Source organism: Rhinatrema bivittatum, unplaced genomic scaffold (assembly GCF_901001135.1).
Source record: "Rhinatrema bivittatum unplaced genomic scaffold, aRhiBiv1.1, whole genome shotgun sequence".
Taxonomy (NCBI): Eukaryota; Metazoa; Chordata; class Amphibia; order Gymnophiona; family Rhinatrematidae; genus Rhinatrema; species Rhinatrema bivittatum.
Window position 1 is genome coordinate 1 of NW_021820889.1, and position 144,179 is coordinate 144,179.

The following is a 144,179-nucleotide window of genomic DNA, read 5'->3' on the forward strand; positions in this document are numbered from 1 at the left end:
ATAGAAACATAGAAATGACGGCAGAAGAAGACCAAACGGCCCATCCATCTGCCCAGCAAGCTTCACACATTTTTTCTCTCATACTTATCTGTTTCTTTTAGCTCTTGGTTCTATTTCCCTTCCTCCCCCACCATTAATGTAGAGAGCAGTGATGGAGCTGCATCCAGTGAATATCTAGCTTGATTAGTTAGGGGGTAGTAGGGGTAGTACCGCCGCAATAAGCAAGCTACACCCATGCTTATTTGTTTTTAACCCAGACTATGTTATACAGCCCTTATTGGTTGTTTTTCTCTTCTCCCCTGCCGTTGAAGAAGCTATGCTGGATATGCGTGAAGTATCAGTTTTTTCTTCTCCCCTGCCGTTGAAGCAGAGAGCTATGCTGGATATGCATCGAAAGTGAAGTATCAGGCCATTTGGTTTGGGGTAGTAACCGCCGTAACAAGCCAGCTACTCCCCGCTTTGTGAGTGTGAATCCTTTTTTCTTCTCCCCTGCCGTTGAAGCTATGCTGGGTATGCGTGAAGTTATCAGTTTTTCTTTTCCCCTGCCGTGAAGCAGAGAGCTATGCTGGTTATGCGTGAAGTATCAGTTTTTCTTCTCCCTGCCGTTGGAGCAAGAGCTATGCTGGATGTGCATCGAAAGTGAAATATTAGGCACATTTGGTTTGGGGTAGTAACCGCCGTAGCAGCCAGCTACTCCCGGCTTTGTGAGTGCAAATCCTTTTTTCCACATTTCCTCTTGCTGTTGAAGCTTAGAGTGATGTTGGAGTCACAGTAACCATGTGTATGTTTATTGAATAAGGGTATTGTTCCAGGCAGTAGCCATCATTCTGGCGAGTCACCCACTCTTCATTGGCGGCCTCTTGACTTTATGGATCCACAGTGTTTATCCCACGCCCCTTTGAAGTCCTTCACAGTTCTGGTCTTCACCACTTCCTCCGGAAGGGCATTCCAGGCATCCACCACCCTCTCCGTGAAGAAATACTTCCTGACATTGGTTCTGAATCTTCCTCCCTGGAGCTTCAATCGTGACCCCTGGTTCTGCTGATTTTTTTCTTATGGTAAAGGTTTGTCGTTGCTTTGGATCATTAAAACCTTTCAAGTATCTGAAAGTCTGTATCATATCTCCTCTGCTCCTCCTTTCCTCCAGGGTGTACATATTTAGATTCTTCAATCTCTCCTCGTACGTCATCCGATGAAGATCCTCCACCTTCCTGGTCGCCCTTCTCTGTACCGCTTCCATCTTGTCTGTCTTTTTGTAGATACGGTCTCCCAGAACTGAACACAGTACTCCAGGTGAGGCCTCACCAAGGACCTGTACAAGGGAATATCACTTCCCTTTTCTTACTCGATATTCCTCTGTCTATACAGCCCAGCATTCTTCTGGCTTTTGCTATCGCCTTGTCGCATTGTTTCGCAGACTTCATATCATTAGACACTATCACCCCAAGGTCCCTCTCCTGCTCTGTGCACATCAGCCTTTCCCCCCCATCGAATACAGTTCATTCGGATTTCCACTCCCCATATGCATGACTTTGCACTTCTTGGCATTGAATCTCAGCTGCCATATCTTCGACCACTCTTCCAGTTTCCTTAGATCCCGTCTCATTTTCTCCACTCCTTCCGGCGTGTCCACTCTGTTGCAGATCTTAGTGTCATCCGCAAAAAGACAAACCTTACCTTCTATCCCGTCCGCAATGTCGCTCACAAAGATATTGAACAGACCGGTCCCAACAACCGATCCTTGCGGCACACCACTTAAAACCGCTCTCTCTTCAGAGAAGGTTCCATTTACCATCACACATTGTCTTCTGTCCGTCAACCAATTTGCAATCCAGGTCACCACCTCGGCACTCGCTCCTAAGCTTCTCGTTTTATTCAGTCTCCTGTGCGGAACCGTATCAAAAGCTTTGCTGAAATCCAAGTATATGAGATCGCTCTTCCTTGATCCAATTCCTTGGTTACCCAGTCAAAAAAGTCAATCAGATTTGTTTGACAGGATCTTCCCCTGGTGAATCCATGTTGCCTCTGATCCATCAATTCTCCAGACTGTAGATAGTTCACTATTCTCTCTTTCAGCAGTGACTCCATTACTTTCCCACCACCGAAGTGAGGCTAACCGGTCTGTAGTTGCCAGCCTCCTCCCTGTTCCCACTCTTGTGAAGCGGGACCACCACCGCTCTTCTCCAATCACTCGGCACCACTCCCGTTTCAAGGGATCTATTGAACAGGTCACACAGCGGACCCGCCAGAACATCTCTGAGCTCCCTCAATATCCTTGGATGAATCCCATCAGGCCCCATGGCTTTGTCCACTTTCAGGTTCTTTAGCTCTTCCCACACATTTTCTACTGTAAAAGGATTTTCATCTATTCCATTTCCTTCCAGTTTCTTGTTGTGTAGAGATGGTCCTTCTCCAGGGTCTTCTTTAGTGAACACAGAGCTGAAGTATTTGTTTAATATTTCTGCCATTTCTTCGTCTCTCTCCACACATTGATCATTATCACCTTTCAATTTCACTATACCACTTTGGACCTTTCTCTTTTCGCTGATGTATCTGAAAAATGTTTTGTCACCATTTTTATCTCCTTGGCAATCCTCTCTTCCGCTTGACTTTTTGCCACTTGATTAATTTCTTTGTCTCCCTCAGTTGAATCAAATATTCTTCTTTGTGTTCATCCCTTTGGGATCTTTTATATTTCTTGAATGCTGTTCTTTTAGCTTTAATTTGTCAGCCACCTCCTTTGAGAACCAGATAGGTTTCAATTTTCTTTTGCTTTTCTTTACATTTCTAACATATAGAGTAGTTGCCTTGGTGATTGCTCGTTTTAGATTGGTCCACTGCTGCTCCACATCTCTCTCGTTCTCCCATCCTTTTAGTTCTTCCTCCAGGTACTTACCCATTTCCTCAAAGTCCGTGTTTTTGAACTGTAAAACTCGGGGTCTTTGTGGTTCTTTTTCCCTATTCTTTTAGTGATATTAAACATACCGTTTGATGATCACTGGTGCTGAGGTGGGTGCCCACCTGGACATCGGAGACATTATCTCCATTAGTGAGCACTAAGTCGAGTATAGTTCCTTCTCTCGTAGGTTCCAATACCATTTGTTTGAACAAGATACTTGCATGGCATCCACTATTGCTCTACTATTTTTAGTTTCTGCAGATGGGATTTTCCAGTCTACATCTGGCATATTAAAGTCACCCACGATCACCACTTCTCCCTTCTTACCTATCTTATGGATGTCTTCAACCAGATCTCTGTCCAGCTCTTCCTTTTGGTTTGGAGGCCTGTAAACCTGCTCCGCGGGTTCTGCCTCCGGCTTTTATTTATTTATTTATTTATTTAGCGTTTTTTATATACCGACTTTCCAATAACAGAATTACTGATCAACTCGTAACTCCTCATAGTATTCCTGAAAGCGGTGCCGAATTGCATCTTGGTTTAAAAGGAGTTCTCCAGTAGATGACAATGCTATGAACCAAAGCCTTTACCCACCTAGCCTGTAAACCGCCTGGCCAGTAATTAACTATGTTTATCCCCAAATTCATAATATTTTTGCTGCAAAATATCTAGTGCATAGGCTATGGTATCCGCAATTTAAAGTCGCTATCGCCTCCCTCTTTTGAGTCAACCACCTAATGGGAATACCTCCAGGGTTCTTTTATGCCTCCCCTCTAGGTCTCTTATTCCCGTACCAGTGTCTCCCGATGGGCCAGTCATTTTGTACGATATGTAGCAAGACTCATACGGTGACCTCGGGAAAACAGCCTTCATGCCCTTCCCATACCGCTATTGAGGATTCCCCTGCCATATTATTGGTGGAAAAATATTCCTCTAAAGCCTCATGAATCCGGTCTCCATAGAGTGGGTCTTTTAATAAAGAGTCATTAAGCCTCCAGAAAGTGGCGACCAGCATCCCTAGATCACAATGAAACAGTCCACCTTAATGGGCATTGCTCAGACCACGTGATAGCCTCTATATCCACTTTAGAAAGTACCACTGACCAAATCTTTAGTAACCAGGAAGTAGTCAATTCTACTATAGGTGTTGTGGGGGTGGGAATAGAAAGTATAATTTCTACTATGCGGGTAATTAAGCCTCCAGATATCAACCAAGTGAAGCGTATGTAGGAGGCAGTGAAAAACTCTCCTAGCGCTCCCCAGGCCCCAAGAGGCCTGAGCTGATGTGTCTATAGCTGTGCAAGAGGGATATTAAAATCTCCCGCTATTACCAGTTTACGTTCGGGTAGGTGGCTAAACGATGGGAAACCTTCCTCAGGGTCTCAACCTGCATTGTTGGTCGGCAATATATGCTAACTGGCACCAATGGTACATTAGAAATTGTCACCCGCAAGATAAGAAAATGGGCCCAGTGGGTCACATTGTTGGTCCTGTATTTGGACCAGCAGATGTTGTGCAAAAAGAATGCCCACCCCACTATACTGCTGAGATGCCTTGGCCAGCGCATAGATTTGCAGAGGATAGCACCGGGACATAAGTAAACGTTCATCCTTACGGCATAAATGAGTTTCTTGGATGAAGGCCACCTGTGCAGAGAGCCTCTTGAGTTCCCTGAATAGCTTCTGTCCGCTTGACCGGGGAATTTAACCTCTTAGCATTGATAGAGATGCAATTAATGTCCACCATCTATACCCCTGTGGACTCCAGCTCCCACTGCTCCCCCAATGAGTGTAGCCTAAAAATTGCACTTGCACCCCATTATTTCCCTCCTCCATATCTAACAATGAAAACCTCCCTTGTGACTGACATCGCTCCCCAGATACACTTCTTCTCCCCCCACCCTTCCCTCAACCCTCCCCCAGAACCCCCCTCTCCCTCTCCATACCAACTCCTCCACACCCACTGTGAACCTCTGTCGTGGAAGGAGATCCCCTTGGCCTCCCCCAACGCGCCTTCTACTTTAGATAGTTAGCGAACAGTGAACAATTTAAACTCAATACCTTAATGTCATAGTATAAAGAGCAGACCCCTACTGCCCCCCAAACCGCACACAAAACCCAACTTTGCAACAACCAGAGAACACAACCAACACAGAGAGTCCTGGGTTCGGCGTCTCGCTGAAGCAATTGTCTCTCTTGGCATGATCAGGTAGCCCCTCAGACAATGCCCCAGCAGAATCTCCAACCACATAGAAACAGGCAATCTAGACCCAAAGGTAATGTGGAGAAACTGTCCCCTACATATTAGCAGGGGCCTCCCGCCACTCCAATGTCCCGGATCTCAAGTCGGCCTCCCCTTGTCTGCGTCATCTGTGACCACCGTATTCTGGGTGAGGCGCCTTTCACCTTTCCCCACACGCTGCTACTGGGGTTGATTCTGCACTGATATCTTGACCGGCGGCTGGTCCAGGGTAAAGACGTCGATTCCCACAGCCTGGAGGGCTGGTATGGCCTCCTGCATATTTCTCACCTGCGTCGTAAGTACCTTTAATCGTGAAGGATAACCCCATGGGTAAACCCAGCGATAACGAAAGTTTTCTTTGCACAAGAGGGCAGTGAGCGGCTGAATTTCCCTCAGATGTCGTAAAGTAGCCGGTGCCAGATCAGTGAATAGCTGCAACTCATGGCCCTCCCTTTACTAGGACTCCCGAATACAACATTAAGGCCACTTCAAATACTTCAAAACACAGCAGCTAGAATACTAACAGGAAAAAGGAGGAGGGACCATATAACCGAAACCCTGGGAGAATTAATTGGCTACCTATTGCACAAAGAATTAAATACAAAGCCCTATGTACCATACATAAAACTAATACATGATGAAAAATCGGACTGGCTAAACACAGCATTACGAGTGCACGTCCCACACAGAAACTTTCGATCGGCAAATAAAGCACTCAACCATTCCCTCAGTAAAAACTGAGAGACTAAGTCAAGTGAGAGAAAGGGCCTTATCTTTAGCAGGCCCCACACTTTGGAACACAATGCCCCTAGAGATCAGGTTGCAAAGAGATCTCAAAACCTTTAAGAAACGTTTATAAACATGGCTTTTTAAACAAGCATTTTATAAAGAGACTGAAGAATGAGAATGAAAATATACAGGAATAGGCAGAAGAAGAACACCAGCACACAGCAATATTCTAAGAATGCGCATCTCAATCTATGAAATCTACCTCACAAACGTAATTGTAAACACTATATATATGATTTTTACCCGCGAACAGTACCTTACAGGTACACCTGGTCATGACCTACTTCACTAAACAAGTGATTGACTTTAATGATTTATTGTAACTGAACCTTTTGTGGCACCTGTTAGAATGTACGATAGTATGCACCCACTTACATTAATTTATGTGCCTACATGTAAACTGTTGTGATGGTATATTACTTAGCGACGGTATAGAAAAGATTTTAAATAAATAAAACTAAAGGGGGACACCCGGCGAGCACAGCGGAGCAGGTCCTCCTTTACAAGATAACTATGTCAACAAGCTATTAAGTCTTTAGGCGCATTCCGAGGAGCGGTGCCCAGTGCGCCCTCTCTATCACAACTTCAGTCCTGCATTGGGGATCCCCGCTCTCCACGCCTGTTGCTAACAACGCAGCACAGATCCAGCGGGTCATGTCCATAGCATTAGCATAGGCTTGGCACCTCTGGGAGGCCCCGAATGCAGATGTTTGCACGGTGAGACAGATTCTCCAAATCCTCGAGCTTAAGTTGCGTTTCTTCATACTTTTGCTGCAGGTCTCTGATATCTGTAGAAATCACCTCAACTTTTAAAACCTGCCCCTCCACAATACTCTCCACATCTTCCACACAGCGACCAAATTCCCGCATGTCCGCGCGCAGATTCTCTATGTTGACATTAACTTCATCTTTTAAAGACCTGATATCGTTCTTAAGGTCGGCAAACCAGTTGTCAAAGCCCGTTTTAGTAAGAGCATGCAGCGCCTGGGTTCCCTCCTGTTCAGGAGATGGTGAGTCAGGTCGCTCAGCCCCAGTTTGTTCGACCGCTGCTGGTCCCAGGGCTGCAAAGCGGGACCCGGAGGAATCGTCAATCACATAGTAAAGATTGACAAAGCTGAATCTTCTCACATCTCCCTCACACAAGGAGTTCCTCAGGGGTCCTCACTCTCTTCCACCCTCTTCAATATTTATATACTGCCCCTGTGCCACCTGCTCTCTGACCTAGGATTGAACTTCTTCCTATATGCCGATGACGTTCAAATCCTCATCCCTATCCAAAATACCCTAAAAGAAACCCTCCAACTATGGGACTCCCATCTTACATCCATCAATTCACTCCTATCCAACCTCCACCTTGCCCTTAATGCTTCTAAAACCGAGATACTCATAATATCCAATCAACCTGAACTATCACTCCCTAATATCACATCCTCTCTCCACGTCCCACCACCAACTGTCAGAGACCTCGGTATCGAACTTGACCAACGCCTCGACTTCAAAGCTCACATTAAATCCATTCTTAAGGGAGGCTTTTACAAACTCCACATCATGAAAAAGCTAAAACCACTGCTCCACACACAAGATTTCCGTCTAGTCTTGCAGACCACTATCCTCTCCAAAGTGGATTACTGCAATTCCCTCCTCATTGGCCTTCCACAGTCGACCATCAAACCCCTACAAATCCTGCAGAACGCGATGGCGAGAATCTTAACGAACACCCGAAAAAGAGACCACATCACCCCCATACTCAAGGACCTCCACTGGTTACCCATCTCTTTCCGTATACAGTATAAAACCCTCACTATACTACACAACCTCCTCTACAAATCCAACCCCTGGCTCAAGGACTCACCGCACTTCCGCATAACCAATCGTCCTACCAGATCCTCCCACACAGGTATCCTACATACTCCCTCCCTCAAAATTGCTCATCTCACCTCCACGAGAGAAAGGGCCTTTACCATAGCAGGCCCTTCACTCTGGAACACTCTCCCCACCTTTCTCCGCCTTGAACCCTGCCTGGCCACCTTCAAAAAAGGCATAAAAACGTGGCTTTTCAGAAAGGCCTATCCGGAAACCAATCAAACCTAGTCACTCCTACCCTAGTTCCTCTCTTACAGCCCCCAGCCTTAATCCCTCACACCCTGCCAGCCCTTTAAGGCACCTCCTTATCGCCTCTCCTTTGCCCGCCCTCGTTCTACTATTTTACAAAATTGCTCATTGTATCCGATGTAATTAATCTATTGCTAGTTGTAACTGCTGTAAATAGTCCCTTCTGTAAATAAGTTCCTCCTATTTCTTATTTTTGACAGTTGTTCCTTACTCTCTTTCACGCTACCTATCTTTCTCTCTCTTCTCCTGTCTCCCTTACCCCCCTCCTTTTTTCTGGCCTGCTCCCATTCCCTGCCCCCTGTTCATTGTAATTTCCTCCTTTAATTGAGTTACTTGTAAACCGGCGTGATGTGCCATACGAACGTCGGTATATTAAAAGTTGTTAAATAAATAAATAAATAAATAAACTTGCCCAGATCTACTAGCTTCTTGCGGCTGGTCATGGCTAGCGTTTCTGTAGTATACTTGCTACACTTCTTGGGGGTCCGCGCTAACTGTACGCTGTTCTTAGTTTTAAAACAAATAGTGGGGGAAGCGAGGTGGCAGAACTACTCAACCATAGCAAGCTGTGCCATCCTGTCTTGATTAATTTTTCGGAAAGGAAGGGCGCTTACCCATGCCAGGGCCATGGCTAGGGTTCTTTGTCCTGTCAATTCGTGAGTACAGCGTGGTGGTTAATATTCCATTTGGATGTTTAAAGTCCCCTTTTGGTTTTGCTGCTTCGGTTCTTAGATTTCCCTTTTGGATTTTGCAGTTTGGATGTTGCTGCTGAAATTTGCTGCTTGAATGTTGCTGCAGAGATTTTATTGCTTGAATTCTGCTGCTGAAAAGTTGCTGCGGAGGGTGGTTGACGGACAGGAGGTGGGGGCCGCCGAGAGAGAGCTCCAAATGCAGCGGCCGCAACTCTTCTAAATCGCAGAGAAGAGCTCCGTTTTGAAATTTTCCATTTTTGAAGATTTGTAAAGTTAATATATAAAATCCCCTATGAAAGAGCTTCTCTCCCCCGGTGCAGGCAATGGTGAGGTGCCGACAGCTATTTTCCCCTTTGTTGTGACCCTGCAATGTTTTGCGCTGCAAAGATGGCTGCCAGGGAGAAAGCTGAGCCGATGCTGACACGCTCCTGCAGCTCCCCTGCTGCTCCACGAGCCAGGCGGCTGCTTTAATAAAGTCTTTAGTCCCCTATTCTAGCTCAACCCAACCCTGCAACCTAAACCGCGATGGTAAGGGCAGGAATACCGGAGACTTTCTTATTTTTAATTTAAATGTTCTGCTTTAAAAGTTTTTCCCAAGGCTCCTAATGGCAGGCGGGAGAAAATAGAGCAGAGGGGTTCAGGCACTGGCTGCCTGCTCGTCCTGCGGCAATCGGCCCTGCATAGGTGTTTTTAAATTAAATTAATGCTATAGTCGGGTACTCAATGACTTCTGCACAGACTGGCCTGCGTCGGGAAGCTAGTTGGTACTTTCGCGGCAAAGATGGCGGCCGGCAGGACATGAAGGCAGAAACTGCCCTTACTTACAGTGCTCCCGGACTCGCAGCGAACAGCCCGTTTTGGTAGACGAATTTGGTCAGCAACTCGTGCCCAAGCCGATGCTATGTTTAAAAGCAAGTTTTTAAAATTTTTTCGTGGTGAATTTATTGTGCCATGAAGAGGCAGGGCTGGAGCCTCAAACACGAGCAGCCATCTCTTCCTGCAGCGAACAGCGCACCCTGTTTTATTTATTTGAAGGGGTTAATAAACATGTGGATAAAAGTTAATCGGTAAATATAGTGTATTTGGATTTTCAGAAGGCATTTGACAAAGTTCCTCATGAGAGGCTTCTAGGAAAAGTAAAACTCATGGGATAGGAGGCGATGTCCTTTCGTGGATTGCAAACTGGTTAAAAGACAGGAAACAGAGAGCAGGATTAAATGGACAATTTTCTCAGTGGAAAAGGGTAAACAGTGGAGTGCCTCAGGGATCTGTACTTGGACCGGTGCTTTCAATATATATATCAATGATCTGGAAAGGAATACGACGAGCGAGGTGAACAAATTTGCAGATGATACAAAATTATTCAGAGTAGTTAAATCACAAGCAGATTGTGATAAATTGCAGGAGAGCCTTGTGAAACTGGTAGATTGGGCATCCAAATGGCAGATGAAATTTAATGTGGACAAGTGCAAGGTGATGCATATAGGGAAAAATAACCCTTGCTATAGTTACACGATGTTAAGTTCCATATTATGTGCTACCACCCAGGAAAAAGATCTAGGCGTCATAGTGGATAATACATTGAAATCGGCAATTCAGTGTGCTGCAGCAGTCAAAAAAGCAAACAACGTTAGGAATTATTAGGAAGGGAATGGTTAATAGAACGGAAAATATCATAATGCCTCTATATCGCTCCATGGTGAGACCGCACCTTGAATACTGTGTACAATTCTGGTCGCCGCATCTCAAAAAAGATATAGTTGCGATGGAGAAGGTACAGAGAAGGGCAACCAAAATGATAAAGAGGATGGAACAGCTCCCCTATGAGGAAAGGCTGAAGAGGTTAGGACTTTTCAGCTTGGAGAAGAGACGGCTGAGGGGGGATATGATAGAGGTGTTTAAAATCATGAGAGGTCTAGAACGGGTAGATGTGAACCGGTTATTTACTCTTTTGGATAGTAGAAAGACTAGGGGGCACTCCATGAAGTTAGCCTGGATTGGCCACTGTTGGAAACAGGATGCTGGGCTTGATGGACCCTTGGTCTGACCCAGTATGGCATGTTCTTATGTTCTTATATGCCAATGGACGCTGCCATCCATAAGTCAGAGGCAATAACACAGGCAACAGACTTGGCATTAAGAAACCTCCTAATTAGCAAAGTAATGGCAGTATCCCCATTTCAGGTGAATTTCTGTAGTCAAAGTGCAGCTAGATGTGGAGAAATAAGCTCTAGTCAGAATCTCATTACTTCCAATTTAATCAGCATTAACCACAGTGCTGGGGTCACCAGCGTCCTGTATTGACAATGTGGAATGGGAGACCTTGCTCAAATAATCAAAACATTAAAAAGCCTGTGAACTGAAAACATACCCAGTCTGAGCCAATCCTCAAATGGATCCCAATGTAGGGTCGAAACAACAGAGAACTGATGTAGGCCTCTCCCTCCTGCACCATTTTATCTGACCATACCACATATTTCTGCAGTGGTCGGTGCTCCTCCAGAACTGGAAATTGGGCAGGAGCACCCGGCAAAGCAAGCACTGGATGTTTTGAGGGCGGGAATCTAAATTAAAGGAAAATGTGTCAGGAGGAAAATATCTTAGCTAGCTCCAGAAATTAGTGTTGCTTACCTGTAACAGATGTTCTCCTAGGACAGCAGGATGTTACTGCTCACATTTCGGTGACATCATTAGATGGAGCCTGGCAAGGAGAACTTTTGTCAAAGTTTCTAAAACTTTGACTAGGCACACTGAGCATGCCCAACATGCCACTATGCATGCATCCACATGGGGACCCTCTTCAGTCTCATAACATAGAATTATGAAAAATAAAAAAAACACAGGAGATATCCAACTCTGCAGGGTGGTGGGTGGATTTCATGAGGACTAACATTCTGCTATCCTAGAACACCTGTTACAGGTAAGCAACTCTGCTTTCTCCTAGGACAAGCAGGATGGTAGTCCTCACATGTGGGTGAATCCCTAGCTACAGACTGGTCCCCGAAAAACAAATATAACCAACATGCACCCAACCAGGTGCCAACTGGCACAACAAAACTGGTGCTGTTGGTAACAGAGGGAGTCAGCCTGAATTCGAACAAAGGGCCTGAGGTAGGAAGTGTTGGGTTTCACAACTGAAAAAGATTCCGGAGGTCTGACTGGCCAAAATTGCTGTTGCATTGAAAGTCCCTGTCCAGACAGTAGTGTGAGATGAAGGTGTGGCGAGAACTCCATTTCACAGCTTTGCAGATCTCATCCATGGAGACTGTTTGCAAGTGGGCCACCAAAGCTGCCTTGGCTTGAACAGAATGAGCCTTGACATGGCCCCCCCCCAGCTACAGTCCTGCCTGCGCATAGCAGAAAGCAATGCAATCCGCTAGCCAGTTGGACAAGGTCTGCTTGGTCACAGCAACTCCTAATCGGTTCTTGTCAAAAGAAATGAAGAGTTGTGTGGATTGCCGATCGCCTGCTGTTCGCTCTAGGTAGAAGGCTAAGGCTCTCTTGCGATCCAGGCTGTGTAGAGCCCGTTTTCCCCGGTGCAAATGAGGCTTAGGAAAGAAGGTGGGCAGAATGACCGACTGGTTCAGATGGAAATCCATCACCACCTTCGACAGGAACTCAGGATGTGTAAGCATAACTACCCTATCATGAAAGAACTTTATGTAAGGTGGGCACGACACCAAAACCTGAAGTTCGCTGACTCTGCACGCTGAAGTGACCACCACCAAGATGAAAACCTTCCAGGTCAGGTACTTCAGGTCAAAGGAGCCTTCATAAACTGAGCCAGGACCTCGTTGAGGTCCCAGGACACTGCAGGGGGCCTTAAGGGAGGTTTTAGCTGAAGAAGACCCCACATAAAGTGCCCCATGATAGGTTGTACCGAGATGGGCGATCTATCCACTCTTTTTTGGTAGGCCCAATAGCACTAAGATTTATTTATTTATTTTAAAACTCTCATATACTGCTAAATCAATGGGGGTAGGCCTAAGCGGTTTACAAATTAAACATACAAAATTAAAACTCAAGTTAACATAAAACGAATAAAATACATACACAATACTTTAAAAGGAGAGAAGAAAAGGTGCAAGGATGGAGGATTATTTGTACGCAAACATAAATAAGTGGGTTTTTAGATGTTTCTTAAAATCCTTATTGTTAGAAAGTAATCTGAGGTTGTCGGGGAGAGAATTCCACAGTAAAGGGCCTGCAACAGAGAAAGCTCGACATCTGGCAAGGTCTAATCTAGCCAGGTGCATGATTAGTACCTCGAGCAGACACTTGTGGGCGGAGCTTAATAAAGCCAGAGGAGTGTGCATTGCCAGACAGCTGAAGGATTGTGGATTAGTTTGTGGATAAGACAGAATTTTATATTGAATCTGTAGGGAAATAGGAAGCCAGTGTAGAGAAAATAGAACAGGTGGAACGTGATCTCTTAATTTATTTTTTTTTTAAATTTTCACATAATTACATGTAATACTTTCTCAAAGAACACGGTAAATATACCCAAAATATATATATCATATATATAACTCTACCTATATATTTATACATTACATAGAGTATATTAACCTAAATATAGGCAATATGGGGGCAAATGGAACAAAGAGCGAGGAAAACAAATCATTACAAAAATAAGTAATCGATAGGTTCTAGCAACATTATCACATTAAGTCGATCCTTCAATGGGGGTAGTATGTGAGTGACCAGTCAGAAAATCCCTGATTAAAGGGACAATTTCTCAGTGGAAGGAAGCAGACAGTGGAGTGCCTCAGGGATCTGTATTGGGACCCTTACTTTTCAATATATTTATAAATGATCTGGAAAGAAATACGACAAGTGAGATAATCAAATTTGCAGATGATACAAAATTGTTCAGAGTAGTTAAATCACAAGCAGATTGTGATAAATTGCAGGAAGACCTTGTAAGACTGGAAAATTGGGCATCAAAATGGCAGATGAAATTTAATGAGGATAATTGCAAGGTGATGCATATAGGGGAAAAATAACCCTTGCTTTAGTTACACGATGTTAGGTTCCATATTAGGAGCTACCACCCAGGAAAGAGATCTAGGCGTCATAGTGGATAACACATTGAAATATTCTATTCAGTGTGCTGCAGGCAGTCAAAAAAGCAAACAGAATGTTGGGAATTATTAGAAAGGGAATGGTGAATAAAATGGAAAATGTCATAATGCCTCTGTATTGCTCCATGGTGAGACCTCACCTTGAATACTGTGTACAATTCTGGTCGCTGCATCTCAAAAAAGATATAATTGCGATGGAGAAGGTACAGAGAAGGACTACCAAAATAAGGGGAATGGAACAGCTCCCCTATGAGGAAAGACTAAAGAGGCTAGTACTTTTCAGCTTGGAGAAGAGACGGCTGAGGGGGGGATAGGATAGAGGTGTTTAAAATCATGAGAGGTCTAGAACGGGTAGATGTGAATCGGTTATTTACTCTTTCGGATAATAGAAAGACTAGGGGGCACTCCATGAAGTTAGTATGTGGCACATTTAAAACTAATCGGAGAAAGTTCTTTTTTTACTCAACGCACAATTAAACTCTGGAATTTGTTGCCAGAGGATGTGGTTAGTGCAGTTAGTATAGCTGTGTTTAAAAAAGGATTGGAGAAGTTCTTGGAGAAGTCCATTACCTGCTATTAATTAAGTTCCCTTAGAGAATAGCCACTGCTATTACTAGCAATGGTTACATGGAATAGACTTGGCTTTTGGGTACTTGCCAGGTTCTTATGGCCTGGTTTGGCCACTGTTGGAAACAGGATGCTGGGCTTGATGGACCCTTGGTCTGACCCAGTATGGCATGCTCTTATGTTCTTATGAGCTGGTCAGGTTCAAAAAACACATAGTTGTTATTCATATAACAAACAACACTTACTAGGATATTTTAAGATATATCGGGCACCTAAACTTAAGACCCTCTCTCTCATTGTAAGAAATTCCTTTCTACGATTTTGTGTTAGTGTTACTACATCTGGATATATCCAAATTTGTGCTCCATAAAGCAGAGCAAGCCTGTGTCTACCTGTCTGTACAAAAAAATATTATCTACATCAAAGAGGAAGTGAAGGAGAAGAAGAAGGGAGAAATGCCTTGGATATATCTGAACTCTTGGAATTATCTATAGACACAGAAGTCAAGGAAAGGAAATCCATGTTGGTATTGTTTGCCTTTGTCTCAGACCAAAACCATATTTTGAAATTGTTTCTTAGATCTCTAATTTTTTATCAAGACTGTATTCTGGCAGCATTGTTTTGTGCTAATTGTATAGGGTGAAAAGAAGAATTGGGTAGGTCTAAATGTAGGCCGTTACAGTAGGCGAAACCAGAAATTATTAGTGCTTGAAGAACTAAACAGATGTCATAGTAGAATAGCAAAGGTTTTAGGTTTTTTTTAAGAGGTGAAGTTTGTAAAAGGAATTTTTTTTTACTACTGAGAAATGTGGTGGGTCATAGAAAGCTCAGAGTCAAGTGAAACACCAAGGTAATGGGCTTTAGAGGAGATTGGTATGGAACAATTGTCAGAGAAGATGAGACGGAGGATGGCAAGAAGATAATGGAATTGTGGAGAGGTGTAATATTTCAGTTTTTGATGTGTTTAATTTGAGTCGATTATGAAAGAGCCAAGTCTTGATAGAAGTGATACATATAGAGACTAAGGACAGGGTGGTGGGCCAGGAATAATTATAAGGAATGAAAAACTGTATATTGTCTGCGTAGATTTTAAAGTTGACTCCAAGACATCCAGTAGTCAGCATAAAGGTAGAAGATAGATATTGAAGAGAATATTGGATAGCGCAGAACCTGGGGAACACCAGAATACCAGTCTGAGTGAGATCAGTCAATGTTAACTCGTTGGAGACGGTTGGATATGAAAGAAGTGAACCAGTTGAGCACTCTGTCCGTGATACCAATTGATTGAAGGCCTCTAACAAGGATCTGATGATCTATAATGTCAAAGGCTGCAGAAATTTCAAGTAGAACCATAATGTAGTCAGTTTTTGTGTCATACACATGAATGATGGTGTCCAAGGTGGATAAGAAGTGTTTCAGTTAATTGGGGTGGAGAATGATGTAGTCAGTAATGTAATCGGGAAGCTGATGCAAAGCTACAGATTCAATAATCTTCACAAGTGAAGCTAAAGATGCAATAGTGCGAAAATGATTTAGATTTGATGTGTCTGAATTGCTTCTCTTTGGAAATGGAGTCTGGGAAGGATTAACCAGAAAAGCTAAATGAGTAGATAGATAATCACGAGTGGCATGAGGGAGATAGCCTGAACATGGGTTAAAAGGAGGAGAAATAGCCTAGTGGTTAGAGCAGTGGCCTGTGAACCAGGAGACCAGGGTTCGAGTCCTGCTGTCGCTCCTTGTGACCTTGGGCAAGTCACTTTACCCTCCATTGCCTCAGGTACAAAAACTTAGATTGTAAGCCCTCTGGGGATAGAGAAATACCTACAGTACCTGAATGTAAACCGGTGTGATATCTCGATTGAGATTGAATGTCGGTATATAAAAACAATAAATAAATAAATAAAAAAGGGCTGTGTGAGATCTTTAATTTAGATAGGATCCATGAGATGGTAGGGGGATCAATATTATCAAAAGTGGACCAGGAGCTTGAAACACAGGGTAAAGTTGGAATAGGCAAGTGAGAAAATTCATTAGATATATTTGTGACTTTGGATTTGAAATGTTGAGCAATTTTGGAACAGAAACTATTATCAATGGAGTCAAAAGTTGATGTTGTGGTAATGGTTTTGCCAATATTAAATAGAACAGCAGGATCGCTGTTAGCAGATTGGATCTAACTGGCACAAAATGATTTTTTGGCTAGAGAAATTTGCTTTTTGTAGGAACGCAAACAAGAATAAAGGCATTTTTATCATCTAAAGTACAATTTTTGCACCAGCCCCATTTCAATTGGCACAGTTTATTTTTTAAGGTTTTTAAAGTGGATGTGAACCAGGGTACAGAAGGTTTGTGACAAGCAAAATAATCCTGATAGAGTTGGTTTTCAGGCCAGACTCCGAGAGGTGCAGTAGGTAGTCCAGAATATTTTGGGTGGAGCAAGAGAATGGATACAAACCATGGTGCTCACACCAAAAGGAGAATCTTATCCACTTTAGGCCGTAAGACTTCCTAGTGGACAGACTCCTGTACTCCACCAAGACCCGGGTCACATCATCCAAGAGGTCCAGGGGCTGTAAAATCACCCTCTCAACATCCACGCAATTAGGAATAGGCTCAGAGGTTGGAATGACGCAGTCTGCCCTGATCCTGTGTGATGAGGTCTGGGGAGGTCCCCAGGTTGATTGGCTCCTTCATGGAGAGATCTTGCAGAAGTGGGAAACCAGATCTGTCGCGGCCAATAAGGAGCGATGAGGATCATGGTCCTCTGGTCCTGCTGGAGTTTCAGGAGAGTCCTCGACACCAGTAGAAGCAGAGGATACGCATACAAGAGGCCTGTGCCCCAATGGGCGGGTGCCATTCTCCCAGACCAGGGAGCAGAACTGAGCTACCTTCCTGTTGCAGGGGGAAGTGAAAATATCCATGTCCGAGGTTCCCCAGAGACGGAAGTTCCAGTCCGCAACCTCCTGCTTCAGGGACCATTCATGGGGAAGGAATGAGCAACTCCGAATGTCCGCCACTACATTCTCCATCCCCGGAAGGTACATGGCACGGAGTACGATGCCCTGGGACAGAGCCCATGACCAGATCTGGACCGCTTCTTGGCAGAGGAGGAATGATTTCGTGCCCCCCCTTGTTTGTTGAGGTACCACATTGCTATTTGGTTGTTGGTCCGGATGAGGACCACCTTGTTGGTCAGATCTCGAAACATCAAAATAGTATTGGATTGGCCCAGTGCTCCAGGAAGTTTATCTGATGTTGCGCCTCCTGAGCAGGACCATTGACCCTGGGTTCGGAGATTCTCTACAAGGACACACTAACTCAGGTGAGAGGTATCCGTGGTGAGTACAACTTGAGCAGAGGAAGCCTGAAAGGGTACCCCTGTCTCTAAGTTGGATAGGGTCTCCCACCACAACAAGGAGAACTAGAGCAGTTGACTAACCCGGATGTGCACCCGAAGGTTCTGGGTAGCCTGGCGCCACTGGGACCATAGGGGTCCACTGCCACCCTGCGCACATGTAGACGAGCGAAGGGAGTGGACATGGACGGTCACTGCCATGTGTCCCAATAGCTGTAGCATACGGTGCACTGAGACTTGGTGACCTCCGAAAGATCGCTCTCGCCAGGGGCTTACCAAGGTGAGCGCCCGATCTCGGGGCAAAAATGCCCGAGCTTGAGTTGTGTCGAACTTGGCCCCAATAAAGTCCAGCTGCAGAGACGGAATCAGCTGAGACTTCGGGTAATTGATCAGAAAGCCCAAGGTTTCCAATACCTGAATGGTGGATTGCAGGGACCGCAGCGCTCTCTCCTGGGTGGCGCTCTTGATGAACCAGTCATCCAGGTAGGAAAAAACCTGCACACGCAGCCTCCTTAAGTAGGCCCCCACCACCGCCAGGCACTTTGTGAAGACGCGGCGCGCAGATGCCAGACCAAAATGGCAGAACTCTGTACTGACAGTGGTTCTCGCCCACCACAAACCACAGGTATTTTCTGTGAACGCGGGAAATTCTGATGAGGGTATAGGTGTCTTTTAGATTGAGGGAGCAAAACCAGTCCCCCCTCCAATGGAGAGGTATCAGGGTGCCGAGAGAGACCATCTTGAACTTTTCCATTTCAGGAATTTGTTCAAGGCCCACAAATACAGAATAGGATGAAGGTCCCCCGATCTCTTTGGAATCAGGAAATATCTGGAGTAGAAGCCGCTTCCCTCTTTGCCCTGGAGGAACAGGTTCAACTGCCCTGGCTATTACAAGATTACAAAAAATGGCAAATATAAAAAGAATATATAAACACACTCTAATACAACATATCGTATGTAGTGACATATAAATTCATTAGAAAAATTTTTTATTGTTGTATACAAAACAAGAGTCTACGCCCCTCCAGGCTTACTAGAGTCAGACTCCTCTCCTATCATCGAAACCATAACTCTGCATCTCAATCTTGACTCCCCTGCTATAATCCTGGGTGACTTCAATTTACATGTTGACAAAGTTCCCCTCTCTACAAACTGTGAAGCCCTCCTCACCGCACTGTCAGCGATGGGATTCAGACAACAAATCAATAAACCCACCCACAAAGCAGGCCACACGCTCGATCTACTCTTTACAAACACTGGTATTTCTCTTACAAAACAACCAAATTGCAAAAAAGTCCCATGGTCAGATCACTCTCTAATCTCCACCAGCTTTTCCTTACCTCGATCAGACTCCAAACTCAACTCAAGACCCTCTTTCCTATACAGAAAACCTTGCAACTCGGAACATCTAAGTAAAGCTCTAACCTCGGATCTACCACTCATTGAAGTATCTACCCCTAACGCTGCCCTCCAATCCTGGTCCAAAATAACAAAATCTATAGCAAACACTCTCTGCCCACTGACAACCAAAACAAGGTCTGCTAATACATCCAAACGACATCCTGGTATAATGATGAACTACGAAAACTCAAACAATTACTTCGGCAAAAAGAAGAAAATGGCGCAAAGCCCCTTCACCAGCCTCACTCTCTGATTACAAACGATCACTCCATCTTTACAAAAGTACCACGTTGAAAATCAAAAGAGACTACTATGCCCGAAAGGTTCATCATCTCAGCTTTGACTCAAAAGTTCTATTCGCCTTCGTTTCCAGCCTCACTAAACCTATCACTCCAGATATACCACCCGAACAAGCCCAGACTAAAGCAGACGAATTGGCTCTTCATTTTAACAAAAAAATATCGGATCTCCTTAATCAGCTGATTCCAAACACTACGTCTCCAGATAACACATATCTTCCCCAAAATAAAGACATCCAGCTTAATGCCTTTGAACCCATCACAATCACAGAGATACAAAATGTATTAAAAAGAATGAAACCGTCATCACACCCATTTGATCAAATCCCTACCAAAATGCTTCTTCTTATCCCGGACACAATAGCAAAAACCCTAGCAGATATTATAAACTGCTCCTTATCACATGGCATCTACCCAGATGACCTAAAAACTGCCTCAATCAAGCCACTGCTAAAAAAACCAAATCTAAATGCATGTGATCCCAACAACTTCCGCCCCTATTTCCAACCTACCATTTATAGCTAAAATCATGGAAAAACTGGTAAAACACCCAACTATCCAACTACCTAGAGGACCACAGTATTCTGTCCCCAAACCAATATGGTTTTCGCAAAGCCGCAAGCACCGAAACGCTACTAATTTCACTCATGGACTACCTACTCTCTGGTATTGAATAAAGGCCAAACATATTTACTAATCCTCCTTGACTTCTCGGCGGCCTTTGACACCGTCAACCACGCCCTTCTTCTAAAACAGCTGGCAAACATTGGTTTAAACAGGTGCCACACTAAACTGGTTCAAAACATTTCTAGAAAACAGAGGATACAGAGTCAAAATTCATAATAAAGAATCCCAATACCACCCTTCTAATAGAGGAGTGCCGCAAGGATCATCACTTTCACCCACCCTTTTCAATGTCTACCTGCTACCACTCTGCCAACTACTTACAAAATTAAGCCTGAAACATTTCCTTTTTGCAGATGACGTACAGATCGTAATCCCTATAAAGAATCAATCTCAAAAACAATGGAATACTGGGACAGTTGCCTATTAGAAATTAAACTTCTCCTCAACAGTCTAAACCTTGTACTCAATGCTTCGAAAACAGAATTCCTGCTCATATCACCGGAAAACAATAACACACTTCCTAAACCACCCACACTCCTTCAAACAACCCACGTAAGAGACTTAGGAGCCATCCTAGACAATCGTCTCAACCTCAAAACATTCATTAACCAAACCACCAAAGATTGCTTCTACAAATTACATATCCTGAAAGAATAAAACCGCTGTTTCACACTCAGGACTTCAGAACAATCTTGCAAGCAATAATCTTTTCCAAACTAGATTATTGCAACTCATTACTATTAGGCCTCCCAGCTTCTTACACCAAACCTTTACAAATGGTTCAGAACTCTGCAGCCAGAGTCCTTACAAATTCCAGGAAAATTGACCACATTTCACCTATTCTCAAAAACCTCCATTGGCTTCCGATCCACTATAGAATCATGTACAAAACCATTAACATCATTTACAAAACTATCAACCAACACACGCAACTCGACCTACAAATACCACTTAAAAAATTCACCTCCGCCAGGCCTATCAGGGAACACTACAAAGAGTCACTCCAAATTCCAAAGGCCAAAACCTACCAACATAAATCCTTGAGTCTCAGAGCCTTCTCATCAGCAGGTCCAGCTCTCTGGAACTCGATCCCACCCTGATTTGAGACAAGAGCCATGCTCTTTAACATTTAGGAAAAGACCTAAAAACTTGGCTTTTCAAAAAGCATTTCCAAGCCTTGAATAAAACCTCCTCTCACTAGCACTAACTCTTATGCAATAATGGAATGTAAACACGAATCAACCAACCTCAAACCCTCTCTCACTAATTCCTGCTGAATATTTATCATACTATTACCATTCACAACTGTGTCATATTTATTCGTTTGATTACCTATGTACCGTTTCATAGTCTTATTTTTTCACTTGCTATTCTAATGTATCAATAGGCTGAAATGTAAATATTGTGCTGTTCAATTTCTCCCCTTCCATCCCAAGTTTATTTTCCTTGTTTTTTGTAACTTTCCCTCTCCCTTTTCTGATTCACTGTATTTAAAGTTCAAGGTTCTTATTGAAAATATTGTTTTTTACGTTACGTTATGCTTTACACTCCTTGTTATTTGTAAACCGGGTTGATGTGATGCCTATCATGAAACTCGGTATAACAAAAACAATAAATAAATAAATAAATAAAACATTTTATCAAGTCTTCAAAAAAACATTTAATTACTATTCATAGTTGGATACATAGAGTAAATAACAAATATTCACCATAAAAACACATTCATACACTCAAGCATACTATTAAAAATTTTTCTTTTTAGAGAATCTATATAATACAATTGTTCCACTCACTCTTTACACCATTGTATTGTATTTCTTCCGTAGCTCAAATTCACAAAATCATGCTCCCAACATGTTTCGCCGTGCAATCGGCTTCTTCAGGGAAGCATAATACACAGATCTTCAAAAGTTTCCTCCACGAGATCACCCAAATGTATCCACACTATGGAAAATATTCCGATAAAATTTTATCATAATTTTCACAAATTCTTGAAAAACAAAATTTCTTTTAATTACGAAGGTGCATTCAATCAGCACCAATTTACTAACCTCAATTTTCATAGTATCCTACTCTTGCCGCATACAGACAAACCAAATTTATTGGCCCCACAGTTTCACCTTTATCTCTTTTATAATCTGAAAAAACACAAAAAAATCATCTAAATCCCAAAAAAACCCTTAGAAATACCCATAGCTTTTCAAAAATAAATCTCACCAATTTCTTACAAAAAGCTCTTTAAACAACTTCCTTCTACAAAAAACTCACTGTTTGAGTGCTCATCCCGACACTCCCATTTTTCAGAGAGTCCACATCTTCAAAATGCCTTTACTGTTGACTTTCTTAAAAAACAAAGAAATGCAGCCACAATCAAAAACCATCATTTCTCAAAAATAGTTACAGAACTTTTTAAGAGGGAAAGTTCTCCCGAAGCAACTCACCGTCAATGACGCTCAAAAAATCAACTTTCCCGAACACTCAGCGTTCTTGCACAGCTGTTTTCTGAAAACGGAGCAATTTAAAGGGCTCTTAAAATACCCATTTTAAATCCGGCCATGGCCAATCAAAAAACCCCCGTCTGACCGTGGACGTTCTTACGTCCTCCTCCACTAATGTAACTGAGAACTAACTCTCCTAATAATTTGAAGGGCTCACTAATTCAAAGGCTGCAAATCCTCCACAGACATTCTTACATCCTATTTCACCGTGTTAGAGAACCGACGCTTCTGAAAAAGGTTTTAAAGGGCTCTTTGCGACAGGTGCTTCTGGAAAATTTAAAGGGCTCTCTGCATCAATCAAAAACTCTAAGTCTTATTTTTACCAACATACCTAAAAACAGAACCTCCTCTGCATCAAAGACTCTTCCCATTCCACCTAAAAACATCTCCATACATCAACATACTTACGTTATAATTACCTCTTCCACAGATATCCACATTACTATTCTCCATTATTCGTCAAAACATTGATTTAACAATATTTCCACAGGCAACTGACAAAGTTACAATTTCACAGACAAGCTACCCAATCCAACCGATCATTTAAATCCATAGATATCAAGGTTTTCAAAGAAAAAATCCATCATTGTTCTGCTTTTAACAGTAGTTTATTCACATCCCCTCCTCTTCTACTAGAAATAATTTGCAATACAAAAAACCTCAAGTCATCAATCAAATGTTCATGCTCACGTCAATGACATACTAAAGGGGCTGTTTCAACATTGTTACGAATCCGACTGCAATGTTCCAGTATCCTTGTTTTTACCTTTCTAGTTGTCTTTCCTACATACAGTAAGCCACATGGGCATCTTATAACAAACAGCAAATGTCGACTGACAATTGGTCACTGATTTTAACACAATTTTCCATCCAGTAGCTTGACATGTAAAATCCCTAATGGTCATAGAAAACTTACATGCCCCACAATTATTGCAGGGACTATGACCACCAACTGAAATCTCCAAAAAATCACCAGCTATCAAATCTGAGTGTACTAACATATCTCTGAGATTTTTAGATCTCCGAAAAGAAAACATCGGTGGATCTTCCAAACCCGAAAAGCCACTCACTAAATGCCAGTGTTTCAAAACATGCATAAGGTCCCCTACCCTATTAGAAAAAGGTAACACGCATACTATAGAGGGGGATTCAACCTTTTTCCTTGAAGTCAAAAGCAAATCACGATTGATGTATTTAGCTCTTTTATATGCTTGTCTCACAATACGTACTGGGTAACCCCATGCCTCAAAACGGTCTCATAGATCACCAGCATGTCTCATATATAGCCATATCAGAACACGTTCTCCTCACCCTAAAAAACTGGCTTAAGGGAATATTCTCTCGAATGTGTCTAGGGTGAAAACTATTGAAATGCAACAAACTGTTCCTATCAGTAGCCTTCCGATATAGTTCAGTTGTGAAGTTCCCATCCCTCTGCAAATCTTCATGTCCAAGAAGGAAACAGACTGTAATTGAATGTCACATGTGAATTTCAAAATTTTCATCACATCGATTTAAATAATCAAAAAAATCATTAAACTGTTCCCGGGATCCAGACCAAATAATCAGGAATCTATATAACGGCACCACAACCTGACATGTCTGTACAACAAAGAAGAGTATATAAACTTCTCTTCAAAAGTTGTGATGTACAGACATGCCAGGTCTGGGGCCATTGTGGCAACCATTGCTGCCCATGAGTTTGTTGGAAAAACTCATCTTTGAACATAAAATAATTCTTGGTCAAAGCAATAATTGCCAATTCAACCAAAAAATGAGAGGGAATCCTCTTCCTCTCTCGCATTTACAAAATCTCCTCAATTAAGCTAATAGTTGAGTGTTGAGGGATATTTGAGTATAAGGACTCAATATCCATAGAGATAAGCAAAATGGGCTCTATGTATCCAACTATGAATAGTAATTAAATGTTTTTTGAAGACTTTTGATAAAATGTTTTGTATCCAACAATAACATTTTTTCTAATGAATTTATATGTCACTACATATGATATGCTGGCTATTACAAGGGCGGAGAGCTCTGTCAAAAGTATTTCCTGATGTGCCGAGAAGCCCCAAGAGGGGCACAGGGGAGATTCTGGAGGGACATCCTGGAAATTCAACCTGTACCCCCCCGAACGGTGGACAGGAACCACCAGTCCAAGGTGATGGTCGGCCAATGGTCCACAAAGAACTGCAGCCGATCTCCGACCGGAGGGTCCGTTGTCGTAGGCACAGGTGGCTGGTTTGTACTCCCTCACGGCCAGTCAAAACCCTGTGGCAGGGCTTTGCTGGTTTGCACTCCCTCACGGCCAGTCAAAACCTTGTGGCATGGCTTTGCTGGTTTGCACTCCCTCACGGCCAGTCAAAACCTTGTGGCAGGGCTTTGCTGGTTTGCACTCCCTCATGGCCAGTCAAAACCCTGTGGCAGGGCTTTGCTGGGGCACTGTCAGTCCTAGGGACACAGGTTTGCCTAGGGTGAGTCCTAGGGCCAAGCTCCATGAGCCCTCAACCCTGACCGCTGGAGGATAGCACTTCCTCGGCCCCTGCTGTGAAGACTTCTTGCCCAAGAACTGTTGATCTGAGGTGCTGGCTGAAAGATCTTAAGATGTACCTTGAGCTGTTCCACTGCCTCCTTAATCTTATACTTGAAGAGATTCTCTCCAGTACAAGGCAAGTCAGCAAGGTGCTCCTGAACTTCCGGACGGAGGCCCGGAGCCAAGCCATGCGGCGGTCACCGATGCCAGTAGCAGCTACCCTTGATGCCATCTCAAAGACGTCATAGGCAAACCAGACCTCATTCTTGTCGCACTCCAAACTCTGCTGGACCACATTCAGGAAGTCCTCTTGCAGATGCTGAGGTAGGCGCTCAACCAGATCCTGGACCTGCTTCCAAAGGTTTCTGGAATACTGGCTCATATGCAGCTGGTAGCAGACAATATGGGGCGCCAGCATGCAGCCCTGAAAGACTTTCCGTCCCAAGGTGTCACGGGCTTTGTGCTCTCAGCCTGGGGGAGCAGAGGCATGGGTACAAGAATGCTTTGCTTATTTTAGGGCGGACTCCACCACCACGGACTGGTGCGGAAGCTGATGCCTCTCAAAGTCCCTGGTAGGCTGAACCAGATACACCGCATCAGTCTTCCTGTTCACAGGGGGTACTGAAATGGGGTGTTCCCAGAGCCGGACAAACAAATCCTTAAATATGTTGTGAACTGGGACAGCCACCACCTCCTTAGGTGCATCCACAAACTGGAGGATCTCAGCATCTTGTGCCTGGAATCTTCCTCCGTCCGGAGCTGGAAGGGGACAGACTCCGCCATGGCCTGCACAAAGACCGCAAACGTCAAATCCTTGGGAGGGGACGGTTTAGAGGGCAGGTTCTCTGAGTCTGACGGCCCACCCTCATCTAAGGAATTGGCGATGGGAATGGACTCCATTAGTGGCAGCATCAGTGCCTCCTGGGGCATCGAAGGCGCCCGGGGCTATTAATCACGTTGACTTAGGGAATGGCCTCTGCTATTACTGGCATCAGTAGCATGGGATCTTAGTTTTTGAGTACTTGCCAGGTTCTTGTGGCCTGGTTTGGCCTCTGTTGGAAATAGGATGCTGGGCTTGGTGGACCCTTGGTCTAACCCAGCATGGCAATTCTTATGTTCGTAACGGTGCTAGCACAGATGGTGCAGGCTCCAGCATTAGTGATGGCCCTGATGGGGCCAGCAGCTCGATGCCTTGTAGGGCTTGGCTGACCACCAACCGCACTCTGTGTTCTAACTCCTCTTCAAACGCTGCTGAAGACAGGACAGCCTGAGGAGGAGTGACTTGGACTCCCCCGGAGCCCCAAGGGAGGCCGATGTCCGGCACCAGAATCAGTGGGGTCCACCCTCGAAGGGCGATGCCTCCTCAGCTCGGGGTCATTTTGGGGGCATCACGGCCAGCGCTCATGCCTTCCCAAGCTTAGTCTTGTGCGAAGACAGAGACTGATGACGGTGTTTCCTAGACTTCCCACGGTGCTCGGCCCGGTCTTTCCCCGGCGCCTAGGGAGATGGTGAAGATCCAGTCCTGGAATGAGAAGAAATGGATACAGGCCGGTCTCTATCGCCCAATTTGATCTGGGGACCCGGCGGTGGAAAAGACAGCACAGAACCGGTAGCCATGAGTTCCTCTTTACCCAGAGGCGTCGATGCCCCCGACGCAGAGGTTGAGGGATTGGACTCCCTGGGGCCGAACAGCTTGTCCATTTTATCCAGGCACGTGATGACCCTTGAGGGTCATCTGAGCACAAAAGTGACACCCCTTGACATCATGCGATGCCCCCAGGTACAAGATACAGATCTCATTGGGGTCTGTGTTGGACATAGTCTGAGGGCATTGGCGAAAGCCCGATGGCACCATGTCAAAAAACAATCGATGAGCGGTCAATGGCCAGCGACCACCGGTACCTTTTGGGATCGACCGCAAAGAAGGTACAACTCACCGCGACACCCTCTAACTAAGGCCAGGAGAGGAGACTAGGGACCCGGCGGGGGAAAATCCGAGAAGAAACTCGAACATGGTAGTTTTCCTACAAAACCAGCGAGAGCTCCACATCTCCGAGACAATAGCTCCGTGGAAAAGAACAGACTGAAGAGGGACCCTCTGTGGATGCGTGAATAGTGGCATGCTGGGCATGCTCAGTGTGCCTAGTCAAAGTTCTAGAAATTTTGACAAAATGTTTCCATGCTGGCCTCCATCTGATGATGTCACCCACATGTGAGGACTACCATCCTGCTTGTCCCAGGAGAAAGAGGATGCAATAAAAGATCAGACAAAAATATTTGTGCAATCATTCCACTGGCATTCCATAGGAAAGAGACAAGAAATGCCATCAACAAGAAAAGCTATAACATAGATCATCTAATTGTATTGCTCCAGATATGGTTTATAAAATAAGCCTTTTCATATTTATCAAAATACCACAACTATTGTGTCAGAACAACATTAGAATGGATGAAAACATCACCTTCCCAATATCTAAAACCAATGAAATTTTGTGCATTTGTTAATTTTGGATACTTATACTTTCATCTCCCAGTCTTGCTCCTTCAGCAATGCCTCTTCATACCTTTTTAGCCACTGATCTTTATAACTGGAACTGAAGGAGAGGCCTCCAAAGAGCTCTGACCCATTAAAATCTACATTAAAATGATCCCAAAAAGGACCAAAGGGGTTCCCATCCTGCAAGACAAGAGAAAGATAAAAATCACTGAAAGTGAACAAGAGCAGAAACAGTTCAGCTGCCCAAAAATACAAGAATCAGCCAAGAGAGTTAAAAAAAAAATCACTGCTGGAATTTTGACACCTCACAGCAGAACATATGCAGTTAATTATACTTGAAGATGCAGCCATAAAACCATGGTAGCCCAACCATAGGACACTCCAAGACTGAACTCTTCAGGGCTCTTTCCAACCATCAAGAATTATTCCTACAAAATACAGTCATCCTCTCTATCCTAGGGGCCCAAGCATATCATCTTTATTACATGGCAAAACCTTTCAACCCCCACAGTCCTGGGAGCAAAACTAAGATCTCCTATGTGGCAGGACATACTACTATTCCATGTCATAGGGTTGACTCCAGGACAGCTATCTAAAAAAAATTCCTAATATATTTATGTTTATTCTTTGAGTTAGGACATCACACATTTGCAAACAAACCTCATAGTAACATACTCACATATTTCAGTTACCCAATTTTTTAAAATAAATTTATATGCTGTATAAACAGTAAAAATACAATGAAAGTGGTTCTTAACATAACATTCATAATTTAAAAACAAAATATAAAGATTAAAACATAAAAGCATAAAAATAAAAACAAAACCAAACTGAATCGAACAAAATTAAAACTAAAATCTAAAATTACAGTACATAACTCCCAAACAAAAAATACCTCACTTTTAAAGGACTCTATAATTACTCATATTATACCCAATTATATAAAACACCTCATATTTAGAAACAAAAATATCGTCATTTGCTTCAGAAATTTCAGAAGATTCAATTCTGCTCTAACAGACGCTAGCATCGCATTCCAAAGCTTCAGAGCTACCTGTGAAAAGCTCATGCTGCATACAGTTTCATTCATAACTTTGGGGCCAATGCTGCCATCAAAAAAATCCCTGTGATGACCTTAATTCCCAACCTGGCCTATACCATAGGTTTTAGGACCATTGTCCCTCATCAATTGAAATGCATTGGTGAGCAGCTTAAATTTAGCACTCTCAACAATGGGTAGTCAGTTGAGTTCTGCAAGTAGATGAAAGGCTTTTTCAAACTTAGATTTTCCCATAATCAATTATGCTGCCATGTTTTCTAGTAACTCCTATCTGGCAACCTCACATACAGCATGTCACAATAATCCAATTCTGAAATTACAAGGGCATATACTACTAAGTTTAATATAGTAACATAGTAAATGTTGGTATAAAAAGACCCCAGTGGACCATCTAGTCGGCCCTGCAAGCTTTATTTATTGATTCATTCTTATTCTATTAAGGGTAGTAACTGCCACTCTGTGCTCTTTATTTCCATCCTTTAGCAATTAGGGATCCTCTAGGTTTATTTATTTATTTTATTTATTTAGCGTTTTTCTATACCGGCATTCAAGATAAGAATCACATCATGCTGGTTTACATTAAACAGAGGGTGTAGAGTAAAACAACAATTGAAAAACTATAACAGTGAAAAGAAGAACTTTAAAGTTACAATAAAACAAGGAAATTCAAACTGGGTGGAGAAAAGTCTAAAGTAATTTAACAGTAAGATCAATTATTTACAGTGTTCTAAAAATGGCTGACTGTGGTTGTCATTGAAATGAGATTTAATTAGGGTCTGGAAAGGCTTGTTTAAACAACCACGTCTTAAGCCTTTTTCTGAATGTTCGAAGGCACGATTCTTGATGAAGTTCCAGTGAAATGGAGTTCCATAGTGATGGTCCTGCTGTAGAGAAAGCCCGGTCTCTAAATGTTATATGTTGAGAGTTTTTGGCATGGGGTACATATAGTGAGTCTCTGTAAGCTTCTCTAATAGGTCTAGAGGAGGAATGTTTCCTGAATGGGATTTGGAGGTTGAGTGGAGCGTGGTGATGGATGGCTTTATAGATAGTGGAAATGGACTTATGCAAGATTCTGTAGTGGATTGGCAGCCAGTGTAGGCCTTTTACGGATGGGAATGATGTGGTCTCTTCTCCCCGTGTTTGTCAGTATTCTGGCTGCTGCATTTTGGACCATCTGGAGAGGTTTAGTGTGGGACAGTTCTCATCTTAGCTACCTCTTCTGGGAGGGCATTCCATGCAACTACCCTTTCCATGAAGAAATATTTCCTGACATTGTTCCTGAGTCTACCCTTTTAGAGCTTCATATTATAACCCCTAGTTCTTCAGCTTTCTTTCCATTGGAAAAGGCTTGATTCCCATGTATAATGTATACTCCAAGAATGTAATTGCCTGTATAATCTCCCCCCCCCCCCCAATCCCTTCTCTCCTCCATGGTATACATAGTTAGGACCTTTAGTCTAATCTCATATGGCTTTTGATGAAGACCCCACACCATTTTTGTCTTTCTATAGACAGCTTTGATCCTGTCTCTATCCTTTTAAAGACTCAGTATCCAGAACTGAACACAGTACTCCAGATGAGGCCTCACCAATGCTCTGTACAAGAGCAATATCACTTCCTTTATCCTGCTGGTTATGCCTCTTTTGAAGTAGCCCAGCATTCTTCTCGCCTTAGCCACCACCTTGTCACATTGCTTTGCTGCTTTCAGATCATCCAACACTATCATCCTGAGGTCTAATTCCTGATCCTTGAGATCAGTCTCTTGCCCCCCATCATGTATAGCTCCTTTGGATTTCTGCACCCTAGCTGCATGATTCTGAACTTCTTGACATTGAATGCCAGCTGCCATACCTTTGACCACTCCTCAAGCTTTCTTAGATCACTTTTCATTCTCTCCATTCATTCAGGTGTGTCCAAGTTTGTTGCAGATCTTAGTGTCATTTGCAAAACAACAAACGTTTCCTTCTAACCCTTCTGCTATGTCACTCACAAAGATATTGAACAAAGCTAGCCCCAGAACCAAACCTTGAGGCACTCTACTAATCACTCTTCTCTTAATAGGTTCCATTTACCATCACTCACTGTCATCTTTCAGTCAACCAGTTTGTAATCCATTCTACCACTATGGGACCCACTCACAGGCTTTTCATTTTGTTCATGAGCCTTCCATATGGGATAGTATCAAAAGCTTTGCTGAATTCCAGATAAATTACATCAAATGCTCTTCCTTGATCCAATTCTCTAGATGCCCAATCAAAAAATAAAATTGGTTTGACATGGCCTTTCTCTAGTAAAATCATGTTGCCTCAGATCCTGCAACACATTGGATTGTAGATAGTTGACTATCCTTTCCTTCAGCAGCATTTCCATTAGTTTGTACACCAAGGTAAGAACATAAGAACATAAGAAAATGCCATACTGGGTCAGACCAAGGGTCCATCAAGCCCAGCATCCTGTTTCCAACAGTGGCCAATCCAGGCCACAAGAACCTGGCAAGTACCCAAAAACTAAGTCTATTCCATGTAACCATTGCTAATGGCAGTGGCTATTCTCTAAGTGAACTTAATAGCAGGTAATGGACTTCTCCTCCAAGAACTTATCCAATCCTTTTTTAAACACAGCTACACTAACTGCACTAACCACATCCTCTGGCAACAAATTCCAGAGTTTAATTGTGCGTTGAGTAAAAAAGAACTTTCTCCGATTAGTTTTAAATGTGCCCCATGCTAACTTCATGGAGTGCCCCCTAGTCTTTCTACTATCCGAAAGAGTAAATAACCGATTCACATCTACCCGTTCTAGACCTCTCATGATTTTAAACACCTCTATCATATCCCCCCTCAGTCGTCTCTTCTCCAAGCTGAAAAGTCCTAACCTCTTTAGTCTTTCCTCATAGGGGAGTTGTTCCATTCCCTTTATCATTTTGGTAGCCCTTCTCTGTACCTTCTCCATCGCAATTATATCTTTTTTGAGATGCGGCGACCAGAATTGTACACAGTATTCAAGATGCGGTCTCACCATGGAGTGATACAGAGGCATTATGACATTTTCCGTTTTATTCACCATTCCCTTTCTAATAATTCCTAACATTCTGTTTGCTTTTTTGACTGCCGCAGCACACCGAACTGCCGATTTCAATGTGTTATCCACTGACGCCTAGATCTCTTTCTTGGGTTGTAGCACCTAATATGGACTCCAACATTGTGTAATTATAGCAAGGGTTATTTTTCCCTAAATGCATCACCTTGCACTTATCCACATTAAATTTCATCTGCCATTTGGATGCCCAATTTTCCAGTCTCACAAGGTCTTCCTGCAATTTATCACAATCTGCTTGTGATTTAACTACTCTGAATAATTTTGTGTCATCTGCAAATTTGATTATCTCACTCGTCGTATTTCTTTCCAGATCATTTATAAATATATTGAACAGTAAGGGTCAGAATACAGATCCCTGAGGCACTGCACTGTCCACTCCCTTCCACTGAGAAAATTGCCCATTTAATCCTACTCTCTGTTTCCTGTCTTTTAGCCAGTTTGCAATCCATGAAAGGACATCGCCACCTATCCCATGACTTTTTACTTTTTCTAGAAGCCTTTCATGAGGAATTTTGTCAAACGCATTCTGAAAATCCAAGTATACTACATCTACCGGTTCACCTTTATCCACATGTTTATTAACTCCTTCAAAAAAGTGAAGATTTGTGAGGCAAGACTTGCCCTGGGTAAAGCCATGCTGACTTTGTTCCATTAAACCATGTCTTTCTATATGTTCTGTGATTTTGATGTTTAGAACACTTTCCACTATTTTTCCTTGCACTGAATTCAGGCTAACCGGTCTGTAGTTTCCCGGATCACCCCTGGAGCCCTTTTTAAATATTGGGGTTACATTTGCTATCCTCCAGTCTTCAGGTACAATGGATGATTTTAATGATAAGCATTACGCTAAAAACATTTTCCCCAGTAACGCTTCCCACGGTGTATTAATCAGTGCATGAAGCGAAAAATAGTGCAGGTGCAATAAATGTATCACATCTTGCGGAAATTACCTATGCAATGCAGGAGCAGGATAATTAGCCTAACCACATGGCACCCTTTTTTTTTTTTAATTTAAATTTTTTTATGGGCACTATTTCCGCTATATTTATAGCATTCTGATAAATTTAGGCCTATAGTAGAAAAAGTGTGAGAGGACTATCATATGTGAGAATGCTGTTAACATTCACTCCAATAGAGTTTATGGTCTATAATTTGACCACATCTACTAGATTATAATCATGGGTCATCATTAAAGTCCTTATTTTTATCTTAAACTTTTGTATCTAGAATTTTCTTTTTGCAAATAAAAGTCACTTATCTTGTAAAAATCTTGGCTTGTTCCAATTCCTGCCACCAAATCATAGACCATATGCACTCTTTGAGTGAGCGTTAACAGCGTTCTCATATATGATAGTCATCTCACACTTTTTTCACTATAGTCTTCTAATTTAGATTTGTGGTGAATCAAAACATTTTGGTTTATCACTTATATTCACCCTAGTGTGTTCATTCATTTTAGTACTTTAGAATATGGCAATAATGCAGTTCATATGAATAAAATGTGCTTGGGCCCTCAGATTCCTCCTTTTTTCAGATTGCAAACTCAATACCAGCTAAATACCTTCATTGGACAGGTCTTTTTATCAGTGCTTCTCAGAGCTGCTGCTTCGAAGCAATATGCCACACGCTTGTCTGGAGGCCAGTACACAGGTGCTAGCGTTCTCATAAACTCCTCGAGGCTGATCACACGATGATATTCCAAGAGGGGCTCCAATTTGAAATACTCCTCATAAGAAACATGCACCTAGTATAGAAAGAGACCACCAACCAATCAGCTTCACCAGTACATAAGCAAACCAATCTTAGCCCTAATGCAATTAAGTATTTTTTTCAGCATTATTACTATTAGTGTTTGTTTCTAGAACCTGTAATAACATATGTCATTAATGCAGGTATCCATAGGTCTCCTTGAGCTTGTGACTCCCAATTCCTCTGTGATTCCAAATGTTCTGGGGTTACCTGTGACACCCATTTCTCTGTCTAGAATGGTTTGGGTTCACATCTCATCTGCTTTTGTCACCCCAGCTGCCCTAGCTACTGTGAACATTGGGTAGGAACAGATGTTAACAGAAGGTGGCAATAGAGGGAGACTGAACAGCTCAATGTATCGGGATCGAGTTACAGAACATTTTATCTGTAGATTACCAATTAAAATCTAGTTCTGCCATCCTACATTATGTAAAAAAAACCAAACCACTGAATGTTTACTATTTTTTTTATTTTCTTTTACTATTATTGTTCACAAGTTAAAACAATAAATAAATTCGTACAAAGAAATATTAAAATCCAACTTCGACTGTTATTGACCAAAAATCATTGAGTAGTCTATGTAAAATAAGTTGGTCTCATCAAGCCTCAAGAATACCACTTTCAAGCTCGAAAATTAAAAGTAGTATATTTGAGAGTGTGAGGCGTGCCAGGCACCACTTAAGAAAACAAGGAAGAACATTACACTGTGTGTGGAACTATAAGCTGCCGCCTGCCCATTCTAAGGGAAACCTGTGAGGAGAGGGCAGAGCTGACATGGGTACTGGGTGCACACCCTGGCTTACAGTTCTATACACAACAATGTTCTTCCCAGCTCTCTTCAGCTGCATTCACACATTCTACCATGGAGTGAAAGAAAGACGGGATGATGGGCAATTCAGATACTGCTGGTCTCAGTTCAATTTATTTATTTAAAATCTTTTTTATACCATCACAACGGTTTATATATAGGCACGTATAGTAATGTAATACTTCTAGCAGAGTGCCAGTAAAGGTCCGGTTACATGGTTTCAAAAATAAAGTATCTAGATGAATGTTATGAATCTTGTCCAATTATACGTGGAAAGATTTACCTTATGTGTATACTCTTTATATTGTATATTTTAATTACAATTAATGGTGAAATAGTAAACATAACAAAATTACGTGCTGTACGTTGATGTTCTATTGCCTGCTTTATTTTTCCATTTCTCCATTCTCTTTGTAAAATGCTTGTTTGAAAAGCCAGGTTTTTAAACTTTTTTTTTTAAAAGTTGGAAATTTTTCTGCAGTCTAATTTCAAGGGGCATGGTGTTCCATAGTATCAGTCCTGCTAATGACAGTGCCCGCTCTCTAACTTGTGACAGTCTTGCTGTCCTAACTGAAGGGATAGTTAGGAGGGCTTTGTTGGCCGATCTAAGATTTCTCTGAGGGACATGCACACGCTGGGAGAAAGTCTGATTCTTCACGCATATCCAGCACAGCTCTCTGCTTCAACGGCAGGGGAGAAAGTCTGATACTTCACGCATATCCAGCACAGCTCTCTGCTTCAACGGCAGGGGAGAAAATCTGATACTTCACGTATATCCAGCATGCTCTCTGCTTCAACGGCAGGGAGAAAAGTCTGATACTTCACGTATATCCAGCATAGCTCTCTGCTTCAACGGCAGGGGGAATGAAGAAAAAGTGGATCTATATACAGACAACCAACAAGGACTGAATTACATAGTCTGGGTAAACAAACAAGCATGGGTGTAGCTTGCTTATTGCGGCGGTTACTACCCCTAACTAATTAAGCTAGATATTTCACTTAAATGCAGCTCCAACACTGGCTCTGTACATTAATGGTGGGGTGGAAGGGAAATAGAACCAAAAGGTACTAAGAGCCAAGAGTAACATAACGTATGAGAAAAAAAAAAAGTGCGAAACTTGCTGGGCAGATTGGATGGGCCGTTTGTGGTCTTCTTCTGCCGTCATTTCTATGTTTCTATATGTTCAGCCACTCCGCTTTTTCATCGTTAATTAGTTTGTGTATTGTGCACAGTGTTTTGTAATGTATCCTTTGTTCTATGGTAGCCAGTGTAATTTTGCTAGGGTTTCAGTAATGTGATCACTTTTCTTTTACCAGTAAGTATTCTTGCAGCAGAGTTTGTAAAATTTGGAGTGGTCTTATAGTTGTGTATGGTAATCCCAAAAATAGTGTGTTTCCAGTAGTCTGTGCTAGCAAATATTAGTGCTTGTACACTGTTCAAACGTTTGTGGTGTTAATAATGGTTTTAGTCTCTGAGGACCATAAGTTTGGCGTATCCTTCTTCATTTTTAAACAATATTTAATATGTTGTTTCAGGCTTAGATCCGTGTCAATAATTACACCGAGCTTCCGTACTTCTCGGCTAGTTTCTAACTTTCTGATTATTTTTTAGCATAATTGGATTTTGTATGATCTCAATGTTTTTTCGTTCTAAATGTAGGAATTCAGTTTTTTTCAATATTAATAACTAGCTCCATTTGGTTTAGTAGTTTTTTTGATGATATCTAAGTTCATGTTAGCTAGATTTCCAGTGGAAAAAGGTATCCATATTACTAAAACCACTATCGGCAGCCCTTAAAGCCAAAGTTAAAATAGGCATGGAGCTGAATTAATTTCTCACTAATAAGTGTTCTCTAGCAGAGCAGGGTTGAAGCACATTCACCATCTTTGCAAATGCCAAAGAATCCATCTGCTACCTGTAGTGTGGGATATTTGAAGGATTTTGGTTCTACTGCCATCAAACTGACACCTTTCACAAATACTAATTCCTAGAAAATTTTAAAGTAAAAAAAAAATGTAGATGGCAAGAAACAATAAAAGTAGGGATGAACCCACTCATGCCAATCTCTTCGTTAGTCCCAGATTCAAGTCAGAACTAACCAAGTTTTTATTTTTGTTAAAGCATCAGTTTAGATTTATTGTATATTATTTGATGCTGTACACTACTTTGTGCAATCTTTTGAAAGCTAGGAAGGAGACATAGATTTTGCTAAATAAATAATAAAAATAAAATGAATGTCAAATATTCTGCCCAAAATCTCATCTTTCATTCTGAAAGACACACTGCCTCCCAAGAGTTCATACAAGAAGGAGAATTTTCCTCACCTCAGAAAGTAAAATGGCTTGGATCAAAATGATCCAAGACGCAAACAGGAGAAAAACCATCTAACAGAATACAGAAATGTGCCAAGTTACAAAGCTTTTCTCAGTACTCTATAGCCTTCTCAATTAGTTAGGGACTTTTATTTTCGGTTTTTATTTTATTTTTCTTGGGGATTTATCAGTATTTATTACAACAAGAGCAAGAATTATATATAACCTGGAAAAATGATGAGTTATGGTATTTCTTTCCATTGATTTCTCCCATTATTTTTCTTACTGTAATAAACACTGAAATTCCCAGAAAAATAAAATAAAAACTGGAAATGAAGGTCCCGAATTACAGCTTATGTTTCTGCTATCAGAACCACATTTTCCTACCTAGTTGGTAACTATCAAGTCAGAGTTCCTCCTCACATCTACCTATATCAAACAAGGAGGACAGGATCCATCAGGAAGAAAGCAAAGAATTCAAAGTAATGCAATCTGAGTATTACTAAGGACTACACTGTCAGTATTATGTACACTATGCTACTTATTTCTACAGCACTAGTAGACATGCACAGCACTATGTATTGCTATGCAGATGGAATTAATACAGAAATCAAAGAATCAGGTTAATCTACCTATACTCTTATTTCCAGCAACTAATCAAGATTATTTCAGCAAATAGAACTCACATTAGTATAAGGAGGACGGTGATGGCGATATTCAATCCAAGGAGGCACAGCCAAGGTCCGATTCACCATCTTTGCAAATGCCAAGGAACCCAGAAAGTGGTCTGCTTGATTGCCAAAATCTCCCTAAAAGAAAAAAACAAAAGTCCTAGGGGAATAGGAAAAATATCTACCAAAACCACCCTATTCCAGTCATAAAATGACAGAAAAAAAATGTCTGACAGCACTTGTTGCCACATTGGATAAGCATAAAAAAAATTTAAATATCAGTTTTGAAAAAAACATGAGAAAACTTGTCTGTTATGATCAGCCCTCAAATACATGTGGTTTGGGAAATAAGGCCCATAGCAATGTAGCAAATTCAGAGAAAGGAGAATTAATTAATATGATTAAACCTAACTCTAATGTTCTTGGCGACTTATCTCAGAGGGAGTGGTGTTAGGGGGTCTCTGTGTTGCTGCTTGCAAATTCTGCTCCTAAGATTATGGGCAAGAGGAAGGAGTAGAGTCTGGGAAGTAATTTCCTTGCTCAAATGGTGAACTCTCATTTATAGCAGTGTTCTATTCGGGAGCTGCTCCAACATGCACCTGGAGAGGTCAGAATGGAGAAATTACCTGATAATTTTGTTTTCCTTAGTGTAGACAGATGGACTCAGGACCAAATGGGTATAGTGTGCTCCTGATAGCAGTTTGAGACGGAGTCAGATTTCAATCTGACGTCAGAACCTAGTACATATACCCCTGCAGGAAGTCACCTCTCAGTATTCTCCTCGAAAAGCAATTGTGGATATATGCGTGACTGATTAACTTGAATAACTTGGCTAACTTGATTAACTTGAACTGGTTGAATTGGTTATAGTTGGAGACCGCCAGTGCCCTCAACCAAGAAACATAGACAACCTGGTAGGATGGGTGTCCTAGATGAAGGAAAGCATGGCTTACCCGTGATTATCTCGCTCTCGGGGATTCGCCTGAGAATTCCATGAATGACGGCAGCCATGGGTGCGATCTGAGTCCATCTGTCTACACTAAGGGAAAACAAAATTATCAGGTAAGTAATTTCTCCATTTCCTAGCATGTAGCAGATGGACTCAGGAACAATGGATGTATAAAAGCTACTCCCAAACTGGGTGGGAGGCTGTCATGGCCCACTTAGTACTGCCCTTGCAAATGCTATGTCCTCCCGAGCCTGACATCCAGGTGGTAGAACCTAGAGAAAGTGTGAATGGAAGACCATGTCACCGCCCGTCAGATCTCGGGAGTTGACAGCATCTTGGTTTCCGCCCAGGACACTGCCTGGGCTTGCAAAAGTGGCGGCTTGCCTGCTTCTACGAAGGCCGCCTTGATAACTTCTTTGATCCAGCGCGCTATGGTTGCCCGCGAGGCCGCTTCCCCTTGCTGTGAAGGACCAATATATGGTCCGTCTTTCGTACGGATTCCGACCTTTCCAGGTATCGGACTAGGAGTCTGCCGACGTTGAAGGTGACGCAGACGGCGAGATTCTTCCGAATTCTTATGTTCATCTGGCGATGGTAGCGAGATGGAAGTGAGAAACCACTTTGGGGAGGAAGGACGGGACCGTGAGTAACTGAAATGGCTCCCGGAGTGAGTCCTGAGGAACGGCTCCCGGCAGGACAGTGCTTGCAGCTCGGAGATACGACGGGCCGAACAGACTGCCACTAGGAAGGCTGTTTTCAATGTTAATAGACGGAGGGACAGGCCGCAGAGAGGTCTGAAGGAGGCTCCCTGCTAAGAAGTCTAGGGCTAGGTTGAGGTTCCATAGAGGCACCGGCCACTTTAGGGGTGGTCGATCTGCTTGACTCCTTTCAGGAAGCAGGAGAGTCTGGGTGAGAGGCTAGGCTACCATCCTCACTCTTGGTTCCGTAACATGACAATGCGGCCACCTGTACCTTGATGGAGTTGAGAGACAATCCCTTCTGTAGGCCATTCTGCAGGAATTCCAAAATCATGGGAATTTTGACTAACCGTGGGATGATGTCGCGGTCCTCACACCAGGCTTCGAATAATCTCCAAATCCTTATGTATGTTAGGGGTGTGGAGAACTTGCGTGCTCGGAGCAGGGTGTCAATTACTGCCCCGAGTATCCACTCTTCCTCAGGCGAGTCCTCTCAATGGCCAGGCCGTAAGAGAGAATCGAGCTGGGTCCTCGTGGAGGATCGGCCCTTGTTGGAGCAGATCCCTGTGTGCGGTAGCGAGAGAGGGCTCTCTGTCAATAGCCTTTGCATTTCTACGTACTACGGCCTTCTTGGTCGTCCAGGGCCACTAGAAGTACTGTTCCCTGTGGTGTTCTATCTTGTGGATGATTGCGCCCAATAGGGGCCACGGCGGGAAGGCATATAGTAGAGTTTCCTGTGGCCAGGTCTGTACCAGGGCATCGATTCCCTGGGACTGAGGTTCCCATCTGCGGCTGAAGAAGCTGGGTACTAGGGGTTGACCGTTTTGCCAGGAGGGTCCATGGTTGGTGTTCCCCAATGGTTGACTATCAACTGGAAGGCTGTGGTCGACAGTCTCCATTCTCCTGGGTCTAGACTTTCTCTGCTGAGGTAATCCGCAGTGACGTAGTCTTTCCACGCGATGTGAGCGGCCGAGATCTCTCGAAGATTTGCTTCCGCCCACATCATTAAGGGGGTCTATTTCCAGAGACACCTGTTGGCTTCTGGTTCCTCCCTGACGTTGATGTAGGCCACTGTTGTGGTGTTGTCCGACATGACTCTGAATTTGTCTCGGAGTCTGTGTCTGAACCATAGGCAGGCTAGTCTGACTGCCCGAGCTTCTAGGCGTTGATGTTCCATCCAGACTCTTCTTTGTTCCATTGCCCTGGGCGGTCAGCTCCTCCTAGCACTGTGCTCCCCCATCCTCGTAGGCGGCGTCCGTGGTGAAAAGGATCCCAGGTCGGTGAGGACAGCCTCACTCCCTGGCTCAGATGGCCTTCTTGTTGCCACCAGCGTAGTTGGGTCCGAACTTTGTCCTGGGAGCTGGAGACGAACGGTGTAGTTCTGGGACAGCGGGTTCCATCATGACAGTAGGAGCGCTGTAGGGGTCTCATGTGAGCTCTTGCCCATGGCACTACTTCCAGTGTGGATGCCATGAGGCAGAGTACTTGGAAATAGACCCTGCTGTGGGACGAAGCTCGCTCAACAGGGTTTGCAACTGGTCATCAGTTTTGATCTCCTTGTCGGTGTCAGGATGACCTTGTCTTGTTTGGTGTCGAACCGAACTCCCAGGTATTCTAGAGATTGGGAGGGCTGCAGACAGCTCTTGTTTGTGTTGACCACCCACTCAAGGCTCTCCAGTAGAGTTTGACTCTGTTGGTCACCTGGAGACTTTCTCTGGGGGATTTTGCCCTGATCAGCCAATCATCCAAATAAGGGTGTACGAGGATTCCTTCCTTCCTCAGTGGTTGCAGGAATTGGAACCTAAATGAGGACGTGTCCTCCCTCCAGGGCAGGGCTTGCATTGGATCCTGCATTTGACTTGCTCCAGAGGCAGTCAGCCTACCAAGTTCACCCCTGAGTGGGGTTGAATGGCCCCATTCTCCCCCAGTACCGGTGCAAGCAAACTCCTGAAACAGAAGCACTTCCACATGGGCCTCCACACCCAGAGCATTTTCTGCATTCCGCATGAGCCACACAGGTGTGTGTGTGCCTTACCCTCTCATCCCCCAAGTCAAGCTCCAATCATACCTCTGACTGCTCGTGCACCACAGGAGAAGCAGCACCCAGTCGACTTCTTTTTGTTCCTTTGAGATTTATTTATTTATTTTTACTTGTTTAAAAAAAAACAAAGATACTTCTCAGTTACCTAGGTCCTCTGACCAGCAGCTACTACTTTGAGAGCTCAAACAAGCCCCCAAACAGCCCAAAAGAGAAAAGGAGGCATGGGGGAAGAGGGAAACCAACACTATACTGGTTTTCAGACCTCTTCAATTGGCAGGATCAAGCCAGACAGTGGCCACTGACCTCACTACTCATCCCTGCGCAAACAGGGGGCAGCCTAAAACAACCTAACTGACCCTGAGAAAAATGTGTGCACAGAACTGCAGACTATAGGTGTGGGACCTCTACCATATGCTAGAGACATAGAAATACTGAAGTACTACAGGTGGTTCTGCTCCCTATATAAGTTGGTGTCAGGAAAACTAATTCCTCTGTCTCCATTTGTTGGTAGAGGAGAAAATCCATGCTCTGGACTAGTCTGGTGGGATGATAAGGAGGCTCATTTTTGCTTTACTGGAAGAGAGGAATTATACTAAGTATTTTAGGGTTTAAAAGCTAGATTGTTTGCTTTGGCAGCTGGATAATTTATATTAAGTTATTAGACTGGGGCTATTCAGTATTGGTTATTTCGATTTAGAAATTATTAGTTTTAGGATGGTTTTAGTTATGGTAATTAGAATGATTTGGGTTGAGGGAGGTGGATATGTTGAGGATGTTATGTTTTTCAAACTGTAACGGAATCGAGGTAATAATGAGACCGAGTGGAACAATAAACTCAAATGCAGAAGAAAAGGGGGGGGGGGGAAGTAACAGGAAACAGTACAGAAAAGCTTAGTGATGGCGGCGGCGGCGGGAAATGAGCCCCTGAGCAGGAGCACTGCCGGCAGGGCGCTACATAAAAAGGCTCTTACCCATGCAGGGACAGTACAGCAAATAACCGGCAGGGTCCCACCCCCTCGCGGTGGCCAGACACAGACACAGCCACGACAGCAGCAGCCGGCACCGGCACTGCGGGCCCATCGCCTCTCGCGAAGTCTATCCCAGAAGCCACCGCAGCGCGACTCGCCCTGCTCGCCCCGGGCCGGAAGCGCTGGTTGCTAAGGAAACACTATGGCAGGGACAAGCTGGTTGCTAAGGAAGTCGGTGTTAGGGCACGGGTCCGTTGCTAAGGAAGTGAGTGTTGGCGTTCTCTGCGCATCCGGCGCAGTGACAGGGGGAAGGGGCAGAGGTTTTCAATGGCTGACAGTAGCGGCTACAAGATGGCAGGTGAGTGGCGGCAGGGATTGGGGCGCCGTGGCTCGGGCTGGAGCTGCCCTCCCGGGGCCCAGTCCTAGCACCACCTCCTTTTCTGGCAGGAAAACGCAAGCTGTGCCCAGATAGAGATCTCCATGACCCCTCTCAGCGAGCCCCACCGCCCCGCGGAGCCCAGGTCCGGCTCCGCTCCGCATCTCCCGGCATTGCCTTCTCTGCCGCCATCTGTGCGCCCGGCGTGCTTTCCGCTTATCTGTTCTCACCTGTTTCAGTTACCGAATAGGGACGGGAAGAAACGTCAATTAAAACTACTGTATACGATAATGGCTTTTAATTGCACTAACTTAATATGCGTCTTGCCTTCCTCTGGTCAGAACAGAGAGATGGAAAATGCAAGCCCCGCTTTAGCCAGTCTGAATCTACCTGGCCCTAGTGCTGAACGGCACTCAAGTTTCTTCCAGGCACTCAGCAAGTAATAAAACCGGCTTCCAAGCCATGAGTTAAAATCACTGCTAACTTTTAGGTTTAGTTTACTCATGTGCAGGAAACTTACAGTACTGTGCAATGCAGAAAACTAATGCCATGAAAATACACCAAGAGGGAAAAATGTGAGTTAACCTGAAAATCTGCACTAATGTAGAAAAGTGCTTTGAAAACTGCTGTAAGGGGAGCCTGTAAGCAATATCAGGGTAGGCTTAGCTGGGAGGAGACTGCTCTCCCTCCCCTCCCCTTCCCTCTCTGAGGGCTACTGGTCATGCTATAGAAATTTAACACTTATTACCTTATATGCGTATGAAAAGCCCAGGAAAGAACACCCGTTTGTCTCAGAATCAGACTGCTTTATTTTCAGACATTTCAGGTTTCTTTGTTTGTTTGTTTATTTGTCTGTCAAGTTTTATATACCGTCCAGTTTCGCCATCACAATAATTTACATGTTTCGACTGATAGAGAAATACAGGTTTAGGTTGCTATATAAAAGTTAGTGAGTAAGTAACGGCATTATAGTACATATAAGTATTAAAATTACATACAAGATTTGTAAGCACGTATAAGTATTATAAGTACATATAAGAATCATAAGTACATATAAGGGTCATAGGTATTATTGTACATAAGCGTGATAGTACAATAAGTTAGTGAGCAGGTAAAGGATTATAGTACATATTCCGGTTGTGAATAAACAATATTGGTTATGTATTTTCACAGGGTTGCAAGTGGTTATATAGAAAAGGTTTGGGCTACAGGATAATAAGGTTGAGGGGGATGTCACTTGTTGTTTTGGTAGGCTTTGGTGAATAACCAGGTTGAGCAGCGGTTTCGTTGCGGTGTGTGGAGTCTTATCGTTGTGTTTAACCAGTCAGTTTGTCCTTTGTGTATTAATTTGTGTATTAAGGTCAGTATTTTATACTCTATTCGGAATTTATTGGGAGCCAATTGTAGTGATATCAGAGTTGGGGTGATATATTCTTGTTTTTTTGTTCCTGTGAGGATTCTGGCGGCTGCATTTTGTAAGATTTGTAGTGGGTGGATAGTGGAGAGTGGTAGACCGATTAATAATGAGTTGCAGTAGTCCAGTTTGAAGAAAGTCGTCTGGGGTTAGGAAAGGTTTTAGTCATCTTAGTGTTAGTAGTTTGTGGTATCCTTCCATATCACTACTAAAATTAAGGTTCTTGAATGATAGTTCACTGTCGATGATCCCTAAGTTGCGAGCATGAGTGACAGGTGAAATTGGCTGTTTTTTGGTTCTTCATTTTTAGCGGTGGAGGGGGTGATGGCTTCTTTTTTCTATCCAGGATGATTATTTCTGTCTTTTCGATATTTATTATGAGTTTCATGTCGGTTAGTAGGTTTCCTGTAATGTGTTTACCACTTAGAATGAGACAACACATAAGAACATGCCATACTGGGTCAGACCAAGGGTCCATCTAGCCCAGCATCCTGTTTCCAACAGTGGCCAATCTAGGCCATAAGAACCTGGCAAGTACCCAAAAACTAAGTCTATTCCATGTTACCGTTGCTAGTAATAGCAGTGGCTATTTTCTAAGTCAACTTAATTAATAGTAGGTAATGGACTTCTCCTCCAAGAACTTATCCAATCCTTTTTTAACCCAGCTACACTAACTGCACTAACGACATCCTCTGGCAACAAATTCCAGAGTTTAATTGTGCGTTGAGTAAAAAAGAACTTTCTCCAATTAGTTTTAAATGTGCCACATGCTAACTTCATGGAATGCCCCCTAGTCTTTCTACTATCCGAAAATGAGGAAAATAGTCAGAAAAAAACTGAAAGGTGCAGCTGCAAAGGTTAAAAGTGTTCAACAGGCTTGGACATTGTTTAAAAATACAATCCTAGAGGTGCAGTCCATATGTATTCCACGCATTAAGAAGGTGGAAGGAAGGCAAAACGATTACCGTCATGGTTAAAAGGTGAGGTGAAAGAGGCTATTTTAGCCAAAAAATCATCCTTCAAAAATTGGAAGAAAGATCCATCTGAAGAAAATAGGATAAAACATAAGCATTGTCAAGTTAAGTGTAAAACATTGATAAAACAAGCGAAGAGAGAATTTGAAATGAAGTTGGCCATAGAGGCAAAAACTCATAATAAAAACTTTTTAAAATATATCCAAAGCAAGAAATCTGTGAGGGAGTCGGTTGGACCATTAGATGACCGAGGGGTTAAAGGGGCTCTTAGGGAAGATAAGGCCATTGCAGAAAGACTAAATTAATTCTTTGCTTCCGTGTTTACTAGTGAGGATGTTGGGGAGATACCAGTTCCGGAGTTGGTTTTCAGGGGTGATGAGTCAGACGAACTGAACGAAATCACTGTCAACCTGGAAGATGTAGTAGGCCCAGATTGACAAACTAAAGAGTAGCAAGTCACCTGGACCGGATGGTATGCATCCCAGGGTAATAAGGAACTCAAAAATGAAATTTCTGGCCTATTAGTTAAAATGTGTAACCTATCATTAAAATCATCCATTGTACCTGAAGACTGGAGGGTGGCCAATGTAACCCCAATATTTAAAAAAGGCTCCAGGGGTGATCCGGGTAACTATAGACCAGTGAGCCTAACTTCAGTGCCGGGAAAAATAGTGGAAACTATCCTCAAGATCAAAATTGTAGAGCATATAGAAAGACATGATTTAATGGGACACAGTCAACATGGATTTACCCAAGGGAAGTCTTGCCTAACAAACCTGCTTCATTTTTTTGAAGGGGTTAATAAACATGTGGATAAAGGTGAACCGGTAGATGTAGTGTATTTGGATTTTCAGAAGGCGTTTGACAAAGTCCCTCATGAGAGGCTTCTACGAAAACTAAAAAGTCATGGGATAGGAGGCGATGTCCTTTCGTGGATTACAAACTGGTTAAAAGACAGAAACAGAGAGTAGGACTAAATGGTCAATTTTCTCAGTGGAAAAGGGTAAACAGTGGAGTGCCTCAGGGATCTGTACTTGGACCGGTGCTTTTCAATATATATCAATGATCTGGAAAGGAATACGATGAGTGACGTTATCAAATTTGCAGATGATACAAAATTATTCAGAGTAGTTAAATCACAAGCAGACTGTGATACATTACAGGAGGACCTTGCAAGACTGGAAGATTGGGCATCCAATGGCAGATGAAATTTAATGTGGACAAGTGCAAGGTGTTGCATATAGGGAAAAATAACCCTAGCTGTAGTTACACGATGTTAGGTTCCATATTAGGAGCTACCACCCAAGAAAGAGATCTAGGCGTCATAGTAGATAATACATTGAAATCATCAGCTCAGTGTGCTGCAGCAGTCAAAAAAGCAAATAAAATGTTAGGAATTATTAGGAAGGGAATGGTTAATAAAACGGAAAATGTCATAATGCCTCTATATCGCTCCATGGTGAGACCACACCTTGAATACTGTGTACAATTCTGGTCGCCGTATCTCAAAAAGATATAGTTGCAATGGAGAAGGTACAGAGAAGGGCAACCAAAATGATAAAGGGGATGGAACAGCTCCCCTATGAGGAAAGGCTGAAGAGGTTAGGGCTGTTCAGCTTGGAGAAGAGACGGCTGAGGGGGATATCATAGAGGTCTTTAAGATCATGAGAGGTCTTGAACAAGTAGATGTGACTCGGTTATTTACACTTTCGAATAATAGAAGGACTAGGGGGCATTCCATGAAGTTAGCAAGTAGCACATTTAAGACTAATCGGAGAAAATTCTTTTTCACTCAACGCACAATAAATCTCTGGAATTTGTTGCCAGAGGATGTGGTTAGTGCAGTTAGTGTAGCTGGGTTCAAAAAAGGTTTGGATAAGTTCTTGGAAGAGAGTCCATTAACTGCTATTAATCAAGTTTACTTAGGGAATAGTCACTGCTATTAATTGCATCAGTAGCATGGGATCTTCTAGGTGTTTGGGTAATTGCCAGGTTCTTGTGGCCTGGTTTGGCCTCTGTTGGAAACAGGATGCTGGGCTTGATGGACCCTTGGTCTGACCCAGCATGGCAATTTCTTATGTTCTTATGTTCTTATGAGTAAATAACCGATTCACATCTACCCGTTCTAGACCTCTCATGATTTTAAACACCTCTATCATATCCCCCCTCAGCCGTCTCTTCTCCAAGCTGAAAAGTCCTAACCTCTTTAGTCTTTCCTCATAGGGGAGCTGTTCCATTCCCCGTATTTTGGTCGCCCTTCTCTGTACATTCTCCATCGCAATTATATCTCTTTTAAGATGCGGCGACTAGAATTGTACACAGTATTCAAGGTGCGGTGTCACCATGGAGCGATACAGAGGCATTATGACATTTTCCGTTTTATTCATCATGCCCTTTCTAATAATTCCCAACATTCTGTTTGCTTTTTTGACTGCCGCAGCACACTGAACCAACGATTTCAATGTGTTATCCACTATGACACCTAGATCTCTTTCTTGGGTTGTAACACCTAATATGGAACCCAACATTGTGTAATTATAGCATGGGTTATTTTTCCCTATATGCATCACCTTGCACTTATCCACATTAAATTTCATCTGCCATTTGGATGCCCAATTTTCCAGTCTCACAAGGTCTTCCTGCAATGTATCACAATCTGCTTGTGATTTAACTACTCTGAACAATTTTGTATCATCTGCAAATTTGATTATCTCACTCGTCGTATTTCTTTCCAGATCATTTATAAATATATTGAACAGTAAGGGTCCCAATACAGATCCCTGAGGCACTCCACTCCCCACTCCCTTCCTGAGAAAATTGTCCATTTAATCCTACTCTCTGTTTCCTGTCTTTTAGCCAGTTTGTAATACATATCTCTACAGCCTTTAACACAGCATAGGCTTATACTGAGTAAAGCTCTGGAACATCAATGAACATAAACATATCAGAAACTTAATCTTGCTTCAAGTATGTTAATTAATAAATATAATTAACCAGCCCCCATGACTGTAAAGCTTACCATCAGTTCTCACCATTATAAAGGTCCAGTTTGTAGATCTGAAGGAGACATTGTGGCTTACGGAGGACGTCCCTGGGATGGCAGCACACGTTGAAATCTGTTGTCTCGATCATGATGCAGCAGGCAGGACCTTTTCTTTACATGGGGGACTTCAGGCAGGCTGAAGTCATCTGCTGGTCATAGGGAGATTCAGGCATCATCTTCAGGTGTTAATGAGTCTGTTGCTGCCCTTTCTCGCTCTCTTCCCTACTGCTTTTAAAAGCCCTGACATACATATGTAAACAGCTCATGAACAGTCAAGCAGCAGGACGGATGGGCTTGTTTCTTTATTTCAGTGCTGGCCCCACCCTCTCCCTCGGGGGGGGGGGGGGTGTTTCACTTGCCATTGCTTCTGCTGTGTGGCACCCCCGGACCAGGATCTAGTCTCAGTTCTATAATGTTATAGTGGTACCTAATTATATAAAAACGGTTACAGCTGATAAAGTGATGAGTACCCATATTTATAATACCGGACATCAGAGATAGCCATATAGGCTATAACACTCCAATTTGGTTTTTGTTGTATTGTAGGGGGTGTACAGAGGAGGTGTTTCGTACAGCTTAGTTTATATGGAAAAAGACAGTGAGACCTTGGAGGGGCCTCGATACACAGCTTGCTGGCAGAACAAATAGCTCAGCCATGAATTGCTTCTCCAGGTCAAAGTTTATCACCTCTGTATCCCATAAGAACATAAGAAATTGCCATGCTGGGACAGACCAAGGGTCCATCAAGCCCAGCATCCTGTTTCCAACAGAGGCCAAAAACCAGGCCACAAGAACCTGGCAATTACCCAAACACTAAGAAGAACCCATGCTACTGATGCAATTAATAGCAGTGGCTATTCCCTAAGTATAATTGATTAATAGCCATTAATGGACTTCTCCTCCAAAAACTTATCCAAACCTTTTTTGAACCCAGCTACACTAACTGCACGAACCACATCCTCTGGCAACAAATTCCAGAGCTTTATTGTGCGTTGAGTGAAAAAGAAATTTCTCCGATTAGTCTTAAATGTGTTACTTGCTAACTTCATGGAATGCCCCCTAGTCCTTCTATTATTCGAAAGTGTAAATAACCGAGTCACATCTACTCGTTCTTTTTCCTGGGTGGTAGCTCCTAACATGGAACCTAACATCATGTAACTACATCAAGGGTTATTTTTCCCTATGTGCATCACCTTGCACTTGTCCACATTAAATTTCATCTGCCATTTGGATGCCCAATCTTCCAGTCTTGCAAGGTCCTCCTGCAATGTATCACAGTCTGCCTGTGATTTAACTACTCTGAATAATTTTGTATCATCCGCAAATTTGATAACCTCACTCGTCGTATTCCTTTCCAGATCATTTATATATATATTGAAAAGCACCGGTCCCAATACAGATCCCTGAGGTACTCCACTGTTTACCCTTTTCTACTGAGAATATTGACCATTTAATCCTACTCTCTGTTTCCTGTCTTTTAACCAGTTTGTAATCCACGAAAGGACATCGCCTCCTATCCCATGACTTTTTAGTTTTCGTAGAAGCCTCTCATGAGGGACTTTGTCAAACGCCTTCTGAAAATCCAAATACACTACATCTACCGGTTCACCTTTATCCACATGTTTATTAACCCCTTCAAAAAAATGAAGATTTGTTAGGCAAGACTTCCCTCGGGTAAATCCATGTTGACTGTGTCCCATTAAATCATATTTTTCTATATGCTCTACAATTTTGATCTTGAGAATAGTTTCCACTATTTTTCCCGGCACTGAAGTCAGGCTCACTGGTCTATAATTACCCGGATCGCCCCTGGAGCCTTTTTTAAATATTGGGGTTACATTGGCCACCCTCCAGTCTTCAGGTACAATGGATGGTTTTAATGATAGGTTACAAATTTTAACTAATAGATCAGAAATTTCATTTTTGAGTTCCTTCAGAACTCTAGGATGCATACCATTCGGTCCAGGTGATTTGCTACTCTTTAGCTGGAATACAGGTCTGTGTCTATATTGTGATGAGAATTCATTTTCTTGTTGCATACAGTGGTAAAAACGTCTGATATCTCCTACAAGCCAGCTGCTGGAAGTTGGAAGGAATGTCACCAAAATAGCATTGCATGCAAGATTGTGCCCAAGTCAGCATACACACTCCCAGTCTCACATACAAGAACATTTGGGCAAGGCATGCCAAGTGAAACCAATGTGTATTCTCTCTGGTATGGGCACCTATAGCCGAACAGTAAACACTTTAGCACTTTGCATCCAAACTTGGGTATAAAAGAGTGCAAACTTTTTGGCTGTAGGTGCCTGTTCAAGAAAACGTCCCCTTTGATTTCACTTGGCATACCTTGCTAGAACGGTCTTGCATATGAGATTGTGCCCAAGTCAGGATGTACAGTGCCAGTGTGTACTGTTCAGCTGTAGGTGCCCACCCCAGGCACCTTATGCTTTGATTTTACTTGCCATGCCTTGCCACAATGGCTGGTATCCACAGCACCAATCTTGCATCCAAGGCCATTGCAGTAAAGCATGATACAATTAAAGCATAAGCTCTCTGAGACAGGTACCTACAGCTGAACAATACCCATGTTAGTGCCAAACTTGGGCACAATATTGCATAAACCATCCAAACCACGAAGCAAACCTTGCACACAAACAAGTTTCTACAGACAGCAGTGCAAGAACAAGCTTCAACGATCCACCTTCAATGTTCAAATAATATTTAATTGTAATTTTTCATCAATGTGACCGGCAACTCCATGTAAATTGCAGGGTATATTTTTTTTATATATGAGTCCCCCGACACGGTCCGTGTTTCACTTGTTGCTGCATCGGGAGGGACCACAATAATGTTTAAATCTACAACGTAAACAGATATAAATGGTGGACCACAAAATATTAAGGCTACATAATTGAAAACAATATATAGTTATACAATCAAGATGAATGTGTACAGTACATACCTTTCAGATAAACCCAGGAGCGCGAGCTCCCTCAAAGGGAATCAAACTTTTAAAGAGCAGAATTGGCGCCAAACAGATAACATCGCGAGATTCCTGAACCAATCAAAGGAAGCATATTTTTAACCAAATAAATGCCATTCGATTTTCTTATTTAAACCTTTCGGGCTAATGGTATCAAGAGTAAATATCCATCTCTGCTCTTTTCTTCCCAGCAATCCAGGATAGTCTCCCTCTCTTGGATGACGGGGGACCACCTCCAGTACTGAGTAAAAAAGTTCAGCAATGGTGTGATTATGCTGTGACCAGTGATTTACCAATGGTTCATCTACTCTTGATAAACGAATGTTGGAGCAGTGTTCAATAATCCTGGTCTTAAACATACGGGTGGTCTTACCCACATACAAGAGGGGGCACGGACATTGTACAGCATATATTACACCTTTCGTGGTGCAATCAGATTTTATACGAAGTTGAAAAACTCGGCCAGTGTTAGGGTGAACAAACTCAGACATCACGTTGGTATGGGAGCACATTAAACAATGTCCACATGGGCCATGGCCGTCCTCCATCCTGGAGTAATTGTCAAGGCTAGTGAAAGATGCATGGACCAGCTGATCGCGGAGGTTTTTTCCCCTCCGAAAAGTGAAACGCAGGGAACCCCGCAAGAGGTTAGATAATGAAAGGGCATGCCAGTGTCTGCGGATTGTGGATGCTGTGGTTTTACTGATGGTTGAAAAAGGGAGTATACAATTGTAAGACACCTCATCCGAGCACGAAGGGGGGAGAAACAGCCAATCACGATTCGAGTATAATGCTCGTTTAAAGGCTTTTTTCACCACCCGAGCAGGGTATCCTCTTTCCAAAAATCGCATAGTCATGAGATGAGATTGTTTTATAAAATCCATTCTGAAGGAACAAAGACGCCAAAGACGTAGGAATTGGCCTGTTGGAATATTATCTCTCAATGGCTTAGGGTGAAAACTAGTGTAAGATAGTAAAGTATTCCGATCCATATCTTTTCTGAACAAAGTGGTACTAAATTTCCCATCTACAGATAAGTGCTGTTTGATGTCTCAACTTAGGATCACGCTGCCTGAAAAATCCCTCCCTGGCTTGCTGCAGTTCTATGGTGCCTTACCCTGGTAGCTAGAATTCCTTGATCATTAATTTCTGGCTCCCCACAGTGAGATCCCTTGCGGGGACAAGAGTGGCTGCCCTAACAGGGGATTTCCCCCTCCCCGCGGGGAGTCGGGAAGTGCCAAGTATTTTGCCCTGACTGACTCTGCCTACTGCCATCCTCTCTTCTCTTTGGCGGCACAGGAAGTTTAAAAAAAAAAAAGAGGAAGCAAGCAAAGGCACACTTGTACACATGCATGTATTGGGAGGGGTCTGCCCAGACAACTAATGTGAGTCAGCAGCAATCGCAGCTAGGCCACACACATGTCAGAACTTCAGCGTCCCTGTTTGTTTTTTTTTGTTTAGCCATGCCGGCAAGCCTAAACTTAGAGTGGCATGCCAAGGGAGAGGAGATGCCCTGCCTGCGGGACTAAGATTTCCTATGGTGGCAGGTTCCCTCTGCGATTCCCATCCGCCTATGGAGGAACTCGGCCCTCTCCCCCCCCCCCCCTCCAGTGGAGTAGCCAGGCAGCGAACTCTCTATAGTAAGGAGGATGGGACATTGGATGAGGTAAATACCCTTCAGCTAAGTGGTATCCCTGGTGACTGAGAACACTCAAGTTTGCTTCTTTGGAGAGCAAACAGGGATCTTGGGATTGGGCACCCTGCAGTGGGTCCCTCAAGTGTCTTATCAACAGACTTTGTCCTACTAATGCATCAGTCTTCCCAGGTCATGCAGAACAATCAAGGGCCCCTGGGCCCCTCAAGGGCTGTGGGACAGGAACCTCCTCAGAGGAGGCCTAGACTTTCTGCAAGCCCAGGGTGTTCCTCTAGGAACTTGGATTCCAATGGAAGCTTCCCCAGACTAGATTCATATTCCTCAGAGGAACACGAGTGGTCTTCGGATGAGGAAGTGGATGCAGCAGTAGTGCGTCTATTCTGTAGAAAGGAACTGCCACCGTTAATTACAAATACACTGGCAGCCCTTGAGATTACAAATCCCAGGAAAGAGGACTACCCAGAAGGGGCCCAATTCTCCTGGGGAGGAGAAAGCCTCAGAAAACTTTCCCCCTATATCCAGCCTTAAACGATATGGTCATGGCTGAGTGGGAATCCCCTCAAGGCTCATTGAAAGGAACAAAGGCCCTTGGTAAGGTCTATCCCCTGCTCTTTCCTTAGGTTCCCCAAGGTTAATGCTCTGGTATCAGCTGTTACTCATAAGAACAACATTCCGGTGGAAGGGGGGTCAGCTCTGAAAGACCAACAGGATAGAAAGCCTGTTAAGGCAATCCTTCACTACTAATGCTTGGGCCTTACCAAGCCTCCATATGCAGGGGCTACGTGGCTCAAGCAGTGATGCATTGGGTCCAACAATTGCCAGTCTCGGAAGACTCAGAATTGAGTCCAAGGTAGCCTTCCTAGCAGATGCCCTCTACAACCTCCTCAGGATGGCTTCCTGGGCCTTGGCTCTGAAGTTGCCATAAGAAGGTTACTGTGGCTCTGGAATTGGGCCACAGATGAAGTCTCGAAGGCCTGCCTCGGCTAATTGCCCCTTAAAGAGGGATTGCTCCTTAGGGAGGAACTAGACAAACTAGTAAAGAGCCTGGGGGAGACAAAGCTCCAAGGCCTCAGAGAGGACAGGCCAAAGCACAGCTCCAGGAATCTGAGGCACCAGTGCTTCAGGGATTACCAGAAGCACAGGTTTGTTGGCTCCAGCTACCAGTGGGCAAGAAAGTCCAGGGCTCAGTCCTTTCGGGAAGCCTAGCATCCTAAAACTGATCTCCCAACTGGGGCAGGCTCTAGCCGTCCAATCCAATTGTGCTCAGGGGGTACCCTGAGTTTTTGGCCCAGGGGTTCTAATCTGAGTGGAACCACATTCTTTCAGTCCGTTGGGTACTCAAAGTAATCCGCACAGGGTATGCACCCAAATTAGTCAAGATGTTTATGGTCTCCTCCTGCTCTTCCTCAGATAAAGTGGTAGCAATAGAGGCTACTTTAGCCAAGCTACAAGGGCTACAGGCACTATACCCATGCCACCCCAGGAGTTGGGCACGGGAATATATTCTATTTTGTGGTATTTATTTATTTATTTATTTATTTATTTATTTATTAACTTTTATTTACCGACATTCGTGAAACACATCATGCCGGTTTACATAGAACTCAATTGGGAGATACAGTATAACAATATAACAATATAACAATATTATAAGTATCCAAGAAGGATGGCTCCTTTCGCTCAGAGAGGTCAACAAATGCCTCAGGGTCTTGCATTTCCACATGGAAACTCTGCACTCAGACATAGCAGCAGTAAGGAAAGGGCAGTTTCTCTCCTCTTCAGACTTAGCTCAAGCATAATTTCACATCCCGATAAGGGAATCTCACCAGAAGATTCTATGCTTCTGTGTACTGGGCAAGCACTTCCAGTTCAAACCCTTCCCTTTCACATTGCGACTGCACTAAGGACCTTTACATAACAACATAACATAAGAAATTAAGATATTTATTTATTTATAAACTTTTTAAAAATATACCGACATTCGTGGGTACATCATGCCGGTTTACAATGTAACAGAAAGACGGAAATTACATAAAACCAGGGTAGGGGGAGAGGGGAGCAACTGGAAGGAGGAGGAGGAGAGAAGTGCAGGAGGAAGGCAAGGCAGGGAGGAAGGACCGGTGGTGAAGAAGGGCCACCGGAGGGATTAAGAACTATAACATCGTAGTGTGTGCACTTGGCGAGAGGCACTACGGTCAACTTTGTGCAGGTAGAGATCTTAAACATCTAAGAGAATGGCATGTACAACTGTGAGAGTCTTATACATGTATGTGATTACGGACAAGTTTGTACAAGGTGGGAGGGTCTTTTACATCTATCATCTTTTGGATTGACCCAGGATATGCCATCCTGGGTCAATCCAAAAGTCCATCAAACGCAGCATCCAGCATCCAACAGTGGCCAGTCCAAGTCACAAGTACATTGCAAGTATAGAAACATTAAATAGATCCCAAGCTATTATTCCTTATTGATTAATAGCAGTTAATGGACTTCTCCTCTAGGAACTTATCAAAACCTTTTTTAAACCCAGTTAAACTAAATGCTGTAACCACATCCTCTGGCAATGAATTCCAGAGCCTAACTATGAGTTGAGTGAGAGAGAATTTTCTCCAATTTGTTTTAAATGAACTACTTGCTAACTTCATGGAGTGCCCCCTAGTCCTATTATCAGAGAGTAAATAACTGATTTACATTAACCTATTAAAGTCCTTTCATGATTTTGTAGACCTGTATCATATCCCTCCTCAGCCATCTCTTCTCCAACCTGAACAGCCCGAACCTCTTTAGTCTTTCCTCATAGGGGAGCTGTTCCATTCCCCTTATCATTTTGGTAGCCCTTCTCTGCACTTTCTCCAGTGCAACTATATCTTTTTTTAGATGCGGCGACCAGAATTGAACACAGTATTCAAGGTGCGGTCTCACCATGGAGCGATACAGAGGCATTATGACATTTTCCGTTCTATTATCCATTCCCTTCCTAATAATTCCTAACATTCTATTTGTTTTTTTGACTGCTGCAGCACACTGAGCCATCGATTTCAATTTATTATCCACTGTAATGCCCAGATCTCTTTCCTGGGTGGTAGCTCCTAAGATGGAAACTAACATTGTGTAACTACAACAAGGGGTTATTTTTCCCTATATGCATCACCTTGCACTTATCCACATTAAATTTCATCTGCCATTTCGATGCCCAATTTTCCAGTCTCACAAGGTCCTCCTGCAATTTATCACAATCTGCTTGAGATTTAACTACTCTGAACAATTTTGTGTCATCTGCAGATTTGATCACCTCACTTGTACCTCTTTCTAGATCATTTATAAATATATTAAAAAGCATCAATCCGACAACAGATTCCTGAGATACTCCGCTGTTTACCTTTTTCCTCTGTGAAAACAGACCATTTAATCCTACTGTTTCCTGTCTTTTAACCAGTTTTCAAATCAGAAAAGGAAATTGTCTCCTGTCCCATGACTTTTTAGTTTTCTTAGAAGCCTCTCATGAGGGACTTTGTCGAATTCCGTCTGAAATTCCAAACACATCTACCGGATCACCTTTGTCCATATGTTCACTCCTTCAGAGAAAAGTAGGAGATTTGTGAGGCACGACTTCCCTTGGATAAATCCATGCTGGCTGTGTCCCATCAACCCATGTCTATCTGAATGTTTTATGATTTTATTCTTTATAACAGTTCCCATGTTTTTTCCCTGCACTGAAGTCAGTTTCACCGATCTATAGTTTCCTGGATCACCCCTGGAGCCCTTTTTAAATATTGGGGTTAAATTGGCCACCTTCCAGTCTTCAGGTAGAAGGGATGATTTTAATTATGGGTTACAATAACCCCTCCCTTGTGGGTAAACAAATAAGCGTGGGGGTAGCTTGCTTATTACGGCAGTTACTACTCTAAACCAATTAAGCCTGATACAGTGCTTTGAATGCATATCCAGTGTTGCTCTCTGCTTAAACGGCAGGGGGAAATGTGGAAAAGAGGATTTACATTCAGACAACATCCAACAAGGCACTGATCTGTGCAGTCTGGGTAAACAAGCATCGGGGTAACTTGCTTGATGCTGCAGTTACTACCCATGACCATTAAGCCTTATGCTCACCTTTGATGCAACTCCAACATTACTCTCTGCATCAATGGCAGGAAATTTGAATCAAACAGTTACCACCAAGGGCCTGAACTTGGTGGTTGGTGAAACAGCTAAGTATGGGAAAATAAGTGTGAAGCTTGCTGGGCAGACTGGATGGGCCGATTGGTCTTTTTCTGCCGTCATTTCTATGTTTCTATGTTTCTGTGACTTCTGAACTTCGCTTGCTCACCGCCTGCCTTGACACCGGTACGACTTCTGGACTTTGCCTTCTCACCGCCTGCCTCGATTCCTGGGAAGCATTGACACTGCATGTCGATTGCCGGACACTTGTGGATCCATCTCAGCAGCCCCCTCCCCCCGATGGCGCATTTATCTGTACTCTACCCCTGTGGCACAGTCATCGTTGCTCCCCATACTTTTTCTCGGTGCAATCTTCTCTTCTCCCTCTAGCCCCAGTGCAGTTCTCATCTTTTCTTCTACCCCCCCCCCCCCCCCCCCCAGCACAGTCATAATCTCTCATCCTCTTTGCACAATCATCTCTTCCCCTAAAATCATGATCTTTTCTCCAGTCCCCTTTTTAAATCATCTTTCCCTGTACGTACCCGGATCAGTCCAGACTCCTGGATTTGGCCCCCCCTCTAGCAGATGGAGACAGAAGTTTACAAACAAAAACTCCGCCTATATCTAGGCTGGTGCCACCTACAGTCGGGCAGTATTCGTCTGTCTCCTAGCAGGTGGAGAGGGTGCCAAACCTACAGTCTGTGCTGAGAGTAGGAAGCTGACGGATTGGGGTTCGGACCACAGAGGCTTGCCTGCTGGTCACCGAGCCTGCCTCCCAGAGGATAGTGAGGTCCTGAGGGGACCATCCCCTCTGGTTGAGGCCGCTGTTACGTGGGGGAGCTCCACTGCCAGCGTCTATCAGGGCTGGGGGTGACATCGGGGTGCCCGGTTCCCTCCCCCCAGCTGGACCCGGACCTGATTTACCGGTAACTGTGTCTGTGTGTTTAAAAAAAAAAAAAAAAAAAGTACTGCCTGTTTTTTTTTCTTCTGCTGTCTGTGCCTCGTCTCTCTTGTCCTGTTCCTGTGAGGGGGGAGGTAGAGGACTGCCGTCGCCGGGGAGATCTTTTATTTTTTGTACTGTGCCTACCCTTATTTCCTCGTCAGGGCTGCAATGCCGCGGAGAGCTGCATGTCAGGCCTGCGGCCACGCGGCTGTCAAGGGACAGCCTGTGTTCATCATGCGTTTCCGGCGGGAAGGGGGGGTCCGCGACGCCGGCAGGGTCCCGGGGCAGCAGGCAGGTACGCGCTGGTCCCGAGGTCGGCAGGCCAGTGATTAGTGCGGAGCCGGCTTCGGGGACGCCGGGTCCGGGCGCCATTTTGTTTTCTTCGCCGGCATTTTCGGCGGGAACAGTGGCCATTTTAGGTCCGAGGGAAGCTGCGGCAGGCGCATTGCTGGCGTGTGAGGGGGAGGACGACCCTCCGCCGATGTTATCCCCGCGGGGGGGGGGGTGTCCCCCAAGTGGGACAGTCGCGCTTCTGCCATGGGGGCTTTCTCTCCATATCCCTCTGAGGGGAAGGAAGAAGAGGCCTCGGACTCGTCCTTTGGGGCCGCGTTTGTTCTGCTTATGCATAAGGCCTTCAAGGCCCGTTGACGGGCCAAGAAGAGGGTTTGGGAGACCTCCACTCTGGATTCAGGGCCTCGGGCGGAGAAAAGGTCCAAGCCAGGTCCGGGGTCGGAGGGCCAGAGTTGGGCTCGACCACTCCGGTCCTCGGTTCCCAGGGGGGAGCTGGAATCGACCACGGACACGGATGAGCCGGAGGACCCGTCCGGAGATACAGAGCTTCCGTCCCAGCCCCCGAGGGGGGTTGATGGGGACAGAGACTAAGGGGCTTCGGGTTCCCGAGGGGCCCATGCTATCAAGGGGGATGACCCGAAGGTGATCCGTTTGTTTCGGAAGGAGGAGCTGGGACCTCTTATCCCAGAAATTCTGGGGGAATTAGGGATCCAGGTGCCGCAGGAGGAGTCCCGGCTCGGAGTAACGGATCCGGTCATTTTGGGTCTCCAGGGGCCTCCTTCAGCCTTCCCTTTGCATTTTTCTGCCTTGGATTTGCTGTTTAAGGAATGGGACACTCCGGATTTGGGGCTGAAGGTGGTGAAGGTGATGGATAAACTCTATCCCTTACCGGAGGACGCCCTGGACATGCTGCGCATACCGAAGATAGACTCGGCAGTAGCGGCGGTCACAAAGAAAACCATCATTCCGGTCACCGGAGGTACTGCTCTTAAGGATTTGCAAGACAGGAAGCTGGAGGTGCAGCTGAAAAAGAACTTCAAAGTCTCCGCATTGGGAATTCGTGCGGCGATTTGTAGTAATTTTTCCCTTTGGGCAGGTCTCCGCTGGGCACAGCAGCTCTTGGCCAATGAGTCTCTGTCGCCGGAAGAAGCACGTCAAGCGAGTCGCTTGGAGGCGGTGATCGCTTATAGTGCGGATGCCTTCTATGATCTTCTTCGCACTTCGGCCAGGACGATGGTTTCGGCGGTGGCCGCGCGGAAGCTGTTGTGGTTACGACATTGGTCGGCGGACGTGACTTCTAAAGTACGGCTAGGTTCCTTGCCCTTCAAGGGGAGACTGTTGTTTGGTAAAGAATTGGAAGATTTGATTGAATCCCTGGGGGAGAATAAGGTTCACCGTTTACCGGAGGACAGGCTGCGGTCTTGGGGGCTGGCCCTTCCAGGTCACGTTTTCGCGGTAGTCGCCGGCCTCAAGGCTCCCAGGGATCCGTTTCTTCTTTTCGTCACAGTGCACAGCATCAACAATCTTATTCGCAGTCCTTTCGCGGGCGCCGTTTCGGTCGTTCGGGTGCCGGTCAGCCTGTGCAGAGGGGCAAACCTGCACAATGATGGGCGGCCGGTTCATTCCTCCGTTCCCAGAATTGGGGGGCGTCTCGGCCATTTTTACGAGGAATGGACCAGGATCACGTCGGACCAGTGGGTCCTAGATGTGATAAGACACGGTTACGAGTTAGATTTTTTATACCGGCCGTTTCCGTTTTTTCTGGTATCCCCTTGCGGGTTCTCAGTGAAGCGACGGGCGATACGGGCCACACTAGATCGTCTCAGGGAGCTCGGCGCGATCGTTCCCGTTCCGGTCAACGAACTTCGCAGGGGCCGGTATTCAATTTACTTCGTAGTACCAAAGAAGGAAGGAACGTTTCGGCCCATCCTGGACCTGAAGGGGGTCAACAAATGTCTTCGGGTTCCTCTGTTTCGAATGGAAACTTTACGGTCGGTGATCATGTCCGTGCGTCCGGGGGAGTTTCTGGCCTCCCTGGACCTCACGGAGGCGTATCTCCACATCGGCATTCGGGCAGAGCATGAACAGTTCCTTCAGTTTGCAGTGCTGGGGCAGCATTTTCAATTCCAGGCGCTCCCGTTCGGTCTGGCCACAGCGCCTCGAATGTTCACGAAGATTATGGTGGTATTGGCAGCGCACCTCCGGAGGGAAGGTCTGTTGGTGCACCCTTATTTGGACGATTGGATAATCCGTGCCAAGTCGGAGACACTCTGCCGAGCAGCGATCCAGCGGGTTCTCCAATTGTTGGACAAGCTCGGTTGGATAGTCAATGTCTCCAAGAGTCAGTTGACGCCGTCGCAGTCCCTGGAGTTTTTGGGAGCGTTGTTCGACACGCGTCAGGGAACGGTTTCCCTTACACAAGACCGAATGTTCACATTGCAAGCGCGCGTTCGCAGATTGTTATCCAAGCAGGTGCCCATTGTCTGGAACTATTTGCAGGTGTTAGGATCCATGACGTCAACACTGGAATTGGTACCTTGGGCGTTCGCTCATATGTGGCCCTTACAGTCAGCGTTGCTCTCCCGATGGAACCCAGTCTCGGAAGAATTTCATCTGTCCCTGACTCTGGCAGCTAGGGACAGCTTGGATTGGTGGTTGTATCCGGCCAACTTGAGTCATGGGGTTCCTTTAGAGATCCCGTCTTGGACGGTCATTACCACGGATGCCAGTCTGCTCGGCTGGGGAGCGGTGTGCTTACGGCGTTCAATACAGGGGCAATGGTCACCTCAGGAGGCGTCGTGGTCCATAAATCGTCTGGAAACCAGAGCGGTTCAGCTGGCTCTTCTGGAGTTCCTACCACTCATTCGGTGCAGGGCAGTCAGAGTGTTGTCCGACAACGCGACCACGGTGGCGTACATCAACCGACAAGGGGGAACCAAGAGTCAGGCTGTAGCGTCCGAAGCTCGTCTCATGTTCGCCTGGGTGGAGCATCATCTCAGTTGTTTCGCAGCCTACCACATAGCCGGGGTAGACAATGTTCAGGCCGATTTCTTGAGCCGAAATTGGCTGGATCCAGGCGAGTGGGAGCTAGCGGAGGATGCCTTCCAGCTCATTTGTGCTCGGTTGGGCCACCTGCGATCGATTTGATGGCAACCTTCCGCAATGCGAAAGCGCCTCGGTTTTTTGCTCGAAGGCGGGAGACGGCAGCAGAGGGAGTAGATGCTCTGGCTCTTCCTTGGCCGACGGATGTACTACTCTATGTGTTTCCTCCGTGGCCACTCATAGGAAAGGTGTTGCGGCGGATCGAGGCACACTCGGCGGACGTTGTTCTGGTGGCGCCCGAGTGGCCACGGCGCCCGTGGTTCGCAGATCTCCTGAACCTGGCGGTAGAGGAGCCTCTCCATTTCCCGTATGTTCCGGACCTTCTGCGCCAAGGACCCGTGTGTTTCGACCAGGTCGATCGCTTTTGTCTAGTGGCCTGGCTTTTGAGAGGCAAAGGCTGAGATCTAAGGGCTACACGGAACCGGTGGTCGCTACTCTATTACGCTCCCGGAAGACGTCTACTTCCTTATCTTATGTTAGGGTCTGGAAGTTGTTTGAATCATGGTGTCTGGACCGGGACGTGGTTCCTACGCAAGCGACCGTGCCGGATATCCTTCTGTTCCTGCAGGACGGTTTGTCTAAGGGTCTTTCATGTAGTTCCTTGCGGGTTCAGGTGGCGGCGCTGGGTTCCTTATGTGGTTTGATTTAGGGGAAACCAGTGGCGGCTCATCCTGATGTAGCGCGTTTCCTGCGAGGGGCGAAACATCTGCGGCCTCCGATTCGTCAGCCTTGTCCGTCCTGGAATTTGAATCTAAACACGCAACTCCGCCCCCACACATCACAAAGACCCATCAGATACAATTACAAAGGATCTCTTTATGCCCCCCCAAACAAATCCCTATTAAGAAAACGAGCACTCTCCACAGCAGACTAGAAACATGCCATCAAACCTTTAAGAAAAACTTAAAAACATGGCTCTTCCGGCAAGCCTTCCCGGAACTGAAGCAACACTCAGACACTGGTCAACTGGCAAGTTAGAACAACACAAACCTCATGAACTAATCACCCCCCATACGGACTGTCACCAAAGGCACCACTGGCGATGCTCTACCATGTCAGCTAGTGTCATGCTCTGATCATATCACCCAATTTTGTACTATTAACTGATATCACCCAATTTTGTACTATTAACTGATACACTCAACTAGTTCATTACCCTGTAGACAATTATATTTGCGACATTTAAAATCTGTTCTGTCACGTTCCTATGTTCTTATGTTCAGAAACTTTGTTTGACATGCTCAGAAACTTTGTTTGAGTTGCTTTAACTTATTATTGATATTTACCTAATAGCCACGTGCTTATGTTCAGAAACTGTGTTTTATATCTACGTTCTCACGTTCTATATAACGCCTGTTTTATATTTACGTTCTCATGTTCTATGTAACGCCTTATCAGCGACTGTTTTGTTCTATGGAAACCGACCTGATTCGATATGTTTATCGAGAATGTCGGTATATAAAAATTCTAAATAAATAAATAAATAAATCTTGTTCTTCGGGCCTTGTGTGACGCTCCATTCGAGCCTATTCGCAAAACCACCTTGAAGGATTTGACACTGAAGGTAGTGTTCTTAGGGGCCATTGTTTCGGCGCGTCAGATTTCCGAGCTTCAAGCTTTGTCGTGCAGGGAGCCCTTTTTGAGGATATCGGAGTCAGGGGTATCCTTGCGTATGGTTCCATCCTTCTTACCCAAGGTGGTTTCTTCTTTCCATGTCAACCAGTCGGTTGAGTTACCGTCGTTCTTGCAACTCGATGATTCGGATCCTTTGGCTAAGGACCTCCGTAAATTGGATGTTCGGCGCGTCCTGTTACGTTATCTGGAGGCAACTAATGCGTTTCTGGTTTCCGATCATCTGTTCGTGCTCTGGAGTGGTCCTCGAAGTGGCAATGCGGCGTCCAAGACTACCATTGCGCGATGGTTGAAAGAGGCCATCAATTCGGCGTATATGTTGCAGGGTCGGTCCCTGCCCTTGGGGCTGCGTGTCCATTCTACTCGCTCTCAGGCCACTTCTTGGGCGGAATGTCAACATATCTCGGCGGGAGAGATTTGCAGGGCGGTCACGTGGAAATCTTTGCATACTTTTTCCCGACACTACCGTTTGGATGTCAAGGCTCCCGGTGCGGGAGGTTTTGGAGAAGGTGTGCTTAGAGCGGGCCTCTCCGGATCCCATCCCAGGAGTCTGGACTGATCCGGGTACGTACAGGGAAAAGAAAATTAGGTTCTTACCTTTGATAATTTTCGTTCCTGTAGTACCACGGATCAGTCCAGAGTCCCACCCGGATAAGTGCTACTATCGGGAGAGGCCATAGTGTACGTGCTGCTGTCTGTTTGATATTTTGCTCCTTTTCTGTCTGTTATCGGTATCTCGGGTTCGTTTTCCCAGTTGGGCGTTGAGAACCGGTAATGAGGATTCTGTTGGACTGGTGATGTTGGTCCTGGTTAGAAGGTTCGTTAGCCAGTTTGATTTGTGATTTTCCTGCTCTGACATTAAGTAATACTGCCGGACTGTAGGTGGCACCATCCTAGATATAGGCGGAGTTTTTGTTTGTAAACTTCTGTCTCCATCTGCTAGAGGGGGGGCCAAACCCAGGAGTCTGGACTGATCCGTGGTACTACAGGAATGAAAATTATCAAAGGTAAGAACCTAATTTTCTTTTACTCCCTTCCACCTTCATTACAAATTGCTTTTTGGGGAGGATTTGGAGAAGTTGTTTAAGCATTTAGGTGAGTCTAAGGCTCATAAGTTGCCGGAGGATAAACCTAAGAGGAAGTGTAAATCCTTTCCTAGCAGGCAGAAGTTTTGGAAGCCAGGCGTTATTGTCCCTGAAAGAACTCGTCACTATGTCAGTATTTGGCCAAGTCACAGTTCTTTCATGGAAGCCAGAGAAATTCTTGAGAGTCCACCAGTTTTTGTGCCTGAATATAATCCACTTTGATGTACACTTTGAAGTGCCAAAAAGAATATAAAATTCTAAATATTCTTAAGGTTCTCAATGAAAGCTCACTTAGGTCAGTTGCGTGCATAGGGAGTTGGTTGTCCCATTTTTACAAAGAGTGAACCAAGGTAACGACAAATTAGTGGATTTTTTCAATAAGGGTAGCTATGCCTTAGATAGATTTTGCTTCCCTTGTTCTCGAAGCTTTCATGATGTTTCCATGCGTTTTGTGTCCAAAAAGGGAGGTAGTGAGGTCCATCCTGAATCATCTTCTCCTTTTAAATGTGGTGCTCCTTGTTCTGGAAGGGGAAAGAGTCTGGGACATTAGATATTCCAACTATTTTGTTATTCCCAAAAAGGAGAGAACGTTTCAGCCAATTCTGGATCTCAAGAAAATAAATACAGGATTGTGATCTTTCACTTTTGTATGGAAATTCCCGGTCTGTCATTGCAGCAGTTGGAAAAGGAGAGTTTCTAGTGTCATCAGATCTATCAGAGTCCTAACTGCATTTCCCTATTGAGAGAGATCATCAAAAGTTTCTCAGGTTTGCTGTGTTAGGGGAGCAAAACATCTATATGCTGCAAATCAAACAGTGCCAGGCCTCCTTTGAGGATTGTTTAATTTGCGGCATATGGATGTTTGAATCGTTTTCAGCTTTTTCTGCTCTATGTGTGAGAAGTACTGTTTCATTCTTTTTAGATGCATGAAAAAATATTTATTGGAAAAGGGGAGACCAATGATTAGAACTTTGGAGTTACAGAAAGGAAGTAAGCAACAATTAAGCCTGTTATGGGCTCTCTCATTATATGAAGGTCTCATTTATTGGACTAGAGTCCTGTATACTGTAATTTGGTTGGTGGTTCTCTTTTAGTAGACAGTAGCTTAAGTACCAAAAGGTAAATGTTAAGACCCGCGTGTGGGAATCCATGGCGAGCACACGTGGACACGCTGATTTTGTAACATATGCGCACGTTATAATATCCGCTACCCGCGCGCACATGCAATAAAGAAGTAGACTGGGAGGTACCTTCCTAAACACCCTCCCTACCCTGCCTCCTCTTCCCCTACTAACCCCGACCCCCAGAGCCCAGCTAACTACCCTAGTTTTTTTTGTTTTGCATCTTACCCGATCTCCAGAGCAGCAGCAGGTTGTGCGGGCCGGTGGGATCGCGGCGCACGCATCAGTGGGACAGGCCATCTATGCCCTGCCCAGACCTTGCTTCTGGACCGGCCCGCGGTGCATGCAGGGCCCAGCTGTCACGCTCGCAGAGCTTTTAAAATTTAGCCTCAAGTGTACAGTAAAGCTTTTGTTTTCTGTTTTCATGTTCTTGTAGGGAAGAAAAACCCATCAATCTGGATTGGTCTGATAAGACTCCAGGAAAGAAAATTAGCAGGTAAGAACCAATTTTTGCTTTTGCTTGGAGAGATACCCATGCCTCAAATCTTCTTTATGACGGTTTCAGAGGAACTCAATCAAATCAGTGTGAATTTGGAAGAGATGCTACAGCAAACTAAATAGTAGCAAATTATGAGGACCTGATGGTATTCATCCCAGAGTGCTAAAGGAATTCAGATATGAAATTTCAGACTTGCTACTGGTAATTTGTAAATTATCATTCAAATCTGCCTTTATATTTCAGAACTGGAGGGTAGTAAACATAACACCAGTTTTCAAAAGCGATCCTGGATAACCCAAGTAACTTGAGACTAGTAAGAGTAACATTGGTGCTGGGTAAAATGGTGGAAGCAATTATTAAGATTAAAATTATTGGCTGTATGGATACAAATGGCCTAATGGAGAAAAGCCTGCATGGATTTAACCAGATAAACTTTAGGGCAGCCCTAGTGCCCGACCAGAGTTAGCTACATAGGTTATGCGGCTAGCTCTGCTCCTCCTGGAAATGCCTCCCACCCGCCCCTGGAATGCTCCTGACTTATGAAACTAAATTTTAGCCACATAATTTGTTACATGGCTAGAATTTAGCTGCATACAGTGATGAATATCGCCATTTAGTCATTTAGACAGAAGTTTTCAGTTATCCGTCTAAATGGCTTTTGAATATCAGCCTCATTAGGACTAGAATACACTGCATGGAACTAATTAGCAGATTTAAATCAAATTTTCAGTCAATGAGCAATTAAGGTTTGGAATTTGTTGTCAGAGAATGCAGGCAGGGCTAATGGTATAGCTGAGTTTAAAATGTTTGGACAAGTTTCTGGAGGACAGGTCCATAAATTATTAGCTAGATAGACTTTGGAGCCTTTACTTCTTACTTCTGGGAGTGAGCGGTAGGGAATACATTTTCCTGAATTCTTCCAAGCGACCCAGATTAGCTGCTGTCTTGGACAGGATAATGGGCTTGATGGACTATTGGTCTGCCTGAGCATGGCTTCTCTTGTGTTTTTATGAGGGATTTGGTAGCAGTCTCTCTTAGGCTTGTGGGGATAAATGTCAGGCAGTCAATCTGCCTTCCTTTTCTTTATACAGGACTGATATCAACTTTTAAAGGTGGCATTGAGCAAGGCTGAGTCACCAGCATTAGAAATTCATCTCCTGTGCACTGCTACTCTACTGTATCCAAGTTGCTGGAATTAGAAGGTAGTCTTCTGGAGGGCAGTGTGTGTAGCTGATGCAGGCTAGGATGTGGACCAGGGTAGTGCATCAAGGCAGTGCAGCCCAACAATGTTTCTAGTTTTGAGGAGTAGGTACCATTCCTTTCCACAACTGTATGCCAAACCATACTTTTTCACTTGCCGGATTTTGGTATGTGAGCCAGGTCTTGCAAACCTCCATGTTCTATATTACATTGAATTAAAGTGCAAACTATATATTGTAACATATAATGTTGTATGTTATTTCTATCACAAATAATTTTAATAACTTATGTTGACACCTGTCCTTATGTACCTTTTTGTCCGTTTTATTTCTAGGCTTTTAACACTGCTGGCTTTATAGGAGTCACCTGGTGGGAGAGTCACTGACCCTCATCACTACCATGTCCAAGTCAAAGAGTTCGGAGTCTGTTAGGGTGGTAGTCCGATGCCGGCCCATGAATGGCAAGGAGATGGCTGCTGGCTATGAGAAAGTTGTTGATGTAGATGTGAAGTTGGGTCAAGTATCTGTGAGGAATCCAAGGGGAGCCTCCACTGAGCTGCCCAAGATGTTCACTTTTGATGCTGTTTATGACTGGAATGCTAAGCAGTTTGAACTGTATGATGAAACCTTCAGACCATTAGTGGACTCTGTCCTGCAAGGCTTTAATGGAACTATCTTTGCATATGGGCAGACAGGAACTGGTAAAACCTACACAATGGAAGGACTGCGAAGTGACCCAGAAAAAAGAGGTGTTATACCTAATTCTTTTGAACATATCTTTACACACATCTCAAGGTCACAGAACCAGCAATACCTAGTTCGGGCTTCCTATCTGGAAATTTACCAGGAAGAAATCAGAGACCTCCTGTCAAAAGATCAGACCAAGCGCTTAGAGCTGAAGGAAAGACCAGACACTGGAGTATATGTAAAGGATTTATCTTCCTTTGTTACAAAGAGTGTGAAGGAGATAGAACATGTAATGAATGTGGGGAATCAGAACCGCTCTGTTGGAGCTACCAACATGAATGAGCACAGCTCACGCTCTCATGCTATCTTCATGATCACTATTGAGTGCAGTGAGCTTGGACTGGATGGAGAGAATCACATCCGTGTGGGAAAACTGAATCTGGTAGATCTTGCAGGCAGTGAACGCCAGGCTAAGACAGGAGCCCAAGGTGAAAGATTGAAGGAAGCTACTAAGATCAACCTTTCCCTTTCAGCACTGGGCAATGTTATATCGGCCTTAGTAGATGGTAAAAGCACCCACATTCCTTATCGAGATTCCAAGCTTACCAGACTGCTTCAAGATTCTCTTGGGGGCAATGCAAAGACAGTTATGGTGGCTAATATAGGCCCTGCCTCCTACAATGTAGAAGAGACTCTGACCACGCTGCGTTACTCCAACCGTGCCAAAAATATCAAGAACAAACCAAGAGTGAATGAAGACCCCAAAGATGCCTTGCTGCGAGAATTCCAGGAAGAAATAGCTCGACTAAAGGCACAGCTTGAAAAACGGTCAGTTGGTAAGAAGAGGAGGAGGGGAAGGAGGAGACTAGGTGGGGAGGGAGGAGATGATGATGAAGATGGAGATGGAGAAGAAGGCGAAGATGATGTAGAGGATAAAGAAGACTATTGGAGGGAACAGCAAGAGAGATTAGAGACTGAAAAGAAAGCCATTGTGGAGGATCATAGCTTGGTGGCAGAAGAGAAGATGAGGCTGCTGAAGGAGAAGGAGAAAAAGATGGATGACCTGAGGAGAGAGAAAGAAGCCATGGAAATGCTGGGTGCCAAAGTCAAGGTAGGGCAGTTTTCTATGAGAGGTTTATGAAAGGATATGAAGAGGGCTTCAGATGTCAATTTGTAACCCTTCAATGTGCATTAGGATATTTAGTCTTTTTATCCACTTCTGTCTAGATCAAGACCTATCCAACTGGCATTTGGTCTTATACTCCTCGAAGGACCCACCCAATTCAGCATAGATGAGAGAATATGCTATTGTATCCCTCATAAATGTGCAGCTTTTTCCCTGCCTGATCCCTGTGATTCAGGAGTTAAGCCATTGCAGCCAAGGAGTGTTACAAGGATGTTCTGCAAACCTTAGTGAATCTGAGCTAATAACCTGAGTAAAATGTGTATATTTTAGCTGCTCAGTAAGTTTTTGCTATGCCTGTGGACAAGTGTTCAAACCACTTTCACTTACCCAGCAGCACAAGTAACCAACTTATTTAAAAGATTTCAGATTTTACACACATTGAATATGATTAGTCTCTTCTATAGACTGTGCCTTAGGGCAATATTCATGGTATGATACATTTTGAATAATGTTGTTTCTAGTTACTAAATCTAGAAATAATCAGTTTATTTGGATACTCTCTGTCCCAGGCCATGGAAAGTAAGCTTCTTGTTGGAGGGAAGAATATTGTGGATCATACCAATGAGCAGCAGAAAATCTTGGAACAGAAACGGCAAGAAATTGCTGAACAGGTAAGAGTTCAGATTTAACAGCGTATTTATTCAGTCAATGCACAATTAGGCTGTGTAATTTGCTGCCAGAGGATGTGGTCAGGGCTAGTAATCTAGTTAGGTTTAAAAAAGATTTGGGCAAGTTCCTAGAGGACAGGTGTAACATTTGCTGGTCATGGAGCCGATCTATGATTGGCAGCACTCACCCTACAAAGACGACTTTTGAAGAAGCTGGAACGCTGCCATGATGCTGATTGGAATGCTACTCCCTGGGCTTCCCTATGGGAAACCCGGCACACAGTGATGAAGTCATGCGGCTGAATATAAAAGGCCCAGCCGCGCTCCACAGGATTGCCTCAGCAACAGGTCTCCCAGTTCAGTAGAGGTGCGTATTGCTCCTTCCATGGTTCCAGATCTTGCCTTGGTTCCAGCCTACCTTGCCCTGCCTTGTCTTGCTTGCCTTGCTCAGCCTGTCCTGCCTAGCCTTGCACAGTCTAGCCTGCTTTGTCTTCATCCTGGTCCTTCTCCAGTCTCTTCGGCACTGACCTCTGCCTTGGACCCAGATCTCCCACTTTTTTGCCACCTGTTACTGACCTCTGCCTTAAACCTGGATCTCCCTCTTGCCTGCCGCCTGCCTCTGACCTCAGTTACAAATTCTGTCTAAGCCCTGCTTGCTGCCAGCCTCAGCCTCCGGCTAAATCCTTGTTGGCTCATCGCAGTCTGTCCAGACCTTGACCTTGTCCTGGACTCACTGTCTGCGCCCTGGGGGACCCTTGCCTAAGTCCTGCCGGCCCCTGGAACCCAAAGGCTCAACCTGCGGGGAACAAGGCTGGTATAGGTGAAGCTCCAGTCTAGTCTCTGCCCAGGGTGTGTTTGCCAGCTTCCAGCATAGACCTAGTAGGTTCACCTACTAGGCTGCATCAACCCTCCCTTGACCGCTCCTCAGGGCTGCTGGGGACAGGAGAGAGATCGCCTCCCCCCAAGGCTCTCGCCTGTGCCTCGGTGAAAGTATAAAAAAATGGCTGCTGTTCCCGCGCTCAGCGGGAAAGGATCGGCCCGACTACTCAAAATTAGCCTTTCTCTTGCAAGAGAAAGTCAGCACCTCCGAGGTGCCTTCCCCACTGGGAAGGCACCAAATACACAGGCCTGAGCAGGAGAGCCACGAGTCGGACTCCCTGCAGGCCGTACAACCAGATGGTCACAGCATTGAAGGGCCAGGGAAAGGGAGGCGAAGGAGCAGAAAATGGCACGTGAGCCGCGGCAGCAGCCTACAGAAACATGTGCCCTGCAACCCCCACACTCCCGCAGGAAAGCACCTTGCCCTACTACCCCCGGAACGGACTCTGAAAGCAAAAACGAGCGGCAGGGGGGAGGGACTGGACTACCGTCAAAGGAGCCTCGCGGGATCACCAACCCCAGCTCCTAAGTGCGTACAATCAGGGGGGATAGTCCCACTGAGACCTGCCGACCCCCTGGGAGGCTTCTCTGCTTGATCTGGTATTTTTTTTCCAACTTTCCTGGTAATTAGCTTGCTTAGCTGCTCTTTCTAAAACCTTGCCTTATTTTTTTTTTTTTTAAAGGAGAACTGTCTACACCCCAACCAAAAGTGCAGACTGCAGGTTTTGCACCACCTCCATCTGCTGGAGACAGAGAAATACTGAGGAGATGCAGGCAGCACACCAGGTTAAGAGGGGGAGCTCTTCAAGTTTTTCTCTGTCTCCATCTGCTGGAAGGGAGGCAAAACCCAGCAGTCTGGACTGATCCGGGTACGTACAGGGAACAGCAAGTATCTCTTTACATAGCCAAAACCCCACCAAGGACTGCTGCAGCAGCAGAAGCGTCTTTTCCTGAACCCTGCCAGTAGCTGCTGCAGTAGCAGATGCGTCTCTTCCTGGACCTTACCAGTGGCAACTTTCATAAAGTTTCACTAGCAGCAGTGCATCTCTTTCTAGGCCTTATCTTTAGTAACAGCTTTCTCGATCGGGTGCACATTTTAGATACCTAGGCAATATAACAGGGGTCGGGAACCAATGGCTCGCGAGCCAGATGTGGCTCTTTTGATGGCTGCATCTGGCTCGCAGACAAATCTTTAATAAAAAAGTAAAAATCTAATAAAACCCCCCACCCTCCTGACGCCCCCCAAGACCTTCAAAATTAATTTACTTCAACCCCCCCCCCCCCCCACCCTCCTGACCTGCCAAAAGTCTCTGGTGGTCCAGCGGGGGTCCAGGAGCGGTCCGGGAATGATCTCCTGGACTTGGGCTGTCGGCTGCCAGTAGTCAAAATGGCGCCGATGGCCCTTTGCTCTCACTATGTCACTGGGGTCGACCAATGGCAGCGGTAGCCCCTGAGACATAGTAAGGGCAAAGAGCCGTCGGCTGCCAGTAATCAAAATGGCGTCGACGGCCCTTTGCCCTTACTATGTCACAGGGGCTACCGCTGCCATTGGTCGACCCCAGTGACATAGTGACATCATATTGTTGATGCAACTCTATCATTGCTGTCTGCCTCAATGCCAGGGAGAATAGAGGAATAGGGGAATTAGATTCAGACAGCAACCAACAAGGACATTGAATTTTACAGTCTGGGAAAGAAATAAGAATGGGGGTAACTTGCTGATATGGCTGTTATTTCCCTTAACCAATAAGCCTGAAACTTTTGATGCAACTCCAACATTGATCTCTGCTTCAACTGCAAGAGGTGACAGGGAATTGGACTCAAACAGCAACCAACAACTTGACTTGATGGTCTGGGAAACTGATAAGTATGGGGATGTCTTGTATGGCGTGGCAGATACTACCAATAGCTTGCTGGGCAGACTGGATGGACTGTTTGGTCTTTTTCTGCCGTCATTTCTATTTCTCTGTTCTCTGTACGTACCAGGATCAGTCCAGACTGCTGGGTTATGCCTCCCCTCCAGCAGATGGAGTCAGAGAAAAGCTGAAAAGCACCCCCTAGATATACTGGTGTGCCACCTGCGATCCCTCAGTATTTTCTCTGACTCCAGCAGATTGAGAGGCATAACCTGCGGTCCTGATCTTTTGTAAAAAAAAAACCAAAAAATACAGAGATTGGTTATTCAGGTTTGATTCTATTATTCTTGTTGTAACCCTGACTAGATCAATTGGTTCCTTCCTTTAAATTATTATTTATTTATTTATTTTTAAAGTAGGGAGATTAATATTTTATAGTTATCGGGGTTGTAATTTGCTTTGGTCGTCCGTGTTATCAGCGGCGAGAAAACAGGATTGCAGGCAGGCTGGCAGGGCATAGCCCTCCGATACGTTCCCGGTGTTAATCAGTCCCTGTGGGCCGGTCCCCCCCCCCCCCCCGCATTTGCTGTTGTTCCAGAGGTTCTCCTCTGAAGGGGGCTTACTTTTGCACTGCTGCTAGTTTAAAAAAAATAAAAAAAATTTAAATAAATAAATAAATAAATAAATAAATAAGAGTTGGTAGTGAAGGAGTGCAGTGCTTCAGGACAGCTGCCTGCCTGCCCCCTGTTGGAGGCAGGCAGCGAGTCCCTGTTTCCAGCCCCGGCCTGCCTTACTGAAGTCCCGGGACTCCGGAGGGGGTGGCTGGTCCACTCAGCGCGGTGATTTCCCCGGCAGCGTTTTGGCGCGCATTTTCGCGCTGTCTGCGGACCCGGTCATCATGAGGCGCTCTTCGGCCTGCATGGCCTGTGGAGGAACGGGGGCGTGACTCTCCCGAGAGGGTCTCTGCTCCCGATGTCTTCCCGGGGGCGAGGGACCCTCTCGGGGACTGAGCGCTGCCCGCAGCTCTTCCTCTTCGTCTTCGCGGCAGAAACGGGGGTTTGCCGCGTGCTCTTCTGCCCCGCCCCCCGGAGGGAAGGAGGCGGCAGCCATTTTAAAGTCACTGCCGTCGGATGTAGCTGCTTCGGAGGAGGGGGGTTCCCCTCCTCCTTCGCCTCCGAATTTGAGCCCGCAGGCATCGCCGGGTGGGGGTGACCCCACCCGACCCGCAGGAGCCGCGCTGCAGCGAGCGGAGCCCTTCTCCCCTCAATTTGTGCTCCTTATGCACAAAGCTTACTTGGAGGCGCAGGCGAATTCAGAGGTTTCCGGGCCTCCTCCCGTGAAGGTGCCCAGGTTAGCCCCGGGCCAGGAGCTCGGGGGTAAAGAGTGTCCCTGCCCACGAGGGGATGCAGGGGTGCCCGCGCCCCTGCATCCGGATTCCACCCCGGAGGTTCCTGACCCCAGTGGAGGAGCTGACTTGGACGGTCAGATGGCCGTAGAGGGGGATGACCCTCAAGTTCTCCGCATTTTCGGTAAGGACGAGCTTTCTTATCTTATTTCCCATGTTCTGCTGGAGCTTACAGCACCCAGTCAGGAATCTGATACTTCCCTGGGGGATGTCGCGTTGGCAGGGCTTAAGGATCCTCCACGGACCTTTCCCTTCCATCCTAAGCTACTTCAGCTTGTATCCAAGGAATGGGATGTGCAAGAAGCTTTGCTGCGTGTTAGTAGGGCTATGGATAAGTTATATCCCCTACCGCCGGAGTCCTTGGACCTGCTTAAAATTCCCAAGGTTGATTCCGCTGTCACAGCTGTGATAAAACATACTACCATTCCCGTTACTGGAGGTATAGCGCTCAAAGATCCCCAGGATAGGAAGTTGGAGGTCATTTTAAAGCGCATCTTTGAGGTCGCGGCGTTAGGGCTCCGTGCGGCGGTCTGCAGCAGCATGGTGCAGAGGGCCAGCCTCCGCTGGGTCCAGCAGCTACTCACGGCCCAGGAGCTTCCGCCAGCGGAGACGGAGCAGGCTAACTGTGTGGAGGCGGCGGTGGCCTACACGGCGGATGCCTTGTATGATCTTTTAAGGACTTCCGCTCGCACTATGTCGGCTGCTGTCTCTGCCAGAAGATTGCTATGGTTGCGACGTTGGGCAGCGGATGCTTCATCCAAGTCCTGTCTGGGTTCCTTCCCGTTCAGGGGGAAGTCGTTGTTTGGGGATGAGTTGGACCAGCTCATCAAGGACCTGGGGGAAAACAAGGTCTATAAGTTGCCTGAGGACAAGTACCGCCAGCCGCGATCTTTCGGTGGTTCCAGGGGCCGGTTTCGGGGGCAACGTAGGTACCGTATGGGACGGGGGGGTCCTTCCCCCAGAAGCAACAGGCTTCACGGTCTCAGTCCTGGACGCCTTCCTTTCGTGGCAGGCGGCCTCAGAGGTCGGGCTCCTCAAAGTTTTACCCCCCAACAAGGTTTCCCAATGAAGGCGCGCGGGCCCATTCCTCCCTCCCGCGCATCGGGGGTCGGTTGTCCCTTTTTCGGGAGGAGTGGGTCCGGATTACTTCGGACCAATGTGTGTTAGACTTTATAGGTAACGGCTACGCGTTGTATTTTGCTTGTCCGCTCCGAGATATGTTTCTGGTGTCCCCTTGTGGGCCTCCAGAGAAGCAGGTAGTTATCGCTCAGACGTTGGATCGGCTTTGAGCTCTGGGAGCTGTGATCCCGGTACCACCGGCGGAACGCCGGATGGGTCTGTACTCCATTTACTTTGTGGTTCCAAAGAAAGACGGCGCTTTCAGGTCGATCCTGGATTTGAAGCAGGTCAACAAAGCGTTGCACGTGCCGAAGTTTCGCATGGAAACGCTCAGGTCTGTTATTGCGGCCGTCCACAAGGGAGAATATTTGGCTTCTTTGGACCTGACGGAGGCATATCTCCATATCGGAATCCAAGCACGCCATCAGCGGTTCCTGAGGTTCTCTGTGCTGGGGGATCATTTTCAGTTCTGCGCCCTTCCCTTCGGGTTGGCAACGGCCCCCAGGGTGTTCACCAAGGTTCTGGTGGTGGTGGCCGCATTCCTATGCTGCCACGGGATATTGGTCCATCCCTACCTGGACGATTGGCTCATCAGAGCGAAGTCGGAGGATTCTTGCAGGCAGGCGGTGTGGGTAGTGGTGGATCAATTTCAGAACTTCGGTTGGATAGTCAACTTTGCAAAGAGTCACCTGGAGCCGACTCAGCAATTGGAGTTCCTGGGAGCTCGATTTGATACCTCGGTGGGCAAGGTTTTCCTGCCGCATCAGAGGATGCTCAATCTCATGGCTCATGTGCGCAACTTGATGGAATTGCCCCTGCCCACGGCTTGGGATTATTTACAAGTCAATGGACATATGGCTTCTACTATAGACATGGTGCCTTGGGCCTTTGCACATATGCGGCCCTTACAGAGAGCTCTTCTATCTCGTTGGAATCCCTTGTCCGAGGACTACGGGATGTCGCTTCCATTGCTGGAGCCTGCTCGGTCAAGTCTCCATTGGTGGTTGGACCAAGACCATCTTTTGCAGGGGGTGGATTTGGAGCCCCCTCTTTGGATAGTCGTGACGACGGATACCAGCCTGTCCGGTTGGGGAGCTGTATGTCAGTCCCGGGCGGTTCAAGGCAAGTGGTCCTCTCATCTGGCCAGGTGGTCCATCAATCGTCTGGAGACCAGGGCCGTGCGTCTGGCCTTACGTCAACTACTTCCGTTGGTGGAGCATCGCGCGGTGCGAATTCTATCGGACAACGCCACCACGGTGGCTTACATAAACAGACAAGGCGGCACCAGAACTCGCCAGGTGGCGTCCGAAGCGGAGTTGTTGATGGCTTGGGCGGAACACCACTTATCGCGTCTCACGGCCACCCACATAGCCGGCACGTCCAATGTGCAGGCGGATTTTCTCAGTCGACAACTTCTGGATCCAGGGGAGTGGGAGTTGTCGACGGAAGCGATGTGTCTCATCATTTGGCGATGGAGAGTACCGTGCGTGGACCTGATGGCCACCCGGCTCAACGCCAAGGCGGAACGTTTCTTCAGTCGTCGAAGGGAGCATGGTTCGGAAGGAGTGGATGCGCTGGCGCTTCCGTGGCCTCCTCGCATTTTGCTGTATGTGTTTCCTCCGTGGCCCCTGGTCGGAAGAATATTGAGGCGCATAGAGCATCACCAAGGTCGGGTGATTCTAGTGGCTCCAGAGTGGCCAAGGCGCCCGTGGTTCGCGGATCTCGTCAATCTGGCAATAGACGGGCCTCTGCGTCTCGGTCATCTACCGAATCTGCTTCGACAGGGCCCGGTATTTTTCGAGAGGGCGGATCGATTCTGTCTGGCGGCTTGGCTTATGAGCGGAGACAGCTACGAAAGAAGGGGTATCCAGAGGCAGTGATATCTACCCTTCTTAGGGCGCGTAGATCTTCGACTACCCGGACTTACGCTAGGGTTTGGAAGGTTTTTGACGTTTGGTGCAGGGAGCTACGGCTTTCTCCTCGCAGAGCCTCTTTAGGTCACATCCTTACCTTTCTGCAGGAAGGTCTGAAGAAAGGCTTGGCTTATAACTCTCTGCGGGTTTACGTGGCGGCCCTTGGTTGTCTGCGTGGTAAGGTTGACGGTTGTTCTCTGGCATGCCATCTGGATGTGGCTCGGTTTTTACGGGGGGTTAAGAATCTGCGTCCCCCTGTGAGGGCTCCGTGTCCATCCTGGAGTTTGAATTTGGTTCTCAAAGGTTTGGGTGCGGCCCCTTTCGAGCCTATTCGGTCCGCTACTTTGAAGGATTTAACTCTTAAGACGGTGTTTTTGGTAGCAATTTCGTCCGCGCGTCGTATTTCGGAACTTCAAGCTCTGTCATGCAGGGAACCGTTTTGCGAATAACGGAGGCTGGTATTTCCCTGCGCACTGTACCTTCTTTTTTGCCTAAGGTGGTATCGTCTTTTCATGTGAATCATACGGTGGAGTTGCCTTCCTTTTCTGAGGAGGAGCTTCGTTCGCCTCGAGGTAAGGAGTTGGGGCATCTGGATGTTCGAAGGATACTCTTGCGGTACTTGGAGGTTACTAATGATTTTCGGCGGTCGGATCACTTATTTGTCTTTTCAGCTTTTCTCTGACTCCATCTGCTGGAGGGGAGGCATAACCCAGCAGTCTGGACTGATCCTTGGTACTACAGGAACGAAAATTATCAGGTAAGAAACTAATTTTCCTTTTTTTACAAATGCTGCCATGATGTCAAGAAGAACTAGCATATATTATGCACCGGAATCAAAACTATGGTGGATTGTATCTAAACTGGAGATGAGAAGTGTCTCTGTATTATGGTATCTATGAAATCCAAATTGATGCTGCTGAAGAATAGAATGTTTGCCCAAAAATTGGGACAGCGTTTGCAGGGTAACTGTGTCAATGATCTTTGTTATAGAGGGAAGTAAGGACAAAGGATGGTAGCTTGAAAGTTACTTGGCATCCAGTGAAGTTTTTTAAAGAACGGGCATACTGAGCTTCTTTTTAAACTGCTAGGTAGCTTGCCAAAAGAAGAGGTTGACAGGGTCACAAATCTCCTCATAACAGCACTTCAACAAAGTAGTTGAACAAGGATCTAGGACACAGATAGTTGAACGTAAAGAATGGATGATGTTAGAAATCCCCGAATGTGAAATTTCAGAAAACTCTTCCCATAATACAGTAGACTCAATCTTATTGTTTGTTAAGATGTTACATTTCAATTTATATATTCAAATTAGAAAATGTTAGCCAGTATTATGATATCTTTCCAAATTTGTACTCGGTTCCTTGAATTATAAACTGCTTTCTTCATAGGAAGTATCCCATGCATGTGTGATGTATTCCATTTCAGCACAATCCTTATTCTTGCCATACTTATGATTAATCTCAAAAATGTAATGTGATAACCCTCTAACAAATATTTTACACAGCTCAAAATATATATTATTGGAGAGAGAGGCAATGGTTTTTCCTAGGTAGCCTATTAATGGTAATCACCTCCTCATTCCAAAAATGTTGTCTGCTATCGCATATGAAATAAAGAACCCCCATCTCTTTTATATTTGTGCAAATGTTTATCTCATCTATTTGGATTATATTTTGCCTTTCAGATTTCATTAAGTTACTGTCGATATTTCCCTGCCCCCAAAGGGCTCATAGTCTTTGAACCCTGGCTTCCCTGGTTTGCAACCTGCTACTCTCTCCACCAGGCTGCTTCTTCATTCTATAGTGGGTATAGGTGAATTATAAACTGTTTTGCTCTTTAGAGGGAAATTTTTATTTTGCACCTGCGGCAACAGAGAGTAAAGTGACTTTCCCAAGATCACAAAGAGTGTCAGGATTTGAACCCTGGTTTCCTGGTTCATAGACTGCTGCTGTAACCACATAAATAAATAAGTCCCCATCTTTGCTGTCTTTCTGAACTGCAAAATACTAGTATGGAATTGAATAAAAACATCCCTGTCAGATCCCTCTGTGGAAAAAGCAGCATTTCTCTCCTTGCTTCATTTTCAGTATCTGTATCTGCGGCCTATGAATGTGCACACTCCAGAATATATAGGCTCTTTTACTTCTGAGTGGAGCACAATTATTTTTGCTGTTTTGTTTCACTTTTGGCCTCTCTTTCTTTTCTTGCTCTCAATCTTGGTATTTGTTTTTGCTTTTTTTTCTATTTCTTTTTTGTTTGGCTTTTCCTTCACTCCCTTTTCTCTTCTACTCCTACTAGCCTTTTCAGTCCCTTCCCTTCCCTTCATTCCTGGCAGATAGGAGCAGCTCAGGCCACGGTGGCTTTTTTCAGAGCTGAGACAGCAGCAGCAGCAGCGCTTGGCTCCTCTCAGACCTCCTGCAGGAGTACTGCATGGCTCTCTTTGTCGGTTTCCTGATTGAGTATCGAATCATATGTTTATGTTTGAGGGCAGGAATGAATTATGTCATTGTTGCAGATTTGGCTACAGGTGCAGTGCTTTTTTGTTTTCCCCTGCATTACCACATAGATGGTGCTGTTAAGCAATCAGATGTATTCCTGCTCTTCTATCAGTAGAAACCAACTATCAGGCCGATACAGTAAAAGTCGCGGGAGAGTGGGCGAGCGATTCAGTATTCAAATGAGGGCCCGTGGTAAAAAGAGGCACTAGGGACACTAGTGCGTCCCTAGCGCCTCCTTTTTGACAGGAGCGGGGGCTGTCAGCGGGTTTGACAGCCGACGCTCAATTTTGCCGGTGTCAGTTCTCGAGCCCGCTGACAGCCACGGGTACGGAAACCGGACGCTGGCAAAATTGAGCGTCCAGTTTTCAAGCCGCGGGCTCATTTAAAAATTTTTTTTTAATTTTCAATTATTTTTTACTTTTGGGACTTCCGACTTAATATCACCATGATATTAAGTCGGAAGGTGCACAGAAAAGCAGTTTTTACTGCTTTTCTGTGCACTTTCCTGGTGCCGGCAGAAATTAACGCTGACCTTTGGGTAGGCGCTAATTTCTGAAAGTAAAATTTGCGGCTTGGCTGCACATTTTACTTACTGAATCGCGCGGGAATAACTAATAGGGCCATCAACATTGCATTTGCATGCTGCAGGCTCTATTAGTTTTGGAGGGGTTGGCCGCACGTTTTCGACGCACTATTACCCCTTACTGAATCAGGGGTAAAGCTAGTGCGTCGAAAACGCAATTCCAAACGTGGGTTAACAGTGCGCTCCACAGGCCTATACAGTGCGCTCCACAGGCCCATACAGTATAGTGCGCTCCACGGGGAAGCGCACTATACTGTATGGGCCTGTAAGTAATAATATACCTAACTAAAAGTAAAAAGGTTGAATTTGTTTCCAGATGTTGCGATATTATACCTAATGTTCCTGGATTAATACTATTTCATTAAACAGATTTTAAAAAGTTGTGGTGAACAAGCTTCAGTTTACTATTATTTTTAGGTGTTAGGAAGTCCATATTCAGTATGTCGGCGATTGGAAAAGTTATGCAAATTTAGCCGAATATTTAGTGGGATATATCTTCTGCTAAAGGTTTTTGGAGGTGATGCAGATTTTTTTTATTTATTTCGAAACTTTCCGAGGGATGGGTGGGACCAACTTTTGTTTTATAACTTGGGGTGAGGTGTGCAGGATTGGGCAACAAGGGCCCATGACAATTTGTTATATATAATTTTAGGGAGGGGGAGATTATGAGGCCATGACTGGAGTGCAGGCTTCTTTTCTCTTTTTCTAAATATACTTAGCAGCTATGTGAGGTATATAGCGAGTGTGCCCACCTGGATCACTGTAGACCTGCTCTCCACCACACCCAGAATGACTTGGCTACACTTAACTGGGTGATGCTGATATCCAGTACTATCTGGCTAAGTTTAAGTCCCATCCCAGAATGCTCTGTGCCACCTATTTTTATCCAGCTAAGCCATACTCATTTAGAGGGACAGGAAATTCAAAACTTTGGGGTTTGTCGGGCTAAATCTGACCTTAGCCAAACAAACTCCTTTGAATATGGACCTTACATTGAGATACTGCTTCAGTGAAACGGATACATAACATATAAAATCCAAACTGGATACCCTAAACATTGTTGAATCTTTATATTACTGATTAGATTTTGAATTTTAGATCTAATTATTTGGCTTTCCAAATTTAAGCTCAAGGAGAGTTACAAATTCAGATGCAGTTAGTGGGTCCCTGCCCCAGTGGACTTACAATCTGTAAAAGGTCAATATTCAAAGGATTTGTACAGGTACCCTGATTTGAATATTTCCTTCCACTCCCTGGCTAAATTTTAATTGGACAACTCATTACCTGTACAAATTTACATGGCTACAAGAGGAATGTTCCCAGATATCAGATAACATTAGCTAGGTAAGTTTGGTTGGAAAAATACTTGTCCTTAAGTTGTGCAGAACACTTATCCAGATATGTTCTGCTGAATATCCAGGTAAATGTATCCAGATAATAGTTTTGCTGTCTGGCTTACTCAATATGGACCTCTGAGTTTGTATCTGAGTCAATGGAGGGTGACGTGACAAGGAGTATGCAAGGTACTCAAGAGCATTAGTGGTTGAAGCAAAATTTGATCTCTGTTTTTCCTGGCTCCCAGCCTGCTCTAACTACAAGGGTACTTCTCTATTGTGTAAAGTTTGTTAGCGACTTTGAGATTGTTAGTGAGCAAAAAACACTTGCATCTAGCCCTGTAAGATTTTCTGACACTATTGTGAATCCTTTCTGATGCATTCCTTAGAAACGCCGGGAGCGAGAGATGCAGCAGCAGATGGAAGTCGAGATGAGGAGACACTGGAACTAAAGGAGACCTATAGTTCTCTCCAGCCAAGAGGTGGACATCAAGACCAAAAAGTTGAAAAAGGTAAATTTTACAAATATCCTGGGTGCAATTTTCAAGAGATTCTTTCTGCTAAGCCCTTGTTTTACTCGCAGGGAAGATCCCTTTGAAAACTGTGCCCCCTCTCCCCCGGACTAGAGAAAAATACTCATGCATGGTGGGACAGGCAAGATGCTCCACAGCGAGTTTCCCAAAGCACCCACAGCCTGTGATCTCCCTGCACTCACTCATAATTGTTCTCTGTATATTTAACAACATAGTCCATGAGTAAATATACACAGATATTTATATATTTACAAACAGAGAAGTGATTGCTTATTAGGTAGAAGTATTATTATTGATTATGCGTGAGATATATTTCTAATGATCAAGACTGATGAAACCATGAATAGTAAGAGAAAATCATCTTTTCTATTTATTTTATATGTAAATGGTATTAGGCTTTATAAAATGTCAACATATTCACTTTCCTTGACTGTTCAAGGGTTGTTTTTGGTTTGCCTGTAACTGTCAGAGTAACTTTGTGATGTTGGCAAGCACAGTTTCTAATAGCTAATGTTGTTTGCAGCTGGGATCCAGTGACTGCTAGTCAATGCAGTTTAATATTTATTTATTCATTATTTTTCTATACCGATGTTCCTGTATAATATACATATCAACCGGTTTTACAAGGAAATAAAACTGTCGCCTCGCGGGCGGCTTACATTAAAACAATAAGAGCTTAGGGGGAACTTACAATATTTATTTATATTCTGCTTTTCGGCATTTCAGAGCAGGTTTCATTCAGGTAATGTAGGTATTTCCCTATCCCCAGAGGGATTACATCAAGCTGCGATGTTTTCTTGTGTGAGGGTTCCCACTATCTCAAGGGGTGGTATCTTATGTTACAGCAAAACATTGCAAGTCAAAACAACACTGCTAATGGCCCTTTAGGCATGATGGTGGCCCCTAGCTCAAGGGACCGCTGAAAGATTTCCTGGCAAAAAAGATACGATGGGGCTCGATTCTGACCCCGACCCAACCTGGGGCCGCCACTTGAGGTGGCCCCAACACCCACAAATGTAAAAAGAAAAATAATAATTTTTCACGTATGGCGATGGACCCCCACACCTAACTCTATAATCAATAAAGAGCAGCCCCCCAACCCTGTCCTCAATAAAGAGTACCTCCCAACCCTCTTTCCATGTGGCCAAGGTCCGATCACTGGACCTTGCCCCAGTCATGTGACTGGAGCAAGGTCAGGTTGGCGCCATTTTGAAAAATTGCATCAAACTGGACTGTAGCTTGGAGGCACCGCAGGCCCCATCCTGAGATCCACAGTAGCTTTTTGGAGGTGTGAAAGGGGGGCCTCCCACAAACTACCAATATATTTTTAATACATTGGGAAATGGGGAGGGGTACTATATCCCAATGATTGGGAGTACTATTGGGGTTAGGGGCAGTTTCAGCCTTTATATCTCTGGAAAAGGGCAGAGGGGACTCTTTATTGATTACAGGGTTCGAGGGTGGGGTGGTCATTCTCTGCTTGTGAACTTATTTCTTTTTTTGACACTTGTGGATGTCGGGGGTGCCTCGAGTGACAGCCTCGGGTTGAGCCAGAGATCAGCCTTGACTCCCGCTCAACTGTTATCTTTTTTGCAGTGCAATTTTTATTTTTGCATGACCCTTTAAATCTAAAGCGAGAGCCTCAGGACCTGCGTTAGGGTCCTGGGGCTTCTACGTTACATTTAACAAAACTCATGGAGATGGTGTTAATTTACATGGTTGACTACTTTCTCAGTCGGCCTCAATAAATTGTTATTATAGGAACTGCCTAGTAATGAGCTGTTTTTGCATGGATTTGCAAAATTCATGCATGCAAAGCAGCTCATTGTAATAGGGGGAGTGACTGGGCAGGGCCATACAAAATATTGCATATTTCACATGATATACGCTATTTAACGTGCATTAGATCCGTATTGCAACTTGATGAATCTCTTAATAAGTTTGTACCTGAGGTAATGGAGGGTAAAGCAACTTGCTCAAGGTCACAAGGAGCAGTAGTGGGATTTAAACTCTGGTTTTTCTGGTTCATAGCCCGCTGTTCTAACCAATATAATATAAGCAAGCAGAGGGGACATGCAAAGATGAGGATCCTGGACTTCAAGAATTCCTCCTTTATTTAGATAGGGACATACTGGTAGTGTAGAAGGATGTGAGTAGAGTACTGAAATGATGAGTGACACTAAAAGTGGTGTTATAAGAGCAGAAAAACTAACATGAGGAAAGCCTTTTAGCACTCCTTAGGAGTGCTTGCGCAGTCACTGACCTATCTCTGTTGATAAGCAGGGCTAAATTAGCTATGATCTATGTCTGATGTCATCCGGTGACATCGAACGGAGCTATCTCTCCAAGCTAGTAGAGCTTTGAGCTCATACAGAAGTTGCCCAGAGTCTCCTCAGTTTGTTTTTTGTCTTGTGTTTTGCTTGGATGGTTATCTTGTCTATCTGAAGATTTTTCACCTTAGTCATATTTCTCACTTGGCGCAACTCACAAACAGCACTTTTCAGTGCTATTGATTTTCTTTAAAAAAAAAAAAAAAAAAAGAATCCTGAGAAGGAAAGACTTTTCAAACTTTTTCCTCATGGCTTCTAAAAAGACCAAAAAATTGGCTTTAAAGCTTGTGCATGCGTACAAATAATGTCCTTTACTGACAGTCATGACTGGTGTTACCACTGCCTAGGTCCAGATCATGACCAGCCCCAATTGCCAAGCATGTGGAAAACGGTCTTCTAGGGGCCAGCGATCTAGAGCAGCTAAGATGGAGACCCTCAAGCATGAGTTGCCACAAAATGCCGACTTCCAAAAGTCAACATTCTTCCTTCTCCCTCTTGGAGCAGTAAGAGTAAGTCCAGTACCAGTTCCTTGCACTGTCAAGATCCAGACTGGACAACCTGAGAGGCGCCAACACCCACCCTGGCACAAGTTGGCCGAGTCGGTCAAATGGCCTTCGAAGGTCAAGTACCTTGATTTGTTGATGCATTCTGCACCGGTGCCTTCGAAAAGAAAATGACATAGTCGAAAACACGGTCTGCCCTGAAGCAGCATCAAAGTGGTCGAAGCAGGGTGCATTAGAGTGATCAATGCTCAATGCGTCGAAGTATTCTAAGCCTGGTACGACACTTTAGTCGATGCAGTGCTCGATGCACGGCAACCCTGGGACACGTGGTGCACGGAATGAGTGAACGCTCAATGCATGGAGCATCAATACAATTGACATAAGAGCCCTTGCTGTGCTCGATGCACAAAGCATCGGAAAGCTTGATGCACTGTGCTCTGGAGGGCTCCAAAGAGAAATCTTCGATGCACAAGCAGTCAATATCGACGCATACTGCGTCAATGCACAAGTCTCAGAAAAAGGGTACTATTTCTAGCTCAGATAAGAATATAAGATTTGCTGTAGTGGGTCAGACCAAAGGTCATGAAGCCCAATATCCTGTTTCCAATAGTGGCTATATCCAGGTTACAAGCATCTGCAGGATCCAAAGGGATAGCTGGATTCCATGTTGCTTATCCCAGAGATAAACAGTGGATTTCTGCAACTCCACCTTAATAATGGTTTATAGACTTTCCTCCAGGAACTTGTCCAGACCTTTTTTAAATACAGCTATACTAATAGCTTTTACCATATCCTCTGGCAATGAATTCCAAAGCTACCACAACAAGCATCCCAACTACCTCAGACAATGAGCCAGACTTCTTCCTGTAGTCTCCCTGTTCTGAATATATACGCCTTGGAGAGAGAAGGTGCGGGGGGGGGGGGTGCGATTTGAAACAGATCTTCAGATTACTGAAAGAATTTAATGATGCACAAACTTAAACCTTTTTTGTTGGAAAGAAAACATTAGAACTAGGGGTCCCGAAATGAAAATCCAGGGGGGGAAACTCAGAACCAACATATGGAAATATTTTTCAAGAACAGGGTGGTGGATGCCTGGAATGCCCTTCCGGAAAGATGTGGTGAGGTTTGAAAACTGTAAATGAATTCAAAAGGCCATGCAATAGTCACTGTGGATACCTAAAGGCTTGAGGATAATAATGAAGAAAAGATTGCTTGGAGGTAACCTGCACAGAGCACCAGTTAGTACCCTTAACCAGAAGGCATGGGGATTACCACCCTTAACCAATTAGCCTTGATGATTTTGACACAACTGCAACATTGCTCTCTGCTTTGACAACGGGCAGGGAAAAAAGGGTGTTGAATTCTGAAGATAGCCAACACTGGGCCCTGACTTTTACAGTCTGGGCTACTGATAACGCTGACATTAGGAATAAAGCTTCTATGGCCAAGTGCAAAAGCAAAGACTTATCAGGAAGGCTGCTCACCATATAAAAATATGGCAATAATTTTGTTGCGTGTTTGAAAGTTGCTTGGTTTTGCTTGTAAGTATTACTATCCTTAACCTAAGGCATGGGGGTTACTTGCATGGACCGGCAGGGACTACCGTTAATAGACTCATGGGGGTAACCTGCACAGAGTGAGAGTTACTGACCTTGGTGGATCCTTGGGGGTAACCTGCATTGAGTGGCAGTTGCTGCCATGGAAAGATTGCACCATTTGGTCTCTTTCTGCTGGCAATACTATGTTACTGTGTTAGATTTTTACAGGCAACGTTGCAAACCCGGAAATATGCAGTTTCTGCCTCTACATTGGTGGAACCCTGGATACATCTCCTGCATTCCTACCCTGTTTCCCCGAAAATAAGACAATCCCCTGAAAATAAGACCTAGTAGAGGTTTTGCTGAATTGCTAAATATAAGACCTCCCCGAAAGTAAGACCTAGCAAGTTTTTATTTGGGGAGCATGCCCATCGCACAGAACACCAGAGCATGCAGCTGTGGTTTTTTTACCCTGCAGGATTCACAGTTAGTTGTCATCACAAACCAGCATAACCAGACAACTATTCAGAATATAATAAATGTTCATTTTTTTGTTCAACAATATATGTGAATTCTTCTTCATGGAAAAAGAAGACATCCCCTGAAAATAAGGCCTAGTGCATCTTTGGTAGCAAAAATTAATATAAGACACTGTCTTATTTTCGGGGAAACAGGGTTATCACAAGGGCTCTTCCAATTTCATAGCTACTATCCCAAAGGTCTGTGCCTTCAGGCTCCAGAACCTATCTGTTCCATCCTACCATTGTTGCCATGCCAACCACTGACACTGGAATGTGAACTCATTTTAGTTTAGGAAGAAGAATGCTCCCCTGCTTACCAGGGTCAAAGATCCCAGGAATCCATGAAATATTAACAGATACAGTCGAATGCAATTCTTTTCTCCTCCTTACTTCCTCACAAGGAACTGACATTGTTCCCACCAGCCCCTATCCGATCTTCCCAACCTCTCCACAAAAATTGATGGGTGCTCCACATTCCCTAACTTTTCCTCATTGGATCACAGAAGATCAGCTTTTTTTTTTTTTAATTTAATTTTTATTAGATTTTCAAATTATACATTTAGACTCTTTTGCTACAGAAGGAAAAGCAAATTTCAATAGGAACATCAATACATTCTTAAAGAAAGAAAAACAATCTGTAACAAATCTAAACAAAACATTATAGGCAATATGGAGAGGGCAAGATATTTTTAAGCAGAATATTTCCAGGAAATTCACTACTTATAAAGTAAGCATAGCACATGCTCCATTCTTTCTATTAACCAACTACTCCTGAGAATACTTAGGAATGAGAGTTCAAATATTGCCTCAACTACTCAACTTCGTTAAATACATATCTATTCCCTTGATAAACAATTATACAGCGGCATGGAAACCTTAAGAAATATTTTGCTTCTCTAGAAATCACTTCCTTTCTCATCTGAAGAAACAATTTCCTTTTCTGCTGCATTGCTCTTGTTATGTCAGGAAAAACTCTTATCTCTTTAGAAGATCAGCTTTTAGTGAGTGACTTTTCTGCCACTAGGACCCTCAGGTCTTGGATAGCCATATTCCTCCTGATCCAGTCATCACTCCTCAGGGAGTCCCCAGGCACCTTGACAAATATCTCTTCAGACCCACTCCCAGGCCTGCTTGACCACATTTCTCCACCAGAGGACCTCGCATACAAGGTTTGTGGAGAATATGGGAGCAGCGCTTAAGGTTGAGGTACAGAAGGACCAAGACTCCAGAACAGAAGTCATGGGTTTACTGAAAATACTAGACATACCAGCATTACCAGCTCATGTCAGCATTGATATGGTGCTTATGAAAATGTGGGAGACTTCTTAGTTGGAGTCCACAGTGACCTGAAAATTGGATCTAAAATGCCAAATAAAAAAATCACCGGGTTATAGGGTCAAACAGCTATCACATAATTTGGCTGTAGTGGAATCTGCAATGAAAACCTCCCTTCATTCCAGCACATACCTGAGGAAAGACCACCGGATTTTAGATGAAGACAGAAAAAAAGTTTTTCAAGGCACCATCCTGAGGGCCAGAATTGCTCAACACCAATTTTATATGGTACAATACATTCATGAATGTGTACAGAACCTCAAACCATTCATTCAGTCAGACAGAAGGGAACAAACAACCCCTACTCCTTTATATGATCTAGAAGAAGCCATCAAACATTTTCTGTGTTCCGTCTATAAGTCAGTTGACACAACTGCAAATACATTTGCAGCCTCTATAGGAACAAGTCAGATGGCAAGCTCAGGGCCAGTGGCATTAGAGAAGATGCCCACAAAAAATTAGTGGACCTCCCTTGCCTTGGTGACAACCTTTTTGGAGAGGAACTAAGAGAAACGGTTTCCCCAATGAAGGAGCAGAATGTAGCAGTTCTGTCCTTGTCAACATCTACTGAGCCTCACGCTGAGAGAAGATGCCCTTTGAACAATAAACTGCAATGGCACTGAGATGCATCTGCAGTGATATAGTTGTCAAACCAGACTGGAAAATGTGATGTAGATAAGACAGTTAGTAGCAAGGTTCATAATTACAAGGATTTAAGTTGAGGTAAGCACACCAATGTGAATAGTGCTTACACTTGAAAGAGTAAATGCATCTTGTGAACAGTTTCCTTGTCAAGAGAAGGATATTTTGAATTGATGTCCCACAGTAACTACTGAGCCAAAACTGAGCACTCAACATCCTTACTATCAGGTTGAGCGTTGGTAGCTTCAGGTGCAATAACTTGCTGTGTTCTTGAGTTAGTAAAGCAGAATTGTCTCCCAGTCTCATGGGAGGTTTAATGGAGAACTGTACCACATAGGAATAAGCCCAGTTGTCTGGGCCACACTGGATTGATTAAAAATCATTTTGGAACGGTCCTGTATAAATTTCTGAACCCTTGCCAAGAGAAGGATATTTTGAATTGGTGTCCCGCATTAGCTACTGAGCCAAAACTGAGCACTCAACATCTATGCTGTCAGGTTGAGCATTGGGAGCTTCAGGTGCAATAACCTGCTGTGCTCTTGAGTTAGTAAAGCAGAATTGTCTCCCAGTCTCATTGAAGGTTTAATGGAGAACTGTTCCAGATAGGAATAGCCCAGTTGTCTGGGCCACACTGGCGTGATTAAGATCATTTTGGCACCGTCCTATATGAATTTCTGAACCCTACTCACTAACAGGCCTATACAGTACAGTGCGCTCCGGTGTGCACTGTTAACCCGCATTTGTACACGCGTTTTCAACAAGCTAGCTTCACCCCTTATTCACCCCCCCGAAACTAATAGCGCCCGCAACATGCAAATGCATGTTGATGGCCCTATTAGTTATTCCCGCGCGATACAGAAAGTAGAATGTGTAGCTGGCGCCAGGGAAGTTAATTTCTGCCAGGGAAGTGCACAGAAAAGCAGTAAAAACTGCTTTTCTGTGCACCCTCCGACTTAATATCATGGCGATATTAAGTCAGAGGCCCAAAAGTTAAAAAAAAGTAAAAAATTAAAAATCGGCCTGCGGCCCGCGTGTCAGAAGACGGACGCTTAATTATGCTGGCGTTCATTTTCCGAACCCGTGGCTGTCAGCGGGTTTGAAAACAGACGCCGGCAAAATTGAGCGTCGGCTGTCAAACCCGCTGACAGCCGCCGCTCCTGTCAAAAAGGAGGCGTTAGGGACGCGCTAGTGTCCCTAGCGCCTCCTTTTACCGCGGGCCCTAATTTGCATAGGCCACCCTCCTGAATCGCGCGCCCAGGAGAGTGGCCTGTGTGCGCGCCAGGAGAGCGGGCGCTTGCCCGCTCTCCCGCGCGTTTTTCTGAATCTGCTGTATGAATGGTATTGGAGGAAAAGCATACATGAGGCCTGTGCTCCAAGGAACCAGAAATTCATCTGGATCTTCTCGTAGCTTGCTGGATAGAATGGAATAGAAACTATTAAGTTTTCTGTTTTGTTCTGTTGCAAATAGGTCTATCCATGGGCATTCCCACAGCTGGAAAAAGTGATCAGCCGTGGACTGAATCAGTGACTATTCATGGTGGTGGAATATGCTGCTGAGTTTGTCCACCATAGTGTTGGCTACGCCGGGTAAGTAGGTCACTTGCAGAATTGAGCTGTTTTGGATTGCCCATTGAGAACAAACAAATCAATGATATTAAAAGTGACCATAACCAGAATTAAAAATGGATCATCATACTAAGGCACTCCTGGTCAAAAAGACCTTCATTGCTTTACAAATTATAATCAGTCCTCAATGTTCAAGACTTTTTTATATTTTTAAATGCACATAAAAATTGATAGCTGTTCGTGCCATTATTTTTCCGCACATTGACTACTGTAATGGGTTATATATTGGTTTACCAAAGTGTTTAATTCAATCAGTACAACTTTTGCTAACTCAGCTGCCAGGCTGGTTTCTCACACAAAGCGCTTTGAAAAGATCTCGCCGACCCTATGTAGACTTAACTGGTTACCAGTGAAGGAACGTATAGTGTTCAAAATAGGCATGTTAGTGTACAAGCTTCGTGCATCAGATTCTACCTTTTGGTTTAATGTACTGTTACGGATTTATAATCCAGTTAGATGTTTGAGATCTTCACAATTTAATTTGCTAGAGATTCCCTCAATTCGCCATGCCCGTTCATCCTGTACTAGGGAGACTGCTTTCTCCATTGCCGCACCCATTCAATGGAACCTTCTTCCTTTTGACCTCAGATCTTTAGAAGATGTTAAAAAATTTAAAACGGCATTTAAGGAATATCTGCTTCATCGTGCGTTCAATGATAAATGAGGCTGCATGAATGTTCTTAATCTGCTCATTAAAAGATATATGACGTTTTATTATTTGAATATTCAATTTTTGGAATATGTTCTTATGTCTAAAATAGTAAATGTACCATTAATATTTGGTATTTTGCGGCTTGGTTTCTGTGAAGCTGAAATCTGTTTTTTTGTATTTTATTTTGTTTTATTATGTATGTACCCTTGTATATCGCCTAGGCCTTGTTAAGTGTTAGGCGATTAATAATTTTAATAAATGAAATGAAATGAAAAGCAACTTAACTTTTAGTCGCTGCCATCCAAATGGTAATCCCAAGAGTCCTGACAACGTTTCGAGTTTCCAAGATTCTGCATCAGGGGATTAATATGTTGAAGTACTATAGCTAAAAGAGATAAAGGTCACATAAGAATCCTTTACAATAGAACACTCATGTGTAGCACAGCGAGTAAATGCTGCACCCCATCATCCACTCCTTTATCCATTCCACTGGGTCAAAACCAACTCTGGAAGTTGTCATCCACTATATATAGCTCTAACTAAAATGAAGATCCAATCATTATTTATATCAGCGATGATATCATCTGTATCCAGATATATTAAAATGAATGTGCCAATCAAAAAATGAGGGGAAAAAAATGGCTTCAGGTACAAAAAGTAAAGGTCACATCAAGAATCTTTTAAAATACAACACTAACAAATAGCTCATCAAGTAAGGTTGCACATACCATCATCCCCTTTTCAACTTTTACATATGATCGATCAAGTCAATGCCGACCCTGGAAGTTGTCATTCACTATAGCTAAATCAAACCTACATGAAGTCCCAATCACTGGTTATTTCAGGCATGACATCATCTATATCCAGTCTGCTATATTGAAATAAATATTCCAGTCAAAAAAATGGAAGAAAGTGACATCAATCACTGTGAAAATGGCACTAAATAAGTGAATACCACTCTACCTACATATTCAAGCCATCTGGTATAATAGAGTTCAATGTAAAAATCCAGAATTGTTCTCTAAAATTAAGTCTCATCGAAGAGTCACATTGATGTATCGAGGGATGAATTTGTTCTGTTACCCACTATTTCAAACCCAAAAAATCATGAGAAAAATCTTCACAATGAGGAACCATAGGAGCTTGTAGTTTCTTAGCAGATATAAACTTCTATGTTTGCTCAGGTATGTTTTAATCATTCTTGTAGTGCATCCAATATAAAGCAGACCACAGGGACACTGAACTGCATAAACTACAATTTTTGAAGTGCAGTCAGTATCTCCATGAAGCACAAAATAACATGCAGATTTGGGGTCTTGCCAAGATGTTAGTTAGTTAGTTATTTATTTATTTTTAATTTTTATATACCGAAGTTCTTGTGGGAATTACAAATCACTCCGGTTTACATAAATGATGAACTGCCCAACAGCGGAAGGGGGCTTTACATTTAACTGTAGAACATAAGGAACAATAAACCGGAGTCAATTTAACATAGTAATAATAAATATAATATAATATGTACATACAATTTAACTATTTAACGTAGTGGTGATGACCTGTCAAATCTACCATATAGATACAATAAGAATAATATAGTGAACTTATGGACTCAAAAATTGATTGTGCAGTTGTGGAGTCCTGATAGTAGGAATTGGTGAGGTGTCAATAATTTAGGGATACCTAGTATTTAGGAAGTCCTCCTGTCTAAGTATCATTGAGAATCTAGGAAGGCTTGTTGGAAAAGCCAGGTCTTCAGTCTTTTTTTGATGTAAGGGGCAATTGTAGTGGTACACATGGAGCATGCACAACAGGATTTATGTCAAGTCAATCTTCCATTCGTCTTCTCGTCTGTTGGTACTAATAAAGTTTTAACCAGGATATCTCTCAGGCTTCTACCTTTAGTAAAAGCCACCATAGAGTGCTCCTGAAACACAGTGTGAAGTCTCAATATTGCCAATGTCGATGTAATTTTGAAAGAATTGCTTGAGATTTGTCAGAGTACTAGGTTGTACATTCAATCAGGTATCAGTGATATTGATCCTATCTAAAAGCAACCACGGTCTTTCAACATTTAATGCCAGTTTAAATGCTGGCTTAATCACCCGCATCAGATAGCGACGTTGCAATAGTCTCTGACACATTTCATGACATTGTATAATAAATTCTGTTTTACTAGAGCAAAAATGCAGTACAAATATAGGAACTGGCCAATAAGGAGAATGGAACGCAGCCTATATAGATGGAAACTGTCAAAGCGCAACAAATTGTTGTGATTCATAGGCTTTCTATAAAGGGTTGTCTCCAATTTAGTATCCTGCTTATAGATCCAAATTTACATTTTACATTTACATTTATTAGCATTTGTTGATCGCCTAACCCTAAAATATGTTAGGCAATGTACAGTAAAACATGCATAGAATTTGACAGTATAACATAAAATTACAATGTTAAAATAATATACAATAATATACAGTAAAACAGCTATATAAAATTACATATAGGCTAATCTCAAAGGAAAAGTCTTTAAAAGTCCTCTGAATGTTATAACCGAGTCACACAGCCGAAGTTCCATCAGGAAGGAATTCCAGAGGACTAGGCCAGCAACAGAGAAAGAACATTCCCAGGTAATATGTAATTGTGCCAATTTAGGTGATGGAATGTCTAACAGGCCTCTCTGAGAAGATCATACATTTCTAGATGGTTGGTAGATCTTCAAAATCGCGTTGGATCAGGGGCAGGACTGATCATTAATCAATTTAAAAATTGTCATGCCAATTTTGTATTTAATCCTTTCACCAATAGAGAGCCAGTGTAAATCCATCAAAACTGGAATAATATCATCAAATCATTTTAAACCTGCAATTAAACGAGCAGAGAAGTTTAAAATCAGTTGTAACGGATGAAGTGTTGAACAAGGAAGGCCTTCATAAAGGCTATTACAATAATCAGTGACTGAGAAAATAGAGTCTGGCAGTACTGTATGAAATTTTGTAGCATGCAAAAGTTTTTTTAGGCAAGTAAGGACAGGTAGTCTGAAGAATCCTTGTCTAATAAACTGTTTGATATATGGACAAAAAGATAATGTGCTATCTAACAAGACTTCCGGACTTTTGATTTGATTCTTGATCTGAAAACATGAGATATCCATTGAGATTGTACTTTCAGCAAAAGTGGAATATGGGTTATAAATAGCAGGAAACTCTGTTTTGGACATATTAAGAGAGAGTTTATTGTGGTTGAGCCAAGTTTTAATAGTAGAACAGCAAATGTTTAGATGCTCAATGGTTTCTTGCCAAGAGGATCGTACATGCAACACAAATTGTATATCGTCTGCAGACTTTATAGCAATCAGTCAAATTAGAAATAACTTTACAGATGGGAGTTAAATAGATGTTAAACAAAACAGAAGAAAGCGCAGATCCTTGTGGTACAACCAATTTTAATGTGAGAAACAGAGGATATTTCATTTTTGAATTTGATATGTTGGGAACGATTGGTAAGAGATGAATGAAACCAAGTAAGACTTGGCTATTTAAGCAAGCCTTCCCAGATACCAATTGAATGACAGCAACATCTTTTAAGAGACTTCACATTATAATGTAAATAGTTAATCCTAACTGCTCAATTATCTTGCTCTAACTCTCAATTATCTTGTTCTAATTCTCTCCCCAGTTATATAAACCTTGTTGTAATGTAACTTTATGACCTCTTTGCAACTTGTTAATGTTTCGTTTCTGCGTTTTACACCCCCTTGTTATATGTAAACCAGCATGATGTGATTTCTAATCTCGAATGCCGGTATAGAAAAACTCTAAAATAAATAAATAAATAAGTCAAAGTACCTCCTATTATGCCGCATTCTTGCAGACGAAAAAGAAGAATGTCATGATCAATTGTGTCAAAAGTGGTGTCGAGAGAAACAAGCAAGAATCAGACCATTATTTATTCCTCATCTTAGGTGTCAGCAAGAGAGAGTAGAAGTTTGGTGTACATAGCACGTCTGAAACCATATTGATACGGGTCAAATCAAATTTTTCTAGATGATCCGTTAACTGTGTAAGAACAGAGACCTCTCAAGTATCTTCGATAAAAAGGGTAAAGAACCCCTGAACCTATACAGGGTGTTGGGGGAGGATGCAAACCTGATGGTCTAAGAGTATTTCTACCCTGGAAGTAACTAGGGCTCTGAGGGGCATTAATGGGGGGGAAAAGCCCAGGACTAGATAGATTTCCTCTGGAATTCTACAAGGCTTTTGCAGAAGAGTTAGTTCCTAGGCCAGATGAGCTTTTTAATTATCTCTGTTCTCCTGGCATCCGGGGTGGGTTCCCTTACCGAAGCGATCTTAGTTTCGATCTGCAAGGCAAATATGGATCCCCTGGAATGTTCTTCCTATCGACCGGTCTCTCTCCTTAATGTAGATATTAAGCTCCTGGCAAAGATCCTGCAAGCACGCCTAGACGAGATCTTGCCAGTGCTGGTATATCAGGACCAGACAGAGTTTATTAAAGGGATACTCTCTACAAACAATACAAACATTTATTTATTTATTATTTATTTATCAAGTTTTATATACCGTCATTCGGATTCATCATCATAAATTCATCATAACGATTTACAACAAATATGAAGGTTACAATGTTAAGGGGGATAAACAGGGTTTCAAAAAGATTCAAACTGTTGTTAAACATAGGGGTATCAAATGCTAGTTATTTACTTTTCTGTTTTACGTTTCACTTCTTAGTTATAGTCCATAATTGTGATAAGATCATTTATTCATTTAATCTTCAGGTTGAAGTGGAGGGTGAAGTTGTTGTGGTGTTCATTGGGTGAGTTGGTATGCTTTGTTGAACAACCATGTTTTTAGATCATTTTTTAATGCTTTTAGGTTTTCTTGAGTTCTGTGTTCAGTTGGTAGGGAGTTCCAGAGTTTTGGGCTACCTAGAGATATTGCTCTCTTTGGGGTTGAGGTGAGTTGATTGGAACGCGTAGGTGGTGTTTTTAGAAGTCCATTGTTTGCTGATCTGAGGTTTCTATTTGGGGTATGTAGTTTTATAGATGAGCTTAGCCAATTTTCTTGTTTTTCATATATAATTTTATGAAGGATGGATAGTACTTTGTATTCAATCCTGAATCTTATTGGTAGTTATTATTGGTGGTACACTGGCTAGTGTAGTGAAATAAGTATTGGAGTGATGTCGTGCTTTTTGGATCCAGTGAGGATTCTTGCAGCTGCGTTCTGTAGGATCTGTAGTGGGCGAATAGTGTTTAGAGGTAAGTTGAAAAGGAGTGAGTTGCAGTAATCTATGTTCCCTGTACGTACCAGGATCAGTCCAGACGGTGGGTTATGTCCCCCGTCCAGCAGATGGAGTCAGAGCAAACTTCGGAGGGTGCTGGCATATAAGCTGGTGCACCCCTCCTAGATCCCCTGTATCTCTCTGACTCCAGCAGATGGGGGAGGGGAACCCGTTGCTTCCCCTGATTAGTGGCTCCTGGGCCACATGTTTTATTCTTCTCTCTATTCTCCCTTTAGGTTGGATCAAGCAGTTAAAAAAAAATAAAAAAAAAAAAAAGTAGAGAAGCAGTCTTGGGCTTGCCGCCCTAATTTATCTCTTGCCATCAGGACTGCCTCTTCTCTCCCCCTCCCTTGCTCAGCCTTCATTGCTGTCTCTCCGGGGGTAAGTTTGGGGAGGTTCTGTGTTGCTTTTTGCTTTACAGCAGTGGAATCTAGCACTAGGAGGTGGATGCTGGTGGTGCCAGCCTTTCCCCTTCTCTCAGCCGCGGTTCCTTCCCTCCCCCCACGGCCCTGCGACGCGCCATTCCCCGGGGGCCGCAGCAGCATGGAAGTCCCATTCCCCTGCCGCCCCCGGGGGGAGGGATTCAGGAGTAGAGCGAAGGCGAGGCAGGCCTGCTCCTCCCGCGGTGCATCTCCGGCTTCTCTTTGCTCGGCGCCATTGTTCCCGCCCCCAGGCTCGCGCTATGCAGCGTGCCCATTGCCCGTCCTGCGGCGGCCCGGGACAGGGAGGTTCGAGGGAAGGCCTTGCGGCAGGTGTCTCCCCGGGGGGGAGACAAGCACCGCTCCCCCCGACGACTTCTCCGCCGCGCTCGGAGCGCTGCGTGCCTCAGGGAGTAGCCCTGCCCCCTCCTTTGGCGGGAGCGGCGGCCATTTTGGAATTGGAAAGCAGCGTGGGATCTGATGCTGAGGAGACGCAGGATGATTTCTTGCCACTGGCACCCCGGATCCGGGTCCGCTCCTATCCACCTCCAGGCTCCCCAGGGACTCCCCAAACACCCCCCCCCCTCCAGTGCCTCCCACTTTTACGGCGGACTTCGTGGTGCTTATGCACCAAGCATATCTGCAAAGCCTGAATCCTCAGGGGGGGTCGGCTCCGTTTTTTCCCCCCCCCCCTAAGGTTCCAAGGACCACAGGCACTACGGCTTCGCTAGCGGGGGCCGCGGTGGGGGGTCCCACGGTGCCCCTGGGTCTGCCGCTGGCCCTGGGTGGGACGTCTCCCTCGCCGGACCCAGGGGGTGACCCGGTGTCGCAAGCGGATGATGAGGCGACATTGGCAGCGCACTTGGAATGTGATGACCCGCGGGTGCTCCGGATCTTTCGCAAGGAAGAGTTGGCGGACCTTATTCCCCACGTTCTTCAGGAATTAGATCTCGACCCTCCTGTTGAGCCCCCAGGCCCCCAGGCTCCCTCCGTATCCTCCTCTACCAAGAAGGGAGATCCTGTGTTGGCGGGCCTGCGTCCCTTGGCAAAGACCTTTCCTATTCATGATTCGTTTCTCTCCAGCTTCTCGTGAGAGAGTGGGACACTCCGGAGGCGTCCCTTCGGATCGGCAGGGGCTATGGACAAGCTCTATCCTCTCCCTGGAGACTTCCTGGATCTCCTTAAGGTCCCCAAGGTTGACTCAGCGGTTTCCGCCGTCACGAAGAGACCACAATCCTGGTCACAGGGGGCACGGCCCTTCGAGATCTACAGGACAGGAAGCTGGAGGTCACCCTCAAGAAGATCTTTGAGGTCTCGGCACTGGGGGTCCAGGCAGCTATCTGCGGTTCCCTTACCCAGAGAGCAGGTCTTCGATGGGTACTACAGCTTCTCACTTCGCAGCAGTTGCTGCCGGAGGAGGCGGCTCAGGCGGACCGGCTGGAGGCGGTCATTGCTTACGGGGCCGATGCTCTCCACGACCTGCTGCGGGTTCTCGCGAGAACTATGGTGTCGGCGGTTTCCGCCAGACGTCTCTTGTGGCTTCGGAACTGGGCAGCGGACGCTTCCTCCAAGTCTAGTCTGTGGAGCCTCTGCCTTTCAAGGGCAGGTTTCTTTTTGGCAAGGACCTCGATCAGATCATCAAATCCCTAGGGGAAAACTCGGTCCACAGATTGCCCGAAGACAGACAGCGATCCTATCATCTGTCTTCTTCGGCTCCCAGGAACCATTCCCGTCCTCAGCGGAATTATAGGGGGTGCAAGGCAACAAGGCCCTAGGGGCGCCCTCAGTCAGGTCACAGGCGTGGCCCCGGCCCTTTCGGGGCTGCAGATCCCCCAGGGGACTCCTCGACTCAGGGAGCCTCTGGCAAGACACCCCAATGATGCCAGGCTAGTCCACTCCTCGTTACCCCGGATTGGAGGTCGCATCGCTCTGTTTTACGAGGAGTGGACCAACATCACCACGGACCAGTGGGTCCTGGACATACTAAGACAACGGCTACGCGTTGGAGTTTGTCCGGCTTCCCAGGGACAGGTTCATCTTCTCTCCCTGCGAGTCAAGCCCCAAGCGCCTGGGGGTCCGGCACAACGCTCGACAGACTTCTAGACCTGGGTAGCCATCTCGCCCATCCCCTCAGGAGAGGTGGGCTCGGGGCATTATTCAATTTACTTCGTGATTCCCAAGAAGGACGGCTCCTTTCGTCCCATTCTGGACCTCAAGGAAGTCAACAAGGTGCTTCGGATCTCCAGGTTCCGCATGGAAACGCTTCGCTCGGTCATTGCGGCGGTGCATCAGGGGGAGTTCCTAGCCTCCCTCGATCTAACAGAGGCCTACCTGCACATTCCGATCCTGCCAGCCCATCGGAGGTTCCTTCGCTTCAAGCTCTTGGGTCAACATTTTCAGTTTCCAGGCGCTACCCTTCGGGCTGGCGACCGCGCCCAGAACCTTTACCAAGGTCATGGTAGTAGTGGCAGCCGCGCTACGGCGGGAAGGCATCCTGGTCCACCCTTATTTGGACGACTGGCTCATCCGAGCAAAGACTCTTCCGCTGGGACGGGCGGCGGTCGACAGGAGTAGTGACCTTCCTCCAGTCGCTCGGCTGGGTGGTGAACTTCAGCAAGAGCAGTCTGCTGCCTTCCCAGCAATTGGACTTCCTGGGGGGCGCGCTTCGACACAGTGCAGGGCAGGGTCTTCCTTCGTCCAGACAAGGTTCAATCTCTGCGAGATCAAATTGGCTGGTTTGCTTCGCTCCCGGTACACACGGCGTGGGACTACCTCCAAATTCTGGGGTCAATGGTGTTCGCGATAGGCCTAGTACCCTGGGCCTTTGCACACCTGAGGCCTCTGCAAATGTCCCTGCTCTCGAGGTGGAAACCAGTTTCTCGGGATTACCAGGCGATACTCCCTCTTACTCCGACCGTCAGGTTCAGCTTGCGGTGGTGGCTGGATCCCAGGAACCTGGCCCAAGGATGTCCTCTGGAGGCACCGGACTGGGTAGTAGTCACTACCGATGCCATTCTGTCCGGTTGGGGGGCAGTTTGCCTCAGGAGCTCGGCTCAGGATCAGTGGACAAAGGAACAGGCGACCTGGCCAATCAACCGTCTGGAGACCAGAGCGGTTCGTCTGGCACTCATGCATTTCCTGCCCCTGATCAGAGGTCAGGGCGGTTCGAGTCCTCTCGGACAATGCGACAACGGTGGCTTACATCAACTGGCAAGGGGGCACCAGAAGCCGGCAGGTAGCTCTTGAAGCCGCTCGTCTGATGGCATGGGCGGAGCGTTTCCTCGACCGTCTGGCGGCCTCACACATCGCGGGGGTGGACAACATTCAAGCGGACTACCTGAGTCGTCAGGTGTTGGATCCAGGAGAATGGTCTTTCTCCGACGACGCGATGACGCTCATCTCCAGGCGTTGGGGGGACGCCCTCGATGGATCTCATGGCAACCGCCTCCAATGCAAAAGCACCCCGGTTCTTCAGCCGCAGAAGGGAGTGCGGCGCAGAAGGGGTGGACGCTCTAGTTCTCCCATGGCCCCCCCAGCTCCTACTCTAGTCTTTCCCTCTTGGCCTCTGGTGGGCAAGGTGCTACGGAAGATAGAGTTGCACCACGGATTGGTAATCCTAGTGGCTCCGGAATGGCCGCGGTGGGCCGTGGTTCGCAGACCTGCTCAACGTGGTGGTAGACGGTCCACTTCGGCTCTCGCACCTGCCTCGTCTGCTTCACCAGGGTCCAGTATTTTCGGATCAGGCGGAAACACTTCTGTCTTTGCGGCCTGGCTTTTGAAGGAGGAGCCTCCTGCGCAAGGGCTACGCAGTCTCCGTGGTCGACACCCTCCTCAGAGCGTGTAAGACCTCGACATCGGTCACTTACGTGCGGGTGTGGAAGGTGTTTGAAGTATGGTGTTCGCACGGGGTGCCCACGCGACCGCAACCTCCCGACAGCAGATCCTGGCGTTCCTACAAGAGGGGCTGGAGAAGGGTCTCTCTTACAATTCTCTGAGAGTGCAAGTGTCAGCACTGGCTTCCTTAGCTCGCTCCTCGGGAAGGCCAGATCCATCGTCCCATCCGGACTCTCACGGTTCCTCAAGGGAGTCAAGCATCTGCGGCCACCGTTGCGTCAGCTTTGCCCTTCCTGGAATCTCAATTTGGTGCTGCAGGCCCTAGGGGGGCCCCCCTTCGAGCCCCTGCGTCAGTCCTCTCTCAAGGATATCACTCTGAAAGCGATTTTCCTGGTGGCCATAGCCTCGGCGCGACGCATTTCTGAGCTCCAAGCTCTGTCGTGCAGGGAGCCCTTCCTTCGGTTCAAGGACTCGGGGGTCTACATATGGACAGTCCCTTCGTTCCTACCCAAGGTGGTTTCGTCATTCCACTTGAACCAGGTAGTGGAACTACCGTCCTTCCCGCCGGACGCCCCTAAATCTCTCAGGCGGCCTGGACGTAAGTGCATTCTCCTACGTTACTTGGAGGTGACGAATGAATTTCGGGTCTCCGATCATCTCTTCGTGCTCTGGTCCGGGACGAGAAAGGGCCACCAAGCGTCGAAGACTACAATTGCGCGCTGGCTCAAGGAGGCGGTGGCTTCTGCATACATTGGCTCCGGGAAGGATCCTCCGGTAGGAATCAAGGCCCATTCTCTGCGAGCCCAGGCCACCTCCTGTGCGGAGTCCCAGTACGTCTCCGCTCAGGAAATCTGTCGGGCAGCGACTTGGAAGTCGCTTCACACATTTTCCAGACATTACCGGCTTCACGTGCTGGTAGCTGAATCTGGCTCTTTTGGGGACAGGGTTATTCGAGCAGGGTTCTCAGGGACCCACCAGTTTAGGGAAGCTTTGGTACATCCCACCGTCTGGACTGATCCTGGTACGTACAGGGAAAAGAAAATTATTCCTTACCTGCTAATCTTCGTTCCTGTAGTACTAAGGGATCAGTCCAGACGCCCCGCCCTGGTCGTGTTCGGATCTAGGGGTGAACCCTGCTCGTCTATTCTCTCTCCTGTCCTATTGTTTTAGCCTTCTCCTTCTGGACTTTTGGCTGTATGTTTGTATCAGTTCGACAGTTCTCTTTGCAAGTTGCTTAGTTTTCTTTCAAAGTTTACAGTTTATATTTGCGAATATGCTTGATCCATCCTCCTTGGTCTGTCCAGTACTCTGGCTTGGCTTTGATATTCTGAATACTGAGGATCTAGGAGGGGTGCACCAGCTTATATGCCAGCACCCTCCGAAGTTTGCTCTGACTCCATCTGCTGGACGGGGGACATAACCCCACCGTCTGGACTGATCCTTAGTACTACAGGAACGAAAATTAGCAGGTAAGGAATAATTTTCTTTGGAGAAACTTAGTAATTGAAGGGACTGATCTGAAGTCATTATTGGAAAAAAAAGGTTTTAAATGACAGAGAATAAGTAGTTTATGATATCCGTCTTTGATTTGTTGTTGTGATATGGTTTTTAAAAGAAAGTTCTCTGTCAATTAGTACTCTGAGGTTGCGGGCATGATTGATTTGAGATATAACCGTATTTTGGTTCATTAAGTTGAGTGGTGGTATTTGAGGAGGAGTAGTTCTTTCTGTCTAATAAAATCATTTCAGTCTTGTCGAAGTTGAGGATGAGTTTTAAGTTGGTTAGTATTTCCTTTATATTGTTTAGGTAAGTTGTTGTTAATTTGTATGTTTCTTCTTCTAGTGATTTTTTTATTGGGATTAGTATTTGAATATCATCAGCATAGATGAAGTGTGTCAGATTGAGATTTGAAAGGAAGTGGCATAATGGAAGCAGATAGAATGTTAAAGAGCGTCGCTGACAGAGCGGATCCCTGGGGAACTCCAGTATTTAGATTGATTTTCTTTGAGAGGGAATCATTGAGTAGCACTTGGTAGGATCTTTGTGATAGGTAAGAGGAGAGCCATTGTAGGGTTGTTTCTTTAGCTCCAATTTCGGATAGATGATCAATCATGATGGAGTGGTTTACTGTATCAAAGGCTGCAGAAAGGTCAAGTAGGATTAGAAGGTAACTGTGGCCTTTTCAAAACCTTTGAGTACGAAGTCGTTCATTGCTAGTAGAAGCATTTCAGTGTTCATTTGTTTTCTGAAGCCAAATTGAGCGGGTAGCAGGATGTTGTTTCTTCTAGGTAGTCAGTGAGGTCGTGTGTGGACAACTTTTTCAATGATTTTGGCAATGAATGGGAGGTTTGATATGGGGTCGGTAGTTCATTGGGTTTTCATGATCAAGATTATTCTTTTTCAGAATGGGTTTGATGATTGCCGATTTTAGGCATTCTGGGTAGTTTCCTTCCGTGAAGGAGAGGTTTACGATTTCATTTATCGTCTTAGTTATTGGTTGTTCGAGATTTTTTATCGTAATGGGAATGGCATCAATAGGGTGTTTGGCTGGGTTCATTTTTTTAATGATCATTTGGACTTCTAAAGAAGATGCTGTCTCAAAGTTGGGGCCAGCTTTTTGTTTGAATATTTGGTATTTTCTGGTCTTGTGAGTCATTTTTTAGGTTGTTCTTTATGAGGATTTTGATTTTTTCATTAAAGAAGTCTGCAAAGTCATTACTAGAGATCTTTGATATTGTTTGTGGCTGATCATCGTGTGTTGAAGAGCATCTTAGGGTTTTGTTGGTATTTGTTTATTTTGTTAGTGTAGAAGTTCTTTTTTTGTTTTATGGATGAGTTTTTGTATTCAGCTAGTTGAGTTCTGTAATGCGTTTAGTAGTGTGGTTGTTTTGTTGTTTTTCCATGATTTCTCTTTTTTTTTTCTGAGTTTCCGTTTGGCTGCTCTGATACTTTCATTGTACCAAAGATTCTGATAAATTTTTGTTTCTTTTATAGTTTTCTTTATCATGGGATTTATCTTGTCTACTACAGTTCTAGTTATGGTAATCCAGGATGATGTTGCGTTTTTAGTGTTTGACAGGTCTATGTTAGATAGTTCAGTTTGTAGATTTGCTTGAAGAGTTTCAATGCAAAAAGGTGGACGGTATGAGAAGGATTTAGTTGTTGCTTTTTCTTGTTAGTTTGTATTCATGGAATAGGACTCAGTTTGTATTCATGGAATAGACTTAGTTTTAACATGGAATAGACTTAGTTTTTGGGTACTTGCCAGGTTCTTATGGCCTGGATTGGCCACTGTTTGGAAACAGGATGCTGGACTTGATGGACCCTTGGTCTGAGCCAATATGGCATGTTCTTATATTCTTACAATTTGAATATAAGTTTACATGGATGATAGTGGTCTGACCATGGTATTTTTGTTATCTTAGTTTGGTGGTTTGAACCAAATGTTAGTGTTGATGAAGACTAGGTCTAGTGTATGACCTGCTTTGTGTGTTGGGCCACTGATAATTTGACTGAGACCCAGTGATGATAGTGCGTCAATGATTGAGGTACAGGCAGGGGAGTGGGGGGAAGTGTCTATGTGTAGGTTGAAGTCACCAAGAATAATTATGGGTTTGTTGATTGATATTTTGGTCAGGAAAAATTCAATAAAAGATGAGCAGTTTTTACCTAGAGTATTAGGGGGGCAGTATACCAGACAAATTTGTAGATTGTGGGGAATTAAATAGTGCAATTTCCATTGGAGAGCAATTGCTTGTTGGGATTAATTTAATCTGAAAGTTTTTTTGATTAGCATAAGGCTTCACCTTTCTTTTTAGGTCTGGGAATTGAAAAAGTTCTGTAGGTAGAGTTATTGATTTGGTTAATTAATTTGGCATTAATTGGGGGGGGGGGAAGCCCAGGACTAGATAGATTTCCTCTGGAATTCTACAAGGCTTTTGCAGAAGAGTTAGTTCCTAGGCCAGGTGAGCTTTTTAATTATCTCTTTTCTCCTGGCATCCGGGTGGGTTTCCCTTACCGAAGCGATCTTAGTGTCGATCTGCAAGGCAAATACGGATCCCCTGGAATGTTCTTCCTATCGTCCGATCTCTCTCCTTAATGTAGATATAAGCACGCCTAGAGGAGATCTTGCCAGTGCTGGTACATCAGGACCAGACAGAGTTCATTAAAGGGATACTCTCTACAAACAATACGAACATAAACATAAAGGTCTCATGGCCCTATATGTTTATGGTTCTGGACTAGTTCAGACTTCCCCAGGATTTCCTTTCTTGGATCCGTGCCTTATATACCACTCCTACGGCGCGGGTACTGATTAGTGGGGTCGTATCTCCTCGTTTTGCTATTGCTAGGGGAATCCGGCAAGGCTATCCCTTATCTCCACTACTTTTCGATTTAATGGTAGAGCCACTTGCGCAGGCGATTAGACAATCTCCAGAGATAGAGGGAGTAAAGTGTCAAGGGATATCTCATAAAATATCTTTATATGCAGATGACGCTTTGGTTTATGTGACGAACCTGGTTCATTCATTTCCAGCTCTGATGACCCTTATTGAAAAATTTGGAGCCCTTTTAATATATGTTATTCATTTTCTAAATCAAAGTTGATGTGCTTAGGGATCACCAAGCAAATGACTCCTAAGGTGGATATTTTCAAGAAAGCAGAGACAGTGTTCAAGTATCTGGGTTTTAAGAGATTACTCTAACCTATATAAGGATAATTACATCCCAATTCTTAAATCTATTGAGGAGGATTTGAAAAAGTGGTCTTCTTTGCATCTTCCTCTTTTGGGAGGGTCAATTTGATCAAGATGGCTGTGCTACCCAGGTTACTGTATTCTTTCATGCACCTGCCATGCAATGTGCCTGTATGGACATTTCAGGCTTTCGGGGAGCACTCTCTATTTTATCTGGCAGGGTAAGCTGCCCAGACTGAAATATGATGTCCTGGTTAAGCCCCGTGAAACTGGAGGGCTAGGCCTCCCCAATTGTCAGTGGTATTATTGGGCTTGTAGGCTGTCCTGCCTATGTGTATGGCTGGGTACAGATGCTCCACAGGCTTGATTTTCATTCGAGGAAGAGGGGACTAGAGGGTGCAGCTTTGTGTCCTTGTTATATATGCCGACTATCTCGCCCTCATATAGATGGGCGATGAGGAGTAATCAGATGCTTGCCCATACTCTTAAAATATGGAGAGCCATGTCTCAGATGCTCAAGCCACTGAATTCCATTTGATCTTATATGACATCCTTGATAAGTAACCCACATTTTTCTTTGCACACAATCTCCCCTGATGTGTCAGTGTGGGCAGTGGGGGAGTTTGAGGTTCCTGGGTCAGTTGGCCGATGGTCATGTTAAATTGTTCACGGACCTGGTTGGGGAGTTCAGTATTCAGCATATGACCCGTTGCTTAATCTTTTCTATATGAAAGGATGTGACTGCTATAATTAGGGATCACCATGAGGTAGAGGACAGTAGTGGGATAGAAGGTCCCCTCAGTTGTAAGCAGAGTTTGGCCTACTTGATTGCTGTTTTATATAAGCCCATACGGGCAGTTTTGTGTGAAAAGGCCACTTCGCCTAGGATAAGCCAGCTGTGGAATTAGGATATGGGCACTGCTCAGGATGTTGTAGATTGGAAAGCCAACTGGAAATGGTCCCAGAAAATTACTATATGCTGGAACTGCAATATAAATTGTTGAACAGGCTATACTGTACCCTGATTTTTTTAATGCTAAATTTAATCCCTTTCTGATGGGGAGATAGCCTAATCGCTGGGCGATGAGAGGTTACAAAAAATTGGTGGGACATCTCTTGCATGCAGCGCATTTGACTGTGGCACATCAATGGAAAAATTCCCCTTCTATTCTCTGTTGGGAATCTAAGATCATGGATATTGCTTTAATGGAGAAACTTACTTTTTCTTTGAAAGACCAGTATGAACGGTATAGAGATATCTGGGGACCGTATTGGTTGTGGTGGGAGAACAGATAGATTGACAAACAGCACTGTGTTGGTGGAGTTAAAAAAAAAAAAAAAAAAAAAAAAAAGAGTAAAGAAGAAATAGGTCTGTAGTTATTCAGATCCGAAGAATCTTAAGTACATTTTTTTAAAAGAGGGCGTACTACAGCTTTTTTCAAACTAGTGGGAATTGCACCTTCTTTTAATGACAAATTGATAAGATCAATGAAAGATGGGGACAAAGTCTCTCTAGTGATTTTGAAAAGAGCTGTAGAACAGCTACTTGAGGGACACATAGTGTCATTCAAGTTGGCCATAGTTTCATTTACTTCATTTGCAGATACAATATCGAAAGAATCCCATGCAGTAGGTGTATGAGATGAAGGTTTAGTGTACCAAATAGGAATGTTAGAAAAATTAACATAAAGTTTTTCAATCTTTAAGTTGAAAAGGATGAGAAGGGATTCTGCGGATGGAGATGACTTGGTAGGATTAGCACTAGTTAATAATCTTTTAGCAATTGAAAACAAAACCTTAGGATTATATCCAATATTTCATATTTTCTGTGAATAAAAATTTATCTTGGCTTCAGTAATTAAAGACTAATAAGTTTAAAAGTGATCTAAAGGAGCTTGCAAGTTCCATACTAGGGTGTTTTCGCCAATTATGTTCTCATTTTCTTAAAGTTTGATGAGTCAGTTTAATGGATGAGGTGAGCCATATGTTACATTACGGGAGGCCTTGGAGGCCTTGCATTCTGTTATATTTGGGAACGCTAGGAGAGCGATCCCAATTTAAGGGAAATTTGTGCCCTTGGGCCTCGGCACGATCCCAGACGAATCCAAGACAGCATCGAGGGTTGGCGAGGCGTGTCCCAGCATGGGCAAAGACAAAGTCTGACCCTCTGCCAGACCTGCATGCTTCTGGAAGACCAACAACATTATGTTGGTTATTGAACAGTCCTCCGACCATTCCCAGTCCTTTCGGACCTGCCGCTAGGTATCGGCAAGAAGCAGCAGGCCAGACTGAGGATGAGGGCAGACGGAGGCCTTGTGACACAGAAGACTCGAGATGAGACAAGAAGACTCTGGATGTGAACCAGGAACTTGGAAGACTCTAGACGAGAGGAGGAACTTAGAAGAGTCTGGACGAGACGAGAAGCTTGGAAGGTTCGAACATTTGCACTGTCTCTCAGGGCGCCCTACACAGCCCACAGACACGGGCGGACCCATTGGGCTGGTCACAGACCATCCTGTACCACTGCGCGCCCTACACAACTTGAAGAGGCTGGTCCTGGACCACGCAGAGAGTGGGACAAGCTCAGGAAGAGAATCCAGCTGAGACAAAACTCCAAAGACGAGGCCAGGTGTCATCTGGAGAACCACAGGAGCTGGAGGATCAAGAGGACTTGGAAACATGGGAAGAGAATCCAGCTGAGACTAGACTACAATGACGAGGCAAGGTGTCATCTGGAGAACCACAGGAGCTGGAGGTTCAGGAGGGCTCGAAACAGGCAAAAGAGGAGCGAAAACCTCGGAACATCAGGAAGCCTGGACTAGGAACCTCAGGAGATGAAGACATGGAACATCAGGAAGTCACAAGAAGCAACGAAGACTCAGGAAGCACAACGAGACATGGAGCTCCAATGAAGAACAAAGACCTGACGGAGCGCTGGAAGACAGGAACTTCCAGGGACAAGTAACTCCAAGGCAAAGCAGGAGTGTTGGAGAAGCCCTTTTATAGGGCTGAGACAGGAAGCAGTCATCAGGTGGGGCCCAGGGCATATCGGGCCGCGGGCCCTTTAAATCTTGTGAAGAGGCGCAGCCCGCGCCTTAGGAACAGGAAGCAGGAAGTTGTGTAGGAGCATGGCCAGCGGCCTTGCTGCTGCTAACGCTGAAGAGCAGGGTGGGGCCGAGGAACAGGCCCAGCTATGTCAGCAGCTCTCAAGCCACAGAGGGCAGACTGAAGAGCAGCTCCAGCCGCAAGGAAGACCGGGGACTGCGGCCTCCAGGCCGCGGGACAGGCAAAGAGAAGGTAAGAGGCTGCCCATGAGGGCAGAATCACAACACCATGATTGCAATTTAGTTTTTCTCCTCTTAATCTTCTTAATTGTTTTTAAAGGAGCTAATTTACAGATCGATACTCTAGGGCCCGCGGTAGAAACAGTGCGGCAGTGTCAGGCGCACCCTTGTTCCCCGCACGCACAGTTCTCTTCACCTACCGCTCGATACTCTCTTCAAATTGCATGCAAATGCATGCCGCGGCTGCGAAGCCTTAGTCAAGCGTTAGGCCCGCGCAACCCATTTTACTGTATAGAGCGCCTATACAGTATCCTGGGTTCACGGGCCTAACGCTTCACGGCCGCGCTGGTATCTGTCATTTCAAATGACATTTGAAATGACAGGTACCAGGAAGTGGACAGTTATGTTCCCCGATGCTCCGCAAACTTTCCCCCAGCCCCCGCTTACCTGCCCTGGCCCTGTCCGGTCTCCGGTGCAGCCCCAGTCCTGTCCCCTCCTCCCGAAGCAAAAAAAAAACCGAAAAAGTAGCAAGGCTCGGGCCTGCTACGGTAGTCCCTTCTCCTCTCCTCCCGATTTCAGCGCTCAAGGCGGCCGGGTGGGCGTGCATTCATCCAGGCAGAGGGAGCCGGCGGCGAAAGCGGCCTCCGGCTCCCTCTGCCTGAATGAATGCCCGTGCGATTTCGGCGCTCAAGGCGGCCGGGTGGGCGTGCATTCATCCAGGCAGAGGGAGCCGGCGGCGAAAGCGGCCTCCGGCTCCCTCTGCCTGAATGAATGCCCGTGCGATTTCGGCGCTCAAGGCGGCCGGGTGGGCATGCATTCATCCAGGCAGAGGGAGCCGGCGGCGAAAGCGGCCTCCGGCTCCCTCTGCCTGAATGAATGCCCGTGCGATTTCGGCGCTCAAGGCGGCCGGGTGGGCGTGTATTCATCCAGGCAGAGGGAGCCGGTGGTGAAAGCGGCCTCCGGCTCCCTCTGCCTGGATGAATGCACGGCCCCCGCCGGCAGTGAATGAATGCCCGTGCGATTTCGGCGCTCAAGGCGTGACGTCACGACGCTTGACGTCACGGCATGTGACTGCCTTGAGCGCTGAAATCGCACGGGCATTCAATCACTGCCGGCGGGGGCCGTGCATTCATCCAGGCAGAGGGAGCCGGCGGCGAAAGCGGCCTCCGGCTCCCTCTGCCTGGATGAATGCACGGCCGCCTTGAGCGCCGAAATCGCACGGGCATTCATTCATTGCCGGCGGGGGCTGTGCATTCATCCAGGCAGAGGGAGCCGGAGGCTGCTTTCGCCGCCGGCTCCCTCTGCCTGGATGAATGCACGCCCACCCGGCCGCCTTGAGCGCCGAAATCTGGAGGAGAGGAGAAGGGACTACCATAGCAGGCCCGAGCCTTGCTACTTTTTCGGTTTTTTCTTGCTTCGGGAGGAGGGGACAGGACTGGGGCTACACCGGAGACCGGACGGGGCCTTGAGCGCCGAAATCGCACCGGCATTCATTCACTGCCGGCGGGGTGCGTGCATTCATCCAGGCAGAGGGAGCCGGAGGCCGCTTTCGCCGCCGGCTCCCTCTGCCTGGATGAATGCACGCCCACCCGGCCGCAGCCTGGATCGAACACCCGCCCGCCGGCTCCCACCGCCGCCTGGATCCAACGCGCGCCCACCCGCTCGCCGGCTCCCGCCACCCGCCTCGATGACCGCACGCCTGGGGGATTCGGAAAGTGACAGGTATTTTTACATATATATAAACAACTTACGCTGCAATGTTTTTTTACACTTTATGGTTTTACCCCCATTTTTTACACTTTATTCCCGTTTTAATTTTCGAACACCACACTAACACCACACTAACACCAAGTAGAGAGTAGGCGGTAAACTAACAGGTTAAGGACGCGGCAAAATAGCGGGTTACAAAGGAGATAATCTGAGCGCGCGTCACAGTATCGGAGGGGAATAGCTAATTCCTTCATTATACAGCTAATTCGTTCATTTACATATCATATACATGCTGCGTGCGGAAAGGGTTATGCGTCTGTTTTAAGAAGCGCTAAGGACGCGTGAAACTGGAGACTGTATCGCTGGATCGCCTTACGCGTCCGAATTGTGCGCTCCCAGCACGTTACAGACGGGAAATCTTCAACCGCACGTTACAGTATCGACCTGTTATTAAGAACACAACCTAATATTGAAACCCATTGAGAAGTGGCAGCTGAAATATTAAAGTAAGAAATATTAGATAAAAGAGATGAAATAGCTGATGAGGAAAGAGTGGCATCGACGGTGCCACATTGAAGAAAGCTAGTTTGTGTATTTGCAATATGAGTGTGGATTTGAGTGACTTGAATTTGAAACTTGACGAGAAAGTGATCAGACCAGGGAATCTTTGAGACATTCAAAAATTGAGAACAAACTTGTTGAAGAGATTCATTGACAAATACAAGGTCAAGAGTGTGACCCAGTTTGTAGTGGAAACTTGAATTAATTGATGCCAACCAAGAAATTTCAATATGTCTAGAAACAGAGCACAATGTGTGAGAATAGGAACAACATCAACATGCAGATTAAAATTTCCTAGAATGATAATATTATTTAAATCAAATCTGGACAGCATTAATTGTTCAAAAAATGGAGATAAATTAGTTTGTAGTAACTTTGGAGAACAATAAACTAAACATATTGAAAAATAGTTTGAAGAGATTGCCAGCATCTCAACAGGAGAATTACCATTAAGATGCTCAACTTTAATTTTCCAAGTACCTTTTTTTGGCGGGATTGCAACACATGAGAATAGCCTGAAGGATAGATTTGATTCAAAATAATAAAATCAGAATCTAAAAGCCAAGATTCCGTAAAGCAATACAAATCTAACTGCTCTGTCAATAAAATCATAAATCAGTTGGTATTTGTTCCTAACTGACTGAGCATTGATTAAAACATATGAAACAGCAGATGCTGAAGACTCAGTAAAAAGCATTTACATTGGCACTTGCTTATAACAAGAGGCCAACAAAAACTTAAACAGGATTTGTGAGAAGAGATATCACCAATACCTTCTTTGACCAGTGATAATGTAAAGATTTTTGGATGGAAGTATTGAGGCTTCTACCACTAGCAGAATTTAAAACCAGGGAATCCTGCTTAGATAAAAAACCCCACTTCCATTCTCTTCCTTACCCTTTCTGCCTAGAGACAAAAAGTTTATTTTCAGGGGTATGTGTTCGTATCTACCACAGAACTTTATTCACCAATAATTCATGCAACACAGCATGCATTTCAAATAAACCAGTCAGTTTGTAATAAAAATATTTTCTTTATTTCAGATAAAGAAAGGTATGAATAAAAATCTCTAAATGACTAAGAAACACTTTTATGTTCAAATCTTAACTTTACCAGAGTATATCCTACAATCAATGTGATAGCCATTAATAAAATAATTGAAATTATTAAAATCAGATAAATGTCAATCAATGTCATCTTTTGCTTAATTAATCAATACATTTCTAATACATCTGCCAATCTGGAAACAATAGCAATTTAAAGGTTCTCATATACTTGAATAAATGATTATATATTTACCAAATATCTGAAGCAACTCCCTCTGTGTCTCTCTAATCACGTGCAAAGAAAATCAAAGTAGCACTCTCCTTTCCTTCTGACTGCTTCAAGTTTTTATACCCTTAAAACACTTTGATTTCTTTGATCCAGGGTAACTGTATCTTTTCTATCAATACATCTATCTTTTTAGCCTTTGAAGAACTTCATTTCTAAAAACCTTGACTGAGGTTCAAGCAATTTTTCCATATCACAATATTAAAAATTAGGAGTTATTCTTACCCTGTTTAAAGCTGCGCCCATATTCGATCTTTTATTTGATGCCAAACTAACAATCTTTTAGTCTTTTTTAGCTTTCTTTGTAGTTCTGAGAGAAGGGCTTTTGCACTCCCCTCTATCCCAGGATTCACGCCTGAGTGACCACATGTTTTAGGATGCCCAAGGCCATAAAATGGAGACTGCTTTCTTACTTAGAGATAAGCAAGAAGTTGAAAACAGCCTCTCAAGGTCTGTAAGGGGGGTAGAGAAGAGTGCTGTTTGCTGCAGTTTTTTCAGCACAGGCCTTGACTAAAGCCATGGCTTTTAAAGTAAAGGCTTATGGTATTAAATGCTAACCTGTCTCTTTATGGCTAATTGATTACTGACTTCACTAAATATAAGTAATTATCAATAAAGCACAAAATATTAAAATATTTTCTGACAATAACTGAAATCGATGATGAAGGGATATTTGAAATATTACCAATAGTTTCAATGGTCTCGCTGGCCCTCGGCACACATAAAGGAACGCCTTTGTTGCGCACCACTGGTACGCGGCACCTCCGGTGTCACATGCCAGCTCTTCACCCCCCCCCCTCCCCCTGAGCCAATGACATCGGCGGGAAAATCCAGGGCTGTGTAGAGGCTCTCCCAGAGAAGCCAAAGCTGGCAAGAATGCTCATTGTGCCGGGGAGACTTAGAGAGGCAGAAGCAGCCAGTCCTTGACCAGCATCGAATGCCAGCTCTTCATCCCCGAGCCACTGTCATTGGGGGGGCAGGGCCCAAGGCCATCGCTGTTGGGTGAGCCAGCGGGAAAATCCAGGGCTCTGTAGAGGCTCTCCCGGAGGAACCAAAGCTAGCAAGAAGGCTCGTTGTGCCGGGGAGAGGCAGAAGCAGCCAGTCCTTGACCAACGTCACATGCCGACACTTCACCCCCCCCCCCACCCTGAGCCAATGACATCGGGGAGGCGGGGCCCAAGGCCATCACTGTCAGGTGAGCCATGGGAACATCCAGGGCTGTGTAGAGGCTCTCCCGGAGGAGCCAAAGCTGGCAAGAAGGCTCGTTGTGCCAGGAAGAGTCAAATGTCCAAAAAGGATGATAATTCAATATGAAAATCCATAGTAAAGTGAAGGTGAGGATCTCTAGAATTCAGCCATACTAGATAGAAAATTTTGTATTCTTCCCTGTATAAGACTATAAAAAGAATATATCATCTAGCCCAACACTGTATGTGTGTAAAAAAAAGAAAAGGAATATAAATGTTTCTCTTCAAAACCAGATATATAAAGGTTGGCAATACTGGGGGCCATAGTTGCCCCCATTGCTATGCCATGTTTCTGCAAGTAAAATGAATTTGGAATAAAAAGATATTTTTTGTCAGGATGATCTTAGCCAATTGCAGGATAAATTCCATAGGTAACCGATGAGATTTAAGTCTGGAAGCCTACATACTCTGATACTCACGGATTCCAACTGAGCTACATTAGGGTATAATGATTGTATAACCAAGGACACCAAAAGACTTGATTTCACCTCAACCATTTTTTTGATTGGAATATTTATTTCAGTATAGCAGACCGGAAACAGATTTGTCATCCCTGAAATAACTAGTGATTGGGTCTTCATGTAGGTTTGATTTAGCTATAGTGAATGACAACTTCCAGGGTCGGCATTGAACCCATAGATCACATGTAAAAGATGAAAAGGGGATGATGGTATATGCAACCTTATTCAATGTGCTATTTTTTATTGTTGTATTGTAAAAGATTCTGATGTGACCTTTATTTTTTGTAGCTGAAGCCACTTTTTTTGCCTCATTTTTTGATTGTCACATTCATTTTAATATATCTGGATACAGATGATATCATCGCTGATATAAATAACAATTGGATCTCCATTTAGGTTAGAGCTATATATAGTAAATGACAGCTTCCAGGGTTGGTGTTGACGCAGTGGAATGGCTGAAAGAGTGGATGACTGTGTGTGCAGTGTTTACTCGATGTGCTATATGTGAGTGTTCTATTGTAAAGGATTCTTATGCAACCTTTATCTCTTTTAGCTATAGTGCTTCAACATATTAATCCCCTGATGCAGAATCTTCGAAACTCAGAACGTGTCAGGGCTCTTGGGATTACTATTTGGATGGCAGCGACTAAAAGTTAAGTTACTTTTCAATTTTTATGTGCATTTAAAAATATAAAAAAGTCTTGAACATTGAGGACTGATGATTATTTGTAAAGCAATGAAGGTCTTTTTGACTAGGAGTGCTTAGTATGATGGTCCATTTTTAATTCTGGTTATGGTCACTATTAATAACATTGATTTGTTTGTTCTCAATGGACAATCCAAAACAGCTCAATTCTGCAAGTGACCTACTTACCCGGCGTAGCCAACACTATGGTGGACAAACTCAACAGCATATTCCACCACCACGAATAGTCACTGATTCAGTCCATGGGTGATCACTTTTTCCGGCTGTGGGGGAATGCCCATGGATAGACCTCTTTGCAACAGAACAAAACAGAAAACTTAATAGGTTCTATTCCATTCTATCCAGCAAACTATGAGAAGCTCCAGATGCATTCCTGGTTCCTTGGGCCACAGGCCTCATGTATGCTTTTCCTCCAATACCATTCATAGTTATGAGGGTTCAGAAATTTATACAGGACCGTGTCAAAATGATTTAATCAATCCAGTGTGGCCCAGACAACTGGGCTATTCCTATTTGGTACAGTTCTCCATTAAACCTCCCATGAGACTGGGAGAAAATTCTGCTTTACTAACTCAAGAACACAGCAAGTTATTGCACCTGAAGCTACCAACGCTCAACCTGACAGTATGGATGTTGAGTGCTCAGTTTTGGCTCAGTAGTTACTGCGGGACATCAATTCAAAATATTCTTCTCTTGACAAGGAAACTGTTCACAAGATGCATTTACTCTTTCAAGTGTAAGCACTATTCACATTGGTGTGCTTACCTCAACTTAAATCCTTGTAATTATGAACCTTGGTACTAACTGTCTTATCTGCATCACATTTTCCAGTCTGGTTTGACAACTACATCAGTGCAAATGCATCTTGGTGCCATTGCACTTTATTGTTCAAAGGACAATGGAGCACCTATTTCCATGCATACTTTTGTCTGCAAATTCGTAAAAGGATTTCTACGCTTATGCCCACCGGTCAGAAAACTGCTGGTACCTTGAGATATCAACATCGTTCTTATCTTGCTGACGAAAGCTCCCTTTGAACCTCTAGAAACTGCATCTCTAAAATACTTAACCTGGAAGGTTCTCTTCCTAATAGCTGTCACTTTCATGCATAGAGTGTGCAAATTAAAGGCTCTAGCTCATTACCTTCCTTGTATACGAACACATCCAAAATTGCTAGCAAAAGTGGTTTCCACTTTTCACTTGAACCTATCCATCACTCTTCTGACTTTCTACCCAAAGCCTCAGGTGTACAATGGTGAAAAGGTATTGCATATTTCAGACTGCAAGAGGGCTCTAGCATACTACAATGCAGAACACAAGCCAACAGGAGAGCATCTCAAGTATGTATTTCTTACGATCCAAACAGATTGGGTGCCCGTGTTACAAAAAGAACATTATTGAATTGGATAACCAGTTGCACACAACACTGCTAAACACTAGCTGGACTTGAGCTTACCAAACCAGTCAGAACCCACCAAGTGCAAACAATGGCCTCCTGTATTGCACACCTTAGAGAGATGCCCATAGAGGACATCTGTAAAGTGACCACTTCATCGTCTATACACACACACACTTCCCACTATTGTCTGGATGTCTTGACAGCTGCGGACAGTGCATTAGATCAAGCAGTCTTGTGTCACACAGTTTCTAAGTAGTCTGCTCTCCACAGTGGAGTCCAGGTTGCTATATCTGATATGCTGCGCTGCAATCCTCAGCTTGGGACTTCCTACAGATCATAGCTAATTCAGCCCTGCATATCAGCAGAGAAAAGGAACATAAGAACATAAGAAAATGCCATACTGGGTCAGACCAAGGGTCCATCAAGCCCAGCATCCTGTTTCCAACAGTGGCCAATCCAGGCCATAAAACCTGGCAAGTACCCAAAAACTAAGTCTATTCCATGTAACCATTGCTAATGGCAGTGGCTATTCTCTAAGTGAACTTAATAGCAGGTAATGGACTTCTCCTCCAAGAACTTATCCAATCCTTTTTTAAACACAGCTATACTAACTGCACTAACCACATTCTCTGGCAACAAATTCCAGAGTTTAATTGTGCATTGAGTAAAAAAGAACTTTCTCCGATTAGTTTTAAATGTGCCCCATGCTAACTTCATGGAGTGTCCCTTAGTCTTTCTACTATCCGAAAGAGTAAATAACTGATTCACATCTACCCGTTCTAGACCTCTCATGATTTAAACACCTCTATCATATCCCCCCTCAGTCGTCTCTTCTCCAAGCTGAAAAGTCCTAACCTCTTCAGCCTTTCCTCATAGGGGAGTTGTTCCATTCCCCTTATCATTTTGGTTGCCCTTCTCTGTACCTTCTCCATCGCAATTATATCTTTTTTGAGATGCGGCGACCAGAATTGTACACAGTATTCAAGGTGCAGTCTCACCATGGAGCGATACAGAGGCATTATGACATTTTCCGTTTTATTCACCATTCCTTTCTAATAATTCCCAACATTCTGTTTGCTTTTTTGACTGCCGCAGCACACTGAGCCGACGATTTCAATGTGTTATCCACTATGACACCTAGATCTCTTTCTTGGGTTGTAGCACCTACCATGGAACCCAACATTGTGTAATTATAGCACGGGTTATTTTTCCCTATATGCATCACCTTGCACTTATCCACATTAAATTTCATCTGCCATTTGGATGCCCAATTTTCCAGTCTCACAAGGTCTTCCTGCAATTTATCACAATCTGCTTGTGATTTAACTACTCTGAACAATTTTGTGTCATCTGCAAATTTGATTATCTCACTCGTCGTATTTCTTTCCAAATCATTTATAAATATATTGAACAGTAAGGGTCCCAATACAGATCCCTGAGGCACTCCACTGTCCACTCCCTTCCACTGAGAAAATTGCCCATTTAATCCTACTCTCTGTTTCCTGTCTTTTAGCCAGTTTGCAATCCACGAAAGGACATCGCCACCTATCCCATGACTTTTACTTTTCCTAGAAGCCTCTCATGAGGAATTTTGTCAAACGCCTTCTGAAAATCCAAGTATACTATATCTACCGGTTCACCCTTATCCACATGTTTATTAACTCCTTCAAAAAAGTGAAGCAGATTTGTGAGGCAAGACTTGCCCTGGGTAAAGCCATGCTGACTTTGTTCCATTAAACCATGTCTTTCTATATGTTCTGTGATTTTGATGTTTAGAACACTTTCCACTATTTTTCCTGGCACTGAAGTCAGGCTAACCGGTCTGTAGTTTCCCGGATCGCCCCTTGAGCCCTTTTAAATATTGGGGTTACATTTGCTATCCTCCAGTCTTCAGGTACAATGGATGATTTTAATGATAAGTTGCAAATTTTTACTAATAGGTCTGAAATTTCATTTTTTAGTTCCTTCAGAACTCTGGGGTGTATACCATCCGGTCCAGGTGATTTACTACTCTTCAGTTTGTCAATCAGGCCTACCACATCTTCTAGGTTCACCGTGATTTGATTCAGTCCATCTGAATCATTACCCATGAAAACCTTCTCCATTACGGGTACCCTCCCCAACATCCTCTTCAGTAAACACCGAAGCAAAGAAATCATTTAATCTTTCCACGATGGCCTTATCTTCTCTAAGTGCCCCTTTAACCCTCGATCATCTAACGGTCCAACTGACTCCCTCACAGGCTTTCTGCTTTGGATATATTTTAAAAAGTTTTTACTGTGAGTTTTTGCCTCTACAGCCAACTTCTTTTCAAATTCTCTCTTAGCCTGTCTTATCAATGTCTTACATTTAACTTGCCAATGTTTATGCTTTATCCTATTTTCTTCTGTTGGTTCCTTCTTCTAATTTTGAATGAAGATCTTTTGGCTAAAATAGCTTCTTTCACCTCCCCTTTTAACCATGCCGGTAATCGTTTTGCCTTCTTTCCATCTTTCTTAATGTGTGGAATACATCTGGACTGTGCTTCTAGAATGGTATTTTTTAACAATGACCACGCCTCTTGGACATTTTTTACTTTTGTAGCTGCTCCTTTCAGTTTTTTTCTAACAATTTTTCTCATTTTATCAAAGTTTCCCTTTTGAAAGTTTAGCACGAGAGCCTTGGATTTGCACACTGTTCCTTTTCCAGTCATTAAATCAAATTTGATCATATTATGATCACTATTGCCAAGCGGCCCCACCACCGTTACCTCTCTCACCAGTCCTGTGCTCCACTGAGAATTAGATCTAAAATTGCTCCCTCTCTCGTCGGTTCCTGAACCAATTGCTCCATAAAGCTATCATTTATTCCATCCAGGAACGTTATCTCTCTAGCGTGACCCGATGACACATTTACCCAGTCTATATTGGGATAATTGAAGTCTCCCATTATTACTGCACTACCAATTTGGTTAGCTTCCCTAATTTCTCTTAGCATTTCACTGTCCATCTCACCATCTTGACCAGGTGGACGGTAGTATACCCCTATCACTGTAGTCGTCCCTGACACACAAGGGATTTCTACCCATAAAGATTCAATTGTGCATTTAGTCTCATGCCGGATGTTTATCCTGTTGGACTCTATGCCATCCCGGACATAAAGCGCCACACCTCCTCCCGAATGCTCCTCTCTGTCATTGCGATATAATTTGTACCCCGGTATAGCACTGTCCCATTGGTTATCCTCTTTCCACTATGTCTCTGAGATGCCAATTAAGTCTATGTCATCATTTACTGCTATACATTCTAATTCTCCCATCTTACTTCTTAGACTTCTGGCATTAGCATACAAACATTTCAAAGTTTGTTTTTTGTTTGTATTTTTATTCTGCTTTTTAATTGATTGCTTACAGTATACAGTGTTTTCCTTGGATAGCAGGATGAATTAGCCATGTGATGCCCGCCCTCCTCCCTGGATAGCAGACTTTTGGAAACAGATTGAGGAGACTTTGGACAACGCGGAAGTAGGAATCCCACACGTACTCAGTAGAGCTGAAAGTTCTTGTAGCTTGGAGAGACAGCTCCATTCAGTGCTTCTGGATAACGTCACCCACAGATCATGGCTAATTTATACTATAATCTATGAAAAATACCGCTTATGGTAAGCAAACTTGCTTTTGCTTAGATTTTGCATAATAAAATGTTTATGGCAAAGGAGAATATGGTTGCTGCTTTGGAAATGACGAGAATCATCCGATTCTTGTTCTCGTCATTGCTGTACAGCCAACTGGATCGGCTTTCGCTTTGCTTTCTGCTGCTTTGGAAAGACAGATTTTTTTTTCAGTACATTTTGCCCCCACACTGGAAAAATGATCACATTTTATTCATCACAACTGGATTTTGAAAGAGTGCTATTTGGTAAAAGGGGAGGAATCTAAGGTTTCATCTCTCCCTTTTATATATCCTTGGTGGTAGAATTACTGGTCTCCATACATAATGAGGCCAATATTCAAAATGGCAAGTAGCTGGATAAATACTACTTATCCAGCTAAGTGGTGCTGCTGAATATCCGGCTAGAATGAGCAGGGGCCATTTAGCAGGATAAGTCGGGGGTGGGGAATGGGTTTAATGGGGAGAATTAATTAGTGAAAAACTGTTTTATTAAAGAGAAACAAGTTGACAGACAACACGGAACCTGAGATGTGTGTTTTCTTATACATCCCTGGTTCGCAGTTACAACAAGGCATTCAGCATGACTTCCCAACCCACCTAACCCTCTCTTACTTTATGCCACCCAACTTCCTCATCCCACCCCACCCCCACTTGATCCAGTAGTAACAATTTCCCGCTGCTGTCAGGTCTACCAGATACAGAGCCCGTGAGCGATGTTCAGTCATTAAGTATTAAGCTTCGGGATCGATGTGGCAACGCCAGCAAATAGTCCTCCCAAGTTCATAAGAAGTTACGGCGATGTTGCGGCGAGGATCTCGAGGCCAAATTGTCCATCTGCATCATCCGGTGAAGATGGGTTCTCCAAGTCCAGAAAGAGGGCGGGTCCTTCTCCCTCCAATATAATAAAATAACCTTTTTCCCCACCGCACAGGCTTTCCTAAGAAACAGACAATGGCCCAGCCCCCGAATAAGTGGCCAGGGAATGCAATCAAATAAAAGCATGTAACGAGAGACGGGGAGGCGGATATCTAATAAGTCCCGCAAATAATCCACAATCTTCCCCCAATATTTTTGAAGGAGAGGGCAGGCCCAAAAAACATGAGACAGAGTCCCGGCCGATAAGTGACAGCGTGGGTACAGCGCAGTGGAAGCCAGCTGGGCATGATAGGCAATTTTGGGGGAGACAAAAGCTCTCCACAAGAATTTGAATTGCATTTCCCTAAAGTACATATTACCGATGACCTTGGTCGTGTTCCGCATACAAGCTGAAAAAACCGCTAGAGGCACAGAAAAGTCTCCATCAGAGCCTCAATGCTCCACGGATGTTATATACGTGGCCTTATAATTACCCTGTAGTAACCCTTTGTAATACACCGATAAGGAGGGGGGTCGCCGACCTTCAAGTTGAGAGAAAGCATCCAGGGCTAGAAAATGAGAAGGTTGCTTAGTAGTGGGTGCCAGGGAATGAATATAGTACCGAATTTGCAAATAGCCAAATAAGTGTACAGCGGTCAGCCCATATATTTCTTTCAATGTGTCGAAGGATAAGATGTCGCCCGCAGCACCCAGCAGATGACCCAGGTGCGTAATGCCCTTCTGCCCCCATCCTCACAGGCCGGTGTAATGAGAGCCAGGCGAAAACTCTAGGTTCCCCCTTATAGGCAAAAGATACAAGCAGACTCTGGGTAATCCCAGATGGTGAGTGAGAAAATTCCAAGCTTTCCAGAGGGGCATAATTAAGGGGTCCTGTGCCAATACCGAGGGCAGAGCCGCCCGTGAGCCCATGAGAACAAATTTACGGTCTAGAGGGGCCATCAGAGTATGCTCTGCCATGATATTGACAAATACTGATTCCCCTAGAAGCCAATCATGGACCAACAGTAAATTAGCCGCCACATTATATCTTAAGAGGTCCGGGGCTCCCATACCCCCGAACCCCCACTTCAATTTTAACCAGGCAAGTGGGACACGAGCCTTTTTCCCCCGCCAGAAGAAGACGCGCATCATCCTATCAACCTTCCCCAAATCCCGGCTCTTGAGTGAAAGGGGGAGATTCTGCAGCACAAACAGCCATTTAGGCAAGAGAACCAGTTTGAACAAGTTAATACGGCCCCCCAAAGATACCAGTAGGTCCCGCCAAGTGCACAGTTTAGTCTGAGTGATGTTCAGCAACCCTGAAATGTTAAGAGCATACATGGCGGACAAATCAGTAGACACGAAGATCCCAAGGTATTTAATTGAGTTCCCCGCCCAATGAAGGGGGAAAGGACCCCACCAGCGTTCTTTGAGAGTATTTGGAAAGGCCAAGGTCTCCGACTTACCTCAGTTGATATGCAAACCGGAGATCATACCTAAAACAGAAAACAGCTCCAAAGGAGCTGGCAGAGATTTCTGGGGATTTGTCAGAAATACTAAAACGTCATCAGCAAAGGCAGCGTACTTAAAGATCTCCTTCCGCCCCCCCTGATGGAACTGTAGACCTCATATGGTAGGGGAGTCCTGAATAGCTAGTAGCATAGGCTCTAAAGTGAGAAGAAACAACAAAGGGGCCAATGGGCAACCCTGGAGCATTGGGGCGTAATACCTGAAATGGTGGGGAATGCATCCCATTGACCAATATAGAGACCGCCGGACAGTGATAAAGTAACTGAATGGCCTGATAGAAAAACCCCCCCAAACCCCATTAAGTGAAGCAGAAAACCCCATTCCACCCGGTCAAAGGCCTTTTCGGCGTCTAGACTAGCGATGAGGTATGAAATATCAGTTCTATGACATAGCGCCATGGCCGCCGTCACCTGCTGGATGTTCGTGAGAGCATACCGCTTCTTAACAAAGCCCACCTGGCCTGGTTTAATCAAATATGGCAGTATCTCCCCCAGTCTATCCGCTAAAATTTTTGCCATAAGTTTATGGTCCACATTTAACAAAGAAATAGTACGATACGAAGCAGGCTGTAAAGTATCTTTCCCCGGCTTGTGGATCCGAGTCACATATGCCAGATTGCCATGAGGTGGGAATGTCCCCACAGTGACCAGAGAATTAAACACTAAAGTGAGAAATTTGGCAAGGGGATTGACCAGACACTTATAAAACTCCAAACTGTAGCCATCGGTGCCCAGGGCTTTAAATTTCTGAGCTTTCTGAATGGCTAGGCGCACCTCCTCTTCCGTTATGGGGTAGTTCAAACTCCTGCGTTGGGCAATAGTGATGGAGGGGAGATTGAAACGTGCGCAAAAATCATCCCAGTTAACCGAACTCCAGCCCTCAGATGCATAAAGAGTGGAATAATATTCCTGAAAGACGGCCAAAATGGCCGGAGTTTCATTTACCATCTACAAAAATAAATGTATTATTCTGGAATGTAATGAAAAACTTACATGCAACTTAAGGAAGAAAGAAGCTCCTGTACCCAATACACTTTGGGGTAGATTTTAAAAATTTGCGCGATCGCGTAATTTTGTTCGCTCACCAGGCGCAAACAAAAGTACGCTGGATTTTATAAGATACGCGCGTAGCTTATAAAATCCGGGGTCGGCGCACGCAAGGGGGTGCACATTTGTGCAACCTGCGCGCGCCGAGCCCAGCGCGCGCTGCCTGTTCCCTCCGAGGCCGCTCCAATTTCAGAGCGGCCTCGGAGGGAACTTTCCTTTGCCCTCTCCCCACCCCCTCACCCGGCCATATCTAAACCCCCCCTTACCTTTGTTGCATGATTTACGCCTGCTAAAAGCAGATGTAAATCTGTGCGCGCCAGCGGGCTGCTGGCGCGCCATCACCCGACCCGGGGGCTGGTCCAGAGGGCTCGACCACGCCCCTGGGCCAGCACCACGCCCCCGGGCCCGCCCCTGCAATGCCGCGTCACGCCCCCGAAACACCGCATCATATAGGACACGCCCCGACACGCCCCTTTTACAAAGCCCCGGGTCTTACGCGTGCGCCGACGCGTGAGGGCCCTGCTCGCGTAAATCTGGCCAGATTTACGCGCGCAGGGCATTTAAAATCCGCCCCTTTGTTTTAAAGAAAGAAAATGTTTCCTACAAGCCTGCGTAGCACATGAAACATCAGGAAAGATCTGGATCTTTTGTCCACAAAATGAAAAATCTTTACATTGAAAATACTTATTTAGAACCTGATCTTTATCCTGTTCCAGAGAAAAAGAAACTAACAAAATGGCTCTGATAGGGATATTATCAACTGAAGTCTCTAAAAAAAAAAAAGTAGAGACCCCAAGACTCTAGAATATCTATCTCACCTTCCCTAGTAGGACATATTTTTTCTTGAGACAAATAATATATCTTTGATAACATTGGGAGTTTGTCCTCAGTGAAGGATAGCACCTCACACACATACTTTTTTAAATAATTCCCTTGCGGACAGCAATCTTAAAACAGGAAAATTCAAAAATGCAACTTGTGAGATCTCTACGTGTTTTCTAAATTTTCAAGACGATTATGAATAAGATTTTTTTGAAGGAAGCACAGGTAGCTTGAATTGAAGTTACTTGAGAAGTAACTTGTCCAAACACTTCCTTCCATTGCATAAATCCTGTTATCATATTCTTCCATCTTAGTTCTCACTTCTGAGAAAATGTATGCGTTTGAGAAACAGAAAGGGCTAGATTTTTCTCAAACTTTGCAACCAGCCTCCATATATCCTACGAAGTCACCTTAGTAGGCTCCTCTATTTCTTCTATCATTCCACTCATTAAAGGTATAATTGAGGGTAGAGGGAGTCCCATAGAGTTATCTTGAGGGCCCTCCATGTTAAGAACATAAGAACATGCCATACTAGGTCAGTTCAAGGGTCCATCAAGCCCAGCATCCTGTTTCCAACAGTGGCCAATCCAGGCCATAAGAACCTGGCAAGTACCCAAAAACTAAGTCTATCCCATGCTATTGTTGCTAAAAATAGCAGTGGGTATTCTTTAAGTCAACTTAATTAATAGCAGGTAATGGACTTCTCCTCCAAGAGTTTGGAGACTATACTACCACATGACTCTCTATATGGTTTGAATCAACAACCTATTAAGGATGAATGGAAGTCAACTCTGCTTCAGTAAGATTGTTAAACAATATCGGGTTATTCCCTGATAATAAAGGAGCAGGTTGGGATGATGATTGGTTAACACCCTGACTCAGTGAGATTCCAAATAGGGAACTCTCACTATGTGTTGTTATGTGTTATTATGTGTTATTATAACTGTTAATGTTATTATTGTAAAGCTTGTTCCTAAGTTATTATTATTATTATTATTATTATTATTGTAAAGCTTGTTGCTAAGTTATGTTACATTGTGAACCGAGGTGATGTTTTGCAAACGTGCCTCGGTATATAAGAAACCATTAAATAAAATAAATAAAATAAATGTGAGTCTCTTATCAGCGGCTCACCCAGTCAACGAAGTTGTTCATCCATGGGGACCGCGAATTGCTGCAATTGGTGCTGCTGAAGATGGCCAGGGCTTAGATTTTCTCTTCCTCCCCAGCAGCACCTACTGGGGGTGCTCCTTTAGTGCGCTGTTTTGACTGCTAACCACATGGCCTTCAATTTTATAGCTAGGTGAGAGCTGGTCACCTCACTTTGCGTGGAGGGGGAGGAGGGAAACACAGCACCAAACTCAGTCCAATGCCGCCCAGATGAAAAACTTTGCATCCGGCTCCACTCGCTGCATCTTCCCAAGTCTCTCAGCCCTTGGGATCCTTTTTTAAATCAGATTAAACAATAAGCTGGGTCCTCTCCTAGACCATGAGTATTTCAGATTTTGTTTCTCTTGAAGTTCCTTGTCAATGGTTTAATTGGATAGTGTTTTTACTGGTATTTCTGAGTAAGCTCTTATATTGTAGTTTAACTTGTAGAGGATGGGAGAATATGAGAGTTGTGGATGGGTCTTTTTGTTGTTGTTTTTTTGTATGTGTGTTCCTTTACTTCTGGGTAATAGCCAGATTCTGTATCGAGAATTGTTTGGTATACACATTGATATGAGGAAAGGCTGAAGAGGTTAGGGCTTTTCAGCTTGGAGAAGAGACGGCTGAGGGGGGATATAATAGAGGTCTTTAAGATCATGAGAGGTCTTGAACGAGTAGATGTGACTCGGTTATTTACACTTTCGAATAATAGAAGGACTAGGGGGCATTCCATGAAGTTAGCAAGTAACACATTTAAGACTAATCGGAGAAAATTCTTTTTCACTCAACGCACAATAAAGCTCTGGAATTTGTTGCCAGAGGATGTGGTTAGTACAGTTAGTGTAGCTGGGTTCAAAAAAGGTTTGGATAAGTTCTTGGAAGAGAAGTCCATTAACTGCTATTAATCAAGTTTACTTAGGGAATAGCCACTGCTATTAATTGCATCAGTAGCATGGGATCGTCTAGGTGTTTGGGTAATTGCCAGGTTCTTGTGGCCTGGTTTGGCCTCTGTTGGAAACAGGATGCTGGGCTTGATGGACCCTTGGTCTGACCCAGCATGGCAATTTCTTATGTTCTTATATTGTTTTCTATTTTCTTGTTCGTTTCTCTTTGTATGAAGAATCACTCAAATGCCAGTTCTGTTTCTTTTCTTTGTGCAAAATGGATTTAATGATAATTAATAAAATGTACATGGCATAAGGTGGTAAACTTTTACCTTAGGAAAGCAAATCAATGCAAGAATAAAAAGAGATCAGTGTGGCTTTCAAAAGAGGTGGCTAAAAAAGTAAGATCAAAAAGGCAAAAATATTCAGAAAGTACAAGAGATCTTAAGACTCAATCTATTTAATAATGTCATAAAGAATATTGAAAAGGGAAGGTGTTTTTTGGTGCAGATCTTAGATGCTGGAGAAAATGTACAAATAGAGAGCTATTAAAACTTGAGTAAAAGAGATTTGGGCAGCTAAGATTTAATATAAATAAAATACAGTTATTTGCGACACAGATATCCAGGGAAGCAATAAACCAACACTGAGGCTTTAGGACTGTGATACAATGCGTGCAGTGCTTGACGATAATAACCAGTGACACCCAAGGAGTCCATCATTGCATACATAAAAGACCAACTGATTCGGTCAAATGCTTTTCCAGCATCGAAGTTGATCAGCATGGAAGGTATGTTTTGCCAATGACAAGTTACCAATGACGACATTATTTTACGGACATTCATTGACGAGTTCCGCTCCTTAACAAAGCCTACTTGGTCTTCGCCAATAAGCGAAGGCAGCATTGTTGACAGATGGCTGGCCATGATTTTAGCTAGCAACTTAACGTCAAAATTAAGGAGGGAAGGAGGAAGTGACGTCATCCCCTGTGAATGGCAGCATAATCTCTTAGCTCTGTGTAGCTGAGGGATACAAACATGGAAAGATAGCGAAATTGTCCCCCGCCGAACCTCAATTTGGATCTCTGCATGGGTGAGACGGATGGCTGCACGCCAGCGAACAATAGACTTGTCTGAATTTTCTTATAGTGGGAACGCCGCAAACCTGAACATGCCGACACTGGAGGAAGAAGACATCATGGCGGCTGGATCTGCGCTGGAGACAGCACCTAAGATGACGACAACCGGTGAGCCCAGCCCCGCCGGACAAGAGCTTAAAATGTGGCTCCAGGAGATAAAAAAAAGAAATCATACAGACCTTAAAATTGGAAATAAAAGAAAACATGGGAGCTCTCCGTATCGAGGTGGAGGAGCTGGGTGAGAGAATGCATGTGGTGGAACAGAGCACAGACAAGCAGGCCACAGCCATCTCGCAACACACCAAAGATATTCAGTCTATTCAACAAGCTATAGATGAACTGCTCAATAAAATTGAAGACTTTGAAAACAGACAGCGGCGATGTAATATTCGCATTAGAGGCATTCCAGAAACAGAGGACACCACTGACTATGTGGGACTCGTGCAGGATCTATGCAAGGCTGTGTTAAGTACCGAGGCCCCGAAACCGTATGGGCAGCACATTGCCATCGACAGAGCACATAGGGCCCTGGGTAAGCCAATCAATAATAAACCTAGAGATGTGGTTGCATGCCTACATAATTTCCCGATAAAGGAATTGATAATGAATAAGGCACGCACTCTGGTGCATATTGTGTGGCGGGGGTCGGCGATCCAAATCTTTAATGATCTATCAGCAGTCACGCTGCAAAAACGCAGGGCGATGAAAAATATCACAGACACCCTGAAAGCAGAAAATGTGCGATACAGATGGTTGTACCCGTTTGGACTCCTGTTCAATATCAGTGGGAATTCTTGTGTGGCGAAAACTCCAGAGGGAGCAGAGAAATTCCTGCGACAACATGGAATAGAGGTGAAAGTGCAGACTGCAGGGAACCAACAAGTAGGAACTGGCCCGGCACCCAGATGGCAGTGCATGGGAAAAGGAGGGAAGCGATTGCGAAGACAAGATAGCACCAAAGAGGGCACTGGTCACAGTGACGGCCGATTTAATTCCTGTGACTGGACCCGGAGGGAGTTCTTCAGAAAAGAGAGGTGTTACTGTTTTTTCTTTTTGCCCCAATCTCTCGGGAATCTCATATGTATAGAGGGAAGTAGAGCAAGCAGTTTACACTGGCTGTGGGATGACAGTGGGTATATTAAGTAATCTGGAGTTCACATGGGGCTTCCAGGTGGTATTGGGGGGGCATTTCATGTTCTAGCATATTGTATTTAGCAATAGTATTAAGGTTTCTGCTTAAATGCTACACGGGATGATGCCATTCCTCCACTATAATTAGGGTGAGGAAGGGTGCCTCACTGTTGCTGGATGGGGATGGGGGGAGGGGGGTCTTGGGGAAGATTTCTGGTGTATAAAAGTAGGTTTTCATGGGGGATAGTGAAGAGTGTACCTTTGAAGCTGGGGAGAGGCTCAATAATTGGCAAGAAGTATCATAGACATCATGGCTGACTTGCGTATCGTATCTCTTAATGTTAAAGGCCTGGCTCATCTCTAAATAGCAATTGACGTTTCCTAGGATGATTCAGGCCTTTCATGGGTGGGGAGAGTGGCCACTATAAAAATGAAAGTGCTGCTGCGGTGGCTATATCTCTTTCAGACGTTGCCAATAGATTTCTGAAAACTTTACATGCCAAGGTATTTCATTTTATATGGCGCAGGAGGCCACTGTGCATTGCCAGACAGGTCCTATATAAAGCTAGAGAGGAAGGGGGCTTGGCTGTCCTAAACTTTCTCTCCGGTATTATCAAGCAGCCCAACTACGGGTAATTCCTGAATGGACCGTGGGGCAAAACCCAAAACAATGGGTACTAATTGAGCAATCAATAGGCAATGAGGGTCCCATGCATGACAGTATGGGGGCTACCACAGAAAGATACAGAGCGGGAAATGGGTAACCCTTTTACACTGGTCACATTGAGGATATGGCAAAAATGTCGATCTTTACTGTCTGGGCCGAGATTAGTTATGCCACTGTTACCAATTGGTTTATATAAAAACAAGTACTGAGTGCACCAAGGGGGAATCCAACATTCTATGTGGAGTAAATGGGGGGTGTGGTGTTTTGGACAGCTGATACCGGACTTACGGATCATCCCTTTTGTGGACTTACAGCGCCAATATGGATTGCCTGATACGGAATACTATCATTATTTACAATTGCGGCACTGTCTTCAGGATTTATACATTAAGGATGATGAGATCCGGGCGAGAACTGATTTTGAAAATATCTGCTGCACTCAGACGGGCACGAAAGGCACCATATCCAATATGTATGTATGGCTGAATAGCCCACAACCAACTTTGACCCGGTACCAGTCGGCATGGGTACAGGACTTAAATTTACAATGGACTGCTATACAATGGAAACAATGCTTTAGTTACCTTACCCAGCGATCTATTTCTGCTAACATCATGGAAACTAACTATAAATTGCTGTCTCAATGTACCTTACCCCTTTTAAATTACATAAAAATTATCCCACCCAGGGGGATAAATGTTGGAGGCACTGTAATCAAGTTGGGTACCTTTCTTCACATTTGGTGGGATTGCCCTAAGATAGTACCATACTGGAAGTGGATACAGACACTGATTATACAAATGCTGAACATTACCATTTCCCTTCAACCGGAGATCTATTTGCTATCCAATTACCCGGCACCTTGGTCATCGACTGAGCGGGCTCTAATTCATCAAGTGATCAGTGCTGCCCGGCAGGAGCTGGCGGCACATTGGCGAAAGGAATGGCCGCCAACAGCTATATCTGTCATAAATAGACTTTGGCATATGCATTATTGGTATTACATTAGGGCTCAGCAGCATGATAATGTGGCACGTCATGTTTTAATTTGGGAACCATTCCTCCTTTGGTATAAAGATTATTAAGGAGGGCATGGCCTCTGGAAACTGGGGGTTAACTGTGTCAGGGATAATGGTAAAAAACAATTTCTGAACAAGAGTACTGTGGGGATTGTAATAGATGGATAACCCTGGTAAAGTGGTACAAGACATGTGCTTCCGGGGCCTTCCAAAATGCTATGGTCTCTCATACCCAACTGTCCGAGTCCTCATACACCACGGAGGGGGAGGGGGGTGGTACCGGGGAAGGAGGGGGGGGGGGGAATGAAAAAGAAATGGGCAAAACTGTAATATGTTCAAAGTTTATTGAAGTTTGTTTATGTACAACACCAATGCTAAATGTTCTCAGGATGTTATTGCTTTTGCCAATAAAAATTTAAATTAAAAAAAAAAAAATTAAGGAGGGAAATAGGGCGATAGGATTCCAGTCGAGTTGGATCTGTTTTCCTTCGGGATAACTGTAATATGCGCCATGTTATGATAAGATGAATTAGGATGGGAAATATGATCCTCAAACATGACACTTAAAGGTAAGGAGATATGGAGTAAAAGTATTTTATAGAACTCTGCCAGATAGCCATCGGGGTCAGGAGTTTTAAGCATTTTAGCACTCTTTATATTGTCTACGATTTCTTGGGCTACAATTGGCTGGTTCAAAGTTGCTAACTGGGCTGTTGAGAGTTGAGGCAGACCCGAATGGGCCAAGTATTCCCCAAGAGCTACATGGTCAACAGGATCTGCTGCATACAGATTTTGATAAACTGAGTGAAAAATCTCACCCATTTTCCGATCCATGTTCACCAAGGAGCCAGCAGGGGACTGCACGGCCACTGTATGTCTCCGTCCACCCCAAGCTTTTGTCATATTTGCTAGCAGTCTCCCTGATCTATTACCATAATGATAATATTTGGCTTTAAAATACAAGGACGTTTTTTGCGCTCTCAGATGTAGCAAAGAATTTAATTCATATTGTACAGTGTTCAGTAGAGATTTGGTGGCTGTAGTGGGTTACCTTTCAAAACTTTGTTTTGCATTCTTCAGCCTCTTCTCTAAATTGTGAATTTGGTGGAGCAGAGTTTTATTGCACGCCGCCAAATAAGCAATTATATCTCCCCTTAACACGGCTTTCGCCGTTTCCTGGAATAGGAGGGGTTGGGATCTATGGATTTCATTAACAATGGTGTAGATTTCCCATTTTTGAGCTAAAAAGTTACTGAATCCTGTGTCACTGTATAGATAACATGGAAAACTCCAAAGCCGATTATTATTATTCAGTCAGTCTAAAAGAAAATCTACGATCACTGGGGCATGGTCTGTTATTTCTTTTTTTTTTTTTTTAAATTAATACTTTTATTAACTTTCAATATGATAAAATTATCACAATAGCAATATGAATACAGCATATAGAATACATTCCCAATTCCCCCCCTCAGAATACATTCCCAATTCCCCCCCTCATGGTCTGTTATTTCTAAAGGTACCACTTCAGTACGAAGTACCGAACAAAGTCAGTTTCCTGAGCCAGTATTTTATTTATATATTTATTTAAGGTTTATATCTACCGACATTCATAAGAACATCATGCCGGTTTACATCGAACATAGTTAACCAATGAAGAGAAGTTACATAGAACTAGGGTAGGGAAACAGGGGAGTTAAAGATAAACAGGCATATCAAAATATGTGTAGGACAGCGGTAATAGAAAACAACGACATTTCAATAAATATGGATAATGAAGGAAGTAACAATATGTACAAATGTCAAATGGGGGGTAAAAGAAAGGAGGGGTATGCTGAGTAAGTGAGAGGGATGGGCAAATGACATAGCAAAGGGCATATACAGCGGAGAGGGATTAGCCATTGATTGAGCGAAGGGAGTGATTGAATAGATTGTGCTGAGTTTAAGAGTAAGCTTGTTTAAAAAGCCAAGTTTTGAGTGTTTTTTTAAATTTCTGAGAGCATTGCTCCTGTCTAAGATCAGGAGGCATGGTATTCCAGGAATGAGGGCCTGCAATGGATATGGCACGTTCTTTGGTAGAGTGCAAGTGAGAGTGTTTTGGTGAAGGTGTGTCTAGAATGCCTTTATAAGAGGATCTGGTAGGTCCATTAGATGTCTGGAAATTAATGGAGACATTCAACCAGTGCATGTTCTGGTTGTGAAGGGTTTTATGTAGGACAGTGAGAGTTTTGTAGATTATATGGTGGGAGATGGGGAGCCAGTGGAACTCTTTGAGGATGGGGGTAATGTGGTCAACTTTGCGAGAGTTAGTGAGTATTCTGGCCGCGACATTTTGGAGCATTTGAAGAGGTGTAATAGTGGCTTTGGGTAGACCAAGTAGGAGGGAGTTACAATAGTCTAGTTTGGAGAGAATAATGGATTGCAGGACAATACGGAAATCATTAAGGTGGAGGAGTGGTCTTAGTTTTTTTATGGTGTTTAGTTTAAAATAGCACTCTTCCATTGTTGAGGCAATAAATCTTTGAAAGTTGAGGCGATTGTCTATAATGACGCCTAAGTCTCGTGCTTGCTGTGAGAAGGAAATGGTTTGTGGGAGGGTAGTTATGGGCTTGTAAGGTGGTGAGATAATCATCAGTTCCGTTTTGGCAGTATTGAGGGCAAGGTTTAGGCTGGTGAGGAGGATATTGATCGAGGATATAGCATTATCCCAGGTTTTAAGAGTGATGTCTAAGGAGTCAGTAATCGGGATGAGTATTTGGACATCATCCGCATAAATGTAGTGGGTGATGTCTAGATTGGAGAGAAGTTGGCAGAGTGGCAGTAAATAAATATTGAATAGAGTGGGGGAGAGTGGGGATCCTTGGGGGACATCTCTGTAGTCAATATGGGACCCCATTCCATGGGCTCTGGATAAGTGCGTATATTCAACGTCTGTCGGATAGAGCATTCTCCATACATCTATCAACCCCAGCGTATGACAGACCAATGACGCTTCCTTTGTTGGTGAATCACCCAGACCCTGCCTGTTTGGTTGTTCTGTCTTGTATGGGGTCCAGGACACAGTTGAAGTCACCACCTATCAGGAGGTGACCTTTTGCATATGTCCCAAGAAGTGTGAGAAGATGAGTAAAAAAGGCATGTTGGTAGTCATTGGGCACATATATATTACATATAGTACAGTTCTGTCCATGTATCTGACTTATGAGAATGAGATATCTACCTTCTTTGTCTGATATTACTTGCTTCGCTTGAAAGGGAACTTGCTTACCAATCAATATAACTATCCTAGCTGTTTTTGTGGAGGCTTGTGCCTGAAGGCTTGGGCCTGAAGGCACTTCAATGCTTCCTGGGATTCACAAATTACTACCACCACTTTATACCACACTACTCCACGTTGGCGGCTCCTCTTACAGCTTTAACCCGTAAGGGCCAAGACCCCCGAAACTGGACCCCGGAGGCTATCTTCGCTTTCCGTCACCTCAAAGAGGCTTTTTCAGCAGGATCCTGTCTCCATCATCCAGATCCCTTCCGCCCTTTCTTGGTTGAGGTAGATGCCTCCGCGATTGGTGCGGGGGCGGTCCTGAACCAACGCTCTGCCTCTGGATCCGTGGTCCCGTGCTCCTTCAATTCGCGCAAATTCTCCGCTGCCAAACAAAATTACAGCATTGGAGACCGCGAGTTACTCGCCATCAAGCTGGCTTTGGAGGAATGGCACCCATGGCTAGAAGGCGCTCAACATAAATTTACAGTATTCACAGATCATAAAAACCTGGAACACTTGTGCCAAGCCCAACGTCTCAATGCTCATCAAGCCCGATGGCAAATACCCAAAAACTAAGTCTATTCCATGTTACCGTTGCTAGTAATAGCGGTGGTTATTATCTAAGTCAACTTAATTAATAGCAGGTAATGGACTTCTCCTCCAAGAACTTATCCAATCCTTTTTTAAACACAGCTGTACTAACAGCACTAACCACATCTTCTGGCAACAAATTCCAGAGTTTAATTGTGCGTTGAGTGAAAAAAAACTTTCTCCGATTAGGTTTAAATGTGCCACATGCTAACTTCATGGAGTGCCCCATAGTCTTTCTATTATCCGAAAGAGTAAAAAACCGATTCACATCTACCCATTCTAGACCTCTCATGATTTTAAACACCTCTATCATATCCCCCTCCGCCGTCTCTTCTCCAAGCTGAAAAGTCCTAACCTCTTTAGTCTTTCCTCATAGGGGAACTGTTCCATTCCCTTTATCATTTTGGTCGCCCTTCTCTGTACCTTCTCCATTGCAATTATATCTTTTTTGAGATGCAGCGACCAGAATTGTACACAGTATTCAAGGTGCAGTCTCACCATGGAGCGATACAGAGGCATTATGACATTTTCTGTTTTATTCACCATTCCCTTTCTAATAATTCCCAACATTCTGTTTGCTTTTATGACTGCTGCAGCACACTGAACCGACAATTTCAATGTGTTATCCACTATGACACCTAGATCTCTTTCTTGGGTAGTAGCACCTAATATGGAACCTAACATTGTGTAACTATAGCATGGGTTATTTTTCCCTATATGCATCACCTTGCACTTGTCCAAATGAAATTTCATCTGCCATTTTGATGCCCAATTTTCCAGTCTCACAAGGTCTTCCTGCAATTTATCACAATCTGCTTGTGATTTAACTACTCTGAACAATTTTGTATCATCTGCAAATTTGATTATCTCACTTGTCGTATTTCTTTCCAGATCATTTATAAATATATTGAAAAGTAAGGGTCCCAATACAGATCCCTGAGGCACTTCACTGTCTACACCCTTCCACTGAGAAAATTGTCCATTTAATCCTACTCTCTGTTTCCTGTCTTTTAGCCAGTTTGTAATCCACTAAAGGACATCGCCACCTATCCCATGACTTTTTATTCCTAGAAGCCTCTCATGAGGAACTTTGTCAAATGCCTTCTGAAAATCCAAGTACACTACATCTACCGTTTCACCTTTATCCACATGTTTATTAACTCCTTCAAAAAAGTGAAGCAGATTTGTGAGGCAAGACTTACCTTGGGTAAAGCCATGCTGACTTTGTTCCATTAAACCATGTCTTTCTATATATTCTGTTATTTTGATGTTTAGAATACTTTCCACTATTCTTCCTGGCACTGAAGTCAGGCTAAACCGGTCTGTAGTTTACCGGATCGCCCCTGGAGCCCTTTTAAAATATGGGGGTTACATTAGCTATCCTCCAGTCTTCAGGTACAATGGATGATTCTAATGACAGGTTACAAATTTTTACTAATAGGTCTGAAATTTCATTTTTTAGTTCTTTCAGAACTCTGGGGTGTATACCATCCGGTCCAGGTGATTTACTACTCTTAAGTTTGTCAGTCAGGTCTACCACATCTTCTAGGTTCACCGTGATTTGGTTCAGTCCATCTAAATCATTACCCATGAAACTCTTCTCCAGTACTGGTACCTCCCCAACATCCTCTTCAGTAAACACCGAAGAAAAGAAATCATTTAATCTTTTATGCAAGGACATTGTTTCTAACAGAGGCCCACAATTCATCGCCAGATATTGGTGCGCTCTTTGCAGAAAGTTTGGCATTAACATCAGTTTAAAAACAGCATACCATCCTCAAGCCAATGGACAAGCCGAGCGTACAAACCACTCCTTGAAGGCCTTCCTCCGCGCATATATAAACGATCATCAGGACAATTGGTCTGAGCTTCTTCCTTGGTCAGAGTTCTCCCACAACTCCCATATTGCCGCTGCCACAGGTACTTCGCCCTTTTTCATTGTCTACGGGAAACAACCACAACTACCGCTACCCATACCATTGTCTGTGCCTTCTCCTGCTGCACAAGCCACTGCTGATGCCCTCAAGGCACTTTGGATTCAGATGTATCCTCACTTACGTCAAGCCGCTTATGGGCCAAGAGATCCTGCAGCCATCAACACTCGGCTCCTGAGTTCCTCCCTGGCCAGAAAGTCTGGTTAAGCACCTGTTATATTCGACTCAAGATACCCTCTCAGAGGTTTGCACCAAGGTATATTGGACCTTTTCCAATTACTCGTCGTGTCGGACCAGTAATTTACCAACTCCAGTTGCCGCCTACATTGGGAATCCACAATACGTTTCACGTATCACGCTTGAAGCCTGTGGTCCTTCCCTGGCCTTTCCGGAAGGCTCCTGCACCTACTCCGCTGGTCACGGAGATTGACACAAGGTCCACAAAGTCCTTGATGTCCGCCATAGGGGGCCGCCAGTGGGAATACCTCCTTTCCTGGGAGGGTTACAGCCCTGAGGAAAATTCGTGGGAGCCAGTCTGTAACATCCTGGATAAGAAACTCCTCCTCCAGTTTCATCGTGCCCATCCGGGCAAACCCAGACCTCCAAGAGGGGGGTGTAGAGGGGAAGTACTGTTACATGCGCCGGCCACAGCAGACCCGCGGCTCGGCCCCCTCACCTCTTTCAAAGCACTCCAGCATCTGGTTCCACGTCTCTGGCGGTGATGGGCCGCCATCTCCTTCCTCGGGCAGCCCCTGGTGCCTCCGGCTCTGCTTCAGCTTCTGATGTTCCGCATTGGGTCTCTCCACGTGGCCCATGGAGAGACACCGTTTTGACGAGCACCGCTCCCCTCCCTAGGTGCGCGCACAGCTAAGTCTTAAGTAGGGCCCGCAGCGGGAACTTGGCCGCAGCCCCGGATGATGACGTCGGCGGAGCTCCAGTATATAAGCCTGGGCTCCGCTCTCTCAAGATTGCCTTTGCAACAGATCCCCTCGCTAGTCGAGTACTCATTGCTTCTTCGGTTACTGGTTCCTGATCCTGATTGTCTTCGTTCCTGTTTCGTTGTTCCTGTGTTCCTGTTCCTCGTTTCTCCTTCGGACTGCTGACCTGGTTTGACCTCTGCATTGCCTGACTACTCCCTTGCCTCTCTCCAGCCCCGGACCTCTGCATCGCCTGACAACTCTGTTGCCTCTCTCCAGCCCCGGATCTCTGCATCGCCTGACTACTCTGTTGCCTCTCTCCAGCCCCGGACCACTGCATCGCCTGACTACTCCTTGCCTCTCTCCAGCCCCGAACCTCTGTATCGCCTGACTATGCCGATTGCCTTTCCCCAGCATCGGACCTCTGCATTGCCTGACTACTCCAATTGCCTCTCTCCAGCCCGGACCTCTGCATTGCTTGACTTCGTCATTGCTTCTCTCCTGCCCTGGACTTCTGCTTCGTCTGACCATCCATTGGCTCTCTCCTCGTCTAGACCTCAGCCTTACTTGCCACTACTCTTAGATTGCCGTCAGCCCTGATCTCAGCTTGCTTCAAGACGACTCTTCAGCCTTTGTCCTGGACGTGGTTCATTCAGGCTTCAGCCTGCTCTTGCCCAGGTGCCCCCTGTCAGACTGTGTTTCTATTGGTGCCCGGGTCTCTGCCTCATCCAGTATAGACTGATACCTACTTCATTTGCTGCCTCTGAGCTGACCTCGATCCACCCATCAACATCTTCTGACGGAGGCCACCTAAGTCCAGCCGACTCCGGCACCCAAAGGCTCAACTCGCGGGGAGAACGAGGGGTTGGTATTGGGTGAAGCTCCAGCCGGCCTACGTCCGTCAGCCCTCTCTGCCTACTGGGGACCTGTATTCTCGGTACTTTCTGATCCCCAAAAAATCCGGGGGAGTTCGTCCAATTCTGGACCTACGTGCTCTCAACAAGTACCTCCAGCGGGAAAAGTTCAAGATGGTAACCTTGGGGTCGCTTCTACCTCTTCTACAAGAGGAGACTGGCTCTGCTCTCTGGACCTCCAGGACGCATACACACACATTGCGATAACTCCAACTCATCGCAAATACCTCAGGTTTTTAGTAGGCCCCAAGCACTATCAATACAGAGTGCTTCCGTTCGGCCTAGCGTCTGCACCACGAGTCTTCACCAAATGCCTCGTAGTTGTCGCAGCTTTCCTCAGGAAAGAAGGTGTTCACGTCTACCCCTATCTGGATGACTGGTTAATCAGGGCTCCAACCCAGCAAGCTGCTCGGTCGTCCCTCGATTTGACCCTACACACTCTAATTTCGCTAGGATTTCTCATCAATTACAGGAAATCCTATTTAATCCCATCTCAAACTTGTTGTTCATTGGGGCAGACTTGGACACCTTGCAGGCAAAAGCCTTTCTACCTCAACAACGAGCGCTAACACTCGTGTCTCTCACTCACCTGTTGCAGTCTCAACATACAGCAACAGCTCACCAATTCCTCGTCCTTCTGGGACACATGGCGTCCTCAGTCCATGTCACACCAATGGCCCGCTTGGCTATGAGACTCATGCATTGGACTCTGAGGTCACAATGGATTCAAGCTGTTCAGCCTCTGTCGACCATTGTCCACATCACCGACTCCTCCGCCTGTCTCTCGCCTGGTGGAAAGATCAGAACAATCTCTTCCAGGGTCTGCCCTTTCAAGTGCCAGATCCTCAACTCATTCTCACCACTGACGCTTCCAACCTCAGGTGGGGAGCCCACATGGACAATCTACAGACACAAGGGTCTTGGTTTCCAGGGGAAGCCAAACATCAAATAAACTTCCTAGAACTTCGAGCAATGCGATATGCTCTCAGGGCTTTTCAGGAACGCCTATCAATACGTCATCCTGATACAGATGGACAACCAAGTGGCCATGTGGTACATCAACAAGCAGGGAGGCACAGGCTCCTTCCTTCTGTGTCAGGAAGCTGCGCAGATTTGGGCGGAAGCGCTCTCCCACTCGATGTACCTCAGGGCCACCTACTTGCCGGGAGTGGACAATGTCTTGGCAGACAAACTGAGTCGCGTCTTCCAACCACGCGAGTGGTCTCTCAACCCCTCGGTAGCGACCTCAATCTTCCGACAATGGGGATACCCCATACAGACCTCTTTACATCCCCTCAGAACCACAAAGTCAACAATTTCTGCTCCCTCATTCGGAGCGAGCGCTCTCAGCCCAGAGATGCATTCTCCCTCTCGTGGGCAACCGGTCTGCTCTATGCATTCCCTCCACTTCCTCTTCTCTCGAAGACTCTCGTGAAGCTACGTCAGGACAAGGGAACCATGATCCTGATAGCACCTCACTGGCCACGCCAAATGTGGTTTCCCATACTTCAGGATTTCTCCATCCGCAGGTACATTCCCTTGGGAATGGACCCGCATCTGATCACTCAAAACAATGGATGCCTATGCCATCCCAATCTTCAGGCCTTGTTTCTGACGGCATGGATGTTGAAAGGTTAATCCTTCAAGCACTTAACCTTTCAGATTCGGTTTCTTGTGTCCTGATTGCTTCATGAAAGCCTTCCACAAGAAAATCTTATTCCTATAAATGGAAAAGGTACACATCATGGTGCACCTCGCAGTCCCTTGATCCCTTTTCCTGTCCAATCCCAAGGTTTTTGGACTATCTCTGGCATTTGTCAGAATCAGGTCTAAAGACCTCTTCCATCAGAATGCATGTCAGTGCAGTAGCCGCCTTCCATAAAGGTGTCGGGGATGTTCCTATATCGGTACAACCCCTCGTAACACGCTTTTTGAAGGGCTTGCTCCATATCAAGCCACCTTTAAACCCTTCGGCCCCTTCTTGGGACCTTAATCTGGTTCTCGGTTGGCTCATGAAACCACCATTCGAGCCTCTCCATTCCTGTGATCTACGTTATCTCACCTGGAAAGTGATTTTCCTTTTGGCTATCACTTCAGCTCGCAGGGTTAGTGAGTTACAGGCCCTAGTTACCTATCCGCCTTACACTAAACTCCTGCAGGACCGGGCGGTACTCCGCACTCACCCTAAGTTTTTACCTAAGGTAGTTTTGGAGTTTCACATTAATCAATCCATCATACTACCTACCTTCTTTCCCAGGCCCCATTCCAATCCAGGGGAACAGGCCCTGCATACCCTTGACTGTAAACAGGCTCTAGCTTTCTATCTAGACCGTACAGTTGCCCAAAGGAAGAGCACTCAGTTGTTCGTCTCTTTCCATCCCAACAAATTAGGGCAACCTGTGGGTAAGCAGACTCTCTCCTCCTGGTTGGCGGACTGCATATCTTTTTGCTATCAGCAAGCAGGCATTCCTTTTCAAGACCGTGTTAAAGCACACTCTGTGAGGGCCATGGCGACTTCAGTAGCACACCTACGATCGGTTCTGCTTCCTGACATTTGCAGGGCTGCAACCTGGAGTTCTCTCCATATTTTCGCAGCCCACTATTGCTTGGACAAAGCCGGAAGACAAGATTCCATCTTCGGCCAGTCTGTCCTGCGTAACTTATTTCCAACGTGACGTACCTACACCCTTCCGCCTGCCCGGTGGGGGTTCAGGATGCTCTCTACCAAATTCCACCCCAGTTGTTGTGCCTGTTGCACGACGTTGGGTACATTTGGTGCATGTTCGGACATCCTCAGCTCGGTACTCACCCATATGTGAGGACTACCATCCTGCTTGTCCTGTGAGAAAGCAAATGTTGCTTACCTGTAACAGGTGTTCTCACAGGACAGCAGGATGTTAGTCCTCACGAAACCTGCCCGCCGCCCCGCAGTGTTGGGTTCGTAACGTTTTGTTGTTTTATTTTTTCGGCACTGCCTGTAGCTATCCCATAAGACTGAAGGGAGACCCCTGCTGGCTGCAGGGTTGGTGCCATGCTGGGCATGCCCAGTAGGGGCCAGTCAAAGTTCTGGAAACTTTGATATAAGTTTTCCGTGATTGGGCTCCATCCGGATGATGTCACCCATATGTGAGGACTAACATCCTGCTGTCCTGTGAGAACACCTGTTACAGGTAAGCAACATTTGCTTTCTAAAGAAACCAATGCTAAATCCTAATGAACTGACAAACTACCACCCAATCTCCAACCTACCATTCATATCAAAAGTTCTGGAAAAAATAGTTAACCTTCAGCTAACTGACTACTCAGAAAGTAATAATATTCTTTCCACTTCACAATATGATTTCCGCAAGTTCTTCAATACAGAAACCCTCCTCCTCTCACTCACCGACCACTTACTCAAAGGATTAGACAAAGGCCGCTCATTCATACTTGCACTTCTAGACATATCCTCAGCTTTCGACACCATAAGCCACAACTTACTACTGGATCGGCTGTCTGAAATTGGTATTTCAGGGATTCCTCTCTGTTGGTTCACATCATATCTAAAAAAACAGACAATATAAAGTAAGAATAGGTAACCACAACTCCAATGCAATCAACCTTCTACAAGGAGTTCCCCAAGGCTCCTCCCTATCATCCTCCCTATTCAACATTTACCTTCTACCTCTCTGCCACCTCCTCTCTGAACTCGGTCTCACGCATTACATATGTGCAGATGACGTACAAATCATTATTCCCATCACTGACTCCCTACCCAATGCCATCAAAACATGGGAGACCTCACTCTCCGCCATCAATAACCTCCTCTCTAGTCTCGACCCCGCACTCAACTCTGCAAAAACTGAAATCATGATAACACCGCCACACAATCCCATCATCCCTAATCAACACAACCCCCTCCCACCCTCAATTCCTACCTCACAACAAGTAAGAAATCTAGGCATCATCATTGACGACCAACTCAACCTCAAAAGATTCATCAACAACACCATGAAGGACTGTTACTTCAAGCTACAAACCCTAAAAAAACTAAAACCCCTCCTACATTTCAACGATTTCCGGACAGTACTACAATCTACCATGTTCTCTAAAATAGACTACTGCAACACCCTCCTTCTCTGCCTTCCCAAAAATACCACCTCCCCCCTCCAAATGCTCCAGAATGCAGTTGCACGCATCCTCACCAACACTCGCAGGAATGAACACATCACCTCCATCCTCAAAGAACTACATTGGCTCCCATTCCAACATTGCATACACTACAAAACCCTCACAATAATACACAAAACTTTACATAACCCAGATATGCACTGGTTAAATAACTCTCTCACCTATCGCAGCACCAATAGACCCACCCGATCACGCTACTTAGCAACCCTACACATTCCTGCACCTAAACTTACCCACCACAACGCCAGTAAAGACCGTGTACTATCCATTGCAGGCCCCACACTTTGGAACACTATGCCTATCGACCTACACCAAGAACACTGCCTGCAAAAACTAAAAACTTGGTTTTTCACACAAGCATACTCATGACCCTTATGACCATACCCCCCCGCCTTTAATCACCTTCTACTCCTCTCAGCAAATCTGTTCGCACCCACCCCTTCCTCATTCCCCCTACATATTTTAACCCCTCTTATCTCTCAGCATTTTGCCATGCCGAGATGACTACTAAATTTGAAATTTGTCATTGACTATATACCTGATGATCTGCTTAATGTTTTAACTACGCTTAATATGGACTAGTATATTAGTATACATATAATTTGTTTTAATTAATTTTAACTCCGTTCCTTTTGGCTATTTTACTTAGTGTCTTCAAGGCCTTCAATCCTCCTAGATGTAACCATCCCCCTCGTTTGCCACTGTTCTTTATTGTTACACTGTAAAGCTCAGTTGCTGTCGTTATGTTTACCTATAAACCGATATGATGTCTCCAACGAATGTCGGTCTAGAAAAACTTTAAATAAATAAATAAATGAAAATCCCAGCTGGGAGTAAATTAAACCCTTACCTGCTTTTGGCATTTCCAGTGCTATTCTGAATGACAAGTGCTGAAAGTTTAAACTACTCACAGTTTGATTCCAGTGCTTGTTATTCTTAGTTTTTCTTTTATTATAATTGTTTTTTCAGTATTGTTCTCTTTGCTCCATTTTGGTTGTTGTGTAATCTTTTGGAGCAAACTGTTTTATGTTAGTTTGTTTAGTGTTTTTATGATGTTTTTATGATTTGCTAAATTTTGTATGTAGAACTTTTATTTTGTTTTACCACTTGATTAATATATTTGACAGATGAAATATAACATTTTAATAAATGAAATGGTCGCAGATGGTAGCTGGCCATTCCTCACCTTGTACATCCAAGCTTTCTGTTACAATTCCTCCTGTAGCTGTGCCACAGGAGGCCTCTCACCTTTTCTCTGGAGGCCGCACCGAAGCTGGGGCCTTGTCTGGACAGTCTATCCCAGTTTTGCTCCATGGCCTGGGAGGCCTTCGTTGCTATCTGGGCCTGCCTGAGGCCTGCTCTGCTTCCTCCTGGACTCTGATTATGGTTATAGGGCCAGCTGAGTGTGGCCCATCTAAACTCCTCCCAGGGAGTTGCCTGCTTCCTGCACTATAAAAGGACTTCTCTTTCAGTTCTGCTTTGCCTTGCATTGGAGTTACATGCTCCTGGATGTCTTGCCTTCCAGCGCTCCGGCAGGCCTTTGTTCTTCGTTGGAGCTCCATGTCTCGTCTTGATGTCTGTCGCCTGTTCCTGATGTCTGTGATCCAGTCCTGATGTTCCTCGCCTGTTCCTGATGTCCTGTACCTCAGGTTCCTCGTCGCCTCCTTTCCTGGCGTGCCATGTTGTGGTCCGTGACCAGCCCATGGGTAGTGGCTGTGTAGGGCGCTCATGGTACAAGGCCATGTTCACCTGTGCAAGTACAAGCCTCTAGAATACTTCTGCTTCAGTCCTGAGTTGTCTTTGAATCCTTGCTTGCTTTCATCCCAGTCTTCGGAGTTCCTTGCATTGCGTCCGTCCATGTCTAAGACGCTGACTGAACCTGTGCCATTCCAGAGTAGGATGGGCTGTGTAGGGCGTGCCTTGGTACAGGCTTCTACCAAATCTTCGCCATGTTCCAGCTTCAGCTATTCCACACCTCGTCTGGAGCCTGCTTCGCATTTAAGTGTGGTCCGCGACCAGCCCATGGGTAGTGGCTGTGTAGGGCGAGCTGCGTCGCATTCTCAACCCAGTACTTGATCCTGCTTCTGAATACCTTTGCCTGCAGTACCTTGCTTCTGATCCTTTGTCCAAAGTCCTTGCACATGTCTTCGTCTGTGCACCCAAGTGAGTCTTCGTCTGCACCTCCAAGTTCCTCGTCTATATCTAGAGTCTCTATGTTCCAGAGCCTTCGTCTGCCCTCGTCCGTAGTCCAGCCTGCTGCTTCTTGTCATTCCTTGTAGCAGGTCTGAAAAGGCTGGGAACGGTCGGAGGACTGTTCAATAACCAACACCATTGTGTTGGCTCCAGAAGCATGCAGGTCCGGCAGAAGGTCAGGCCGTCCATCTCCACCCATGCGGGGACACGCCTCACCTACCCTCGGTGCTGCCTTGGAGTTCTCTGGGGTCGCGCTGAGGCCCAAGGGCACACAATCCCCTCAAGACGGGATCGCTCTCCTAGCGCTCCCCCCCGTAACACTTTCTTCTGGCTTTTGCCATTGTCTTATCCACCTGTTTGGCCACCTTAAAATCATCAGATATGATCACCAGCAGACCCCGCTCTTCTTTTATTTAGAATTTTACCTCCTATATACTATACAGCTCCCTTGAAATTTTGCAGGCCAAATGCTCAGTTCATTTTTAAATCGCCTATGTGGAACTGTCTCCCCTTGATTCAATACTCTGATCATCCAATAAAAAAATTGATTAGATTTGTCTGACAGTACCTACCTCAGGTAAAACCATGCTGCCTAAGATCCTCTAATCCACTGGATTCCAGAAACTGCATTATCTTCTTTTCTAGCAGCAATTCCATTAATTTGCTCACCACAAAGTTCCGATTTGGGCTGTAGTTCCCAGCCTCCTCTTTACTTCCATTTTTGTGAAAAAGAACTGCATCTGCCTGACTCCAGTCCTCAGTCTGTCTCCCAACACTAAAGAAGCATTGAGAAGGTCAGTCAACAGAGTTGCCAGAACTTTTCTAAGTTCCCTTAATACCCTTGGATGTATACCATCCAGCTCCAGCATTATATCTATTTTAAGTTAACTTAGTTCCTAACAAACATACTTTTCTAAAAATTAATTGAGGTTCACCTCACTTCCAGTCCTATATGTGTTCATTTTTAAGTTGTTTTGCTGTTAGCACTTCCACAGTAAATACCGAATGGATATATTTGTTAAGCAATTTTGCTTTATCCTTGTCAAGCTCTACATATTTCTCCCCTTCACCTCTGAGTTTCACAATACCACTTTTTCACTTCCTTCTAACAATTACATATCTAAAAAAAAAAAAATCTTATCGCTCCCCTATTAAGGTCAGCATCTAAAGAATTGTTAGACACCCTCTGT

At 44.7% G+C, this 144,179-nt stretch overlaps 2 protein-coding genes and 1 long non-coding RNA gene across 3 annotated transcripts; 1 reads left to right on the plus strand and 2 right to left on the minus strand.

Moving 5' to 3' along the window:
- Positions 1–6,595: 6,595 nt before the first annotated feature.
- On the minus strand, positions 6,596–59,445 carry LOC115082262 (GDP-fucose protein O-fucosyltransferase 1-like). The gene is made up of 7 exons (XM_029586508.1): positions 59,233–59,445; positions 41,954–42,139; positions 37,310–37,432; positions 33,315–33,497; positions 27,662–27,774; positions 11,105–11,297; positions 6,596–6,925 (listed from the first exon to the last, which is right to left on the minus strand). Exons 1-7 carry the CDS (start codon positions 59,443–59,445, stop codon positions 6,596–6,598), a joined length of 1,341 nt encoding a protein of 446 aa, XP_029442368.1.
- LOC115082264 lies at positions 21,771–22,411 on the minus strand. Its single transcript, XR_003854115.1, has 3 exons — positions 22,335–22,411; positions 22,118–22,204; positions 21,771–22,010 (listed from the first exon to the last, which is right to left on the minus strand). It is a non-coding gene; the product is annotated as an uncharacterized LOC115082264 (long non-coding RNA).
- Positions 42,240–80,944, plus strand: LOC115082263 (kinesin-like protein KIF3B). The gene is made up of 5 exons (XM_029586509.1): positions 42,240–42,308; positions 65,163–65,222; positions 66,760–68,222; positions 68,807–68,908; positions 80,882–80,944. Exons 3-5 carry the CDS (start codon positions 66,825–66,827, stop codon positions 80,942–80,944), a joined length of 1,563 nt encoding a protein of 520 aa, XP_029442369.1. The 5' UTR covers positions 42,240–42,308; positions 65,163–65,222; positions 66,760–66,824.
- The last annotated feature ends 63,235 nt before the right edge of the window (positions 80,945–144,179 follow it).

Coding starts and splice junctions, on each gene's coding strand:
- LOC115082263 (XM_029586509.1), top strand. CDS start 66,825: ATGTCCAAGTCAAAGAGTTCGGAGTCTGTTAGGGTGGTAGTCCGATGC. Junction 68,223..68,806: donor TGCTGGGTGCCAAAGTCAAG/GTAGGGCAGTTT, acceptor TCTCTGTCCCAG/GCCATGGAAAGTAAGCTTCT. Junction 68,909..80,881: donor GGCAAGAAATTGCTGAACAG/GTAAGAGTTCAG, acceptor TGCATTCCTTAG/AAACGCCGGGAGCGAGAGAT.
- LOC115082262 (XM_029586508.1), bottom strand. CDS start 59,445: ATGGCCGAGACGCCCCCCAATTCTGGGAACGGAGGAATGAACCGGCCG. Junction 33,498..37,309: donor ACCGTCCTCCTTATACTAAT/GTGAGTTCTATT, acceptor TTTCTATACTAG/GTGCATGTTTCTTATGAGGA. Junction 27,775..33,314: donor AAAAGACCTGTCCAATGAAG/GTATTTAGCTGG, acceptor CTTGTCTTGCAG/GATGGGAACCCCTTTGGTCC.